Source organism: Lontra canadensis, unplaced genomic scaffold (genome assembly GCF_010015895.1).
Source record: "Lontra canadensis isolate GAN:19392208 unplaced genomic scaffold, GSC_riverotter_1.0 scaffold25, whole genome shotgun sequence".
In the NCBI taxonomy this organism is placed as follows: domain Eukaryota; kingdom Metazoa; phylum Chordata; class Mammalia; order Carnivora; family Mustelidae; genus Lontra; species Lontra canadensis.
Genome location: NW_022631019.1, coordinates 19,558,782 through 19,697,043, shown reverse-complemented (window position 1 = coordinate 19,697,043; position 138,262 = coordinate 19,558,782). Strand labels below are relative to the sequence as shown.

The following is a 138,262-nucleotide window of genomic DNA, read 5'->3' as shown; positions in this document are numbered from 1 at the left end:
TCCTGCCATTTGCAAATGGCATATATGCCATTTGCAAATGGCAGGATTTCATTCTTTTTTATGACTAAGTAATATTCCATTGTGCATATATAGATATATAGATACACACATATTCACATACATATCCATATCACATATATACATATATGGATACATATATACATATATATGGATACATATACATATAGATACATATATCTCTATATCCATATATATGTATGTGGGGTGTGTGTGTGTGTGTGTGTGCATGTATATCTATATATACAGAAAAAAGTCAAAGACAAATACCATAGGATTTCACTCTTATGCAACCAAAGATAAAAAGACACAAACAAAAAGAATCTCTCTCTCTCTTTCTTTTTTAGACTCTTAAATATGGAAAACAAACTGGTGGTTACCAGAGGGAGGGTGCATGGGGGGATGGGTGAAATAGGTGAAGGGGATTAAGAGTGCACTCATCATGATGAGCACTGAGTAATGTATAAAATGGTTGAATCACTATATTGTACACCTGGAACTAATATACCACTGTATGTTAACTACACCAGAATTTAAAATAAATACAAAAATTAAAAATGTGTGACTTAAAAAAAAAAAAAGACAAAAAAAAAATAAAAGACATGGTGGAAACTTAAATGCATATCACTTAGTGAAAGAAACTAATCTGAAAAGGCTACATATTATACGATTCCAACTATATGATATTCTGGAAAAGACAAAATTATAGAGATAATAAAAAGATCAGTGTTTTTCAGGGGTTTGGGGAGGAGTTAGAAAGGGAGGGATGGGGTGCCTGGGTGGTTCAGTGGGTTAAGCCGCTGCCTTTGGCTCAGGTCATGATCTCAGCATCCTGGGATCCAGTCCTGCATCGGGCTCTCTGCTCAGTGGGGAGCCTGCTTCCATCTCTCTCTCTGCCTGCCTCTCTGCCTACTTGTGATCTCTCTCTGTCAAATAAATAAACAAAATAAAATTTTTTAAAAATCTTTAAAAAAAAAAGAAAGGGAGGGATGAAAAGATTTTAGGGGCAGTGAAACTATTCTATATAATCCTGTAATGATGGATATTATATTATGTATTTATCAAAACCCATTTGCTGGGCACCTGGGTGGTTCAGTGGGTTAAAGCCTCTGCCTTCGGCTCAGGTCATGATCTCAGGATCCTGGGATCAAGCCCCGCATCAGGCTCTCTGCTCAGCAATGAACCTGCTTCCTCCTCTCTCCCTCTCTGCCTGCCTCTCTGCCTACTTGTGATCTCTGTCTGTCAAATAAATGAAAATAAATAAAGTCTCAAAAAAATGGGAAATAATTAAAAAAAAAATTTGCTATACACAACCAAACAGTGAATCCTAATTAATCTATGGACTTTAGTTAATATAGCAATATTGGCTCTACTGTAATAAATGTAGCATATGAATGCAAAATATTAATAATAGGAGAGACTGTTGGGGAGGATAGAAAGGGATATATGGGCCTCTCTGTACTATATACCCAGTTTTATATAAAGCTTAAACTGTACTAAAAAAATAAAATCTGTTAATTAAAAAAGAGAGGTGCTTTTTGACATATTTTTTTAAAATTCCATTTTGATGCTGACAAAGATGGAGAAGGATGGACAACCTTACATACTGCTTAAATAAAACAGGAAGAGAACACCTGGGTGGCTCAGTTGTTAAGCATCTGCCTTTGGCTACACCTGGGTGGCTCGTTTGTTAAGCATCTGCCTTTGGCTCAGGTCATGATCCCAGGGTCCTGGGATTGAGCCCTGTATCAGGCTGCCTGCTCAGCGGGAGGCCTGCTTTCTCCTTCTCCCACTCTCCTTGCTTGTGTTCCCTCTCACTAAGTCTCTCTCTGTCAAATAAATAAATAAAATCTTTTAAAAATATAGTAATTTTTAAAAACAAGGAGGAAAAAGTTGCAACATATATAAATGAAAAGAGCTCATATTCAGAACATATAAAGAATTACTACAAGTCATACACACACAAAAAAATTACTACAAATCAATGAGGACAGATGTCCTTAAAAATAAAGGGAGAGATAGGGTGTCTGGCTGGCTCTGTCGGAAAAGCCTAAGACTCCTGATCCTGGGGTCATGAGTTTGAGCCACACATTGGATGTAGATTACTTAAAAATAAATAAATAAACTCAATAAAATAAAGGGCAAGATAAAAATAGACAAGATGCTTGGATAGGCATATACAGGAAGAGGAAATTCATATGGCCATTAAACATGTGAAAAATTGGTCAACCTCAGTCATGAGGTTGCAAATTAAAACTGCATGAGATCTCTTGGGGTGCCTGGGTGGCTCAGTCGGTTAAGCATCTGCCTTCAGCTCAGGTCATGATCCCAGAGTCATGAGATCAGTGTCTTTGGCTATTTTAAACAATGTTGCAATGGGATTGATTTCATGTAACTTTCCAAACCAATTTCTTATGAGACAAAAAGTATTTATGTATTGAATAAATATGGGATGTACATGATGTAATATTTGATTTCAGAATTTTAGCTGATAGGCAACAATACAAGCGAAGGCCTGGCAGTATGAGCAGTTTGTCAGACAGGCCTAATGAGAAGACTATCTTGGCTACATTTAGAGTTCCCAGAGGACCAGTTTGGATAGGGAAATTGAGGGTGATTTTTGTTGTTGTTGTTGTTTTCTTTTTGTTTTGTTTTTGATATTTATTTATTTGAGAGGGACAGAGAGACAGTGGGGTGGGGAGGCACAGAGGGAGAGGGAGAGAGATAATCCCAAACTGACTTCCTGCTGAGCGCAGAGCCTGATTTAGGGCTCAATCTCAGGATACTGGTATCAGGACCTAAGCTGAAATCAAGAGCCAGAAGCTTAACCGACTGAGCCACCCAGGTACCCTTAAGAAAGTTGAGTTTGTTGGTTTGTTTGTTTGTTTAAAGATTTTATTTATTTGAGGGCACCTGGGTGGCTCAGCTGTTAAGCGTCTGCCTTCAGCTCAGGTCTTAATCCCAGGGACCTGGGATTGAGCCCCACAACAGGTTTCCTGCTTGGTGAGGATTCCGTTTCTCCTTCCTCTGCCTGCTTCTCCCCCTGCTGTGCAGAAAAATGTGGGAAAATTAAATGTATTGAAGCAGTTCAAAGCAGTACATTTGCTAAGTTTTGTAGAAGTTTATGTAGAGTTTGCCAACAGGAAGGAGCAACACATTCTGTTTTGTTGGGGAGAGCCAGGAAGGTGTTCAAGGTGAGCTGGAGTTTGACAGACAGAAAAGGTAAGGGATGACAAGAAATCAGAAACTCAGAGAGCTCATATTCAAGAAGTGGCTACCCCATAGGTGAGGAACAGTGTGGCTCTGGGACCGGGGAAGAAAGGAGGTTTACCTTTTATTCTATCTTTAAGTGCTTTTGAATTTTGCACATGCACTAGTAAATTGTCCAAAGTTCTACAGAAGTTCTGTACACCTATGCTCTTAATCATCACACTAGGCTGCCTCCCAATAATTCCAAGCCTTGTCTACTTGGAAGAGAGAAGAGAGGTAGAGGAGATTTCGTGGCATTGACTCTGAGGGATAAAAGAAACAAATCTCAAACAGAATCCTTATTTTGAATGCTGGGTCACTGAAGGAGAGAAGTCCTAATGACCAAAACAGGCACCCTGGGAAGGCCTATTGATATGGGGAGGAAGACGAAGAGTTTGTTTTGGAAAGGGTGAATTTGAAATTGGCAGAACCATTTAAACAGAAATATCCTGTGGACCGATCCCCAAGACCATTTCAGGGAGTCTGCACATTCAAACCAATATCCATAATAGTGCTAAAAAGTTATTTGCTGGGGCCCTGGGTGGCTGAGTCACTTAAGCATCAACCTGCAGCTCAGGTCATGATCCCAGAGTCCTGGGATCGAGTCCCACATCGGGATACTTGCTCAGCAGGGCACCTGCTTCTTCCTCTCCCTCTGCCTGCCATTCCCCCTGCTTGTGCTCTCTTGGTATCTCTCTCTCTGTCAAAAAACTAAATAAAATCTTTAAAAAAAAGTTATTTTCTTTCTCCACTGTCATAGTGTACAGTATACACAGTGTACAGAGATCACCAAATGTGGTAATGAGATCGATCTGATGGCTAATGGTATGCATGCTTGTGTACATCTGTGATTTAACATTTTCTGTTTAATTTCTCATGGCAAATAGCAATAGCTATAACCAGCCAAAGCAAAGTTTTTGAGGTTCTCAATATTTCTTAAAATTGTGAAGTAGTCCTGAAACCAAAAAGTTTGAGATCCTCCATTGGTCAGTGGCTTTCAAACTTCCTAAGTTCTCACAGAGGGAACCCATTTTACATCCTGACCCAGGATCCACCCATATACACAGAAGTACAATCGGAGGAGTTCCACAAACCAGTATTCTGGCTCCCTTTTCGGGATATACATGGTGTTTTCTTTTCTTTTCTTTTTTTAAGATTTTATTTATTAGAGAGAGAACAAGAGAGAGCACAAGCAGGGGGGAGGGAGAGAGGGAGAGGGAGAAGCAGGCTCCCCACTGAGCAGGGAGACCAACATGAGTCTTAAACTCAGGACCCTGGGATCATGACCTGAGTCAAAGGCAAACACTTAACTGACTGAGCCACCCAGAGGCCCATACATGGTGTTCTCTATTTCATTTTAAAAATTAAAATGCTGATAACATCGCACTAAATTGATTTCATGACTCACTAATGGGTAAGGACCTGCAACCTGAAAAACACTGCTCTAGAGCCTGGATGATTGGAATATGGAAGGAAGCTGGAACATTTGCAGAGGCCACACTCAGTAGAACACAGTGTATATTTAATATTTGTTGAGGACGTCCATGGAGGAAATGTCTTATTCCTCAAACTTCCAGTTCTCCAACTATGCAACATTTGCATAAAGCAAATAAGTAGGTTATTGTGAAGATCAAGTAAGAAAAATGTAGATGAAGTCTTTTCGTATACTGCAAAATACTACAGAGACAGGAGGGTCTGCTGTTATAAAAAGCTGATGGAAGGGCACCTGGGTGGCTCAGTGGGTTAGAGCCTCTGCCTTCGGCTCAGGTCATGATCTCAGGGTCTTGACATCGAGCCCCGCATCAGGTTCTCTGCTCAGCAGGGAGCCTGCTTCCCCCTCTTTCTCGGCCTGCCTCTCTGCCTACTTGTGATCTCTGTCCGTCAAATAAATAAATAAAATCTAAAAAAAAAAAAAGCTGATGGAAATGTGTGAAGATTACTGGCCTTAGAATCGGAAAGCTTAGGTTTAAATCTTAGCTCCTCCATGATTAATTCTGTGACTTGGGTATCACTACTAATAATAACTAACATTTATTGAGTGCTTACTGTATAACTGACACATTGCTAAACTTTAGTAAATGTTTATCTTCTTTAATCCTTGCCACGACTTTATTCTTTGGGAATTGTCTTGGATTGTACTCATTCACATACATGGAAAACACAGTTTGGAGAGCTCAGATTGTTACAGGTACTTAGTTTAGAAAACTTTTTTCTCTGTTTGCCTCTTTGCCTATCCAGTATCCAGTCTCTTTTCTTTTTTGAAAAATACCTGGATTTTCCCCCAGGGAACCCCCTCACCTACACACCTAGTCCACGTGGCTCAGGGACATTGGCTCTATCTTGTCTTCAGGGCTGCTTGTGTGACTGTGTCAGTCCAGCCAAGTGACATCGTCCTCCAGTTGGCCACAGCAGTTGGTCGAGGGATGGTCATTTGACTCAGGTGGGACCAATCAGAGCAAGTTCAGGGGCTTTTCCTTCAACATTGGAGGGGAGGTGTCTCTTTCTCCGGGACTGGTGGCAGTATTCCTCTCACACTGGAGCTGCCATGACCAAGGCTGAGTGAAGAAGTCAGTCCCCCGGGGATGGGTCAACACGGAGCAGAGGAGAACAGAGATGTGGGGAGCGAGAGGGAAGAGAAAGAGAGCGAAAGAACTAATGATACACTTTGAGCTGCTGGATCCAGCCTGCAGACAAACAGATACCCATGAACTTTTCGGTTGCAAGAGCCAAAACATTCCCCCCCTCTTTTTTTAAAAAGATTTTATTTATTTATTTATTTGACAGACAGAGATCACAAGTAGGCAGAGAGGCAGGCAGAGAGAAAGGAAGGGAAGCAGGCTCCCTGCCAAGCAGAGAGCCAGATGTGGGCCTCGATCTCAGGACCCTGGGATCATGACCTGAGCTGAAGGCAGGGGCTTTAACCCACTAAGTCATCCAGGCACCACCCAAAACATTCCCTTTTGTTCTTGAGTCCGTTAATTTTTAAAAAAAGAGTTTTTATTTATTTATTTATCAGAGAGAGAGAAAGGGAGAGAGAGCACAAGCAAGCAGGTGGCAGGCAGAGGCAGAGAGAGAAAAGCAGGCTCCCCATTGAGCAAGGAGCCCTACTCGGGCCTCGATTCCAGGACTCTGGAATCATGACCTGAGCTGAAGGCAGCAGCTTAATTGACTTAGCCACCCAGGCGTCCCAAGCCAGTTAACTTTTTAAAAAAGGATTTTATTTATTTATTTGTGAGGGAAATTGAGAGACAGCATGAATGGAGGGGGAGGGGCAAAGGAAGAGGGAAAACCCAGACTCCCTGCTCAGCAGGGAGCCCGATCATGATCTGAGCCAAAGGCAGACACTTAACTGACTGAGACACCCAGCCCCCCTCCCCTTTTTAAAAAAGATTTTATTTATTTATTTGGCAGAGAGAGCACAAGCAGAGGGAACAGCAGGCAGAGCAGGCAAAGGGAGAGGCAGGCTCCCCACCGAGCAAGGAGCCGGGTGTGGGACTCGATTCCAGGACTCTGGGATCATGACCTGAGCTGAAGGCTGACGCTTAACCAACTGAGCCACCCAGCCATTCCTCCAGGCACCCCTTAAGTCAGTTAATTTAATTTAGTTGCTTAACATGCGCTTATGTAGCTGTCACTAAGTGCCAGGAACTATTCTGAGTAGTTTACAAATATTAACTAGTTTATTCTTCATGACAACCCTATGAAAGGAGGTGATAGAGTTATTTTCATTTTAAAATGAGAAAACCAAGGCATAGGATAGCTGAACAACGTGTCCGGATCTCTGTGGGATGTTTGCCTTTAGAACCTAGCCAAGATTCGATCTGAGTCCAGAGGGATCCCACACGCTTACTCCTTTGCCAGGATTTCTCCAACTCTCCTCACTTACCTTCCATCTTTGTCATTATTACCAAAGTCATGGACCTTCTACACTATTATTTATCTAACAGTTTCTCTTAAATCCACTTTAAATCAAGTCACTTCTTTGATTTGTCCCAAGCTATAGTATCAGTGACATCACGAGATGGATGTTTTCTAGGAGAAAACATGTTAACTATTAACATGTAAAATATTTATCCATGTGTCAGCTAAAATCATCGAGTCCCCCCACACCCCCTGCCCCTTCTGCTCTGCCTTCCTCTTCCCTCACTGATGGGCTGTGTCTTCATCTGTAAATAGGGCTCATGATACGGGACTGCTATTTAAAATAAATGAGGAGCCCCAGTGAAGAACCCCATATAGAGCTCTCCGCTTAGCAGGGAATCTGCTTCTCCCTCTGTCCCTCCGCCCGCTTGTCCTCATGCTCTCTCTCAAATAGATAAATAAAATCTTGAAAAAATAAATAAAATAGGGGTGCCTGGGTGGCTCAGCGGGTTAAGCCTCTGCCTTCAACTCAGGTCATGGTCTCGGGGTCCTGGGATCGAGCCCCTCATGGGTGCTCTGCTCAGCGGTGAGCCTGCTTCCCTCTCTCTCTCTGCCTGCCTCTCTGCCTACTTGTGATCTCTCTCTCTCTGTCAAATAAATAAAATATTTTAAATAAATTAAATAAATAAATTAATTAATTGAATGAGGAAATAACTCAGGCACTACTTTGTTGATTTTATGAAACACAAGAAAGGTACAACAGCTGTTAAGAGGACAAACTCCTCAAGGGCAAGGATGAGGATGTGGTGGTTTTGACCTCTTAAATCTCATTTTACACCAGTCTCTTTCTCTTGGCTATGTGCCAGTCTTCCTAAGGTTGTGTTTATATCCTCAGGTGGGCTCTGCCTTCTCCCCTTAGAAGATTTTTGCTCAAGCATTCTCTACACTGTTACACTCCTCCCACTGGGGCAGAGTGTGTTTTCAATGCTGGCCACAGCGATATTTTTTGTCCCATGGTTATTCTATGCTAATAAGATTTTGGGGGAATTTGATATGTGTCCATAGTAACTAGGATACCTCCTCTGTTTGCCTGGCTAACTCCTACTTCTTCTTCAGCTCTCAGACTGAAAGGCCCCTTCTAGAAGGCCTTCCCTTGAGCGAAACAGGGTGGCTCCCTGGTCATAATCTCCCATGGCATCTTCTGCTTCCCCTTTTGTGACACTTACCCAGCTGCCATGATTTTTTTTTTTTTTTTTTCACTGTCAGCTTTTGCTCTCCTGTGAGCCCTCTGAAGGCGGGGACCAACTGCGGGCGGGATCTCCAGCAGCTAGCCTAATGGATGCCTGCACACAGGAGGCTCTTAGTACTTACTGAGGGAATTAATGGGTATAGAACTGAATGAGACTGACGACAAGTTGCAGCTTCATGAGGGAGGCTGAGACAAAGATTTTTCTTTTTCTTTTTTTTTTTTTTTTAAGATTTCTTTATATATTTTAGAGAGAGGGAATGCAGGAGCAGGAGGGAGAGAGGGAGAGAGAGAGAGAGAGAGAATCTCAAGCAGATTCCATGCTGAGCACAGAGCCTGATATGGGACTCGATCTCAAAACTCAGAGACCATGATCTGAGCTGAAACCAAGAGACAGATGCTTAACCGACTGTGCCACCCAGGTGCCCCTGAGACAAAGATTTTAAAGGAAAGACAAGGTAGCATGAACAATGCCAGGCTATGGAAGTGTGAGAAAGGATAGAGGCCCAGGAGAGCCTTTCTAAGTGAGTTTTGAGGACCAGGGAATATAGGTGACCCTGGAGTGAGATCTGAACCCAGGCTCCTCAGGAAGATCCACAATACAAACACAGTATTATTTTAGTTGAATCACACATACCCATTTTGTCTTGCCACAAAATTCTCCAAATCCTTGCTACTTAAAATGTGCTCTGGGACCATGAACAATGACATCACCGAGAAGCTTATCAAAAATACAAGTTTAGGGGCACCTGGGTGGCTTAGTGGGTTAAGCCTCTGCCTTTGGCTCAGGTCATGATCCCAGGGTCCTGGGATGGAGCCCTGCATCAGGCTCTCTGCTTGGCAGGGAGCCTTCTTCCTCCTCTCTCTCTGCCTGCCTCTCTGCCTACTTGTGATCTCTCTCTCTCTGTCAAATAAATAAATAAATAAATAAATAAATAAATAAAATCTTTAAAAAACAAAACAGAAATGCAAGTTTACAGGTTACACCCCAGACCTACTGAACCAGAAACTGTATTCTAACTAGATAAATTAGACGCCTTCAAGTTTAAGGCAGGGTACCTTCATTGCAGGAGCTATGGTTTTTGGACTCAGTACCAGAGGCACATTAGAATGTCAGCTCCACAAAGGCAGAATTTTTACCCATCTTATTCTCTTCTGTATTTCCCAGTGCTTTTGTGTGGTTCAAAACTCAGGACGAGAGCTGGGAAACCTTATGCATTTAGTCTTATACTCTCCAATGCTCTTGCAGAGGATCCATTGGATACTGAACCTGGGAGGACCTCAGCTACCAGTCAATGCTGTCTGTTAGAACTATCCCCAACAAGGAAGATGTTCCTTATCTGTGCTGTCAAATACCATAGCCCCCACCCTTAACTGTCTACCGAGAACATGAAATGTTGGCTAGTATAACTAAGATTGGAATTTTAAATTGTAATTCGCTTTTTTTAAGGCCTTTTTTTCCTTAAGATTTATTTATTTTAGAGAGAGAGAGAGTGTAGTGGAGGAAGGGTACAGAGAGAGAGGGAGAGAGAATATCAAGCAGACTCCCTACTGAGTGTGGAGCTGGATGCGGGGTTCAATCTCATGACCCTGAGATCATGACCTGAGCCAAAATCAAGAGTTGTATGATCAACAGACTGAGCCACCAGGGCACTCAAAATTGTCGTTAGTTTTAATTAATTTAAATTTAAATAGCCACATGGGGCTAGTGGCTACCACACTGACATCACAGGCCTAGACACATTTTTTTTTTTTTATTCAATGGGCAGGAAGTCTAGGCTCGAAAAAATGTCAGTGACTTGAGTAAGATCACATTGTGAATAGATGGGCACCTACATGTGATTTGATGAGCATTGAAGGTGAAGTGCACAGAACTGAGAAAGAGACAGATGTAGGTCTCTGGTAGTGGTTTCTGGCCGAAGAAACTGGGCAACTTGGATAATTTCTGTGGGCCTCACATCTCTTCTGTAAAAGGAGGCTTTTACTTTATGTTTGCTTGCTCTAAAATGCCTTCTAATTATTCATGTTGAAAGGCTCTAGGGGCATCTGGGTGGCTCAGTGGGTTAAGCATCTGACTTGGGCTCAGGTCATAACCTTGAGGTCCTAAGATCTAGCCCCACATTGAGTCCCCACTCAGCGGGAAGTCTGGTTCTCTCCCTCTGCCCCTCCCCCCCCACTCATGTGTGCTCTCTCTCTCAAATAAATAAAATCTTTAAATAAGGGGGGGGGGTTCTTGGTGGGAATGCAAGGTGGTACAACCACTCTGGAAAACAGCGTGGAGGTTCCTCAAAAAGTTGAAAATAGAGCTACCCTATGACCCAGCAATTGCACTACTGGGTACCTTTACCCTAAAGATGCAAACGTAGTGATCCGAAGGGGCATGTGCACCTGAATGTTTATAGCAGCAATGTCCACAATAGCCAAACTATGGAAAGAACCTAGATGCCCATCAACAGATGAGTGGATAAAGAAGATGTGATATATATGTATATACATATATATATATGTATTATATATATATATATATACACACACACACACACACACACACACACACACACAATGGAATACTATGCAGCCATCAAAAGAAATGAAATCTTGCCATTTGCGATGACGTGGATGGAACTAGAGGGTCTTATGCTTAGTGAAATAAGTCAATCAGAGAAAGACAACTATCATATGATCTCCCTGATATAAGGAAGTTGAGAAGCAACATGGGGGGGTTTGGAGAGTAGGAAAAGAATAAATGAAACAAGATGGGATCAGGAGGGAGACAAACCATAAGAGACTCTGAATCTCACAAAACAAACTGAGGTTTGCTAGGGGAAGAGGGCTAGGGAGAGGGTGGCGGGGTTATGAACACTGGGGAAGGTTTGTGCTATGGTGAGTGCTGTGAAGTGTGTAAACCTGGTGATTCACAGACCTGTACCCCTGGGGCTAATAATACATTATATGTTAACAAAAAAAATAAAAAATTATTTTAAAAAGGGGGGGCTTCTAATTGGGTAATTTTTTGTCTTTCTTGCACAGTGCCACCTCGTGGCACTATGAATCCTGCATCTCCTTCTTCTGGGTGAATCTCTCAAAGAGGATGGAAACTTCTGTGAGGGGACCACTCTCTTCCTCTGCCTAATTTGGCCATGAGATTCCACTTCAGTCTGCTTTCCTCACAGACTTGGGCAAGCAGTTCAGTGCTGACACTGCTAGATGTCCCTGGACTTTTCCCGATCACATTCTACAGCCTCCATCCACAGGAACAAGCTTTGTGACCCTGCTCTTGGTGGAGCCATACCCAACTTACAGGTCAAAAGTCTCTCCCTGAATCTGGTCCATGGCATGGCAGCCACCTCCTCTGCCAGGCCCCCAGTTTGATTTTTTTTTTTTTCTTTCTCTAGACACAGCTCAACTGACGACCAAGCGAAGAGTCAGCAGGTGGAAATCTATAAGCCCCTCAACATCGAGCTGGGGACAGTGCAATAAAGATTCTCAAGGTTCTTACCCATAAGATCATAACAGTTCTGTGAACTTGAGCAGATTATTTAATTTTTCCAAGCCTTAGTTTGCACAGTGGAGATAGAAAATATCTATCTCATGGGTAGTTTTGAGCCTTCGAATTAATACATAAAGTACTTAGTGCATAACAGGTGATCAATAAATGATAGTTGGCTATAATTACAGTAATAACATACACCTTCTATTTGCTTGGGACTGATATCGAACTCCAGGGGTTGCAGAAGGGGTGTAGAAGATGTGATCCCAGCAGGCTGCCACACAGAAGCAAGAACAGATCATTGGAGACAGGGTATAATTAAGTGCAAAATGGTGGGTCATGGCCCGAGAGTACTGTGGGAGCACAGAACCAGGGAAGATAATAATCATCCTCATGTCTACATAACACTTCAGTGTTTATACTGTCCTTTAACATCTATAATTTTACTTATAACAACTGTGAGGTGGAAATTAATGTCATCTCCTTTTTTACAGAGGGAACTGAGGCTCTTGGAGGCAACGTAACTACCCAAGGTCGCACTAGGAAGTAGCAAAAGTGGGACTTGAGTTAGGGGCACCCTGACTCAGTGACATGCTTCTTTTCACTCCCCAGAAGGTTTTCTGGGTAAGTCTGAACTTGAGATGGGTCTTGAAAGGGGAGAAGCATTGGAAAATCAGTGGAGGTTCTTCAAGCAGGGACACCCGTTAAGAATGCAGGGGGAGGGGCACCTGGGTGGCTCAGTGAGTTAAAGCCTCTGCCTTCAGGGGCACCTGGGTGGCTCAGTGGGTTAAACCTCTGCATATGGCTCAGGTCATGGTCTCAGCGTCCTGGGATCAAGTCCCACATCGGGCTTTCTGCTTGGTGGGGAGCCTGCTTCCCCTTCTCTCTCTGCCTGCCTCTCTGTCTACTTGTGATTTCTCTCTGTCAAATAAATAAATAAAATCTTTAAAAAAAAAAAAAAAAAGCCTCTGCCTTCAGCTCAGGTCATGATCCAGGGTCATGGGATCGAGCCCCGCATCAGGCTCTCTGCTTCTCAGGGAGCCTGCTTCCCCTCTCTCTCTGCCTGCCTCTCTGCCTACTTGTGATTTCTGTCTGTCAAATAAATAAATAAAATCTTAAAAAAAAAAAAAAGGATGCAGGGGGAGTGGGTATGAAATTGGACCAGATGACCACTGGGATCCCTATGGGTGGGGAGAAAGCCCTGATTCTGTAAACCAGTGATTGCTGAACCAGCCTGATGGGGCAAAAGAGGTTGGGGAGGGCTTCCTGCAGAAAGCGGCATTTAGTCTGAGACGTGTAGGATGATCAGGAGTTGGCCAGAGCTCCCAGGCTAAAAGAAATATGAGCACATTTAGGGAACTGGAAGTAGTTCAACCAAGCAGAAGCAGAGTGCATTAGAAGTGAGGCTGTGGCCAGATGGGCAGGGCCTTGTAAGCCACATTAAAATCTTAGACTTTATTTCAGGCCACTGAGAAATCAATGGGGTGTTTACCCCGGGAATTTGAGCTTTAGACCAATCACTTTAATTGCAAAGTGGAAACTGAATGGCAGGGGCCAGACTGGTGGCAAAGGCTGGTGAGGAGGCTGATGGAGCATTCAGGCAAGAACGGAGGACTGCCTGGTGGAGGGAGCATTGCAGGGATTGGGAGACATGGCAGATCTGGGAAACAATTTAAGAGGAAGAATGGATTGGAGTTGGTGATTGATTGGAAACTGAGGGTGTGTAGTGGGGAGTCAGGTAGAAACAAAGAAGGAGTTGAGGATGACTTCTGGTTTCTGGCTTGGAGCAGCTGCATGGGTGGCTGTGTCTATCCCTGGGCTGGAGAAGAAGAGGGAGAAGCAGTCTCTGAAGGGAGACCAGAGGGGAGGGGCTTCAAAGGGCAAAGGGATTTAGCAACTGATGGGGAGTAAGGGAGTGGGGTCAAGTACTCTTTGTGGAAGGAAGCAGAATTTCCTCTTTTTATTCATTCAGTATATTAGGGACCTACTGTGTGTCCGACACTAGGAATACAGGAGGGAACTTCCTCATGGAGTTTCCATTCTAGAGGGTGGAGACAGACAAGAAGCAAAAAAATAAGTACATTAAGGTGCCATGATGACACAGAGCAAGGGGATGTAGGTGATGGAGGCTGCCGTTTCGAAGGGGTAATAAAGAAAGGCTTCTCTGACTTTTAGGCAGACATGAAAGAAGAGAGGGAGTGATACGGGGAGCAGGGGTCACCCTACTGGGCAGAAAGAAGGGCAAGGCTTAGAGGTGGGAAATTCCCCGTATGCAGGGACCACTCTAGCCACAGCAGGGATTGAGGTCAGAAATTGGTTTTGCTTCCTCCCAGTGATGCCGCTCACCAGCTACATGACCTTAGGCATGTCACTTAACCTTCACCGAGCTTCAGCTTTCTCATCTATAAAATGGGTATACAAATACAGAGGGCTAAATGAAGTTAGGCATAGTGCCTGGCAAAGAACAGATTCTTCAGTAATTTAACCTTTTGTTTTCTTTTTCCGTGGAGGTACTAAAAGGTATGGGATGGGGAAAACTGGTCTAACTGAGGCAAGGTGAGAATCTAATAAATTCTAGAATTGAACTCTCATGGCTATGATGGAAGGAGGGAAAAGTGTACACCAATATATATGTTCCTTCACCACATTTTCCTCTCCTCTCTTTTCCTCCCCCAGCTTCTGACCTGGACTTACTTGTGTTTCCAAGCAAGCCTGTTGAAGAGACACTGGTAACAGACACTTCTGATGGCACAGTCTCCTAGGTTCAGTCTTCAGGTCCCGCCTCTGTCCCCGAGTCCCCGATTTCACTCTGGGAGGCAGGAATGAGCAGAGGGGATGTGGTGGAAAAAATGACTCAACCTAGAGTTTGGTGATTGGTGCAATAAAGCTCCACCCTGCCAGGGGGTCTCCATGCTGGGTGGGAGGCTCCAACCTTTATCAGGTGTGGCATGTTGAGATTCTAACTGCCGAGCCTCTAAGGACCACTGAACCAGCCCAGAGTGGGGGCGGCAGCGTGCGCTGTGGAGGCGATCACTTCTGTGCTAATGACTTAGATTCTTGTCAGAGCTTGGCCTCTGTGGGCAAAGAAGGAAAAGCACGTGGAAGGAAGGGGCATCGGGAGGGGAGGGCTGTAGGGGGACCTCCGGAAGCTGAACTGTGTGAACTTGGCTGAGTCATTATGTAATTAGCTACACCCTTGCATAATAGCCTTGTGGTTCCCCACTGGCCACAGGATAAAGTCCTTAAAGTCTTAACCAGAACCCAGCCTATCCCCTCCCATGCTTCCTACAGTGCTCCCTGCTTGGAATAAGCAAGACCTTTTTTTTCTGATGCCTTTCCCTCATTTCTGATGCCATTCCCATTCATTTCATTTCACACATCATATACAGGATATATAAAAACAACCTTTTCTTTGAGAGTACTTTTAGATTTAAAGAAAAGGTACAGAGATGGTCAAGCGAGTTTCCCTGTGCACCTCACCCAGCTTCCCCTACTATTAATGTCTGACATTGCCAAGGTGCATTCCTCAAAAGAACTCAGCACTGATATATTTCATTAGCTAAACTCCAGATGTATTCAGATGTCACTAGTTTTCCCACAAATGCCTTTTTTTTGGGGTTCAGGCTCCCACCTAGGACACTCCATTGCACTTACTTCTCAGGTCTCCATAGTCTGATCAGGTCTGGGAAAGCTTCTGTCTTTCTTGTCCCTGTGACTTGGATAGTCTTCAGGAGTGCTGATCAGATCTTTGGCAGAATGTCCTTAACATGGGTTTATCTGATGCTTTCCTCATGGCTAGACAGAATTACGGGTTTACAGAAAGAATAGGACGGAGGTGAAATGCCTTCTCACATCCAATCTGGGGCACGTGTGACCCACATCACTTATTACTGGTAACATAAACAGTGGATCACTCCGTGATATTTTCCAGGTTTCTCTACTGTGAAGATACTTCCATCCACTCCCACGCCCTACTCCCTGGTCCCCTCTGCTATTTCCATACTCTATTCTTAAGCAAGTCACCAAGTCCAGCCCACACTCAAGAGGTAGAGAGTGGGATTAAGCTCTACCTTCCGGAAGGGGGAACGACTGCATAATTTGGAATTCTTCTTTAAAGTTTAAAAACTCTTCTTCCCTATTCATTTATTCAATTATTTATTCATATCAATATAGACTCAACTCCTATATATTTATTTCATGCTTTGGGCTATAATCCAATACTATGTTATTTGTTTTGTTTCTCCAGTTGTCCCAGCTTTGGTCATTGGGCGTTCTTTCAGGCTGACTACTATGTCCCTTTGCCATGCCCCCATCCTTTTGTTTTTTGAGTGCTTCCTTCCTTTCTGGTACTACAAGATGCTCTGGGCTCATCTTGCCTTTTTTCTGCCCCAGCCCTTCAACGGTCCCCCACTGCCACAGGATAAAATCCTAAAGTCTAGAATCAGTTTCTCCAAAGATCCTTGGTTTGTTCTATCTATTAAAGATTTCATTTATTTGACAGAGACAGTGAGAGAGGGAACGCAAGCAGGGGTGGTGGGAGAGGGAGAAGCAGGCTTCCCACCGAGCAGGGAGCCCGATGTGGGGCTCGATGCGGGGCTCGATCCCAGGACCCTGGGATCATGACCTGAGCCGAAGGCAGACGCTTAACGACTGAGCCAACCAGGTGCGCCCTTGGTTCTTTTTATTGGAGAATATTTTTTAGAACCCAAAATCTAGATGTTGGATCCTTGCTTGTTGCTACTGGGAAGTAGACATTTTTTTTTTAATGAAAAGTATTAGACCTATGTTTTGAAATTGTGAACTATATATACACAGAAGAGTACATCAAGCAGATAAGTACAGTTTAAAGAATAATTATAAACTGAAGATAATCAAATCTGTTTTTACCATTATGTTCATTGCTTTGTCTCTTCCTCCTGAAACCTTCCCTTGACCCGCAAGGCCAGGATTGGGTGCCCCTCATATGAGCAATTTTTTTTAAAGAATTTATTCATTTATTTCACAGAGAGAGATCACAAGTAGGCAGAGAGGCAGGCAGAGAGAAAGAGGTGGAAGCAGGCTCCCCGCCAAGCAGAGAGCCTGATGTGGGACTCGATCCCAGAACCCTGAGATCATGACCTGAGCCGAAGGCAGAGGCTTAACCCACTGAGCCACCCAGGCACCCCCCTCATATGAGCATTTGTACCACCTGATGCTTATTCCTATGCCGATTCTGTATTAATGCATGTTCACGGTAAACAAGTTGGAAGACGCAGATGTTTAAGGAAGAAATCAAGCCAGCATTTCTGTTGTCCAGGGGAAAACTTTCTAACCAGAGTCATCTGAGGATGTAATGGGCTCGCTTTAGATCTGTGCTTCATTCATTAGCCACATGGGGCCAGTGAGTACAAGAACCATGGCTGGGTCTGAGTTGGGATGATTTGATACAAAAAAAGAATGTAGGGGGGCACCTGGGTGGCTCAGTGGGTTAAAGCCTCTGCCTTCAGCTCAGTCATGGTCCCAGGGTCCTGGGATCGAGCCCCACATTGGGCTCTCTGTTCAGCAGGGAGACACTTCCCCCTCTCTCTGTCTGCCTCTCTGCCTACTTGTGATCTCTCTCTGTCAAATAAATAAATAAAATCTTAAAAAAAAAAAAAAAAGAATGTAGGGGCACCTGGGTGGCTCAGTGGGTTAAGGCCTCTGCCTTCGCCTCAGGTCATGATCCCGGAGTCCTGGGATCGAGTCCCGCATTGGGCTCTCTGCTCAGCAGGAAGCCTGCTTCCTCCGCTCTCTCTCTGCCTGCCTCTCTGCCTACTTGTGATCTCTGTCTGTCAAATAAATAAATAAAATCTTAAAAAAAAAGAGAGAATGTAAAATATCTATTTAACAGCTTCTTATATTGATTACTTGCTAAAAGGATGATACTTTGGATATGTGGAATTAACTAAAACATTGTGAAAATTAATTTCACCTGTTTGACTTTTTTGATTTTTTTTTTTTTAAAGATTTTATTTATTTATTTATTTGACAGAGAGAGAAACCACAAGTAGGCAGAGCAGCAGGCAGAGAGAGAGCAGGAAGCAGGCTCCCCGCCGAGCAGAGAGCCTGATGTGGGGCTCAATCCCAGGACCCTGGGATCATGACCTGAGCCAAAGGCAGAGGCTTAACCCACCGAGCCACACAGGCACCCCTTTTTTTTGGTATTTAACAGAAAAATTTAAATTATATACATGGCCTCCATTATATTTCTATCAGACAGGGGTGTCCCCATGACCAGATATATTTGAGCACTGATTGGATTTTGGTAGAGTGGTGATGGCTTCATTGGAGATGGGATTAGGTGGTATTTATTTATTTATTTAAGTATAATAATATATAATGTTCTATTAGTTTCAGGTGTACAATATAATAATTCAACAATTCTTTAAATTATTCAGTGCCCTTGATCCCCTTTACCTATTTCTCCCTTCCCCCTACCCACCTCCCCTCTGGCAACCATCAATTTGTTCCTCTGTATATAAGAGTCTGCTTTTTTTGTTGTTGTTTGTCCCTTTTTTCTTTGTTTCTTAAACTCCACATCTGAATGATATTATATGGTATTGTCTTTCTCTGATTTATTTCACTTAGCAGTATACCCTCTGGAGATATATATATATACACACACATGTATATATATATATATCTCACATCTTCTTTATCCATTCATCAGTGGGTGGACACTTGGGCTGCTCCCATGTCTTGGCTATTGCAAATACTGCTGCAATGAACATAGACATGGATATCTCCTTTCAAATTCATGTTTTTATATTCTTCAGGTAAATACCCACTAGTGAAATTATTGGATCATACGGTGATTCCATTTATAATTTTTTGAGGAACCTGTTTTCTACAGTGTTTTCCACAGTAGCTGCACCAATTTACATCCCCCAAAACAGGACACAAGAGTTTCTTTTTCTCCACATCCTCATCAACACTTGTTATTTCTTGTCTTTTTTATTTTAGCCATCCCAACAGGTGTAAGGTGCTAAGTCATTGTGATTGTGGTTTACATTTCCCTGAGGAGTGATGTCGAGCATCTTCTCAAGTGCCTTTTGGCCATCTGTATGTCTTCTTTGGAAAAATATCTATTCAGTCCTTGTCCATTTTTAATTGGATTATTATTTTTTTTTTTTGGTATTAGGTTGTATAAGTTCTTTTTTTTTTTTTTAAAGATTTTATTTATTTATTTGGGAGAGAGGCAGTGAGAGAGAGCATGAGCGAGGAGAAGGTCAGAGGGAGAAGCGGACTCCCCATGGAGCTGGGAGCCCGATGCGGGACTCGATCCCGGGACTCCGGGATCATGACCTGAGCCGAAGGCAGTTGTCCAACCAACTGAGCCACCCAGGCGTCCCGGTTGTATAAGTTCTTTATATATTTTGGATATTAGCCCCTTGTCAGATACATTTGCAAATATCTTCTCCCATTCAGCAGGTTGCCTTTTGTTTAGTTGATGGTTTTCTGCACTCTGCAGAAGCTTTTTATTTTGGTGTAGTCCCAATAGCTTAATTTTGCTTTTGTTTCCCTTGCCTCAGAAGACACAGGTATCTAGAAAAATGTTTCTATGGCTGATGGTAAAAGAAATTACTGTCTATGTTTTCTTCTAGGAGTTTTATGGTTTCAGGTCTTACATTTAAGTCCTTAATCTATTTTAAGTTTATTTTTGTGATTAGTGTAAGAAAGTGGTCCAGTTTCATTCTTGTGCATGGAGCTGTCCAATTTTCCCAGCACCATTTGTTAAAGAGACTCTCTTTTCCCCGTTGTATATTCTTGCCTCCGTTGTCATAGATTAATTGACCATATAAGTGTGGGTTTATTTCTGGACTCGTTACTCTGTCCTTATTGATCTGTGTCTATTTTTTGTGCGAGTACCATACTGTTTGGATTATTGCAGCTTTGTCGTACATGTTGGGATTGTGATACCTCCAGCTTGTTCTTCTTTCTCAAGATTGCTTTGCTTATTCAGCGTCTTCTGCGATTCCATACAATTTTTAGTACTATTTGTTCTAGTTCTGGTGAAAAATGTTGTTGGTATTTTAATTAGGATTGCACTAAATCTGTAGATTGCTTTGGGCAGTATGGACATTTTAACAATATTGGTTCTTCGGATCTACGAATGTGGAATAACTTTTCATCTCTTTGTGTCATCTTCAATTGATGTTATCAGAATTATATGATTTTTTTAAAAGTTTTATGTTTTTTTTTATGTAATCTCCACACCCAACATGGGGCTCAAACTCATGACCCCAAGATCAAGAGTTGCATGCTTTTCTGCCCAAGCCAGGCAGACGCCCCAGGATTAGGTGATCTTTTTTTTTTTAATTTTATTTATTTATTTGACAGACAGAGATCACAAGTAGGCAGAGAGGCAGGCAGAGAGAGAGGAGGAAGCAGGCTCCCTGCCGAGCAGAGAGCCCGATGCGGGGCTCCATCCCAGAACCCTGGGATCATGACCCGAGCCGAAGGCAGAGGCTTTAACCCACTGAGCCACCCAGGCGCCCCGGATTAGGTGATCTTTAATGTAGATTTCATCCTGGAGAGTTTATAATTCTAGGTCTTCAGCCTTTCTCCCACACTTTACCTATGCCTACATTCTGCTTCTACTACATTGTTCTTATCCTCCTAACATGCCCTTTGGTTATTTGTTTCTGAGCCTCTGTTTATCCAGTATGCGCCATCTAGAATGCCTTCTCTCCTATCTCTCCTGAACCCTACTGAACCTGAAAAGCAGCTCACATGCCGCCTCAGTCAGGAAGCCTTTCCTGGCCGCTCACAGCCAGAATGAACTCTGTAACACCTCCAGAACTACTACTCACCAACCCCTCCATATATTCTGTACTTTGGCAATTTGCTGACTTCCGTCCCCTACTAGATTGGGAGCGCCTTGAGGGCAGAGATAAATGATACAGATAATTCCAAGGACTGATGTCAGATCCTCAAACTTGGGCTGTTTCCGAAAATCCATCCGGAGAATACATGGAGTCCAGGGCCCTCTTCTTTCCCGTCTCCCCTCCTTATGCTTTACAGAAGTCACTCAACCCAGGTCTTTAGGGGGACCTGGGTGGCTCAGCTAGTTAAGCGTTTGCCTTCAGCTTGGGTCAGGATCTCAGGGTCCTGGGATTGAGTACCACATCAGGCTCCCTGCTCAGCGGGGAGTCTGCTTCTCCATCGCCCTGCTCTTGAATCCCTGCTCTTATGCTCTTGCTTGAGTGCCTGCTCTTTTTTCCTCTCACATAAACAAACAAACAAACAAACAAACAAATAAAGTGTCTTAAAAAACCCAAACAACCCAAATTTTTGCCCACAGCATTGGGGGTGGGGGTGTTATGCCTTCAGGGCACCAACCAAAGGTGAAGGATTCTGATGACTGAATAATAAGGCATTTTGCAAATCAGGCAGTTGCTAGTTCCTTGCTTTTAATACAGTTTAAGGAGGTTCTCATTTTGTTGTTGTTAAAAATAACTTTTGAGGGACGCCTGGGTGGCTCAGTCGGTTAAGCCACTGCCTTTGGCTCAGGTCGTGATCCTAGGATCCTGGGATCCGGTCCCGCATTGGGCTCCTTGCTCAGCGGGGAAACTGCTTCTCTCTCTGCCTCTGCCTGCCACTTTGCCTGCTTGTGCTTGCTCTCTCTCTGACAAATAAATAATTTAAAAATCTTAAAAATAACAATAAAATTATAATAACTTTTGATGATAGATCACTATATGATTTTTGGCTTATAACTCAGAAGGAATTCAAATAATTAAGTGACATTATTATAACAAAACTCTGTCCATTCTCATCTTACCTGTGGTAACATGGTTTCTCAGTGATTCTACTTACAGAAATAAAAAACTGATATAAAATTGTGGCAGAACCCAGCCTTATTCCAACAATAAGTAATATTTATCCAGAAAAATGTAAACTCATAGCAGAGTCTCTTTTTTTTTTTTTAAGATTTTATATATTTAGGGGTGCCTGGGTGGCTCAGTGGTTTAAAGCCTCTGCCTTTGGCTCAGGTCATGATCCCAGGGTCCTGGGATCGAGCCCCGAATAGGGCTCTCTGCTTGGCAGGGAGCCTGCTTCCCTTCCTCTCTCTTTGCCTACCTCTCTGCGATCTTGTGATCTCTGTCTGTCAAATAAATAAATAAAATCTTTAAAAAAAGAAAAAAAAAGATTTTATTTATTTATTTGACACAGGAAGAGAAAGCACAAGCAGGGGGAGCAGCAGAGGAAGTGGGAGAAGCAGGCTCTTCACTGAGCAGGGAGCCAGCTGTGGGACTCTATCCCAGGACCCTGGGATCATGACCTGAGCTGAAGACAGACGCTTAACCAACTGAGCCACCCAGGCACCCAACAGTCTATTTCAATGAGATGCATTTCCAACATTATTTTGCTCTTGCCTTAATAATTATGTTAAGAAACAAAATTCAACTGAGTAATTCCATCATCAATCAGGTCGCACCCCATCAAGCAAGTAGAGGGGTGCTCGGAGGAGTTATACAAAATGTAAGCTTTTTATAGGAAGGAGGGTGGGGCAAGAAAGTTCTAAACAAAAGAAAAGAAAGGCAAGATTGTCTTCCCTTAGAGGGAAAGACAGGAGGTCTTATGTGGACTACCTCCTCTTTGGGACTAAGAAGGCCTATCCATGGATTACCTCATTGGTGCTTCTCAGAAAATTCCTGACTGACTGATTAGGATTTACATTTCTCAAGGAGGTTGAAGAGCAATTGGATAACCCTGGCTTGGTGACTCACCTGGCCCAAGTAATACCTTTTGGGGCCTGTGGTTTTCTTTTTAACATTTATCAAAAGATACGTGTCATGGGGACACCTGTTTGGCTCAGTTGGTAGACCATACAGACTCTTGATCTTGGGGTCATGAGTTCAAGCCCCAGGTTGGGTGTAGCAATTACTTAAAAATAAAATCTTGGGGTGCCTGGGTGGCTCAGTCAGTTAAGCATTTGCCTTTGACTCAGGTCATAACCCAGGGTCCTGGGGTTGCATGATTTTTCCTCCGTCAGTGCCTGCAGTTCTTGGTTAGGCCACTTGGAAAAATGAAGAGGGAGACTGGACAAAGTGGTGGGCAGCAAAGCAAGGATTATTGAATGATAGCAGAGTGACGGTACAAAGCTCCCTAGGAGGGAAGGGGACTGGCGGGGGTTGTCACTGGAGTTTTGTCACCTATCACATGGGAAAGGGTGGAGGGCTCCTTCCAGGGTTGTATAAAATCCTTTTTTTTTTTTTTTTAAGATTTTATTTATTTGACAGAGAGAGATCACAAGTAGAGAGAGAGGAGGAAGCAGGCTCCCCGCCCAGCAGAGAGCCCGATGTGGGAGTCGATCCCAGGACCCCGAGATCACGACTCGAGCCGAAGGCAGAGGCTTAACCCACTGAGCCACCCAGGCAGCCCGTATAAAATCCTTTTAAGGGCAATTTCCTCTTAGGGCAGGGGCACTTGTCCCGGCCTACCTGCCTTCCAACTTCATCCCTGGGATTGAGCCCCACACTGGGCTCCCTGCTGGTGGGGAGACTGCTTCTCCCTCTCCTCTCTGCTCATGCTCTCTCTCGTTTGCTTCATCTCAAGTAAATAAATAAAAATCTTAAATAAAATAAAATAAAATCTTTAAAAAAGATACCTTGCTTTGATCAGTTGTGTACTACTACATATAATAATATTGGTGCTATTTAAATTTCAAAAAAAATTTTTTTAAGATTTTATTTATTTATTTGACAGACAGAGATCACAAGTACGCAGAGAGGCAGGCAGAGAGACAGAGGGGGAAGCAGGCTCCCTGCTGAGCAGAAAGCCTGATGGGGGGCTCCATCCCAAGACCCTGGGATCATGACCTGAGCCAAAGGCACAGGCTTTAACTCACTGAGCCACCTAGGTGCCCCTAAATTTCAACAATTTTTAAACTGTAACTTTACGTATAAATTTCTGTTGAAGTATGAATTAGGCAATCAATAACAGACTTCTGAACATAAAATACATCAGCCTAAGATAACATTGCATGAGAGGAAGCAAAATGTAACTAGCTATACATTCAAGAAGAAGAAAAAAAATGGAACACCATTTGTGTCTGTTAAAGTAGAGCTTTTGTTCCAGTATTTTCTTGGAATGAATGATAGTATGTTGATGGTGGAACAGTTTTATTTAAAATATTGATACTTACAATATGTTAGGAAGGATATCATTTGCAACAATTTACATTTATGATGAACATTTTAGTTGTCAATCAAAAATATGTCAGAGAGGCACCTGGGTGGCTCAGTCAGTCCAGCGTCTACCTTCCGCTCAGGTCCTGATCTCCTGGTCCTGTGATCTGGTCCCACCTCCCTGCTCAGCGGGAGTCCTGCTTCTCTCTCTCCCCTCTTCCCCAGCTGTGTTCCCTCTCTTGCTGTCTCTCTGTCAAAATGAAATCTTAAAAAAAAAAAACAAACTTAAAAATATGCCAGATATCCTGCCTGTGGACCTGCAGACCCCTTCTTCACCCTCCTCCCCCCTTCTTCTGCCCTAGTTGGCTCACTTGAGATCAAGGATAGATAGTTGGAAGGCAGTTCGGGAGAAGCGCGCCCCCCACCCCCGCCACCCCCAAGGGGAAACCACGCTTAAAAGGATTTTACCCCACCCTGGAAGGAGCCCTCCACCCTTTCCCACGTGATAGATAGATGACAAAAACCTGATTGGATGACAGGCACAGGGAGGGTTACTCAGATTAAAACAGCCTGGCCGCAAGCCCATAAAAAGCCCTAGACTTAGAAGCTCCAGTGGCGGCCCTCTCAGGTCCCTTCTCTCTTTGGGAGCTTCCTATTCTATCATTCAGTAAAGGTAACTATCGCTCAATAAACTTTGCTGCTTGTCTGCTCTACCTCTTTATTCTTCAAAGTGGTGGGACCAAGAACTGCAGGCATTAAAAATCTTACAACACTTGGGTGGAGAACATCAACAGCTCTGTGACTTTTATTTTTTCTTTTTTTGGTGGGCAGCAAAGCAGGGTTTATTGAGCGATAGCAAAGTGATAGTACAAAGTCCCAAGGAGGGGGCGACCCGAGAGGGTTGCCCAGCTCTGTGACTTCTGGCCATGGCTTGGGTTTGGTAAATGGGGAGTCTTAGCAGGAGGGTAAGAAAGTGAGGTCAAGGTCTCTGTTGCCTTGGTTCCTACCTCTGCAAGTCTAGTTGATCTGACCTTGTCCTTGGATAGGGAGTTAATGCTGCTTTTCAGCAGAGGGACTGCCCCTCTAGGTCTCTGGTGGTAACAGCCTTGTGGCTGCCTGTCCCAGCTTCCTGCATGATCCCTGGTGATTTTCTCTACCTTGACCACGCCTTCTAAATTACCACTTTGTATATAGTGTAACCGTCTTGAATTGCCTTAATTTAAGTGTGCCACTTGTTTCCTGTTGGTATCCTCACAAATACGGAAGGGATACAGAATTTTTTAAAATCTGAAGGGGCCACAAAAGTAAAAAATCTGAAGACCACTGATCCAGACTACAGCCTCATCCATTCATTCAATAAATACTGTATCGTGCCCAGGGCTCCACTACAGAAGTGAATTACATGGGGTCCCTCAACAAGGGGTCCCCTTATTATTAAGTAATAATAACTCATTGGAACAGAAGATACACAAATAATTAAGCAAAGGGCAACAGAATGGACTGTGATAAGTGCTTTATTAAAGATTTGGGCAATAAGTTGTGGGAGCACTGTGGAGAGAGCAACCATCTAATTTTACTTGGGAGAATTGGGGATAGCCACAGCGGAGGTTTCATTGGTTTTATGGCAGCAAAGATAAGTAGCTTGCCTGAGAGGGAAAGGGAGAAAGGGCATTCAAGGCCAAGGGGCAACATGAATAGAGAACCAATGGTTAGCAGAGGATTGCCGAGTCAAGGCTGGGTTTCCAAAGGTGATTCGGCAAGCACAAAGAATAAAGGAAATAATGTGTAAATATGATTAGGTTAAAATAAGGAACTTATACGTGGCAAAAGGCATTGTAAACAGAGTGAAAACATTAAAGGGCTCCCTGGAAGAAGATAATTGCAATTCATATATAAAGAACACCTAGGAATCAGTAAGAACTAAAGATAAGCAAGCAAGTAGAAAGATCGGCAAAGCACAGGAACAGGCAATCCTGTGAGAGGAAGTCCACAAGAAATGCAGATTAACATAATTAGGGACTGCTTCCGAAGAGCAGAGTGTGGCAAGGGGGAAAATAACTGCACAGTGGAGAAACCTGGAAACACCACATTAATCAGGCGCTCAAGGGTCATAACGTCACCAGTAACAAGTCACAACAAGTCACATGGGAAGCTCATGCCCTGGGGTTGGATGTGCCAAGAAGAGCACTTCACCTCCGTGCTATTCTTCTCGTAAACCCATAACCTCATCTAGTCATGAGGAAAACATCAGATAAGCCCATATTAAGGACGTTCTGCCAAAGATGTGATCGGCGCTCCTTGAAGACTCTCCAGGTCATAAGGACGGGAAAGACTGAGAAACTGTCCCAGACCCGAGGAGACTAAATGCCGTGTAGTGACCCAGATGGGAGCTTGGGCCAGGAAAAGGACATTAGTGAAATCTGAATTAATCTCGAATTTAATTAAGAGTAATAAACCAGGGCCCCTGGCTGGCTCAGTAGATAGAGCTTGCGACTCTTGATCTCAGGGTTGTGAGTTTGAACCCCAACTGGGTATAAAGATTGCTTTAAAAAAATAATAAATAAATAAATAAATAAAAATAGTCATATGCCAATGTTGGTGTCTTAGTTTTGGCAAATCTGTCATGGTAATGTAAGATGTTAAATTAAGGGAAACTGAGGAGTATTTCAGAACTCTCTTGACTATGTTTGCAACTTTTCTGTTGATCTAAAGATACACCAATAATAAATACTCCAAATAAAAAAGTTTATTTAAAAAAATGCGGAGGCACACCTGGGTGGTGCAGTTGGTTAAGCCTCCAGCTCTTGGTTTTGGCTCAGGTTCTGATCTCAGATGAAGCCCTGTGTTGGGCTCTGTGCTCAGTGCAGTCTGCTTGAGATTCTCTCTCTCTCTCACCCCGTGCTCATCCTACTTATGCTCTCGCTCTCTCTCTCTCTGATAAATAAATAAATCTTTTAAAAAAATGCTGGGACACTATTTTTCTACCCATCAAATTAACAAAGAATAAAAAGTCTGATTCAAGCAAGTATTGAGAAGATATGGGTAAAGTAGCTCTTTCATACTTGCAGAAGGGAGGGCAAAAGATACCTTAGGAAGGGGCACCTGACTGGCTCATCTGGTAGAGCACATGACTCTTGATCTTGGGGTTGTGAGTTCGAGTCCCACATAGGGCATAGAGATTTTTTTAAAAAGATATTTTAGGAAAACATTTTAGGAAATCAGAGAATATACAAACCTTACAATCTGGAAATAATTTTCAAGTATAGAGGGAGAATTCTTAAGCGCTTATGTGCATTAAGAGATACGTATAAGGCTAGTTGATATGACATTGTTCACAAAAACAAAATTAGAGCATCTTGAATGTCCATCAGTAGGGAAACAGATTTAAACATTGAGATATGTTGGGGTCCCCAGGTGATATAGTTGGTTAGGTGTCTGACTCTTGGTTTTGGCCCAGGTTGTGATCTCAGGGTCATGAGATCAAGACCCACATTGGGCTCTACAGACGTTCAAGGTGGAGTCTGCTTGTGATTCTATTTCCCTCTGCCCCTCCCACTCATGCTCACTCACTCACTCTCTCTCTCTCTGAAATAAATAAATCTTTACTTAGAAATTAAGATATATTGGAGCATGGGTGGCTCAGTAGCTTAAGTCTCTGTCTTCTGCTTGGGTCATGATCTCAGGGTCCTGGGATCGAGCCCTGTGTCGGGCTCTCTGCTCAGCGGGGAGCCTACTTTCCCCCTCTCTCTATCTGCCTCTCTGCCTACTTGTGATCTCTCTCTGTCAAATGAATAAATAAAATCTTTAAAAAATAAAAAAAATTAAAATTGAGATATATTAATATGATGAAATATTTACTATAGAGCAGTTCAAAGGAAAGAACAAGATCTATACATATTAACATGGCTAGATGTTAAAAATATAATATTGAATGAAAAAGTAATGAGGAAGAAGGATAAATATGATGCCATGGATATAAATTTAACAGACACACAAACATATCATATTGGTTTTTTAAAAGATTTTATTTATTTAATTGTGAGAGAGAGAGAGAGAACGCAGACGCACTGGCACATATGAGCAGGGGGAAGGGGCAGAGGGAGGAGCAGAATCCCCGCTGAGCAGGGATTTCCCATGCGGGGCTTGATCCCAGGACTCCAGGTTCATGACCTGAGCTGAAGGCAGACACTTTAACTGTTTAAGCCACCCAGGCGCCCCACCATATATTGTTTATGTTTACACGTATCCTAATTCATTCATCTAATAGAACTTTCATGAGTGCCTTAGTACGTGCCAAGTGCAATTTTCAGTTCTGAGGATACAGCAGTGAACAGTAATAGCTGACAATTATATAGGACTTGCTGTGAGCCAAGCACTCCGTAATAATAATAATTAGTAATAATAATAACAGCAAATACTTATGTAGCATTTACTACAGAGCAGGTATAATTCTAACAACTTCACATGCATTAGCTCATTGAATCCTCATAGTAACCTTATGACACAGGTGCTCCTATTACTCCCATCTCATAGTGCTGCACCGTGAAGTGAACGTGCCTAGGGTCACATGTCTAGACCTCGATAGTGAGGGCATTCAGATACAGCCAGCCTGGCTCCGAGGCTTTCCTACCAATCATTACGCTCTCTGCCTTGAATCTGTGATGGCGAGACAGGCCACACAAATGTGTAGGGTATGTAGTGTGTAGACAGTGGAAGAGCTGTGGAGAAAAATAATGAAGGGGAGGAAAGAGGGAGAAGGGAGTGGGGGTATTACATTTAAGGAGGGGATGTGGCATTCAGGAACAGCCTCACTGAGAGACAACATCTGAGCAAAGATTCCTAAGGAAGGAGAGAACCGTGCAGCTCTCTGGGGGTGACTGCATTCCTGACAGAGGGAACAGCAAAGTCGAAGGCTCTGAGGAAGTTCTGAACCTGGAGTATTTGAAAAATAAGTGGCAAGGAAGCCTGGGTGGCTAAAGCAGAGAGAAGAAGGGGAAAAGGTCAGAGGTGAGGCCCAGGAGATGTGGGGGTTACAGTGTGGGGGGTGCTTAGAAGTCACAATGAAGACCTTGGAGGGGTCTGAACAGGGGTAGCAGCACCCGACTGAGGCTTTAGAGGGCTTCCTCTGGCTGCTTTGTTGAGAAGAGACTGCTCAGAGGCTTTTGTAGTAACCTGGCAAGAAACGGCGGTGGCTTGGACCAGAATGGTTGCAGTGGGGGTGCGAAGAAGTGGTTGGGTCCTGGACATATATATTTTTTTTTTCTTTAAAGATTTTATTTACTTGACAGAGATCACAAGTAGGCAGAGAAAGAAGAAGGGAGGAAGCAGGCTCCCCGCCGAGCAGAGAACCCGATGCGGGGCTCGATCCCAGGACCCTGGGACCATGACCCGAGCCGAAGGCAGAGGCTTTAACCCATTGAGCCACCCAGGCGCCCCGGGTCCTGGACATATTTTGCAGATCCATTTGGTAGTATTTGCTGAGGATGGACATGAAAGAAAGGAAGGAGTCTAGGGTGACTTGGGTTTTTGGCCTGAGTAAGTGGGAAGATGGAAGGACTGTTTCCTGGATGGAGAAACAGTGTGGAAAGCGGTTATGGGGATGGCGAGGTGGGCTAAGGCCTAGAGCTCCCTTTTGGACGTCCTGAGTTTGAGGTTTCTGTTGGACAAGCAGGTAGTCATGTATTCAGCTGGACACAGTAGTCTGGACTGTAGAGCAGAAGGGATTTAAAAAAAAAAAATCTGTATAGTCTGCAGATAGATGTTATTTGAAACCACAAGAAAGGGTGAGATCACCAGAGACATGAGTATAGATACAGAGCAGTGCAAAGGTGAGAACCAAGCTTTGGGCCCTCAACATGTAGAGATCGTGCAGGAAGCTGAGGAGAAGGGAGCCAAGAAGGGGAGGGTTCAGCAACAGGAGACTGAGAAGGAATAGCCAGAAGAGCAGAGGAAGACTGGGGGCGTGGGGAGAACCGGGAGGGAGCAGTTTCATCAGCTGATGGAAGAAAGGGGTTTGAGGAGCAAGTGATCAAATGTATGGAAGGCTCTGGTAGGTAAACAAAGACAAGGACTCAGGAATGGCTGATTGAGCAACATGGAAGTGTAGAGGGCAGAGTACAATACCCCAAAATATGCCGCTTTGGCGTAAGGATCGTTTTGAGCTAGAGGTGACTGATAGAAGGGAGGCTCTCTGTCCTCCCCCTCTTCAGATGAAAGGAGGACACAGATTTACAAAGGTGTCCCTGCTCCTTCTCCACCAGGAAGGACAAGAGTTAATCCCCAAGACAGCTTTAGACCCTTAGCTGGAACTAGTACCCCAAGAGTCTATACAACAAACTTCACTAATGAGCCATTCTCTGTCATTAGTTTCCTCTGTTTGCCTTCCCACAATTTGCTGTCCCTGGAGACAGGTTCTTTTCCTTTGTCTTGTCGCTTCCCTAAAAATGTATTGTTCCTGTGCTAAGATGATATATAAGCCCAAGATCTAACTAGACCTTTGAGTCACTCATCTGTGGGTACATGATACACGTGTCCACAAACTTCTCTTTTCTTTTTTTTTAAAATACATTTTTAAAGATTTTATTTATTTATTTGACAGACAGAGATCACGAGTAGGCAGAGAGGCAGGCGGAGGGGGCGGGGCGGCGCCAGGAAGCAGGCTCCCTGCTGAGCAGAGAGCCTGATGTGGGGCCCAATCCTAGGCCCCTAAGATCATGACCTGAGCCAAAGGCAGTGGCTTAACCCACTGAGCCACCCAGGTGCCCCTTCTCTTTGCTTTTTCCTTGTTAATCGTCTTTGGCTAGTCTAACTGACAGGACCCCAGCAGGAGACCCTATGATGCGTAGAAGAAGAGACTTCTCCTTTCCAGTAGAGGCCATTAGTGACATTGACAAGAGGGTTTAGGTACAGCTTTTGGGGGTGAAAACCTAACTGGGCTGGATTTTGGAGAATGGGAGGAGAGATGATGTGGACAGTCCAGAAAGTTCTCCCAGGTTTTGGCCATAGCTGGAGGCAGTGCAGAGTGAAGAGATGTGTATTGAAGTGTCCAAATGATACTTTACACTCATGACAGAAGTTGCCTGTCATTGCTAGAAGTTGATGTACATTACATTCACACAGCGGTTGATGCCAAAACAGGTTCTAAGAGACTTTTTAAGATTTACAGTACATATATCTGTAAAAAACAAAACAAAACAAAACAAAAAACAAAAAAAAAACCATCACAAATAATTGTATGTTGAAAGCAAATACAAGAAACTGTAATAGCTGATAATTCAGAAGCGAAAATTTTGTTTGTTTGTTATCTTTGCACTTTCAAATTGTCTTATAAATAATTAGGGAGGAAAGTTGTGGGCCTGAATGTATAAAGTTGTGTGCTATGCGGAGAATGGGGTTGGGGTATGCAGCTGTCTAAACAGAGGCTCAGAAAGTTCTCCCTGAAAGCTGTGTGTGTGTGTCCCACTTGCCTACAGCCAACTGGAGGTGGGAGTGACACAGTCTTTACATTTTGGGTGTGGGGGAAGGAAAGAAGGAAGGGGGGAGGGACAGGGAGGGGGAGAGAGGCAGAGCCCAACTCAGGGCTTGATCTCACAACCCTGAGATCATGACCTGAACCAAAATCAAGAGCCAGACATCTAACCAACTGAGCCACCCAGTCACCTCCAAAGGTTAATAGATCAGGCCAGAGTTTTCCAAAATGAAGACAGGACCAACTGCTTCAAAACCTTCCAAAGGCACTTAATAAAAATTCCAACCCTGGGCCCTTCCCCTCCAGCCTGCTAAATTTTAACCTCTGCAGCAGGCCCAAGTAATCTGGATCTGGAACATGGAATGGCAGATTTGGCGGGGGGGGGGGGGGGCTGCGTTTTGTACCTGGAGATGGAAGTGCCCATGGGGTTTCCAGGCAGTGAGTGGATGTGAGTTCAAGTTCACTGGTGGGTGTTTATCAGATTCATCATCAAGCTCCCATTGCAGAAGCACAGCAACTTGCGCACAGTAGGGACTAAATGTTTATTGAGGGAATTACAATTTCAGTTTAAAAGTCCCCTTGCCGAATCCCAAATTCTAACTCATGACCATCTTCCTAAGTCTCTTCTAGTTGCCCAGGGTGTGGACAACTTAAAAAAAAAAAAAAAAAGACTTAAATTCTGGCTATCAGAAAGTGATAGAAAAGTGAGAAAAGCTTAGGTTTCAGATTCAGACAGACTTGGATCCGGATCTAACCCTTCTTCTCCCCAGTTTGGTGGACGCAAGCAGCTCTCCTCTTGGAGCCCTGATTTTCTCACACACAAATTATATATCCTCTCACGCATTCATTCATTCACTCACTCATGAGGGCTCCTCTGCCCTCCTGGAACTTACTTACATCCTACGTGCAAGTGGGTGTAAACAATTAGTATAGTAGATAGGTCAATTATACCATATATGAGAAGGTAAGAAGTGCTATGGGGAAGAGAAGAGGAGCAGAGAAAGGGCTGGGACTGGCTTGTAGTGGTGGCGGTTGGGCAGGGGAAACATCACTACTAACTAGGGTTATCAGGCAGTAGAGGAGGGAGAATTGTGGGAAGGCTCCACGGATGTGGGGCAGGGGGAGATGAGTGGATATCTGGGGAAGAGTGTTCTAGGAGGAAGGAAGAGGGAAATGCTTAAGGTAGAAGTATCTGGGAAAGAGCACAGAGACCAAGTATGATTGGACTTGACTAAGTATGGTCAAGTGAAGGGGAAATTGGAAAAAAGAGCCTTGCAGGGCAGTGATATTACAACAAAGGAGAGAAAGAAATGAACAGTTAATTGTGTGCTAACTATGTGCCAGGAATTGGGATTGACATACACCAGCCATTTGCTCCTTCAAATAACCTTACCAGGCAGGTGCAGGTTGACCTCGTTTTGTGATGTTTTACAGATGTTGCATTTGTACAAATTGAAGGTTTGTGGCAGTCTGGCACTGAGCAAGTTTACTGGCGCCATTTTCCCAACAGCATTTGCTCGCTTCTTGTCTCTGTGCCATATTTTTTTAAGGATTTTATTTATTTATTTGAAAGAGAGAGCGAGCATAAGCGGGGGGTGAGGAGCAAGGGGAGAGGGAGAGGGAGAAGCAGACTCCCTGCTGAGCAGGGAGCCTGATGCGGGGCTCTATCATAAGACCCTGAGATCACAATCTGAGCTGAAGGCAGATGCTTAACCGACAGCCACCCAGACGCCCCTCTGTGCCACACTTTGGTAATTCTCACATTTCAAACTTTTCATTATTCTTGCATTTTTTGGTTTTTTATTTTATTTATTACCATTTATTAATAACAATTATTTTATTGGTGATTATTAATAATTATTATTGTAATTATTTAACCATCACATATTTATAATATATTATATGATATTTAATAATTTATTGTTAAAATTATTAATAATTCATCAATTTATTGCTATTTTATTTTATTTAACATTATTTTTTTAATTTTAAATTTTATTTATTTATTTGACAGACAGAGACCCAGTGAGAGAAGAAACACAAGCGGGGGAGTGGGAGAAGGAGAAAAAGCAAGCTTCCCACTGAGCAGGGTGACCGACGTGGGGCTCGATCGCCCGACCTTTGGTTCATGACCTCAGCCGAAGGCAGACACCCAACAACTGAGCCACCCAGGTGCCCCATTCTTGTACTTGTTACAGTGGTCTGTGATCAGTGATCTTTGATGTTACTATTGTAATTGTTTTGGGGTGACATGAACTGCACCCACATAAGACAACAAACTTAATCAGTGTATGAGTGTTCCGACTGGTCCACCGACCAGTTGTTCTCCCATCTCTCTCCCTCTCCTCAGACACCCTAGTCCCTGAGATACAACAATATTGAAATCAGGCCAATTAATAACCCTACAATGTCCTCTAAGTGTTAAAATGAAAGGGAGTCGCACTTCTTTCACCTTAAATAAAAAGCTAGAAATGATTAAGCTTAATGAAGAAGTCACATCGAAAGCCAAGCTAGGCCTCTCGTGTCAGTTAGCCAGATTGTGAATGCAAAGGAAAAGTTCTAGAAGGAAATTAAAAGTGTATTCCAGTGGGGATACCTGGGTGGCTCAGCTGCCTTCAGCTCAGGTCATGATCCCAGGGCCCTGGGATTGAGTCCTGCATGGGGCTCCCTGCTCATCAAGGAGCCTGCCTCTCCCTCTCCTTCTGCCTGCTGCTCCCCTTCCTCGTGTTCTCTCTCTCTCTCTGGCAAATAAATAAATAAAATCTTAAAAAAAAAAAGTGTATTCCCGTGAGCACACAAATGATAAGAAAGTGAAACAACCTTATTGCTGATGTAGAGAAAGTTTGAGTGATCTGGGTAAGCAATCAAACCAGTGGCAAATCTACTCCTGGTGAAGGCAAAACCTAATTCAGAGCAAAGCCCTCACTCTCTTCAATTCTGTGAAGGCTGAGAGAAGGGAGGAAGCTGCAGAAGGAAAGTCTGAAGCTAGCAGAGGCTTGTTCATGAGGTTTAAGGAAAGAAGCCATCTCCATAAAATAAAAGTGTGAGGGGAAGCTGAAGCAGCAGGTGCTGATGTAGAAACTTCAGAAATTTCTCCAGAAGATCTGGCTCAGATCAGTGATCAGGTGACTACACTAAACAACAGATTTTCAACATAGATGAAACAGCTTTCTACTGGAAGAAGATGCCATCCAGGACTTCCATAGCTGGAGAGGAGAAGTCAATGCCTGGCTTCAAAACTTCAAAGGACAGACTGACTCTCTCATTAGGGGCTAGAGCAGCTGGTGATTTTAAGTTAAAACCAATGCTCATTTCCATTCCCAAACTCCTTAAAAACAATGCCAAATCTATTCTGCCTGTGCCCTATCAATGGAACCACAAAGCCTGGATGTCGGCACATCTCTTTACAACCTGATTTACTGAATATTTTAAGTCCACTGTTGAGAACTACCGCTCAGAAAAAACATTCATTTCAAAAACATTACCACTCACTGACAATGCACTGGTCACCCGTAAGACCTGATGGAAATGTATATCAGGATTAATGTTGTTCTCATGCCTGCTAATACAACATCCATTCTACAGCCAATGAATCTGGGAACGATTTGACTTTCAAGCCTTATTATTTAAGAAATACATTTAAAAATTAGACTTCATATGGCTATAGTTGCTTTAGATAGTAATTCCTCTGATGGACCAGGCAAAGTAAATTGAAAACCCCCTAGAAAGTACTCATCATTCTAAATGTCATTACGAACATTCACAATCCATGGGAGAGAGTCCAAATATCAACATTAATGGGAATATGGAAGAAGTTGATTCACACCCTCATGTATGACTGTGAGGCTTCAAGACTTTAGTGGGGGAAGTAGCTGCAGATGTGGTGTTAACAGCAAGAGAACTAGAATGAGAAGTGGAGCCTGAAGACAGGACGGAATGCTGTGAGCTCATGAGAAAACTTTAATGGATGAGGAGCTGCTTCTTATGGATGAGTAAAAAAGTGGTTTCTTGGGATGGAATCTACTGGTGAAGATGCTGTGAAGACTGTCAAGATGACAACAAATGATGTAGAATACTACTTAAACTGAGTTGATGAAGCAGTGGCAGAGTTTGAAAAGATTGACTCCAGATTTAGAAGAAGTTCTACTGTGGGTAACATGCTATCAAACAGCCTTGTATGTTCCAGAGAAGTCATCATGAAAGGAAGAGTCAATCAATGCAGCAAACTTCATGGTTGTCTTATTTTAAGAAATTAACCCAGCCACTGCAGCCTTCAGCACCCACCACTCGGATCAGTCAGTAGCTATTAACATGGAAGCAAGACCCTCTACCAACAAAAAGAGTATAACTTGCTGAAAACTCAGATCATGGTTAGCATTTTTAGCCATAAAGGTTTTTTTCCTGCGAGGGAGGGTGGAGTTGTCAAGTGATCCTCTTTAAAAAAATATATGTTATTAAACTTACTTAAAAAAAAAAAAACCATGAAGTTTCCTGCATTGATTGACTCTTCCTTTCATGATGATTTCTCTGGAACCAACCTGGGGCTCAAACTCACAACCCTGAGATCAAGAGTCATGTGTTCTACTGATTGAGCCAGCCAGGTGCCCCAAATGATCCTTTATTAAAATATTTTCCTCTGTAGTTCTTAACTAGCTGGGCATTCCACTGTACCTCTATTGATGTCATCTATGAGGTCATGAGGGTGGTGGCCATGAACATTGCAACCCACAGACTGGGCTGTCCCAGGATCTCTTTAATGGTTCTGGAGAGCTCTGTGGCTAAAGATCCATGCAGCATCTGTTGAGCAATTTTGACAATCTCATCAAAAGTGATATTTCCAGGGGTGCCTGAGTGGCTTAGTGGGTTGAGCCTCTGCCTTCGGCTCGGGTCATGATCTCAGGGTCCTGGGATCGAGCCCCACATTGGGCTCTCTGCTCAGCGGGGAGCCTGCTTCCCTCTCTCTTTCTGCCTGCCTCTCTGCCTACTTGTGATCTCTCTCTGTCAAATAAATAAATAAAATCTTTAAAAAAAAAGTGATATTTCCATTGTGCTTAATGTTTTTCTTCTTTCTGTCTCTTGACAGTTCCTTGAGGGCTTTGATAATTAGGGCCAAGGCTGAAGGTATCTTTTCAGCCTGGGTCTGTCTGTTTTGAGTGGTCAGTATCCCTGTAATTCTCAGACCTTTCCAGTCACAGGTTGCCTTGGTGATGTCATCCAACATTTTCTGGATATAGACCCGGGGAAGATGGATCAGGGCCAGGACAGATGTGGCATTGATTTCCCCAGCAGTGGACCTCAGGTATACAACTTTGATCTCGTTGGGGTCAAACTGACATGGCATTGGCAGGGGGTGGGTGGTTGGTGTCAGGTTTGGGACCATGGAAGACAACTGCACCTTCACCTCCTCTAAGCTGAAAGCCAAAAAAGCCATAAAGTATTTTTTTTTAATTAAGACTTATTTATTTGTTTGAGAGAGAGCATATGCATGAGCAGGGGGAAGGGAAGAAGGAAGGGGAGAGGGACAGAAGAAGACTCCCTGTTCTGGGACCATGGAGCCCAACACGGGGCTCAATCTCAGAGCCCTGAGATCATGACCTAAGTGAAATCAATCAGATGCTTAACTGACTGAGCCAACCAGGCATCCCCACAAAGTGTTTTTTATTTATTTATTTTTAAAGATTTTATTTATTTATTTGACAGACAGAGATCACAAGTAGGCAGAGAGGAAGGCAGAGAGAGAGGAGGAAGCAGGCTCCCTGCTGAGCAGAGAGCCTGATGTGGGACTCGATTCCAGGACCCTGGGATCATGACCTGAGCTGAAGGCAGAGGCTTTAACCCGCTGAGCCACCCAGGTGCCCCTCCACAAAGTGTTTTTTAATAAAGATATGCACAGGGGGGCCTGGCTGGTTCAGTGGTAGAGCATGTGACTCTTGATCTCAGGGTTGTGAGTTCAAGCCCTACATTGGGCATAGAGCTTACTTAAAAAAAAAAAAAAAGTATGGACAGTGTTTTGTTTTTATTGAACAATGTTTTTTTAGACATCATGCTATTGCACACTTAACAGACTACACTCTAGTATAAACATAAATTTTACATGCACTGGGAAATAAAAAAATTGATCTAATTTGGTTTATTGTGATATTCACTTCATTGCAGTGGTCTAGAACTGAATCCGCAATATCTCTCAGGCATGTCTATATTATGACCCTACTCACTTTCTCCTTTTTTTTTTTAATAAAAATTTTTGTTTATTTGACAGAACACAGCAAGAGAGGGAACACAAGCAGGGGGAGTGGGAAAGGGAGAAGCAGGCTCCCCACCGCTGAACGGGGGGCCTGATGTGGGGCTCGATCCGAGGACCCTGGGATCATGACCTGAGCCGAAGGCAGAAGCTTAATGACTGAGCCACCCAGACACCACTCTTTTTTTTTTTTTTTTTTTTTTTTTTAATGTAAGCTCTATACCCAGTGTGGGGCTTGAACTCACAAACAGAGTGACAAAAACAAAATGTGACTTGGTTATGACATACAACTAGTAAGTGGCCCAGCATATTCTTTCCTAGTACCATACATTATTTGCCACAGATATCTATTGATATCATAACTATAGCAATTTCATAAAATCCCCATTACTTTTAGTGAAAGGATTCAATGAGAGGACAGGGGAGCAGACATGGCCTACGCAGGGGGAGATGCCACCCAGGATCCAAGCATCCCAAGACGGCCCTAGATCTGAGGGGGAAGGGTCTGCCTAAACATGGCTTCTCTGAGTCAAGAAATAAAGGCCTAGAATGGTTAAAAAATGAGGACTTGCTAAAATAGGCTGACAAATATTGCAGTATGTTTTTACTGATTCCTTTTCATAAGATCATACTTTTAACATGAACAATACACAGTGATATAGTTTACCTGAAATTATTAAATTCATAGCATACTCTAGGTGGTGTGGTCTCATGATGGAACCAATTTCACAGATGTGAGGGCCTTCCTTCTAGTCTGTCAGTGGGCCCCTGTGACTGAATGTGTAACTTCATGTAGTTCTAACACTAAAAGTCTACATTTGAGGCCCTCAGGACATATAAATGATGATAATAATATATATCATGGTTTTTGCTGAGTGCTGCTCCAAGCTTCCCAATGATTCCTGTTTGAATCTTCCAATTCCTACAAACATGATACATTCAAATCTCAGTTCCACCTCTGCTGTGGGTTAAATTGTACCTTCCCAAAAGATGTTGCAGTTCTAACTCCCAGGACTGTGAATGCAGCCTTATTTGGAAATTGGGTTATTGAAGATAATCAAGTTAAGATAAGGTCATGAAGGTAGGCTCCCATCCATCTGACTGGTGAGCTTGTAAAAAAGGGAAATTTGGACCCAGAGACAGAGACCCAGGGAGATCACCACGTGAAGACTGGTTATATTGCCATGATCAAGCAACACCAAACATTGTAGGCAAACCACCAGAAGCTAGGAGAGAAGCAAGGAACGGATTCTCTCTCACAGCCCTTGGAAGGACCCAATTATGCTCACGCCTTGATTTTGGACCTCTAACCTCGAGTGTGAGACAAAAACGTCTTGTTCTTTTTTTTTTTTTTTTTTTTGAAGATTTTATTTATTTATTTATTTGACAGACAGAGATCACAAGTTAGTCAGAGAGGCAGTCAGAGGGAGGGGAGGGAGAGGGAGGGGGCGGGGAAGCAGGCTCCCTGCTGAGCAGAGAACCCGATTCTGGTCTCGATTCCAGGACCCTGGGATCATGACCTGAGCCGAAGGCAGAGGCTTTAACTCACTGAGCCACCCAGGCGCCCCTGTCTTGTTCTTTAAACCACCCAGTTCGTGGTATTTTGTTACGGCAGCTCTAACAAACTAATATAACTATACACTAGTTAAGGAATTCTCCTATTTTCTTATCTGCAATACTGGAACCATAATAATGGTTTTATTGGCCAGGCTCTATTCTAAACCCTTCAGGTAGATTATCTCATTTGGTCATCATAGCATCGCTCCGAAATAGGTACAGCTACTATGTCCCCTGTTCAGATAAGAAAACTAGGGAACAGAGAAGTTAAGTAACTCGCTCAAGGTCATATAGTAACTAAATACTTAGGATAAAATACATCCTTCACAAGACAGTTGAGAGCTCTTCATGAGACTGCTGGTGTCTAGTGAAAGCGCTTTGTAAATAGTAAAGCATTCCACCCGTGTTAGAATCTCTGGGGATTCAATCCTCCTCCCCGCCCCGCCTTTTTTTTTTTTTTTTTTTTTTTTTGGTCAACTTCTGACTCGTCCTCTTCCTACCCGTAGTTCCTTCCCTTGGCGACAGTGGTCGCTGCGGTGCGCGGGCGCTGACAGGTCCTTCTAGCCCTCTGCGCTGGCTGCTCGCTGGTGTCTATAAATAGCAGTGCCGGGCTCAGCCAGGCATCAGTTCGCCGCCGCCGCCGGGTTAGGGGTTGGGGCTGGGGCTGCAGTTGTCGCTGGAGCTGGACTCGGCGGAGCTGAAGCTGGGCCGGGGCGGAGCGCAGCGCCGCGCCGGGGCCGCAAGGAGGGGTGTGTTGCTGCCGGCCCACCGCGAGCCGCCCCTAGCCCGCGCCGAGGCACCCTCCCGCCAGGCCGCCTACCTCCGCCTTCCGCCTCCCTCCATTTCCCCGGAATTTAAGCCCGGCGCGCCTGCACCCCGGCCCTTCTCTGGGTGGGGAAACTCCCGGCCCCTTTCCGGCTTCATTCCTTCCTCGCAGGCTGGGCTCCCAGCCCCCTCTCTTCTTTTCCTGGACTGGCTCCCACCCCCCACCCCTCCTTTGGTTCCCTTCCTTTAGGTCAGACTCCCTGCCTCTTCCCTTAGCTGAGTCCTGGCTCGTCAGTTACTTTCCTCAGCCAAAGGTCCCAGCCTTCCCCTTCCCTTTTCTTTGCCTGGGGTCCAACCTCTTCTGTCCCTTCCTCTGTCCCTAGGGTGCAGTCCCTCTCTTCCCCCCTCACCCCCCACGCATACCCCCAGGCCTGGAGTTCCAGACCTATTGGACTCCTGTGGTCCGTTCTGGGTCCTTGGCCCCTTTGCCCAGTTTGGAGTTCTTCATTGCAAACCCAGCCTCCTTCTACCCCCTAGAGATCTGCTTCCACACAAATACTTCTCTAAAACATGAACTTTTTCTAGGGACGGCCCTAGTCTGTCTTCCACCTGCTGACCCCTTGCTACCTATGTCCCAGGTCTTACTCTCACTTTGCTAAGGGTCAAGGCCTGCTGAACCAAGGGATCAGCATGATGCTTCTGTGGTCTGGCATCTGCGGCCGCGCTCCCCCGCGAATCTTCCCTTCGTTGCTGGTTGTGGTAGCCTTGGTGGGGCTGCTGCCTGTTCTCAGGAGCCATGGCCTCCAGCCCAGCCCTACGGCCAGCACCATCCGAGGCTCAGAGCCCCCACGGGAACGCTCTATTGGGGATGTCACCACCGCCCCACCGGAGATCGCCCCCGAGAGCCGCCCTGTTAACCATTCCGTCACTGAACACGGCATGAAGACTCGAAAGGCCTTTCCGGTCCTGGGCATCGACTACACACATGTGCGCACACCCTTTGAGATCTCCCTCTGGATCCTGCTGGCCTGCCTCATGAAGATAGGTAAGTCCAGTTACCTGGACACTTCTGCGGCCCAAACTGGTGAGCTTGCCCCATCCTTACCACTTGAGACTACCCAGGAATAAAGGGCTGGACCACTCCAGTAAAGTAGGCAGCCTCTGTCCTGCCATCTTGGTCTTTCTCAAACTTGGGCTCTGTGGTCTGAGGGCTCCCAAGATTGGAGCCAGCTTATGTGCAAGGGGGAAAGCAGGATTAGAGCATGGGATGCTTCTTATACAAGGTACATCCGGCAAGGGTTCCAGGCCTGCAGGTCTCCTCTGGCTGGGCCAGACCCCAAGGGGAGCCAGGCACCCAGCTGTGTACGAGACAGACAAGTGTCTTCCAGCAAATGGCACAGTCGACTGTCAACAGCAGCCGGGGCAATTACATACTTCATGGGAGGGCATTCCAGAATGGAGTGTTTATCTACTTGGCCTGTCTGAGGAGTTTAAGTATAGTAGGGGACGTGTGTCCTGGAACCTGCGGGATCCCCACAGTATCACCTTCCTTTATTCCCAGAATGTTATCTGTCAGCTTTGCCTGCCCAGGCTGGCCGGGAGCCCCTGAGTCAGTTTCCGGCCCAGGAATGCCGTCCTTTACACAGTGTATGGGACTGGGGCCCTGGAAGTTTCTGAAGGCTGTTTTGGAGGTGGCGGGGGGTGGGGAGTGGAGGAGGTTGAAGCTTGGTCTGGCCCCCCCGATCACCTGCACATTGGCACCTTGCTGTGTCTCAAGGTGCTGCATGGGCTGGCCAGTCACATTGGCTGGCCACTCAACCAAGTGGGAGAGGGACAGGTGGATGGGCTCAGGATATTCTGGTCCAAAGAGACTTTGAAATGTTTTTGGGGAGAAGGAACCAGAAAAGTTGTTCCCTCCCCTCCTTGGTCTTCCTCCCTGCTAGGCATGGACACTCTGTTCTGCTGGGTGATTGATGGAGTTCCCCGGAGCCTGCATAGCCCAGAAGTCCCTGGAAGTGTGTCCGGGGGGAGCTTTGAAAGCTGCCTTTGCTTTGTTAGCCTCACCTATCTGTGGAAGACATGAGGATCTGGGATTCTGCTGGTTTGGGTTTGGGGAGTTTGTGACTCTTGGTAGGAAGCCTTGCAGCTTTCCCAAGGACATGCAGGAGCTGAGTGGTGATGCTAGGCTGGTGTGAGGCAGGCTCTGGGACATGCCGCAGCAGGACACTCTGTTTTGACAGATCCAGTTGCTGGCATGGAGCTTTGGTGCTGTGACAGTAGGAGGGCCTGTGCATGGAGCTGGACCACCAGCTCCACGTACCTGTACCCTGATGGCAGCCAGCTTCCTGGTAAAAATCAAGGACTGGGCAAGGGGAGCTATGTGTACTGATTCGGACAGCAACATGACCTTGAAGCAGCTGGGGCCTTTTTCTGCAGGTCTTGCCCAGCTGTGAGACTGGCAAGAATCTCTAAATTTGACCATTATCAATTGAATCATGAAAACTGTGTCTTGTTTTTTTTTTTTTTTTGGTAAGAAACTAGTGACCGTGATGTGTCATTTGCCTGTATAAGACCCGGAAGAGACCTCACAATCACTATCTAGAAATTGCCCTTCTCTCTGCAACTCCCTCACCTTCCAGCGACACCTGGCATTGTGTTAGGGCACTGGGGGCTGGTACACACACAACAAGTCTCAGTGTCTTCTCTTGGTGTGACCACAGAGATCCTACTCCAGGGAGGAAGGAGTTTGTCCCTGAAGGCCTGATATCTGTGTCTAATGCGGTCAGGCTTGGCCTGCTTTGTCCCCATCAGAACCCGTACCAGGGACCCTGAGCAGCTGGAGAACAGAGAGGGTGGCATGGCCAGGCCATCAGTCTAGAAGTTAGGAAACTTGGCTTCTCATCCCACCTCCCTCTGTGACCTTGGCCCAGTCACGCCTCCCCACCTGTCAGCTGATCTTCGGCCCCTTCCAGGTCTGACATTTCTGCCATTCATTCCACTGACTCGGGTAACCCTGGCAAGTCACTCAGCCTTGGGCCTCAGTTTTCCCATTGTAAAATGAGGAGACTGGATATGATGTCTGAGAACGTTTGCAGTTCCAAAAGCTGGTGTCTCTGGCTTGGAAGGGCATTCGGAAAACAGAGGAGACCTAGCATCTGGCTCTTCTGGGGAAGAGAATTACGACCAAAAGATCCCAAGGTCCCTGTTCAGGTGGCAAAAGTGAATGAACATTTCTTCCTTTCCCTTTGCAGTGGAGAACTGAGGTTAGATGCAGGCACCTCTGCTCTGCCACTGAGCCTTTCTGAGCCTCTGCTTCCTCAGGTATAAAATGGGAGGAATAATAGTACTTAGAGAGTGGTGACCCCAGTTAACACATATGAAGCTGCCTTTATACCTACAGGAAGTACTCAGTGAGTGACAGCTGCCCCTGTTGGGACTTATTTCATTTATTAGAGAGTCCGTGCACGCATGTAGGCTCCCCACTGAGCAGGGAGCCTGATGCGGGGCTCATCTCAGCACCCTGCAATAATGACCTTAGCCAAAGGCCAAAGCTTAACTGACTGAGCCTCCCCGGCATCCGCACCTGTTGGGATTTGAAACACCAAAGGCAAATGCATCTCCCGTCTTAGCCTCCCACAGACAATCTTCCTCTGAAGCTGGAAGATTACGAATCTCTCAACCCTAGGCTGCCACAGGGCGTCCTTCCTTAAGGTTTCGGTGTGTTGGGTGTGTCCTACCGATTTTGTTCTTTCACTTTAGCTGACTCCAGGGCAGGTTCTGGAGGGGAGTGGGGAGAGAGCACCAACTGACTTTGGGTACAGGTCTTGGGGCTGAGGCCATGCTCCCTGTGCACGCTCAGATATCCAGGAATCTAGGAGTTCATTCTGGGGTCTTGCCTACTCCCTCAGCGCCTCAGTGTGGGTAGGAACCAAGTTGGAGCCCTCATTCTGTCACGTCTGGCAGCTGCTTCCCTTGCAAGGTGCCCCTCCGTTAAGAATAGAAAGTGCTGTGTGCAGTTTGCCTTCCTGTACTCATCAGTGATCAGAGCCTTAGGTTGGCCCCGTCAGAGATGGCTGTGGGAGGGTGGGGTTAGTTAGAGCTGAAGTTCTAGAGGAATGTGTCTGGGTTCTCTCCTGACTGGCTCCATGGGTGACATGAGGCCCTGCTGTGGGCCTTTTTGCTTGCTCTGATGGTCAGGGGTTCTTGCCTTGTCTTTGACGGGGAGGGGCTGGTGGGAAGAGGGGGGTTTAGACTGTTGGGAGACCTGTGAGCGTGACCCCAAGCCTTAGGTTAGGTTCACTTCCCCGCCCCCGCCCCTTGTGATCTGGGCCCTGTATGAATTCCGCTTTGTCCCCAGTTCACCCGACTGCCAGTCTAGTGCTTGTTCCAAGGGAGAGCCCAGCTGGAACCTGGCTTGCCACTGGCACCCCCTGTGTTTGTTTGCCCATATCCCTGATCTGGAACTCCTGGCAGAGGCTCTAGAGCCCATAAAGCAGGTATTCTTCTTGTCTCCTGACCAGAGACAAAAAAGCCTTCCTTTGTCTCTTCACGTCTTATAGCTTTTGTTTTGTTTTGGTCTTTGCAAAGGCATATCCTGTCATTTCCTCCTTAAACAGGTCTGTAAGTAGGGGAGGTGGGGGTGGGGGTCACCGCTGCCCACTTCACATGCATGGCTATCAGCCCCAGCAACTGGCTTCCTGTAAAATAAGACAAGAACTCACCTCTTCCACTTCTGAGAAGGAGAGAGGAACAACTTCAAAGGTCATCTTGAAATTGTCTCAAGAAGCCCAGATGGCCTTCTCTAAAAAGAAAGGGGTGACTTTTTCCTCTTTGGGCAGATAGCTGACTGACTGCAGGACGGTGGGAGGAGAGGGTCAGCCAGGGGCTGGGAGGAGCCCTTTAGGTAGGACATGTGTCTCCAGAAGCATCCGGGCACTTGGAGGGCTCCTGACTGGTCACGTTGCTGGACTTCATTCCGCGGAGCTCCCACGAGGCATGCCTCTCTCCTCATTCCTACCCTGCTCCTCCAGCTCTGGGAAAGCAAAGACATGGTCAGAACTCCTGGGCTTCTGCCCCTGCCCTGCAGTACCAGTGTCCGTGCCAGGTGCCTTGTTTCTCTGGACCCGATTTGCCTCATTGGTAGTGATGATGCCATCTCTACCTTCCTTCTAAGACGGGTGTAGAGGACACACTTGGGAGTGCCCAGCACTGTGCCCCACTGTTCAGGCCGCTTCTAGGGCCTGTTCAGACTCCACCCCGCTGGGCGGTCTTCCCAGCCCACTCCAGCCCACAGCAGTTGCTCTGGCTTCTCCCCCTGAACCCGTTTCCCTTATTGTTTATCCACAACTTTGGCACGAGGCCTAGCCTGCCCTGTGATATCTCTTCTGTTGGGTGTGTTTGTGTTTTAATCAGAATTACCATTTATTGAGTATCTACAGAGTAGTGTCAGGCACTTTATAAAAGTGATCTCATTTAATTCCTACTAAAATCATATGAAATAAAGGCTATCTCTATTTTTCAGATGAGGAAACAGCTCATAGAAGTTATCCTCCATGATGCCAAATTGCTGTTTCTTTTCTGTTTGAGTCTTGGCATAACCTCCTAGAGGAGTGCGCCTGTCTCTCCTGCCCCTCACAGACCCAGGGGCAGAGGCACACACGGCCTTCCACGGAGTTCGAGCCCAGCCTCTTGCGCTTGGACTCCCTCTTGGGATGTGGCGGATGTCAATGGTGGGAGCCCTCTCTTTGTCCTGAGAAAGGGGTTCAGTGCCTAGCTTTGGGCCTATCCCCTGTCTCCATGAGTTGCTTAGATACAAGGCTGGGCCTGTGCCTGGTCCTCTGGTAGTGATCTCCCTGTCCTCTCTTTGGAGGTGCCCTCTCTGTGGTCTGACTAGAGCTCCTTGGGCAGGGGAGTGCCAGTGAAAGGGGGGTTAGCCAGGAGGGGCTCTTCTGCCTCTTGGCAGAGAGGGTGCTCAGGGCTCAGCAGGATCCCCTGAGAGGCTTCCTCTGTGTTGGGAGCAGATGGCACAAATTTCTTTAGCCCTCGAAGGCAGGCAGAATCTAGTAGTAACTATCATTACTACTGTAACTTGTTTCCAAAGCACTTACGTATGTAGTAGTTAATTCTGATCGTCTCAGTGGGTTAGCAGGTGGTTGGTGTGCCCATTGTACATCTAAGGAACCCAAGGTCACGTAGCAAGTAAGTGCCAAAGGACACATCTCTGGACTTCTAACCCAGGACCCCATCTTCTTTCCTTCCTGGCTGACATGCTATGTCCTTATAAAGATCAAGGGAGACCAGAGATCCAAAGGGGTTTTGATGAGAATAAGTGACTAGGCACATCCACATTGGTAACTCGAGTGGTTGTCAGAAGGGACACCAGTTCCCCCAGTAGGAAGGGAGAGCTGAAGGAGCAGGGCAGTCTGGGGTGGTCTGGAGCCCAGGCCAGATCAGCTCCTAGAGCTAACGAAGAGTGTGAGGGCTGAATTCAGCTTTGGGGCCTGTCATTCTCAGGGCCTGTCATTCACTCAATGGAACAGCAAACCTTTGCAATAGAGGACTTTTCCTTTTCCTTAAAGTGTTGTAGGCCCTCCCGGAGGAGAAAGGAGAGGCAGAGAAGTGAACTACAACCAAAAACATGCTGAGTGGGCAGGAACGAGGAAGTCAAGCAACTTGAGATCTGGTCTTAGTTCTTTGCTGAGCTGTGTGCCCTTAGGAAAGGCACAACCTCTCTGAGCTCCTGTTAGGAATTATCTGTAGTAGTTTTGTCCAATTTTGCGAATTACCTTAGCTGCTACTTACTAAGCTCCTATTTCAGAAGTTTTGTCGGGTACTTGCACAGCTAGATTGGGATTTAAGCCCAGATCTTTCTGACTTCTGTTCCTCATTATGCCCCAGCTCCCTTTCAATTCAGAAGTTTTATTTTTCCCATAATCATTTTGAACAAGAAAGTTTTACGGTTTTAGTATTTCAAGTCTTAACGGCCCTGTGTGGATCATTTCTTGGGTTTAGGAAAAAACTGTGACCTCCCCTCCCCACCCCCCAAGTCCCACTGTGAATTAAATCGTCCTTCTCTGAGGTGTTGGCATTGAGAAACACAGGAGAGGCCGGGAACTGGAGTGGAGGGGCCCCGGACTCCCTTTGGGAATGCCAGCCTGGACGGAGCTGGCTGGCCTGCCTCCTTCCGTCCTCTACTCCCCTGCCCCCTTTCTTTCTTTCAGTGGTGGGGAGAGAAGGCTCACTCAGCAAACCCAGGACCTGGATTATTCCTGAGTCATCCATCGCCTGTGTGGGCCTCATTTTGCAGCATTCACACCCCCTGCAAACATCTGAGTCAGACATGTCTCTCCAAGGTTGTCTGCACACACCACCCTGGGCCAGACCATGTCTTTAGATGTCGATAAACATCAACTCATACTTTTAGGCAGCCCGTGATTATGTGTGGGTGTTTTTAATCTTATAGGCTAATCTAATTTTAACTGAACTAAGTTTTGAGTCGGGCCGGAGCAGTGGGCTCTCTCCCTTCTTTGGGATCCTGCTGACTTCATTTTCTTCCCCCAATGCTCGTCTTACTTATGGGGCCAGTTTGGGGGTCTGTTAGGGCTGACCTGACCCCTGACTTCTAATACTGACTTGCTGAGAATTTGGAGTTCCCCACATCACCCCCAGCAAGTTCTTTTCTGAAAAGATATGTCCTTAAGCAGCTTGGAGCAAGGTTCAGGATGAGAAATCCTGTTCCTCTCCAGGCCCCCTTTCCAGTCCCTTGGGGGGACACTTAACTCAGTCTGGCCCTTCCTCAGTACTCAGACTGTTGGTGACCAGGCCACTGCAGGCAGAGAGGTGACATCACAGCTGTGTGTCCACAATCTCACCAAAATAAATAGCTAACAACACTTAACACACTCGCCGTGTGGCAGGCAAAGCTTACAAGCGCTGTCTTTGTATTGGTCAGCCAGGACTGAGAGCAGCTAATTAATTTATCTCATCAAGCTAGGATCCAAGAGGCAAGTCAGTCGAAATCAGCCACCAGGCATTTAGCTTGTGGACCATCAGGGAACCAAGAAGAGTGAAACCCCCAGCCCTGCTGGTTAGGAGCTTCGAGTGTGCTTAGGAGAAAATGGTGTGTTTGCACCGAAGGGATCGCAGACTCCCGGCAGTCCCTGAGGGCAAGGGTGAGTAGGGGAGGCTTCTCAGGGGAAGTGGAAATTGAGCCAGTCTTGAAGGATGGAGAGGAATGAGATAAGCATGCAGGACTGAGAGAGTTATTCTTAGCACACAATTCCCACAAGCATGTCAGCCCTTGAGGACAGGGCCTTTGTTTGCTTCCTTCTGTGTGCCTGGTGCAGATTAAGGTCTCATGAGTATCCAGGGACTAAAGGAGTGCGGGACTGCCTTCTGTGTGGAGATGGGATCCATGTGAAGGTCCTGGGGGCAGATAGGAAACGAGCTTGACGGCTCCGAGAGGAAGGAGAGCAAGCGTTGGAGAGGCTAGTCACCAGACCGAAGGCCCGGCCAGGAGTTTAGCTGAGCTCCAAAAGTCACACTCAGAGCGCTTGGATCAGCCCATGTATGAGCCGTGCTCCCAAGGCCACCTCCCTCTCTGGCCACCTCCCTGGGCTTGGCTCTAATGGAGGGTCTCTAAGGGTATCCTCTCTGGGCTGGGTGGGGTCTCCCTGGGAAAGTCTGGGTCTGTTTGGTCTGCCCTCAATTTGTGTAAGTAAAAGCAAGATACCAGCGCTTCCTCTGGGAGCTGCCAAGAGCCCTAATTGAATTAAATTTTCCCCGGGAAGATTCTTCAAGCCATCACTGCGCCGTGACTGTGAATGAATGAGACCAGTGGCCATAAACCACACCGAGAAGGCAGCCTCACTAATTTATGGTTGTGCCCGGACAAGTTGACGTGTGGCTTCTCTTTGTTTTTATGTGTGTTGGGAGTGGGCCGGGGCCAGAATCTCCTTTCTGTGGCAGATTTATTTTGAAAATATGAATAAATAAAACGTGTTTCTGGTCCAAACAAAACAAAAAGAAATAAAACCGTACAGAAGGGTATTAAGGTAAAAAGTAAAAGTTCCCCTCCTCACTTCTCTGATAACCCAGCTGGTCATACTCCTCAGAGTTAACGCTCTCAGTGCTGCTTTTCATAAATTCTCTCTGTGTATATGAGTGTGGGAGTAGGAGGAAAGATTTGGTTTTCATAAAACCATTTGTGTAAAGGAAAAGAGATCTAGGCTGGGACCTGGGTTCTAGTCCAAGCTCTGCCTCTTTCTTGCATATCGACCTAGAATAAGTCATTTTGCCTCTCTGGGCCTTAATTTTCCTATCTGTCGATTTCAGTTGGTGAAGGGCCTCTCTGGGACTTTCCAGCAGGAAAGGCAGTCATCCCAGAGGAGCCCCTACTCTGCTGAGGGCCAGGGCCGACTGAGGCCCTTTGGTAGATGGGCCACTCCTGTCGTTAGCCCTGGCTTCAGAGCACAGAATTTTCAAACACAGGATCATGGTCCGCTCCAGCTCCAGCTCAGGGTTATGGGATTAAACGAACAGGTTCGCAGAGGGCCAGCTCTGTCGAAGGGGAAGTAAGACAACGGACAGAAAGGAGGAAGCACAGGTGGGAAAGTGTGTGGCTCGGGCTGGGATGACGGGCGTTGGATTGGAGCAGGAGAGATGAGGGAAGGTTTCCTAAAGGAGTAGTCCTGAGGAGTGGGCCAGGTGGAGAAGAGGAAGATTGATAAGACTTTTTTTTTTTTTTTAAGAGTTTATTTATTTATTTGTCAGAGAGAGAAAGGGAGAGAGGGAGAGAACACACAAGCAGGGAGAGGCAGGCAGAGAGAGAAGCAGGCTCCTTGCTGAGGAAGGATATCCATGTGGGATTCAATCCCAGGACCTCGGGATTCATGACCTGGGCCAAAGGCAGATGCTTAATGGACTGAGCTGCCCACCAGTAAGGCTTGCTTTTGGAAGGGAATCTGGCTTGGGTGGGAGACGGGACTGGATGACCTGCTTTTCTTCTAGGATCTAGGTTTCTAAGATTCTTTTTATTTTTATTTTTATTTTTTTTTAAGTGAGCTCTACACCCAGTGTGGGGCTCGAACTCACAACAAGAGTCGCAGGCTTCACCAGCTGAGTCAGCTAGGTGCCCCTCAGGGTCTTTCTGAGCCCATGATGGAGTTCAGGGGGCTTGCGGACCCCCCAAAATAGTCTGCAGACGTTGTATGTGTGTGTTTTTATCAGAGAGAGCAATGTTAGCCACAGATTTTCTGAGGGGTCTGTGGCCCCAAAGAGTTGAAGAGCTTTGGCACTTTGTGCTATGAAAATCTGAAGGAAGGTAAAGGACTCCCCTTGGGTGAAGTGTAATACTGAAGCCTGGGATGAGTGGGTTTTGCCTATGGGACTGCGGAACTCATTCTGGGCGAGGAAAACGAACCCAGTCAGAATGAGTAAGCTGTGTCCTGGGAAAAGGAAAAGGAGATTGACCCTGTAGAGTAGAGAAAAGCTTTTCTGGATTGGGAATCAAAGTAGACGCAGCCGACTCCTCCTGCCGTGCCCTCCTTTCAGGCAGGGAAGGTGCTGGGCTCTTTCTGCCCCCAGGGTCTGCTGGGTTTCTGTGGTGAGTCCACACCCCAGAAGGTAATTCAGGCCTCTCCCCCTTTTTTCTAAAGTGGATAGGGCCCGGACACACCTCTGAGTCTCTGCTACGGGAGGCAGCTATCTTTGAGGCAGCAGAAACAAGAGATTGCCTCTGGAGGGGACAGGCTTTGAGGGCACAGTGTTGGGCAGCCCTGATTGGCCTCTGCTGTTCTCTGGACTGAGGATGCTTTGCTCTCACCCTGTTTTTGGGTGTGAGAGTAAAGAATATTTTTCTACCTGCAGAATACTAGTGGTAGAAAGAACCTTATGGTAACTTGGGGCCCCAGGGCCCAGAGGGGAGATGGAGATGTTTTGATCCCATCCCCTCATTTCCCATCTGAGGCCCAGAGCAGATGTCCCCAGAGCCACACAGGAGTTTAGTGGCAGAGGAAGGGGTTCCCTTGCTCTCGTAACTAATAACCCAGGGGTCTCTGGGCAGTAAGAGCTGGATCAATAGGAGGGGTTGTGGCCTTTGTCCTGGATGTTGGTTTCTAAGCATTGGTAACTCTGATGGGCCCTTGAAGCCCAAGAAGGGCAGCCTCCTGCTGGAGTATCTGTCTGAGAACTGTTCCTGGCAGGGAAGCCATTTGGCCTTTGGCTGTACAGCCCCTTGCAGGGGAACCAAGTGCAAGGCTTTGGACTCTGTCACAAGCCAGTGTCGAGCCTGGGTGCTGTGCTTTTTATAGCATCTTTGCCATCAAACTAGGCAGGGCATCGAGATCTTATCTGTTGGGTCCTGGGCCAGGGCCTGTGGGACTCTGGATGCTGTACCAAGCAGGCGGGATGCCTGCTTGAGGCGGAGCCAGATCGCCTCACCCAGCACAGCCCAAGACTCCTGTTACAACTCCTGGGAGGAGGGGGACTGGCGGTCCAGCGGGCAGACCAAGCAAAGGTGCACTGAGAACCACTTCTTTTGAGGAACTCAGGGGCTGGGTGTGAGGAATGCCAGATGGACGCAGCACAGTTAGGCTGTAGCAGGTGGGAGTGATTTGAGGTGCAGGTGGATTTCTACAAGGGTTTAGAAGAGGCAGAAAGACCTTACCACCTGTGATGGTCGGGGGAGGGGGTTTGTGGGAGTGACCATTGGACTAACCTACTTGAAGAATAAGTAGGAATTAGATGAGATGCTTGAGTGAAACGGGTCTCACTGGGCACAGCCAGAAGGTTCTACTTGGGGCAGGATCTTTGAATTACAGAGGAGTGTCCCAGAGCAGCTCCCTTTGGAAATGTGGTGGTTAGGAACACAGGCCGGGCCACAGACTTGGGTTCAAATCTCTGCTCTACCACCCTGTGGCACCATGACTTTGGGCAAGTCACTTTCCCTCTTTTCGAGTCTCAGTTTGATCCCCTGCAACATGGCGTAACACCTGGCAGCGATGTCGGAAGGATTTGGGGAGAGTACCCTCCTAAGAGGTTTGTCACAGAATTTGACATGTTCCAGACGCATGATAAATGGAGGCACTCAGGAATCCCTCTAGGATCGGGGGAAGAGAAATACTGGCTTGTTATCTCCTGACTCCTGAATCTCCCAGCAACTGAATAATCACTTAGCGAGACTTACTGATGCCCTGCTGTGTATCCAGCTCTGCGCTCAGCACAGGGGTGAGATGGCTCTGGGTAAATCATATTTATCCTTTTTTAATGAGGACGCTCCTAAGGTGGCTAGAGCAAGCACTTTCCAGCATGCGTCAGGAAACCTTCTGGGGAGTTGCTGTTCTCCTTTTTATGGTGCGGAAACTGAGGTCCCCAGAGGTCAGGCGACTCCACCTAGGAGCCTAAAGCCCGACTGTGACACAGCTGGAGCCAGACCCAGGGCTTCTCATTCCGAGTCCGTGCGGTTTCTCCTACATGACAGTCATTTCACCATCTAGCTGTAGTAGCAAGACTTATCACTTGAAACATTTAATGAGCAAAGCATGATTCTGTATGACAACTTGATGTGTAGCTCTAAAAGCACGAAATTTTGCAGAGCAGATGATGGTGTTTAAAATAGGCCCCGCTGTGATGCCAGGTGAACTGTGCCAGTATGAAGGACAGAAGGTTCTGCCGCTTTGTAACTCCACCACCCTGGCTGAGCCTCAGTTTCTCCACTGCAGCGGGGAATGTGTGTTAAGCTCCAGGCGCATCAGAAGCACTCGGAAATGGGAGTTGCCGCTGTGCCTGTAGCCTCAAAGGAAGAGGAAACACAAATAACTGGAAGACGGTTTTAGGCATGAGAGCCAGAGGCCATTGGTGACTGTCACCAAGACTGGCATGGGCACGCAGACGAGGCCCTGCACTGAGTGTCTGAGTGTGGTCTCAGCTGGGAGGGGGAGACACATTCAACAGATACCGACCTGTGCCTCGTGAGTGACCTGTGCCTCGTGAGTGCCGTGCTGGAGATGGGAAGGCGGATGAAGATAATTCCTGCCTCCCAGGAGAGACTGACACGTAAGGAGGCACGTGTGACATGCTGTGAGAAACCGCCTCAGGGCCCTGCAGGCTATGGGTGCACGGGAGGGGATGGGTGTGGGTGGCTCAGAGAGGGCTTCCCAGTGCTTGCTGCTGAGCCATAAAAGTTAAACAGGAGTTGGCTGGCAGGGAGGGTGGGGCACAGAGACGGGATTAACGCAGAACCATAGGTAATGCAGAGCCATTGACCTTTGCTTGTGAAACCCACTGGGGCATTTTTCACCGCTTAACCCGCAGCCCCAGACATAGTCACCCACCTGTGTGGCGGGACAGAGAAGCCAAGCCTCCCTGCAGGGCTGTGGGCACCAGGTGCTGGAGGTTGCAGGGGCTGGGTGTGGCTGGTGTGGCTGGGTGTGGTGGCAACGAGGGAGCTGTGTTGTCTGGGAACTCCCCAGTGCCTGGCCTTGTGCTCAGGGCTCTGCGGGGTACATTGCTGTCCGAGTGTCATGGCTGCCCTCAAGAGTACGAGTCCTGGGATGTGCTTTTAGCTGGCTTTAGAGCCACCTCAGGGAATAAAAGTGCCCAGCGATTGCTGTGCCACTGCCTCAAAGCCTGGAAGGACTTCAGGGAGAGGAGGGATGTGGCCGGAATGAGGACGGAGCAGAGGCCTTTGTCCAGGTGTCTTCACAAGACCTTGACAAGGGTTGGGTGGGGGAGGGTGAATCAGGGGACAGTCGCAACACCAGCTGAAGCTCTGAGCAGTGGGTGCAAGTGGGTGGGCGGCCAAAGGAGGCAGAGATGAGGGTCTAGCCAGTGTCTGAGCTGGGGGTCAGTGAGAAAGAAGTCTGGGTAGGTGGGCTAGGACTCCAGCCAGAGAGCTCCTCAGGCTGCTGGAGAGCATGGACGCTCAGATCCCAGCCTTGCCCTTCACTCCATTTCCCCGTCTGCTTCTCCTGTCCAAGCCCTGAGGTCTCTAACCGGGTGACTCCAGTGGCCTCCTGGGTGGGCTCCTGGCTGCAACTCCCCTCTACCTGTATTCGGCTCTCCACGAAACAGCCAGAAGGGTTGTTTAGAAGTGTAAACCGGAGCTCAGCCTTCCCCTGCTTCAAACCTTTCAAGTGCTTCCTGATGATTTTGGGATGAAATAAGATCCCAGAGAGGTGTGGCTACACCTGTCTCGACTTTACTGCCTGCTGTCCCTCCCCTGCCTCGATCACACCAGCCAGCCTGGGTTTCTCAGGTGCACGGGGCTTGCCAGGCCTGTCCCCCACTCAGGACCCCTGCACTTGCTCTCCCCTTCCTGGAACACTGCTGCAGCCCTGCTCCCTGTCCCGGCCCTGGATCAGAGGTTATTTCTTGAGAGAGGCCTCCTGGGCCACGGAGTCTGATGTGTAGTGCCCCCCTCCTCCCACATCAGACACTCTTCTGGGTGCTGAGGACACAGCCAGGAGCAAGACAAGGAGGCTCCTGGAGTCAGGAGGCTCGCAGGCCAGTGTGGGGTGTTGGGCAGTGGACACAACAGTGTCAGGCAGTGATAAGTATCCTGAAGAAAATAAATATGAGAGAGATGTGCTCCTTTGGATGGTCAGCATAGGCCTCTGTAAGGAGGAGTCTCCTGAGCTGAGCAAATGACAAGAAGGAGCTTGTCTTTCAAAGACTGGGGGCCCTGGGGAGGGCATGTTTGAGGAACCTGGAGTAGAGAGAGAGGGAGGGAGAGGAAGGGAGGTGTGGTGTGAGAGTGGAAAGGAGGGCAGGGGTCAGATCTGCTTGGGTTGGCCTTGGGTTGGATTCTAGGTGCTATGTGGTGCCATTGAAGGCTTTTGATTAGGGTGATGTGGTCTGACCCGGGGAGGGATGTGCAGAGGAGCGTGGGAGTCAGAGATGGGGAGTTGGCTCTGGCTTGGCATTGTCTTCAGTGAGCTGAGCAGAGCTGGTCCCTGGCCCACAGCCGCTCGGCCCAGGTCTGTGATAGCAACAGGTGCAAAGCTTCCAAGCAGGCACCTGTGGCTGGGCCGGCAGTGGGACGGAAGCTCCAGCCTGGGAGAGCTGTTCCCACGGAGGGGTACCAGGGAGTGGGAGCAGGGCAGGAGGGGATGAGGGCATAGGTGGAAGGGAGGGGCTGAGTGGACGCCAGGCTCTGCTGGGACTCCTGCCTCCCCCTCCCCCGCCCCACCCTAGTGCCTGCGGCAGGCGGTCACCAGACCTGTCTTGTGCACGCCTTGCTGTGGCCAAGTACCAGGGCTCTGGCATGCCTGTTCCCTGCTGAATCTTGGGCTCCCACGTTACCTGGGGGGCTGCCAGGCCTCGAATCAGAGAATCAGACTTTATTATTGGGAAGGATGCTAGGGACCAAGGAAGGGATCCAGGTGGTTAAGATGGAGAAGGGAGAAGGGTTTTGGGGATTAAGAGGCTTGGCTCTTACAGCATTGGGGCCTGGCGTGCTGACCTGGGGAGGGTCACCGACAGTGCCATGGAGAGCGCCCGGCAGTAAGGCTGGCCAGGGCTTGCTGAGCGGTGATAGAGCCGGCCCAACCCCCTCATCGCACAGAGGAGGAAGCAAAAGACCAGGGAGGAAATGACTTATCCACAGGCCACGTGGCGACAGAGCTGGGGTTGGTTCAGGGACCATCCCCCCATCATTCCCTCTGCAGGTGAGGGCTGCCCATGGGCACCCGGCTTCCCTTCAGCTGGTCTCTGAGCACCTTCTGTGTGCCAGCACAGCTGTGCTGGCAGGAGCTCCCCCACTCCCCCAGCCCCATGGTGCAGACAGTTGTGTGCCAGAGATAGACGTGCGAACAGCCATGGTGCAGGCTGAAATGGCTCAGGGAGGCGGCACAGTGTGGCGTGGGCCCTGGTGGCAGACGGGTCTTGGTTCTGGCACTGCCACTTAAACTGTAGTGGTGACAAGCCCTGAACCTAAATTGGGAAAGATCAGGAAGGCCTGTGACTCAACGTAGAGGAGTGTGGACTCTGTCTTGTAGTGACAGGAGCCGGAGAGGTTTTGTGGTGGGGCCTGGTCACGGCTGGCCTGTGTTGAGGGTGCAGGCTCTCCTAGCAGGTGGCAAATGGACTAGATGAAGTTTCTCCCAGTGTTCTTGGCTCTGGGAATTTTCCGCCTCCTCCCTCCATAGATAATTATCCTTCCTAAGAAACTGATCAGATGGGAAACTGCAGGAAATGGTTTGGGACAGGGATTGTGTAGGAGTCGGGGGTGGGGGAATGAAAAGGATGTAGCAGGAGGGGGAACTGAGCCTAGCAGCAGGAGATGGCTGCCTTGGGAGGAGGAGGGAGGGAGCCTGGGCAGACGAGGAATTTAAAGCAGAGTGGGTGGCTCCGGAGAAGCCAAGTTCCTCAAAGTTCCTCTGCTTGCCTGGTGAGGAAGAGGGGGGAGACTGACTGGCAGGCCCAGCTCTGCTGCTCAGCGGTCCTTCCACATTAGAAATTCCATCGCCACAGGCTGGGGCTGATGATGGCACGTGGGTACACACCGGGGACCCCCTCTTGGCACAGAGCGCACCTCCTGTCTCCGCTCCAGGCAGGCCCAAAGCTTTAGTGGTGGGTCCGGCCTCTGCTCCCTGTGGGCCTTGCTGGTGAAATAGCAGCTCTCGATGTGCTGAGGCTTCCATGGAGCAAGGCTGCTGTCCATGTGAGCAGGTGACAGAACCACAGCCACCGTGATCGGCAGGAGGAGAAGCAGAGGCAGGGCTGCCTGGGCAGGGCCTGGATGGGATAGAGGGCATCCTTTGGTACAGTCCGTACAGGGTCAGGAGAGCCTGGGGGCTTAAGGTCATCACGGTCCAGCAGACCTGGCTTTGAACTCCAGCTGCACCACCTTGCGAGCTCTCGGACGTAGGCTGAGACATGAACATCATTTGTCTGGACGTGATCCTCCCTTGCATGTTTTCTTGAACCCTTTCCCCCTCTGAGGGATAACATGAGTAAGTACATACAATAGACCATACTTATCTTAAAGTGAACAACTCAGTGATTATGTACAAATGTTTGTGACCATGTTAACAAATCGGTCAAGATAGAGGATATCTTTGTACCCCCACCCCGGGATCCCCTCTTGCCCTTCCTGGTCTGTACCCCCGCAACCAGGATTCTGAGTTCTTTTGGCATCAGTTGGTTGAACCTGTTCTTAACCTTGGCACAACTGGAGTTCAGACCACGGGTACTCTATTTCATCTGGCGTCTTTGGCTTGGCTTATCCAGGAGGCTCCTCTCTGTCGTCAGATGCCCAAGAACCTGTCCCTTCCGTTGCTGTGCAGCCTTGCCTGGTATGAAGAAGCCACAGCGGCTCCCTCCCCTGCCGGTCGGCATCCAGGTTCCTTCCCATTGTTCACAGTTAATGAATGAAGCTGCTCTGGTCATCCTTAGACTCCACAGGGTTTTGTGAAAAATTGAATGAAATAATCTGTTACAGTAAGGTGTTTAATACTGAGTTTAGACTTAGAGCAGGTGCTCAAAAAATTTTTCTCCCAGGTTTTTGTTGTTGTTGTTCATAAAAAGGAAACAAAAATTCAAACACTACCTAAGTGTGTAAAGAAAACATACAAGCCCTATCCCTCATACTCACCGGCTTGTTAGAGCCGATCACCTCACAGTTCAGTGTGTTTGCCTGGATTTTGCTGTTGTGTGAAGTTCTTCTTTTTCTTCTTTTTTTTTTAAGATTTTATTTATTTATTTGACACAGAGAGAGAGAGAGAGATCACAAGTAGGCAGAGCAGCAGGCAGAGAGAGAGGGGTAAGCAGGCTCCCAGCTGAGCAGAGAGCCCAATGTGGGGCTCGATCCCAGGACCCTGAGATCATGACCTGAGCCGAAGGCAGAGGTTTAACCCACTGAGCCACCCAGGTGCCCCTTCTTTTTTTTTTTTTTTTTTTTTTAAGATTTATTCATTTATTTTTAGAGTGTGTGTTCATGGTGGGGGGCAGAGTGCGGAGGGAAAGAGAAACTTAAGCAGACTCAGAGCTGAGTGTGGAGCCTGATGTGGGGCTTGAGCTCACCACTGTAAATCATGACCTGAGCCAAAACCAAGAATTGGACGCTTGACCAGCTGAGCCACCCAGGCGCCCCTGAAGTTCTTTTTAATAAGAATAGTTTCATAGTAGTAATGATGCTGTTCCTACTCTTTTGCAACTTACTTTCTTTTATTAAGTCTGACTTTTTAAGCGTCCCCTTATCTGCACTGAAGGAGCAGCTTCAAGAGGAACAGGCTGGGATGAGCTCCCAAACCAGTCCATCGGGGGCCTTCCACTCTGGTCTGGCAGGGCTGCTTTCAGGCTTTCCTGTGTGTGGAACCCTGGGTGCAAGTTCCTGGCTCTCTTCTGCCTGTTTGGGTGTGTTCTTGGGCTTCAGTGCGCTGAGCTTTGGTTTTCTCATCTTTAATTCAGGAGAACCCACACTTGGCCCTGTACGGATGCCGCGAAGTCCAAATCTAAATGCGATAACGTACAGGAAAGATCAATGTTAGGGTAGGAGATAATATATAGCAAAGTACAAAGTGGAAAGTACAAGGTGGAAAGTGACGCATGTGTGTTGCTTAGTATGTAAAATCATGGGCTGTCAGAGCTAGAGGTCTCTGAGAGGCGAGCCCAGCCTGCCCTCTTACCTGGGAGGGAACCACAGCCCAGGGAAGGCTGCAGAGCCAGCAGACATCAGCCTCACAGCTTCCAAGCAGCACCCCCAGCCTCCCAGTGGAGGGTGCCCACCATCCTCTGGTCCTAGAGGGTGGGGAAGCAGGAAGGTAGGGCAGAGGCACAGGGTCTTGGGTGGGGAAGGAGATGCTGCCCCCATCTGGGCTACAGCACCTTCTCCATCCTAACTGTGCCCCCAAACCCAGACTTCTGTCCATTCCTCGGCCCCACAGAGTTCACTTCCTCCCCCTAAGGAGCCAAACCAGCCCCCCTGCTCCCTGTCCCCCTCCTGCAGGTAACAGCCCGGAGTGCTATAGTCTCTGAGGCTTTTTACAGCTCGGTGTTCGGATCTCCTGAGCCTTTACCCCCCACCCCCCAGCTTTTTTAAGGATAGAGCGGGCTCCCCCAGGCCTGTGAGCTGATGGCCTAGACTGAGGTCAGGAATCCGGAAGCAAAACCCTGACCAGCCTGGGCTAGGGCCTATGCCTCATTCACCCTGCGCCTCCCCAGGAAGAATACATACGATAAGATTTGACAGAACCGGCCCAGGCGGGCTCCCCCTCCCCTGTATTTGGCCAGCGCACTCAGTACCAGGCGCACGGAGGCAGAAGCAGCTGCCTGGGCTCCCCCCTCCTTGGGAGCTGTCGCTCATTAGAAAAGCACCCGTGGTGGCGATATCAGGTTGCTGGGCAGGGCTGCCGGGAGTGCCCTGTTGGTCCAGGGTGGGGTGGGAGACCTCGGTTCCCCTTTCAGGGCGAGGCTGTGCAGTGACGCGTGTTCTAGTGGCAGAGAATGGTGACGTCTGTCGCAGGAGTCCCACACAAAGACTAGGAGGTCCTGCCCCCTCATGCTGGAGCTCTCACCTTGTGTGGCCCTGCTTTGGGCTCTCTGCCTTCAGCATCTTGGGTGGGTGACCCTGTGCGGCGAGTGGAGTTGTCCTCATTTTATAAATGAGGACCCCAAGGTCTGGAGAGGTTAACTAACTCACCCAGGGTCACTTACACAAGAAAGTGGTGGAACTGAGTGGCCTTGAATCCTAGGAACCCAGAGTGAAGGAGCCGTGAGGTTCCCTGGCCCTGTCACCACATGACTGAGCACACCCCAGACCCCGAGTGCGGACCCCTGGGGATTGGCACCCAGGGCCAGTGTTCTTTCCATTCCGTGGGTAACAACCATAGTTAGGACCGGAGTGGCCCCCCCTCCACCTGCCATGCCAGTCTGTTCCTTTGAACATTCTGAACCAGTCCAGTCAGGGCCTTCGCGTGGAGAGTTGACAACATAGTCATCCAGCTTCTGTTTTCTGTGGCTCCCACGAGGAGCTTGGTTGAGAAGTGCCCCGAGGACAAGCCCCCGGCAGCTCTGGAGTCTGCTTCCTGGGCTTGAACCCTGCTTCGCCCTGCCCCCTGCCAGCGACACGACCATGGGCAGGTGGCCTAGCCCCTCTGAGCTGCGGGCTCCTCGTTGGTGATGTGAGTGTGCTAGTGCCCCCCTCACCGGATGGCTTAAGGGTTAAGGAGTCCTCAGTGAGTGCCGTGATCACCCACGTCCCCATCTCAGGGAGCCACTGAGCTCATCTCATCACTGAGCTGATCGGAACCAGGGCTCCAGCCTGAGTTCCGGGCCTTCTTGTTGCTTCCTGGTTCCTACCGCCACAGGCGTCCCCACCTCTGCACCGTGTGCACAATCGTCCAATGGGGCCTGCTCAGGTGGAAGCAGATGCTGCTGGTAGCTTTCTTCGCTTCTTCCCAGGCACGGGACTGTGACTTCTGTGGGGCACACTAGCAGCAGGCAGGTAGGCAGGCCGGCAGCCTCTCTCCTTGCCTGGGGCCTCGCCCCATGTGCTCGGCTCATCACAGATGGGCTCCCAGCCTCCAGCTGGGCCCTCACTGCACAGCCCCGTGTGGGCTGGACTCTCGAACCTGTGGCCTACGGAAGAGAGCAACGGCAGGAAGCAGTGACAGGTCATTTCCTATTGAGCAGCCTGGCATGAGGGCAAAGCTCAGCCTCTGGGGTCAGGCGGTCCTGGGATCAAGTATCCGCTTTGTTGCTTCCTGTCTGGGTGCCACGTGGGCAAGTTCTTTAAGCCGTAAGCCTCAGTTTCTCCTCTGGAAAACGGAAATAGCGCCTAGCTTATGGTGTTGCTGAGGCCAAATGAGTAAACAGAGGGCTTGGTGACAGTTCTCCCTTCTCATGTTGGCACACAGCTCGTGGCCACGCTGTGTCCCCCAAGGCAGTGCCTGCAGGTGGTATGCAGGGGCCTTTCGGGCGGGCCTCCCCCAGGGGTACCAGACAGCTCGTGGTCTCCCCAGCAGATCACACACGGAACCAGGCCCTGTTGGTCCTGCTGGGGATCTTAGAGGGACACAGGAGTTTAGAGTGGGTGGGGGTCTCACTTGCAAGGTCACACGGCAAGCAAGTGACAGCCTGAAGTGAGCCAGGCCTCCTGTTCCCAGCCCAGCAGGATAGAAAGCCAGGGCTCAGGGCCGGAGGAAGCGTGCTCAGGGCCAGAGGAAGCATGCTGGGCTGTGGCTCTGGAGTCAGAAAGACCCAACTGCACAGCCTTGGTTAAGTCTCTTCACTGCTTCCTGCCTCAGTTTCCCCAGCTGGAGAAAGATACTGAGGTTGGAGAACCTTTAGGGGTCTCACGCACTGAAGGTGTACGGCACATCCAGCAACGTGCTCAGTAAAAGGTAGTTGTAAGAAGAAAAGGTGGGAGTAATGAGGGGTGCAGTGTCCATGTGAGGACAGGCTTTGGAGTATGAGGCCTCACCTTGCTGTGTGACCTTGGCTGAGGCCCTGCCCTCTCTGGGCTTTATTCTTGCGTCTGTGGAATGGAGGGGTTTGACTGGAATGGCCTCAGGAGGCCCTGTCTCCTCGGACCTCCTATGGCTTCTTACTGAGGTTCTTTCTGAACCCTAGTAGAGGCCTGACCTCCCTTTGCTGTTCCCATAGCCCTGGGCCCTCCTGGCACCAGGACCAAGGCCTGCAGCTAGCCGTGTCCTCCTCTTTTCTCTGCAGTGTCCTCTGAAGGGCACCCTCCTCTGAGCATGCTCAGCTCCCCCATCCACTCAGTATGTCTCCTGGCTCGTAGAGGCCTGAGGTGACAGACTGTCCCAGTGGGCAGGGATAGCCCCTCCAAGCGTGTCCTCACTATCTCCCTCATCATGATGCTCAGCCAGCTGGGCTGTTGTCAAAGTGTGTAGGAGACTTTCAGGGCATCTCCAGGAGATGGCTGCCTTGGACACTTGCTTGGGGGAAGCTCTGGCCTCCCACCCCGCCATAATGCCCTGGAATCTGGCACCGAAGTTTCAGGGACCCTGCCTCTGCCCAGCCCGGCTCCATCCACAGCTCCTGTGACCTGTCCTCAGATACCCTAGAAGGCAGTTTCACAGATTTCAAAGGGGACACGAAGCAGATTCCATGGGGATCCAGAAGACTTCTGCCTCCTCTCAGCCTCCCTCCACCCTCCCTTTCTGTCTCTCCTCTGCCTGGACCCAACCTCCCCCTGGCCTCTGCTCAGCCTCACCCCAGCTTCCCCCTCCTCCTGCCTCCCCCTCCACCTCTCCTCCTGCCTCCCCTCTCCTCCTTGACCCTTCCCCTCAGCCTCCTTGAGCACCTTTGTCGGCTTCTGCCAGCCAGGCTTGGCCTGGAACGAATGATAACAGGGACAGGATAGCAAGCCCTGTTTGGGAGAGGCTGCCTTGGAGGGTGGCCCCATCTCCTGACTGTGGCTGCTTCCCGGGCATCTGTGCCCTGGTGCCAGCAGACCCTCTGTGGGCCTGGGGACGTGGGGTACAGAGTGAGACCGTGCCCTTTGCTGAGCATTTGCTCTGGCGGTTCTTTGCTCCAGATACATAATCTCATTGGATCCTCGGAATAGCCCTTGAGATAGAAATGATTATGAGCCCGCTTTTCAGATGAAGAAACTGAGAGTCACCTGAGACTCAGAGCTCCTGCCAAGGAGAGACTCAGCTCCTAGGTCGCAGAACCAGGAGACCACCACCGGTTCTCAGGACCGTGCTTGCTCTTAACCACAGGGCTCCCTGGTGGCTGAGTTTGGGTTGAAACCTTGGACAGATCCCCAAGGCAACCGGAGCCCTGCTTGCTTTTCCGGAGGTCGCCTTTCCCAGAGGTGTCACTGGATCTTCCAGCCTGCACGTGGGACAGCCTCCCCTGGCTCAGGCCCCATTGCTCTGCCTCAGACCTCCAGAGCTCTAGCTGGGTCCTCCTCTCCCTACAACTGGCTCCAGTGGAGGGCCCAGCCCCTCTGATGGTGTGATCTTCCCACTGCGCTCCTGCGGGACCCCGGTCAGGGGCAGCCATGCTGGGCTGCAGAGTAGGCCAACCCTGGAGAGCAGACACGCTCTGCTCCCCGGGAACAGGGGGGCCCCTTGCTGTCCTACCCCTCCATCTAAGACTAGCCTTACTCTTTGCCACAGCCACCTGGCATCATGAACTTTGCCGCCATGCTGGAGGGGAAGGAAGTAGGGCTCAGGGCAGTCCTGTGATTTGCCAGAGATCCCAGCAAAGTTCAGGTTCAGAGCTGGGACAGCAGCCAGCTCCTGGGTTGGCAGACCAGAGCTCTTGACACCAGCCCGTGCTTCGGGCTATCTTACTCCGCATGAAGACTCTCCTGGGCCCTGATACTGTGCTTGTTGGCGTAGACGGGGTTGGTGAGTGTGGAGTACTTTGTACAGCAACAGAGCTCATTGGTTGGATGTCAGAGCTGGAAAGGCTCTCAACATGCCGCTGAGAATGGGGAAGGCCACGGAAAGGCATGGGCTGGTTCAAAGCACCTAGTAAGGTGGTAGCAAGGTCTCAGTTGGAACCCAGGTCTACAGATCCCCAGTCTGGGCTTGGCTCGGCCTCTTCCTCTCCCCGGATGTAGCTTCCTGGTCTCCCAAGGCATGTGACGGTGGACCAGGGGCGGGCTTGCCCATCCTGCTGGAAGCTGCAGGAGGCAGTGCGGGCTGTCCCCGGAGACTAGACTTAACAACTCTGCGGCTGGACCACTCTGCCCACTCCAGGGTGCTAAGATGGCCAGCCCCATCTCCCATTATTTTTTTCCTGGGGTGCTTGCAGATAGGACTTCCACATTATCCCAGACCACAGCCTTTTGGTGACTGCCTGAGCACTGGATTGGGAGTCTGCAGTCCCAGGTTTGTGACCTGGCTCTGCTGCTACCCATGTGAACTTGGGAGAGTATCTGGACCTTTCTGAACTTCTGTTTCTTCATCTGTTATGTACTGCCCAGAGAAATGGCTGCTTTGTGCCCACCTAGGTCATCACTTCCTTTCCAGCCTTCAGCGTCAGCTGTGCCCAGGAGAAACCCGCTACCTACACCATGCTTATTCCCCACACCTCCTGCCTTTTCACATGCTGCTGCTTTGCCCAGAAGCCCTCCCAGTGCCCTCCTAACCCCAGCTCTGCCTGCAGGCTCGTGGCAGATCATCGAGTGCACTGAGCCTACTGCCACATGCTGGAGACGAGGTTCAATCAGACTGGAATTCTGCCTTTGGATAGTCATGCAGGCTCAACAAAGAAGTCTTGGTCTTTGCCACATCCCAGGCTCTGTGCCAAGTACCCGAGCGTCAAAGAGGACTAGGACAGGGTCCCTGCCCTTGAGAGCCGCCTGGAGGGGGAGACAGCCCGCCAGCCACACAGTGTGAGCAGATTCTCAGTGCAGGGCTGCAGGATTCCACACACAAGTGTGACAAGTTTCCGCTCTGGAAGCCATTGAGAGAAGGCTGCTGGAGTGACTGGAGTGCTTTGCTTCTCAAGTAACCCACCAAATAAAGCCTCTGGTTTGCTCAGTGCTCTCCTGTCTGTGGTCCCATGTGGTCCTCACAGCAGCCTTGCTAGGTCTTCAAGGCAGAAGACGATCAGATGAGCAAGTAGTGGTAGTGAGCCTGCTGTGTGGGGACAGCTCTGGGTGCTGGGAGTACAGTGGCGGTGGCAACAGTCCGCCCTCAGGTAGAGGATGGGGGATCCGTCCACAAGCACATATCTCAGGTAGTGGTAAGCGCTGCAGAGAAAGATTAAAGCAGGGTGAGTGGATAGAGGCTGGGGGAAGACCTCCCTGAGGAGGTGGCATTTGAGCAGGGACCTGAAAGATGGAGGAAATCTGTCGTTCAGCTCTGTGGTACAGAGTATTTCAGGTAGAAGGAAGAGTAAATGCAAAGGCCCTGGGGTGGAATTGTTCTGTTCAAGAAAAGCAAGGAGGCTGTAGGGTCAGAGGGAAGTTTGCTATTCAGGATGATTACAGGGCTTGGGATCTGAGCAACTGAATGATACTGGGGCAGTGGGGACCACTGTAGGAGGAACGGTCCGGTGGTGGGGAAATGAGAGTTTTCAGCTCCTGTGCCCTTGCCACTGCGAGTTCACCCCATGTGCACTCAGACACACCAGCCTATGGGTCAGCCCTGCCCACCCCTCTGGGCAGCCTCCTCATCTTCTCAGGCCTTACTCCAATCATCGATGTCTTTCTGGCCCTTCTGAGAGGTCACCAAAAAGCCCAAGTTGAGGTGTAGCTGACACCTCTTCTCTTTTGCTGCCCCCAGATGCTGTGAAGTGCTGATGGAGCTGGGAGGGGCAGAAGGGGCTCCCCCGATGCTTCCCTAAGCGCTATCCTCTCTCTCCCACCCAGCCAGCACCTCTGAAGTCTTACCTTGTTCTCCCTTCGAAGCGTGCCCCCTCCCTCCCCTGGAGCAGCTGAAAATGGGACGCTGGGCCTCGCTTTCCACAGGGCTGTTGTCCTGGAAATGGTAGAATTTCTCTTTGTGTTGCTTTGATGGTATTGTGATCAAGTTCAAGTTATATATAATGGATCTAATTCATTGTTAAGCTTCAAAGCTAAGTGACTTTCTCCTGGAAGGGACACTAAGGACTACAGGTATTTGGTATACCGGATTTCAGTTTTCTCCCAAATTTGCATTTTGCAAACTCTACCCCACCCCCACTAAAGAAAAAGAAAAGAGAAATCCAGCTTTCCCAAGGTCTAAAGTTTCTGGAAATGGAACATCTTTCATGGAGCATCTTGTTTCTTCCCTTACCCTGGTGTGGGCAGCCATGCTAGGAGCTCCTGCTGCAGCCTGCAGGTCCCGAGACCACTCTGGCAGGAGGAGGGCTCCGGACAGGGATGGAAGGGAGAGGGGAAAGCCTTGCACCTGGGGAGTGACCCACAGGGCACCTGGAGAGGAAGGGGGATGGCTTGAATCCAGACTAAGTCCAGGTTCTTTTCCACCTCAAGCCAGCTGCAGGGTCAGGGCCTGCCTGGGGCTCTTCGTGGAGGATCTCAGTATGAGAAACCAGCCTTCATCCTGATGCCGTCCTGGAGGGACTGTTAAGTATACTATGGCCTGGGCAAGGCAGGGATAGGGTAAGGGCGCTCCACGGGGCGCTGGGGAGGCTGTTGGAGGGAAGGTAATCTTGGGTCTGAAATGCTGCCCTGGACCTTGGGGCACGTAGATGGTCATCCCTCGGATGCTCTCTTTCCTTATCTTAAAATGGGGGTTAATAATGATACCTGCTGCATTTGAGTTGTTGAGAAAATTAAATGAGACGCTTCAGTAAAGGGTTTGGGGCAACCTCTGCCCCAGGAAGCATAGCCCAGGATGTAGAATACGCCCCTTATCCCAAATTTTAAAACTAGAGATACAGAAAAGTTTGGAATTTTCTATACCAGACTGGTCACGGTGTGGATTTGAGGGCCGGAGGGTGTCTTATGTAGCGGGTAACGGGAAAGGAGGAGAATCATGAGGAGAGCCCCCTCGTCCTCCGTCTGTACTTAGATCCTGTTGGGAAAAGTTTTAAAGGACCATGCGTTCTGTTTACAGTCATCAAAGCACTGTGTTTCCATTTTGAAAACAAAAGAAACCAGTATGTATATCAAGAACCTGCCAGGGACCCAAACCAGCAGTGATCGGAACCGGAGGTCCTCCCCGCCCCCCTGAGCTGCCATCCTTACTGGCTGCCTGGAAACCTCTGGCTTGCCAAGCCCTACTGTGGCCTCCTGGAGCTCTGTATCTTGTCAACACACACGGGCTGTTTACTGCCAGTCCCTGGTCACTGTCCCTACCCCCCCTCCCTCGTGTGACTCATCCTCCACCTCCCAACACAGGGACTCTCAACCCAGAGCCTTTCCTGTGGGGGGTGGGGAGAATCTGCTGGAGTGACGCTCTTCCAGCCAATGTTTGTGGGGCGCTTAGGTGATCAGGGGGCTGGGCTGGGTACCAAGAAGAGCCGCCCCAGTGGAGTGAGATGGGGTCGGGGCTGCTGAGATGCGTCCTTGAGACCCAGGGAAAAGACTAGTGAGAGTGGAAGGCAGGGTGGGAGTAGAGCCTGGCTCAAGGCCGGGTCAGGGGCTTTGGGGGTCAGATCTCAAGGTCAGGGGACCCTCCAAGGCCTGCAGCACCAGCTGGGGCCCTGACTCAGTTCCTTGCGTGGCCTGCCAGCTCCAGCTGTGAGCCAGGCTCTCCCTCCCCGTACGGTCTCACTCCCACACTGGCTGGAGGTTTCAGGGTCCTCAGAAGACTACAGAATCCTCTCTGCTCATTTGTTCACTCTTCCCCCTCCAGTCTCTTGCTCATATGGCCCAGCTTCAACCCCACATCCTTAAAGAAGCTTCCATCATTCCCTGAACCTGCTTTTCCTGAGCATCACCCGTGGGCCCCAAGGCTGTGTGCTGGGATGCCAAGCGGACTAGAAGACCCAACTACAGAGCTCCTGGGTCCATGGTTAGGAGCAGCACCTGACTCAGCTTGGGGAGTTTGGGAAAGACTTCTCAGAGGAGGTGACACCGCCACCGTTAGGGCAATTAGGTTTTGAAAGGTGGGTGGAAGTTCAAGGTGAAAAATAGTTTTCCTCTGTGTGCACAGAGTTGGGATTTGAGGACTTCAGGCAAGTGGAATTCAGGGATTGGGGATGGTAGGTTAAGTGCTGAAGCTTAACCCCGAACTCAGCCAGCTCCCCAACCCTGGAAACCTGATCGCAGCACCCCCTCTGGTGCACCTCTCTTGTGAGGTCTCTGAGAGGGCGCAGCTGTCGCTGTGTCACTCTGCTGATTGCTTTCAAGTCTCCTCTGCTACCAGGTCCCTTCCAGCCCAGGTGGCATCTCTGTTCTTCCCTCTTCTTCATCTCTGATGTTAGGCTGTTGCTTCACAAAGTATGTGTTGCTTTTGTGTCCCAGCCCTTGATTACCACTTGTCTACACACGAGGCATCCGAGGCTGGTCTGTGGGGCGATGAATTGCCCAGAGCATGGTGGTTACTAGAGGGCAGAGCTGAGCCTCGAATCCAGGTGTCGGCCTCCTGGCCCTGTCTTCTTTTCTCCACGCCTCAGGCAGCCTAATACATGCTGTTTGTGTTCTCAGAGAGCTTTTTTAGCTCATTTTCTACCCACACTTGATGTTCCCGTGGGGTGGAGCCCTGTCTCCCTGTGATATGGAGCGAAACAAGCAAGAAATAGAGGTGCCGTGTGGAAGACGAGAGGGGGAGGCACAGAGAGCCCGACTCCCCCCGGCCTGGGGGACGATTCCCGCCCAGGTACTTGGAACAGACTTATTTATGGCTGCATCCACGGCGGAGGCATATTGCAAACTGGAATGCTCTCCTCCTTGATCCCGACAGGCTTTGCTTCCATCGACACAGCGTGGCGCAAAAGGGCGGCAATCCGGAGACCTGGGTTCTAATTTTGCCTCTGCCACTTGCCGGCTAGGTAGCCTTGGGCAAGTCACTTCACCTCTCTGTGCCTCAGTCCCTTCATCTATCAAATGAGGGTCTGGATACAAGAGAGGAAATGAGAGGAGCTGCATAGATGCCCCCACGCAGGACCTCATATCAGACCCTCGGGAGTGTCTAGTATGTGCTTTCTTCTCTGTGCTGGACAGTGTATGTTCAAGTGCGTCATGAGCAAATACAGTATCACTGAGTGGCCAGTATCAGTTTACATGTTTAAAAATTGTCATTCACTGGGTGACTCCCAGAGGCCAGGAGCCCTAAGTTATCTCCATGACATTTACACAGCTCCCCTGGGGGTGGCGGCGTCACCCCAGGTACAGAGTAAGGACCAAGATTCAAAGACACATGCGACATCTGTCATGTAACATCTCCCGTGCTCTTCACAACAGCACTCATATTTGGATATTGGCAAAGGATTGGTGAAGACAGCCTCCTTTCCTCTTTTTCTTTCTTTTTCCTTGTTTTTCACTTATTCATTACCCTTAACATCTTTCTCTATGTGCAAGATTCTTGTCCTGGGCGGTTCAGAGGATACAGACCCTAGAATGGCTCTCCTTCTGCTTCTCTCTTTCTCTCTCTGGCAAACTTCTACTGATCCCTCAAAGCCCAGTCCAAATGGTCCCAGCCCTGGGAGCATCACCTCCTCTTGAAATTTAGCCATCCCCACCTCCTTCCTCTTTCCTACACTTGACATCTAAAACGCAGCTTTATCTCAGTTCACAGAGAGTTAATAATGCCTACTCTTTGCTGGAAGCAGGAGACCCAAAAGACTCTGGAAAATTTCCACTTAGGGAGCTTAATGCCCAGTGATGGACACGTTTACACCAACAGGTCTTCATAATGTAGAGTGATTCACGTTAAACTTCAGTTTTGGAGAAAATTATACTAATAGTGGTCACCACTTTTTGGTGACATTGAGCGCCAGCGTTGTTTGGCATGCTTTGCCCCGATTACTTCCTCTCGTGCTCCAGACACCCTCTGAAATGGGCTTCTACACAGATGGGAAAACTGAGAGTAGAAGAAAAAACTTAAGTGCCCAAGGCGGCCCAGCCCAGAACCCTGACTGGAACCCTGGGAGGCCTGGCTCTCATGTCTTTGTCTCTGCTGGTCTGTTCGTCAACCTGCTGGGGCGCTATCTAAGTGTGTCCTTTATCCTTGGTTCTCAGTAGCTCATGTTGATGGTGGAAAGACTCAGACTAAAGAAGAATCAGAGCTCCTCCTACCCCAGAGGAGCCTCCAGCCCCAGCGGAGACCAGAGCCGAATACAGATCCAGCAGACAGGGGCTGAGCAGTCTGATTGTTCCCACCTGCTGCCTTAGAAATCTAGCCGATAAGACTGAGTACTTCTGACTGAGTTAACTTGGGAGGGCTTCCTGGAGGGGGCAGACCTGAAAGATAGGAAGGATTTCCCAAGGTTTTTACTAGCCACTGGACTGGAAGGGGAACAGCGGTGAGACTTCCCTGGAGGAAAGCTCATGGAAAGGAATGCCATCTCTGGGGCGCCTGGGTGGTTCAGTGGGTTAAGCCTCTGCCTTCGTTCAGCTCAGGTCGTGATCTTGGGGTCCTGGGATTGAGTCCCGCATCAGGCTCTCTTGCTCAGCAGGGAGCCTGCTTCCTCCTCTCTCTCTGCCTGCCTCTCTACCTACTTGTGATCTCTGTCAAATAAATACAATCTTTAAAAAAAAAAGAAAAAGAATGCCATCTCTGGCCCTCTCAGAGCCTCATCGGGCCTGAGCACTGACGCTCCCCATAGAAGCAAAATTAAAAGCAAGAGATGATGCTATGAGTGGCTAAGAACACGAACTCTGGAGTCAGACTGCCTGGGTTTGAGGCAGATATCAGCTCCCTGACTTAAAGCAAGTTGCTTACCCTTTCTGTCCCTCAGTTTCCTCATCTGTGAAACGGGGGGATGGCCATTGTGACCTCCCCGAGGTGTGGTGAGGTGCAAATGAGATAAAAAGCGTCTGAGCACGCTGCTGTGAACTGTAGAGTGCCAGGTTCTCGTTGCGAGGTATTACCTTTCAGGCCTGTAGTTGAGACTGGTTGCTGGGGCAGTTGAAGAGGGAGTTAGAGAAATGGAATCGTGTGCAACCAGGAATCCCTTGGGACCCGGCCGAGTTGCAGCCCCAGAGCAGTCCTCAGACCTGGAACTAGGACGGCAGAGCCCTCACACACCCTGGGGTCTCTGGAGACTGGCACAGGTGGGCCAAGGAGGCCCCCTCTTCCCGGCACTCCCCTCTGACTGCCCAGGCCAGGGGAGAGACAGCGGGAAGTGGGATCGGGGTGTCCGGTCACCCCGGCAACCGAGGGTGGTGTGGAAAAGCTTTGTCTGCCGCTCCGCTGCCTCAGCCTCAGCAGATGGGGACCATCCCAGGAGACGGAAGTAAAACATTCTCATGGTGGAGTGCCGAGAAGCTCCAGAGGCGCTGGGAGCCCCTTGCCAGTTTGACGTTAGCTCAAGGGTCTGTTCAGTGTGCCTGTGTGTGTGTGTGAGAGAGTGTATGTGTAAGAAAGGGTGAGAATGAGTGTGTGTAAGAATGTTATAAGCTAGAGTGTGGATGAGTGTAAGAGGGAGTGTGTGTGTAAGTGTGAGAAGTGTGTAAGAGATAATGAGGGTATGTGTATAAGGGAGTGTGTAAGTGGGAGCACACGTGAGAGTGGTGTGTGGGAGAGAATGTGTGTGGTGAGTGTGTAAGAGGGAATTGGTGAGCGTGTAAGACAGCGAGACTCTGGGTGAGCATGTGTGTCCCTCCCTCCCTGCAGTTGCCCACCAGCCCCCATCCTGGACATGCAGAGCTGCCTCTGCCTTGCGGTGGTGGGGAATGTGGGGGGTGGGTCGCTGGGTGGCCCCGAGATGAGGAATTCCACACCTTCTCGCGTCCCTGCGCCGGGAGGACTGGACGCCCTCCCAGGAGGCCATGTGGTTTGAGTGATGGCTGAGCCTTGAGCTTCCTGCCTTCTCACGGTGGAAGGGTCAAGTGATGCTGGCAGGTCACTGGTTGTCTTTGAGTCTCAGTTTCCCTGTCCGAGGAGCAGAGGGCTTGGGTGATCTCCAGGCTCTGTTCCAGCTCTGGCTTTGACTCTCACTGCCTCTGCCTCACCCCAGATTCCATCCTGGTGACATCACTGTGGCCACAAAGCTTGGACCTTGGAAGTTTTGCCTTAGTTCTGGGCATCTTGGGATTTCGCCTTAAGGCTGGGCTTTTGTCAGAGGACTCGGGACCCCTACCACGCCCCTTTCACCACACCTAGTGTCAGCAACCTTCCTGGATTTTAAGGAGACTCTTCAGGGCTGGAGGTTGGGAACAACTGGTGGAGTCAGGCCTTGGAAGAGGGACAAGCCAGAACAGTCCCACGGGGCTCCCCTTCCCTACACCACTGTGCCTTCCCCCCTGGAAGCTTGCTTTTCAGTAATGGGCCGCCTACCCGAGGTAAGGAGCCAAGAGTGGATCCCAGACCTTCCTCTTCTGCCTGGGCCCCTCCCTCCCTTGCCCTTACCCGTCAGGGCCTGCCCACCAAGAGTCAGGGCCAACACAGGAAGACCCCGGGGAACCAGCTCTGGGAACATGGCTCCAGCCCCAGGTTCTGTGGGAGCCAGCTTCTGTGGAAGGAGGTGCTCTGCACCCAGGTCAGGAGGCCTGGGACCTTGCCGTCCTGGGTGGCCTAGGCCTGTCCTGCCTCCTCTGAGCTCCAGGTTTTCCTCTGTCACACAGGAATGCCAGCTATCTCTTAACCTAGTGAGGGAGGCCTGATGGCCCGAAGGTCCTGAGACTGGGAAAAGCCATTCCTGTGAGTTCGTCATGGATGTTCTGATTCTGCGTCACCTCCGTGTCCCCAGTGCACAGCACAGCCTGGCTTACAGAAAATGTCCACGTTGGAGTGTAGGATTGAGTCGCTCCCTCTGCTACAGATATGCTAAGCTAGGGTAGAACGCCTCCCTTAGACTCTGGGGAAGCCACTGAATCTTGCCAAGCCCCAGTTTTCTCTGCTACAAAGTGGGGACAATACGAACGCCACAGGGCAATTGCGAGGGCCAAAGAGATGCTATGTGTCAGGCTCCCAGCACAGTGCCTGGCTCGCGTGCACTTCAGGAATAATGAGCGTTCTTCATGTTACCACTCTTGGCTTGCGTCACTTGTCCTCTTACCCCATCCCTCCGTGTGGTCCCCGACTCTGGGTCTGCAGTACACGGTGTGGCCCTTTCAGGGGCCAGGCAAGCTTTGTGGATTGGACTGATGGCAGAGAGGGGCGGGGAGGCATTTGTAAAGTTTAGTGTGCTGGTGGAGGTGGGGGCTGTCATCTGCTTGCCCTGGGCTGTCTCTTCAGCCTGCGCCTTCTCCTCTTAGTGCTCAATTCCGGGGGAGGGTGTCGAGGTCAGCTGGCTGGGCCTGGAGCTGGACTCCTGGCCTCAAGAAGCTGGTTCCTGATGGCTGCAGGAGCTCTACTCCCCGCCACCCCTTTGCCATCCTATCTTCCCTCCAGGGCAGTGCAGGTCTCTGGGTGTGCCACCATTGTCCTGTCTCCCCTCCTCCTGTCTGGGTTGTCTGACCTCACTGGGTGCCAGGGAGAGAGAGGAATTGGGGCAGCAACTGTGGATTGAAGGTTCGAGAAGGAGAGGCACCAGAGGACTCCTGCCCTACCATGAGCAGACAGAGGTGGTCAGGGAATGCTTCCTGGAACAGGAGGCAGGTAGAAGCATGTGACATCAGCCACACGCAGTAGGGATAGAGGTACAGGAATAGTGTTCTGGAGAGACAGACTAGACCAGGCAGATATCTGCAGGCAAAAGAGGATGTGGCTCGTTTGGGGGAAAATGCCCCTTCCAGTGCACCAGCCTTTTTAACACTGGGGCTTACTGGCAGACACTCCAAAGACTGGGGAATTTTCAGCAAGAGTTGAGGTTGGTCAGGTCCATTTTGAAGCCAGGAGAATGCACGTGGTGGCTCTGGGGTTCTCTCTTGGCCTGGGATGGAGATGTGTTTTTTTCCACCACGTTTTGAGTGTCTCCTGGGAGCCTGGCACTGTGCCAGTGTTCTGGGCCTAGCTAGTGTTTCGAGTGTGAGTCTTGACTTGTAGCTCTGCTGGCACTACCCAGATCAGTACTCGAGAGTGGGAGGGGCTTTGGGCCTGGGGAATGAAGTTTCTTCTCCTTCCCAAGGATCTCAGGGGTAATAAGAGCCAAAGCCTGGCCAGATGGGTTATCAGGAATTATGTGAGTAATGGCCTAGCCCTGTGCATTTCCAAATCAGTAGATTCTTACTGAGTACCAACTATGTCCCTAGCCCTGGGCATCTGATCATAAACAGGGAATCTGCCTGCACAGAGCGCATGGGCTAGGGAGGGGAGGAAGAAAGCGGGAGCTTTTTCACCTGAATAAAGTATCATACTTTTTTTTTTTAAGATTTTATTTATTTATTTGAGGGAGAGAGAGAGAGTGAGAGAAAGCATGAGAGGGGAGAAGGTCAGAAGGAGAAGCAGACTCCCCGTGGAGCTGGAGCCTGATGTGGGACTCAGTACAGGGACTCCAGGATCATGACCTGAGCCGAAGGCATCGCTTCACCAACTGAGCCACCCAGGCACCCAAGTATCATACTTTCTTAACCAATCTGACCCTGGGGTTTTTGGTGCCCAAAATGCAGATAGGTGCTGGGGTCTTCCTACCCCAAACAAAACCAAAACCCATTAGGGAGCTTGGGGCCAAACCTGGCATTGAGAGAATACCTCCCAGAAGGGAGTTTTTGCTACTTCCCAGCTCTGGATTTGGGGGCCCCAGGGTGGGCCAGTACTGCTGGCTCGGGGAAGGGGTTGGCAGGTCTCAGGCGGGGGTGAGGGGGGCACGTTCATGCCTTGATGAGGAGGGAGAGCAGGGGTCGACTTACAGAACTTCGGTTTGATGGGAGCTGGGGGGTCAGACCTGGGTCACCTCCCGGTTCTGCTAATTTGCTGTGTGTCCTTGGGCAAGTCCTTTCCCCTTTCTGAGCCTTATTTGCTCCATCTCTAAAGTGGGAGGCCGGGGTTAAGCTAGAAACAGATGGCAGCTAGGTTTTGTCTCACATGCAAAACTGACTGCTCGTTGTTTGGCTTCTGGAACAGCTCTGTGGGCTCGGCAGGAGAGTGCACGAGTCTGAGTGGAGGTGGAGGTGATGCCTTTGGACACCTGGAGCCTCGGTAATCGGTGGCTCCTCTCTGCCTTCTGGAGGCATAGAGAGCTGCTTCTTTCTACTGCTCTACAACCGAGGCAGAGATAATCTGTACAGCCTTTGAAAAAAACCTTCAAAAACATTGTCACTTCGTGTATACAGCAAACCCTGGGAAGCTGGTATTATCATTTGCGTGTCACGGGTGAGGAAGCTGAGGCTCAGAGAGCTACCAGAGTGGCCCTCTGAGGCTGAGCCCCTGTCACCAGCTGCTTATCTCTCCAGCCCCCTCCCCAGCCTCACATCCCGGCTCGCTGCAAACCCACGGCCTCCCGTTCTCTCGCCCTCCGCAGGTTTCCACGTGATCCCCACTATCTCGAGCATCGTCCCGGAGAGCTGCCTGCTGATCGTAGTGGGGCTGCTGGTCGGGGGCCTGATCAAGGGCGTGGGTGAGACGCCCCCCTTCCTGCAGTCCGACGTCTTCTTCCTCTTCCTGCTGCCACCCATCATCCTGGACGCCGGCTACTTCCTGCCGCTGCGGCAGTTCACGGAGAACTTGGGCACCATTCTGATCTTCGCTGTGGTGGGCACGCTGTGGAACGCCTTCTTCCTGGGCGGTCTCATGTACGCTGTGTGCCTGGTGGGCGGCGAGCAGATCAACAACATTGGGCTCCTGGACAACCTGCTCTTTGGCAGCATCATCTCCGCCGTGGACCCCGTGGCCGTGCTGGCCGTCTTCGAGGAGATCCACATCAATGAGCTGCTGCACATCCTTGTCTTCGGGGAGTCCCTGCTCAACGACGCCGTCACTGTGGTGAGGGGCTCAGACCCGAATCCAGGTCCAGACTGGATCCCACCTCCACCCGCTCATTGCAGTAGCAAAACCGCAAATCTCCCTTCCTGCTGGCTGTGTGCCAGGCATCGTGCTCAGCACGCAGCATGCGCTACCTCTTCCAGTCCCCGGGGTGCCCTTGGGAGGTGTTTCCCACTCTCACTCTACAGAGGAGGCAGCAGGGCCCCCGAAGTCAGACGACTTGCTACATGTGGTCCTACATGTGGTAGGACCAAGGTTAGAAGCCAGGTCTGTCATGTCAGGGCCTGAGCTCCTGGCCTTTACAGGCCAGACCCTCTCTGTCCCTGACTCGGACTGTGATGTGAACTTGGTGAAATTCTGTATCACCTTTAGACTTCAGTTTACCCTTCATAGGCCGTTGAGTCTTGAGGGGCCAGTTCAGCGTCCTGTTGGCTGAGTCCTGAGTTATAGGTCAGTTTGTGTAGAGTTCAGGGGCAGCCGTGGTAGAAAGGACCCTGCCCTTCAAACCTCTAGGAAGGGCGCCTGGCCGGCTCAGTCAGTAGAGCATGTGACTCTCGACCTCACGAATCACAAGTTCCAGCCCCATGTTCAGCATGGAGCCTACTTAAAAAAAAATAAAATTTATTGTAAAAACAAAAAACAAACAAACAAAACCCTCCAGAAAGTGGTTAATAAAATGGATTGGCCTGAGGTTGGCCACTATTATTATTATATTAATATATTAATATTATTATATTTATTATTATTGTTGTTATTGTTATTATGTGGTCTTAGGCAAGTGACTATACCGCTCTGGGCCTCAGCTTTGCTAGCTGCAAAGTGGCTGAGTGGGCCATGCTTTCCGCTCAGGGGCTAGGAAGGACAGATGCCCCCAGCGCAGTGCACACACGGCCATGCCGTATGTGCTAACACAAGCCCTTCCTCCCGGCTGGTTTCCTCAGGAAATGCGTACGTGTATGTGCACACTCATGTTGTGTTGTGAAAACACCCCCGTGCTCCTAGTCAGACCCCTCAGAGAGCAGCTCTTTACATAAGGAAACACAAGGACACGTGTGCATGCCAGGGCACGCTTATACACACATTCCCTCTTCAGCCACCCCGAGTCCCTCAGGAAGCCACACTTCCAAGAGACACAGTGGTGGTTGGCTTGCCACAGGCAGCCTCAGCTTCCTCCCCTCTCCTCTTCCTCTTCCTCCCCTGCTGCCTTTCTTGGGTCCTTATGGGGCTGAGAGAGCAGCAGCCTGATCTAAGCAAGCAGGCCCCAGTGCTGGTTCTTCTGGCACCAGCTCTTGCCTCAGTTTCTCCATCTGTAACAAGGATTGCAGTACCCAGCCCAACATCCTCCCAGGGTTCCTACTGGAGTCACACCAGTGGGTACCACAGACAAAGCCCTCCCCAGTTGAGTCTGGGTGTTGGGGTTCAGGTTGGCCCTCCTGGGGAGCAGTGGGATGTGGTTATGTCAAGGGGGTATCGCAGTCTTGGCCAACTTAAGCCTATGGCCACGCCTCCCCGGGTGGCGGCCATGCTGGTAGTCCTTGCTCGTGCTCACTTCCTGTCTGAGCACTTCCTATCTATGAGCACGTATTGCCTCATCTAATCCACGGAGAAACTCCATGAGGTTGGCACTGTGATTATCCTGTTTTTCCAAGTGAGGAAACTAAGCTACTGGTCTAGGTTAGGGAACTCGTCCAGGGTCACATTAGCTGCTAAGTGATTGCAAGTGACCTACACAGTGGGAGTCCACAGCCTGCACACTTACCACTCTGCTGCGCTGCCTCCCTGGTCCCTTTGACAGTACACCCAGATGGGAAAGGAGGACCTTGCCCCATCCACCTGCCCCATTGGTCCATGTGGTGGACCCTGGGGACCCATGAATCTCCTCAGGTCAGGAGTAACTGTAGGTAGCCCAGGGCTGAGAACGCACCTGTTACCCACCACTGGAGCCCTGCCCTGTCTGCCAGACAGCTATGGCCCAGGCAGCATCGGGGACAGCCAGTGCTTGGCATCTCCCCTTCTTGCTTGGCCCACATCAGGCCCTTTCTAGAGCTCTGGGCATGAAGGCGAGTGCCCTGTTTCCCGACATTAAAGCTGAAGGCAGCCCCTGAGCCGCCTGGTCTCAGGTGCCCTCCCCTCTCTCCCAGCACCCCAGCCTGGAAAGCCCTCAGCTGGCTTCCTGGCAAGCTGTGTGTGAGGAGGCCCAGTAGCCAGAGAGCTGACACCGAAGCTGCCCCCGTCCAGGAGGGCCCACCCACTGCTCCAGGGAGCAAGTTCTGGGCCTGACGCTCCTGCCGGAGCCTGGGACCCTTTGTCAAGTCACTCCACCTCCCTGAGCTTATGTTTGGGAAAGCGGCGGGCATCTTTGGCTCCCTGCCTACCTCATGAGGCAACACACGTGATGTGTGCCGAGCAGGACCACCACTGTCCACGGGCTTTATCATGTGTGGCATGCCCCTGAAACATCTGACCATCTGGTGACAGCACTACACTGACAGTTCCCAGCCCAGGAGGTGGGGAAGCCTCAACGCCTCTGCTGGTTCCACTGCCTCTGAACATGGCTGTTGGTGGTAACCACCTGGAGAGCTTGTTGATCAGAGATTTCTGGGCCCCACCTCCGGAGAAAGAACCCAAGTGTGGGTATGGCCCAGCTGTGTGTAATTTCAGAAATTTCCAGAAGCTAAGAAGTCTTGTTCTGGTTTGTTGTCTGAACTTTCTCTGCTTTGTGCTGAAGGAGAGACTGAAAGCCAGACAGGGACAAGATGTGCCCAAGTCAAATGGTGAGAGGGGCCACTGGGTAGCGCCAGTGGTAGCTGACACTGTGATAGGCCTGGTTCTGAGCACGTGGCCTTGATGAACTAGTTTCATCCTCACAGTCGCCCTATAAGGTTGGTACCGTTATCCCATTTTATGGCGAGGAAAAGTGAAGCGCAGGGAGACGGAGTAATTTGTCCCGCATAGACGGCCAGGAGCAGCAGGGCCACAGTTCCGGCCCAACTCGTTTGGCTTCAGAGTATGTGCTCTTACCCAGCACGGCGCACTGCAGCCCTGACACAAGGCCCTCTAGGCCCTTGGCCACTGGTTTTGACCACCTCCTTGGCACTGCGGTTCTCTGCTATCATGTGGCCTCCTCCTGTGGCCGTGGTTCAGTGGAGGGCATGAGATAGCCCTAGCGGACCCCAGGGAGCTGGGGTGGGGGGCGGAGCCAGGGCCCTGCCCTCCTGCCGACCAGCCTACACCCCCTCCCCAGGTCCTGTATCACCTCTTTGAGGAGTTTGCCAACTATGACCGAGTGGGCATTGTGGACATCGTCCTTGGCTTCCTGAGCTTCTTCGTGGTGTCCCTGGGCGGGGTGTTTGTGGGTGTGGTCTACGGGGTCATCGCAGCCTTCACCTCCAGATTCACGGCCCACATACGCGTCATCGAGCCGCTGTTCGTCTTCCTCTACAGCTACATGGCCTACCTGTCAGCTGAGCTCTTCCACCTGTCAGGCATCATGGCGTGAGTCTGGGTGCAGCCTGGGGGGAGGGGTGCCAACCTGGATTCCCTGCGCTTGTGGGGGGTCACAAGGGAGTTCCCCAGGCCCAGCTTCCAGCCCTGAGATGAGACTCACGCACCAGGCAACTGCCCCTGGAACCAATGAGTTTAAAGTTCTGGAAAGCTTCAGCGCTGCTACTTTTTGCTTCAAAGGGAGTTCCTTGGTTGTAGCTAGACACAGGCTCTCACATTCACTGTGCCCTTCCGCAGCCCCAGCAAGGAGGCCTGGCACCTCCATTGCCATGAGGATTCCTGAAGGTCCTGGGGCCTCAGCCAGGTCTTGAAATCTAGGGACTGTGGAGAGGCAGTGAGATGCAAAGGTTTGCCCAGTAGGGGAACACATTGGAAATACAAGGCAGGCCAGATTGGGGGATATGGGGGTAACCTTTTAAAAAATTTTTAAATTTTTAAATTTTAATTTTTTTCATTCCAACTTTTCCTTTTCTTTTTATTTACTTCTTTTTATTAACATGTAGTGTATTATTGCCCCAGGGGTACAGGTCTGTGAACCATCAGACTTATTTACACATTTCACAGCACTCACCATAGCACATACCCTCCCCAATGTCCGTCACCCAGCCACCCTCCCTACTCCCCCACCCCTCAGCAACCCTCAGTTTGTTTTGTGAGATTAAGAGTTTCTTATGGTCTGTCTCCCTCCCGATCCCATCGGATTCGGGGTAACCTTGAGGAGGCCGGGCCAGCAGGAGCAGAGCCAGGTATGGACGCCAGGCATGGACGCCAGGCAGGGAGGGCTGGGTTAGGTGCCTGGGACAGAGCTGCCTAGGGGGACCTCCATGCGGGAGAGACACTGTGCTCAGGGGAAATAAAGCAAGGCCATGGACATGTGTAACTGACTCCTGTTAGATGGCAGCATGGCCGGGGCGGGGCAGCAGTGGGGGAGGCACAGGCTTTAGAGTTGGGCAGACCTTAGTTTGCATCTTAGCTCACTGGCAGGGTGACAGTGGACGGGCAACAGTCTCTCTGCCTCCCAGATCCTTCATTTGCCCACGTCTGGAGGATTGAGTGAGAGGATGGAGATAAAAAAAGTTATGTAGAACCCGCAGCAGGTTCTGACCTGTCAGGGGCACCTGTCCGCCTCCCCAGCCATGGAGGGGCTCTGGGAAGGTGCAGATCCACCGAGCCCTGAACTCTGCTCTTCCCTGACCTCAGGCTCATCGCCTCAGGAGTGGTGATGCGCCCCTACGTGGAGGCCAACATCTCCCACAAGTCCCACACGACCATCAAATATTTCCTGAAGATGTGGAGCAGCGTCAGCGAGACCCTCATTTTCATCTTCCTTGGCGTCTCCACTGTGGCCGGGTCCCACCACTGGAACTGGACCTTTGTCATCAGCACCCTGCTCTTCTGCCTCATCGCCCGAGTGCTGGGTGAGGTCCCGGGCTGGAGCAGGGGAGAGGTGTGTGCATGCGTCTGTGTGCGCATGCGTGTACCTGTGTGCCCGTGCCGTGGAGGCAGGAACGGGGCTGGGGTGGGAGACCTTGTATGAAGGGCCCAGCTGGGTCAGCTGCTGGCGGCTCCCCTCACAGCTGAACGGCTGGGGCTTCCCTGCCCCTCTCTGCCATGCTGAAGCTTTGGTGGGCTTCATGATGGCTCACGGGGAGTCTGTGATCTCTGGGAAGATGGTTGTGTGTGAGAACGGAGGGGCCTCAGGGACCCCGGGTCTGTGAATGTTCTCTGCATTGTCTCGGGGCGCAGGTGAGTTGAGCGCTTGCAGACCCGTCTATGCCTCCAGCCCCCAGCCACATACAGGGAACAGGCCTCTGGTCCTTGGGTTCTGCTTGTGCTTTCCAGACACACCTCACCTCAGGGACTGTGTCACTTCCCCTTCCCAATCTCACTCTCCTCCTTTCTCAGTCCCTGCCCCTGACTGGCTATCGCATCTGCTTGGTAGACTGAAAACCAATTCAGTCCTGGGCCTCATCCTCCAGAGATTCTGGCTCCGTGGGTTTAGGTTGAATCCAGATCTCTTCACTTATTTATTTATTTATTTATTTATTTATTTATTTTTAAAGATTTTTTTATTTATTTGACAGAGATCACAAGTAGGCAGAGAGACAAGCGGGGGGCAGGGGGAAGCAGGCTCCCTGCTGAGCAGAGAGCCCGATGTGGGGCTCGATCCCAGGACCCTGGGATCGTGACCTGAGCTGAAGGCAGAGGTTTTAACCCACTGAGCCACCCAGGCGCCCCAAGATCTCTGCATTTTTAAAAAAAAGCTTTCTATTATGGAAAATTTGAAGCCTGTGGAAAAGTAAATCCCATGAACCCATCAAAATGACTAGATACCAACTTGGGGCCAGTCTTGTTTCAGCTCTTTTCCCAGCACCCCGCTGACTTCCAGTCTCTGGAGGCGGCTATGACGCTCTCTAGAGTGCACCCAGGTTGGGAGAGCCCCTTGAGAATCCAGCTCTTGGCTGAGGGACCCAGGAAGGGAGTGCACTGGGTGGGCGTGCTTGTGGGGACTGCCTTCAGGCAGAGCAGCTGTGGGTGCAGCAGCCAGGAGGGCCTGGGGACAGGCTGACGCTCTCCTTCCCCTTCCTGCCAGGGGTGCTGGGCCTGACCTGGTTCATCAACAAGTTCCGAATCGTGAAGTTGACCCCCAAGGACCAGTTCATCATCGCGTATGGGGGCCTGCGCGGGGCCATCGCCTTCTCCCTGGGCTACCTCCTGGACAAGAAGCACTTCCCCATGTGTGACCTGTTCCTCACTGCCATCATCACGGTCATCTTCTTCACCGTCTTTGTGCAGGTGCTAGACAAGGCAGAGCAGCCCCGCCTGGGGACCCTGACTCTGCCAGTGGAAGGAAGAGGCGCCCAACCTGATAGGGGGCCACGGGTTCTGGTCCACCAAGAACTTGCTATGCGGTCTTGGGCAAGGCGCTCCCCCTTCAGGTCCTCACTTCCCTTAATTGTGAAGGGAGAGTTGGGATAATGAGCAACCAGTCAGAACACTGTCTAACTTAGAAATCCAGACAGTGCTGAGAGAAGTAGGCAGAGTCAGCAGGCCCATGGTGCCCAGTACAGGGCTTTAGGGAAGTGATTTACTATTTTAGGATCTCAGTTTCTGTGCCTGTAAAATGGAAATAATAGCACAAAATTTGGGGGTGGAGCGAGATAGGTTGCTGAGCTCGGCAGTAGGTCTGGAGTCAGTCCGGGTTCTGCTGGGAAAGACCTTCCTCCCATTTCTGGGTCTTGGTTCCCCACCTGCGAAGTGAGAGGGTTGGCCTAGATGATTCTGGAGTCCTTCCAGCCTCTGGCCGGTGATCTCCATGCATTTAAATGACCCTGGCTTAGCAGAGAGTCCCCTACCCCCTTCAGAATCCCCAAGGAAACCCAGCCTGGATGACGTCAGTGCTCCATCTTACGTGACCTGTGACTTTGGGCAAATGAGAAACAAGTCTGTCCAGGCCTCCGTTTCTCTATCCCTTCTGTCTTTCCTAGACGCAAATCTTGGCAAAGCTTTATTTATTTATTTTTTAAGATTTATTTCTTTATTTGACAGAGAGAGATCACAAGTAGGCAGAGAGGAAAGCAGAGAGAGATAGAGGGGAAGCAGGCTCCCCGCTGAGCAGAGAGCTCGATGCGGGACTTGATCCCAGGACCCCGAGACCATGACCTGAGCCAAAAGCAGAGGCTTAACCCACTGAGCCACCCAGGTGCCCCTTCGCAAAGCTTTAGATGGGAAACAGCATTGCCCAGGCATCCTCCTGGGGCCAGACTCCCCTTCTGTTCCTTCTAAGGATAGGGGACTGCCTCTTTTGCCCTCTTGCACTATTTCCATTGTCAAAAATATTTTATCACCTTGACTTGGCAGTTGTATACGCTGATGGCTTACCAAGTCCATTTTCAATGAAGTCTGCATTGAGAGAGGGGCCTCCCTGCCTGGGGGTGAATCCAGTTTTACTACTAGTTCTGTAAGCTCTGAGAAAGTTAGTTAATCTCTCACCTGTAAGATAGAGACAGTGGAAGAACCTACCTCTCAGGGTCCATGTGGGCATGCCGGAGCTAATACTTAGTAAGTCACCCCTGGCTCTGGCAGAGGGCACACACACGATGAGATTAGCTGCTCCCGCTGCTGTTCTGGACTGGGCAGCTACAGTCCTGTGAAGTGATTTTCCCTATCAGCTGGGCCCTGACTTCTCTGGGGTTGCAACGCATGTTTGTGGTGGAGCCCACATTTGAACCCAGGCCCTCTGACCCCTCACCTGGGCTAGATGACTGGTGTGTGAGTCATTTAGCTGTCCTCGGGAGGAAGCAGATCTTAAGGACCTGCCTTTGTGCCATGGCTGACATGCAGGTTGGGAAAGTGGGGACCTCGGAGCAGAGGGCATCCCGGCTTCAGGGGCTCTAGGGGTGAGGGAGGGGGGATGCCCTGTGGTCTCCCTGCCAGGGTAGCAGACCAGGAGTGCCTAACGCCCACCTGCCCCCCAGGGCATGACCATTCGACCCCTGGTAGACCTGTTGGCTGTGAAGAAAAAGCAAGAGACAAAGCGCTCTATCAACGAGGAGATCCACACACAGGTACTGGAAACTGGGCCTTGGCCCTTGGTTGTAGGAGAAGGCTCAGGGAGCTGGGGGGCAGCTAGGCCTCACGTCAGTTTCCTCACTTGGCCCCCTCCTCCCTCATCCCAGTTCCAGGTGGTCCTTTAGCTGCTTGAGGTCGCTAGATTGAGCCATAGGCAGGTGTGGTGTGGGCAACCAGGAGCCCTAGGAGGGGGTGTCATGCCATCTCTACCTCTAGTAGGAACCTATCCCAAGCATTGGGCTCATGTGGATTCAGGGAAGGGGGCTCAGCTGGGGCATGGCAGGGAGGGGTTTGAGGTGCTGCGATTTCAGGATGAGTGAGATGTTGGTGCCATCTCCTGGCTGCTCCTGGAACTGCAAGGCTGGGCTGAGCAGAGCTGCACTAGGGTGGAAAATGGGGGCCCATTCAGAAGCCTTGGTAGGGAAGCAGCCCAGTAGTGAGGCTTGACCTGGCCCTGGGCCCATTTCAGTTCCTGGACCACCTTCTGACAGGCATCGAGGACATCTGTGGCCATTATGGCCACCACCACTGGAAGGACAAGTAGGTGGCAGGCCTGGTGGGCAGGTGGGTGGGGAGGGGCAGGGAAGGGTCTCCCCGGGCCTGGGTGTCTCCCCACCCTGAGGAGCTGGCTCCACACCTCTCCTCCCTGCCCGCACCAGGCTCAACCGGTTTAACAAGAAGTACGTGAAGAAGTGTCTGATAGCTGGGGAGCGCTCCAAGGAGCCACAGCTCATTGCCTTCTACCACAAGATGGAGATGAAGCAGGCCATCGAGCTGGTGGAGAGCGGTGGCATGGGCAAGATCCCTTCTGCTGTCTCCACTGTCTCCATGCAGTGAGTGCCAATGACGATGCTGGCAGCTTTTGCACCCACACACCGACCCCTGCCCAGAAACCTGGCAGGCCACCCACCAGGGGAGGGGGTTCTGGGAGGGGTGGTGGCAGGCCAGGTGTTGTCCAGGCAGAGTGGGTGAGAGAGCCACAGGACCACAAAGGACACCTTCCCCGCCCCCACCCAGGCCAGCCTGACTTCCTGGCCCAGCCCAGCAGGCTCCAGGGTCACAGGAGTTTCTTGGGGACCTAACCTGTGCCTTGTCGTACAGGAACATCCACCCCAAGTCCCTGCCTGCAGAGCGCATCCTGCCGGCACTGTCCAAGGACAAGGAGGAAGAGATCCGCAAAATCCTGAGGAACAACTTGCAGAAGACCAGGCAGCGGGTGAGGGGTTGCTCCCCGCCCGGCGCCCCTACAGCAGGGGAGGCCCTCTGCTCCAGCCCTGGCCCCCACCGGGCCCGGCTTCTGGGGCCTGAAAGCTGTCCCCCCCACAGCTGCGGTCCTACAACAGACACACATTGGTGGCAGATCCCTACGAGGAGGCCTGGAACCAGATGCTGCTCCGCAGACAGAAGGCCCGGCAGCTAGAGCAGAAGGTGGGTCAGGGCCTGGAGCCGGCTCCCGCCTTTCACGGGGAGTCTGGGTTCTTCCTCCCACATCCCTGCCCCCAAGCCCCTTTGAAGAGAGAGCCACTGCCCGTGTTTTTTGGCCTCCTCTGCTTGTCTGGAAGACGGAGCCCCAGGACAGGTTCCAGAAAGCTGCCTCCTCCTCTACCTCCCCACTCAGGGCAGCAAAGAGACCCACTCACTGCACCCGCGGGCCTCTGAGTCTATCCATGTGCTCGAACCGCGCATTTCTTGGCAAAAAAAAACTAAGGCCCGGGTAAAGATCACAAAGCAAAGCATATGTGTGCTCGATCGTTTGCTCAGGAACAGGTTTTGAGTGGTTCCCAAGTGCTGTGCAGCAGAGCAGCCTCTGTGGGCACAGCGGTGCATCAGCCCAGTCCATGCCTTGCTGAGCTTCTCATGCAGTGGCCCAGGCAGGACAGGAAGTGCAAGGGGCCATGAGCACTCCAGGCAGGGGGTAGGCAGGGGAAGCTCAGGAACAGGGCCAAGGGGAAGGCAGTGTGGGCAGAGGAAGGCCCAGGCTGTGTGTCTCAGTTCCCAGTCACAGAACATGGCCCACTGTAGCAACTGAGAGGGTTCCGCTTTCTAGAAGGCTTGTTAACGGTGTCAGGCTTTGGGCTTTATGCCAAGGGCATGGAGAGCCATGAAGGGGTCTGAGCAAAGGTCTAACTTGGGAAGTGGGGGGGGGTGGCCTGGATTAGTGAGGTGGCGGGGAATGGGGCTGGAAAGGAATGGGTACACCCAAGGGACGTTGAGGAGGTGGAACTAGCGAGACTTGGTCACCCGTTTGAGGTGGGTACGGGAAGAGGAAAGAGGAGTCCTCTCCAGCCTTCTGTCCTGGGGTGTTGGGAGCGGTGGTTTCAGTAGGGGGTGCCGAGAATGGCATCAACAAGGTCTTGAGGGAAGAGAAGAATCCGAGTTTAGTTCCAGCCTATTGCATTGAGATACCTGGCGGCCACTTGGGGTCCAGGTGCCGACTCCTGAGCTGACTTTACGGGTCTGGACCTCTGGGGCAAGTGTGGACAGAAATAGAGACGGGTGGGGATGCTGTGGGAGAGGCAGGGCTGTTTAAGGCTGCTCCGGAGATCATACAGCTTGACAGAGGCTGGGCCAAGCCTTCAGGAACCCCCGAAGGGCCAGCATGGCTTCTGTGCTGGCGGAGACAGACGATGAGCCCGATGAGGAACCGCCAGAGAGGCCGCGGGCCCCAAACACGCCAAAGGAGGGGGTGACCATCAGCCTTGGGCGCCATCCCGAGGGGCTGCCTGTGCTTACCCCTATCTTGCCCTTTCTCTGTCAGATCAACAACTACCTGACGGTGCCAGCCCACAAGCTAGACTCCCCCACCATGTCGAGGGCCCGCATAGGCTCAGGTGAGCTGGGACACAGGGAGCCTGGAGAGGGGTCTGGAGGGCACACACTCAGTGCCACTGTCCCCTGAGGGTGAGACTCCAGCAGGAATGGGCCTCAGAGAGCCACTGGGGAGGACAGGCTTCTCCCTCTGACCTCCTCCCACGCCATGAGCTCCTTCTACATCAGGTGGACCTGAGGGTTCCCCCAGCTGTCTCCCCAGGGACAGAGGTGCTCCATGTGGGGCTTATGGGGAGAACTGTGAAGGGGTTTGATGCCTGGCAAGGAGGCAGGAGGAGTCTGCACCACTGGGATGTTCAGCACGTGGGCGAGACAGCGACAGGCCTTCTTCCAGGCCTGGGCCCTGGGGGCACATGGTGACTCAGGAGAGGGCTCTAATGGTCTGGGCGGGGTCACCTAGGGAGCCCCTGGTGTGCGGAGAGGGACGCAGTCCTACCTTCAGGGGCCTAGTGTGAGGGGAGAAGAAACTGCTCATCAGGCCTCATCCAGGTCCACGTGGAGTGATCCTGAAACATGGCAGCATGGCCGCCCTCACAGGAAGGTTCTGTGGGAGTTGCTGGCACATGCCAAGGAGGGGGCACATGCTGGGCAGGGCTTGGGGCAGAAGCCAGCTTAGGTCTTGCTCTTGGTCCCCAGATCCACTGGCTTACGAGCCGAAGGCCGACTTGCCAGTTATCACCATCGACCCAGCCTCCCCGCAGTCGCCCGAGTCCGTGGACCTGGTGAATGAGGAGCTGAAGGGGAAGGTCTTGGGGCTGAACCGGGATCCAGCCAGGGTGGCGGAGGAGGATGAGGATGATGATGGGGGCATTGTGATGCGGACCAAGGAGCCCTCTTCCCCTGGCACGGATGATGTCTTCACCCCTGCGCCAAGCGACAGCCCCAGCTCCCAGAGGATACAGCGCTGCCTCAGTGACCCAGGTCCCCACCCTGAGCCTGGGGAGGGAGAGCCTTTCATCCCCAAGGGGCAGTAGCGCTGGGGTCCGTGGGCAGTGCCCATCCCAACACAGACTCTCCCACCAGAGCAGGGGCTGCTGGGGGAGCTGGGGGCTCCCTTCATTCTTCCTGACTTGGATTGGCCCTGCCCCTCCCCCAACCGCATGGCAGCTGGGCCCACAGCCCCCACCGCAGCACGGCTTCCCCCTGCCTCCTGGGAAGCACCCTCCCTCCCACCAGAACTGCCTTCCCAATCCATTTGGCAGAACTGTCGGGCTGTGAGGCAGATCCTGCCCCTTCCCAATTAAGGCTCTCTCCCAGACCTGGCCTCGGGCCTCGAGAGTCCCAGCCCTCGGAGGCCTGCCACCCACTCCATCCACTTCCTCATTCAGACCAATCTTAGTTCCTAACCAAAGAGCCTCTGGCTCAGCCTTGGTCCTACCTGGAAAGGGAAGGAGCCAAGACCTCTCCTGGCCTAGGCCAGGCCCTGCTTTAACAGCGGAAAGACTGGGGGACCAGGAATCTGACTGGCGTAGGGGTCAGTGACACCCGGCAGGCCTGCCCTCCTCCTGCCATCTCTGTCACCCTGGCCAGCCCCCAGCCTGTCCAACTCAGAGCTGCAGACTAACGGCATCTCTGAGCTTCTCTGACTAGAGCTGGGGCGCTTTGGACAGTCTGGACTACCCCAGTGGGGACCACCAGACCCTCCAGGGGTGACTGTCAGGAGAAGGACTGTTGGCTCCAGAAAGTGCTGCCTTTTTATCCGTTCTATTTGTTCACACTCCATGTATGAGTCAGTTTGCACAGAGGGCATTCCTGTTTTTAAAACGTTTTGAAAACCCCTGGCTTACCAGAGCTCTAGCCCTCCTACTCCAGAGAATTACCCCTCCTCGTCTGTCCCTATCCTGCCGAACACTCCCCCAAGTCCGTCCTCTGCCTCCTGGGCTCTTAAGTGTGGCCCCAAGGCTATGATTTTCGAAGTGACCTCCTCCACTCCAGTTCCCGATTCTAACTCACTGATGCTGGGCCTTCTAGCACCTTCTGTGCTCTTGGGCCTGACCCTCAGTTCCTGCTGGCCTGTTCTTTTCTCTCATCCCTCTCCACACCCTGGGCCCCCGGACCTCTTCTGTGCACCGCACCCAGCCTGCTGTGGAGCCCAGTCCTTAGGGGAGAAGGCCTCCCCAAGCCTCTCCCACCCCACCAGGACTGGTGGGTGGGCAGAGTCCTGGGCCCCCAGAGGCCCTTGCTCACAGGCACACACTCCCACCCCCATAGCCACCATGGCCAGGCCTGGGCCTGGTGGTGTCTGTCCTTCCCCAGGATTGTGCAATAGTCAGAGTGTCCCTCTCCTGGACTGGGCAGTGGGTGCTCCTCTGTCCCCCTCTCCTTCTCTCCATGCAAGTGCTGTTTGGGGCAGGAGTCACCACACAAGGGTGACGTTGACAACCATGTTCCAAGCCACCACAGCTGCTGCTGCTCTGCCTCCCGTAGGGAAGAAACCGGATCTTTTTCATATTCTAATAAATCGGTGTGAGTTTTTTACAGAGTTGAGGGCTGCTTCCTAGGGACCGGGACATCGGGAAGGAGGATGGCCTGGGGGCTTGAAGGACTTAGCTCCTGGGGGCCTGAAGGTCTTAGCTCAGTGTCTGGCATGGCAGCTGGTGGCGTGGTTATTACTGTGTGCCCAGAAAGAGAAAATATGAATAGAGCACAGCAGGGCGCTCCCTGCCCTCAGGCACCTTTAGCCTCCGCAGCATGGAAAACCCAGTGTGTTTGTGAATGACAGTGAGTGGGGGGTGGGGGGCAAGGGGGACTGTCCTGAGTCAACTTAAGGAAGGACTAGAAAATGAGCTGAGGTTAATCAGGTGAAAAAGGTTTCAGAGAGTTCCTGAATATTCTAATTGGGAGCTGCACAAAGACCTAGGATCTGAGAAAAGGCTGGTGTGGCTGAGTCAGAGGGTGACAGGAAGGGAGGCAAAGATAGGACCCAGTGGTCCTCTGTTACAGATTTTGATTTATACGAAGGGCAACGGGAAGGTTCTGTCACCTGTGACGTGGGAACAATATGCAAAGGGCTCAGGTGGGTAAGGGTCAGCACAGTGCGGGGTCCTGCAGGCTCAGTTAGGTGGAGGTTGGATCCCCGAGGTGCATTTCCAGGAGCTGACCGCCAGAGGGCAGTGGGGCCTTGGCACATACCCAGGGCACCCCTGGCAGCTGGGCTGCCCAAGGAAACCCGCTCATTTGCTCAGACCGGGAGTCCGGAGTGGTCAGTAGCAAAAGGACTGTAGGGAAGGACCAAAGCACCCATTCCTGTATCAGCCGCTGCCCCGAAAAGAAAAACAGATGGTACATTCCAAGGGGTAGCAAAGAGCCTTCGATTAAAAGTTTCTTGACAGAGGTGTGGGTAGGGTAAAGGGAACCTTGCAGGCCTGGGGCCCCGGGGGCTCACACTACAGCGAAGCTGTTATAACCCCTTGACCCGAAGAGCGAGAGGAGGGAGTAACATAGCTGTTACTATAGGAGGGGGCTGCCCTGCCCATCTGAAAGCCAGAAGGGAAGGCCCCCGAGTGACTTCACTGGGTTCAGCCCACAGAGGTCAGCCTTGCAGTAAATGGAGCAAGGGGAGAGTGGGTTTGGGGGACAGGATTCCTGAGCAGAGCCATTCCCTTTGCCCCTCCACCACTCACCCACCCTTCGGATGAAAAACTCATGTCCCTATTGCTTAGTGATTACTCTGTTTGGGGTTATGAAAAGTTTGGGAAGCAGCTTGTGGTGATGGCTGCACAGCATTGTGAAGGTATGAAATGCCCAGGATCGTTCACTTTAAAGTGGCTCATTTTAAGTTATGTGCATTTCAGTTCCATTTTTGTAAAACTGGAAGGAAAGCTCATCATCCCCAACAGGAGAACCAGTCTCGTCAGCCCCTATCTCCCTGTCAAACACCATATTCTTGTCCTCCTTCAGTCATACCCTTTGACTTAAAATGTCAGTCATCACTGGGCTCTTTCAGTAAGATGGGGGGGTGGGTTTTGCAGAAAACAACAGAAACCCACCATGGCACCCCGTTCTGCAGCTGCTCCCAAGGTTTAGTTTAGCTCTCGATGGCATCCGCCTACTCCCTTCTATACCCTTTTTACCAGCTGCCAGCTCTCTGGCCGCTTGGGCTCTTTACCTGGTGGGGTGGCTTAAATAAGCCTTTATTCCTATGCAGCTCAGGTTCTTCTTGGTCTTAGGTTCGTTGGGTTGCCAAGTTTCCCGTTGACGGCCATTATGGGACATGGGAGATCCAAGAGGAACCCAGCAGATCCTCTGGATTCCAGATGTAGCTTTTCTGCCCATCCCCCATTTTCCTTCCGGGAATCTAGATTAATCACACTATCTGGTACAGTTGCCCCCCATGCCTTTAGGTTAGGTAACATACAGAGCTCAAAATGACCCAAGGGAAGACTACTTCCAGTTTAAAGGAAGGACATATGTGTTCCCTGGAGGATGCGTTCCTCCTTTGGGCACTAAGGTCTCCAGGCCCACTGAGCACAAAGTTGAGGGGATGGAAAGCAAAAACTCCCCCAGGAGTTTATTTGGAATAATACTGAGAGGAGCCACTCCTATTCCCTACCCCTCGGTCCCTGGGCCTCTGCGTTCTGGCTACGAGCACTGCGGCCAGATACTGGGCACCGATTGAAAGCATGGACGTCCTACTGCCCACCCACCTGACCTTGTGCAGTGGTGTCTCCCAGCTGGGGCTATAACGCTGTTCTATCCATTTGCCAGCTTCTGAGTGTCAGGCCACGTTGTAAGTCTGATGCATTAAGACCATTGCTGTGTGCCCCTCACCACAGAATGAAGCTGGGCAATGTGTGGGATAGCATAGCAATGAATAAGGTGTTCTGGAAAGTCCAGAGATGACCGTGCTGGCTGAAGTCTTGCAGGCAGGGAAGGGAAGTTCATATCAGAAATACATATTTACTGCCATGAGCTGATAAGCAACTGTTCCCTCTGTAAAAGAAGGGGTTAGTGCCAATGGGTAGCTGGATGGTCCCCCTAGAACAGTGGTTCTTAAGGTTTTGGTGTCAGAAATACTTTACGTTCTTAAAAATTATTGAAATAGTATACTTTTAAAAATTATAAAGGGCTTTTGTAGGGGCTATATTTATTTTGCTGGATGAGTTAAGCTTTAAAGATTTTATTTATTTGTCAGAGAGAGAGTGCAAGCTGAGGGAGCAGCAGGCAGAGGGAGAAGCAGGCTCCCCGGTGAGCGAGGAGCCTGATGCAGGAGTTGGTCCCAGGACCCTGGCATCATGACCCGAGCCGAAGGCAGATGTTTAACTGACTGAGCCACCCAAGTATCCTCAAGAAATTAAGCTTGAAAATATTTATTTATTTATTTATTTATTTATTTATTTTAAATTTTATTTATTTATTTCACAGAGACAGTGAGAGAGGGAACACAAGCAGGGGAACAGGGAGAGGGAGAAGCAGGCTTCCTGCTGAGCAGGGAGCCCAACGTGGGGCTCAAACCCAGGACCCTGGGATCATGACCTGAGCCGAAGGCAGATGCTTAACGACTGAGCCACCCAGGTGCCCCTAAAATAGTTATTTAAAGTGAATAAATCTATTATATGTTAATATAAATACAAAGTTTTGAATGAAAAACAAGTTTCAAAACAAAAACTGTAAGGAGAGCGGCATTACTCAACATTTTCGCAAATCTCTAAAGAGATTTGGCTTAATGTGAGATAGCTAGATCCTCAGATCTGCTTCAGCATTTAGTCTGTTGTACATATGTCAGCCCTCTGGAATATTCCACTATACACTCACGAAAGAATGACAATGGAATAGGCAAAGAATGCCTTAGTATTAATATGAAGGTAGATGCGACCTCACAGAACTCCTGAAAGAATCTTGGGGAGCCCCCAGGGGTTCCTCATTCACACTTTGAGAACCATTGCGCCAGGGACTGGTGCCACGTAGGAAGTTCAGCTTGGTCTTTGCTGGCAATCGGGTCACTCAGCAGGGCCAGTTGCCCATCAGAATCAGTGAAGGAAATATGTGGAGCCTGTATGTATTAGCTTTCTATGGCTGCTGTAATAAATTCCCACACATTTAGTGGCTTCAAACAATACAAATTTATTACCTTGCAGTTCTGGAGGTCAGAAGCTTGACATAAGCCTTACTGGACTGAAACTAAGGTGTCAGCAAGGCTACACCCCTTCCTAAGTCTCAAGAGGAGAATCTTTTTCTTGCTTTTAAAGGCTATCTGCATTCCTTAGCATGTGCCCTCCTTCCATCTTCAGGACTGGTATGGCCAACCCCCTCCCACATCACACCGCTCTAACACGGACTACCTCCTGCTTCCACATTTAAAGACCCTTGTGATCACATTGGGCCCATCCAGATAATGCAGGAGACATGCCAAGTTTTACAGTCCTCTGTTTAGAACCTTATTTCCACCTGCTACCTTAATTCACCTTTGCCATATAAAATGTATTCACAGATCCATAGAATTGGAACACCTCTGGGACGTCATTATTCTGCTTCCCTTACTATGAACAGCCCCTATCCCTGCCACCATGGCTGCTTCATATGTGGGCCCGTTGAGCAAGAACCAAGGTAGCCGGGGAGGTAGCGGGGAAAAGAAGCTCACGTCCACAGAATGGCCTCATCCACCTGCTTACTGACAGCCTTCTTCATAACAGGTGCTCTCTCAGGGCATTTGTGTGGGTCAGAAATAGCTTCACCACCCGTGCCCATTTCGAGAAGTTCTTCCATATATTTCCGCCCTAGACCTCGCCGCCAATCTCCCAATCTTGTCATTTTTGGGTTTCTGACCAGCCAGCGAACTTGGTCGCCACTGCTCATGTATCGGTGTCGATCTGTACCTCTCCTTCCGTGCAGAACGGACAGCCGACATAACCAGATCTACCCTGATGCTCTGAGAGGTTACGCCTTCATCGCTTTTGGAGACACCCCGAGTGTGGCTTCAACGCAGTGCTTGTCCATTTGTGGCTGGTGCTTCCCTACTGTGCAGACTCACTTGGAAGTCATGTCTGTGTTTTCTCCCCCATGCTAACTGCTCATAGCAGCTTCCCCAACTTGAGGGAGAAGCAGTGAAGCAGCAAGAGAGAAGGTACCATGGGAATTTGAGCCACCTGCTCGTGCAATTTCCCTGTGTCTTCTGGGCTTGCTCAGACCCGATCTCATATATACCATTTAATAATAGAATGCTACCATGCACGTCCAATTTCATGATTAGTGGGATCAGATAATATCCAGTTCTGGAGGCACGGGTCGTTTGGTGTCCACGGTCCAGTCATGAGCCAGGAGCTGTTTTCAAATGGAGAATAGTTACTGGCAGAAGAGAGCGTGAATTAACCTAAAACCCTAAGGGTCTGTAACTGTCCTGCGCCTTTTCTGTTGGAGCTTGTCTGCACAGCAGCTTTTTCACCATCGTCACTTCCAAATCATAAAGCTTGCAGGACAGGGAAGCTTGCTCTGCAGTCTGGACAGGCTGCAGCCTTATGTTGCTATAGGCTTCCCTTGAAATGTGCAGTCCTCCAGGTGTCTTGGTAAACACATAGAACAGCACAGCCCAGTGGAATATATGTTGCTCTGAAAATCCAGAACCCCATCAAACACTTTGCCTCTTTCTTTGCAGGGGGCAGTAAAATGTTCAGCAACTTGTCTTTCATTTTACAGGCGATATCTTGACATGCCCCAGACCACCAGATACACTAGAAAATTCACAGACATGACATGCCTCTGAAATTTTTGTGCAATTTATCACCCTTTGGCGTACACATGTTCTACCAAGAATCTCAGGTGCTCCCGATTTCCCGCTCAGTAGGCACAGATACCACAATCTCATCAATATGATGAACCAGCATAGTGTTCTGAACTATATCAAGGTGATGATTGCCACTTTGGACTGTATTATGACAGAACTCCACAGAACAGACAAAACCCTGAGGTAGTAGAGGGAAGGTGTAGTGCTGTCTTTACTAGACAAAGGCAGGTGATTTTGGATTATCTTTACTGAGTAGAATAGAAAAGAAAGCATCAGGGTGCCTGGGTAGCTCAGTTGGTTAAGCATCTCAGGTCCTGATCCTGGGGTCCTGGGATCAAGCCCCACATCGGGTTCCCTGCTTAGAGGGATCCCTCATTTCCTCTCCCACTCCCTCTGCTTATATTCCTGTTCTCACTGTCTCTGCCAAACAAATTTTTAAAAATCTCTAAAAAAAGAGAAAAGAAAAAACATCTTGGGTCAAAGATGTACATCAGACCAGGTGATGCACTGATTTGTTCCAGTAAAAATTTCACATGTAGAACCACAGCCACAATTGGTATGATAGCTCATCTAGATTCCTTCCCCAAGACCCAGTGGGTTTTGGCACCAGCCAAAAAAGTGCCATAAACTGAGTCTTGAGAGGAATGACAATCTGCATAGTTCAGATCTTTGATGGCGGCACTAATTTCTGAAATTCCCTGAGGGACACAGTGTTGCCTTTGGTGGGGTCCTTTGATGGTGGTGACATTGCCGAGGGCTTCCATTTGGCCCTTTTACCCCTGAGAGCCTCCTTGAGTCAGGAAGTTAGCGGGGGGATTCTTCCGGTCAATTTACAGACACAGGATCTGCAGTCCCTTGGATCCACCAGGGCTAAGAACAGATTGAAAGCCTTGAACTCATGACTCCATGCAAGAGAGGAAATTCAGAAAGGCCCCAGAGTGACTCTTAAGGAATCTTCACTCTCCGGTGGTGACAGCACAGATATGGCAGAAAACCAAGCCCAAGCCCTCTCTGTCAAAATCCCAGGGTTGCAGAGTCAATGAAATGTGCCACCCCCAGGTATCTTATGCTAAGGGAAGAGTACTAGTTCAGAAGGCCTGGGACACTTGGGCATGGGATGGGGATATCTGGGTAGAACTTTGAGCCCTCAACACACCCTGAATCTTCCCTGTTGGTGAGGGCAGAAGGCCCCACCCTCAGTCTGAGGAAACCAGCCTTTCCAAGCATAAAAGCCATTCATGACTTCATGAGGGGAAGTTGTTGCCTCACAAGCGATGCTGATTTTCCTCAGAAGGCACCTATCACCTCTCATCGGCCTCAAGGCAAATACTGAGAACTTTCCCCCCCAATGTATCCCAGTTTAAGGCTTTCAGTCTGGTTTTTTTCCTTTGTGGACGTCTCCTAGGGCAATCAGATGGAAAGTCAGAAGGCCACTGCAGTCTGTAATCACGACTGTCACCATGGTGACTAAGTGCCAGAGATACTTGATCTCTCAGTCTTCCCCGTCCACCTCTTGCCACCACCGGCCCTGACGTCAGTGGCTGTCATGCTGCCGGAGTGCCGCAGATGGCCGACGTCCGTCACCGCCTGTGGAGGAGGCTGCTCAAGGCTAATCAAGATGTGTGAGCAGCCCAATTGCGGATGTCAGCTTCGCATCCAAGATCTGTTTCCCGGGGCTATTCTGGTGTCAGTTCTTGGAGTCATCAGGGCCCCGGATGGAAACAGATGGCACATTTAAAGAGGGTCATGGAAAAGGGTTTGAGGAAGGGACTTTTACAAAGTGATGGGCAGAGTTGAAGAAGCCAAGAAAGGCTGGTTCACTCAGGGCTAGCAGCAGCAAGAAGCCTTTACCACCTGGGGAAAAAGGGAAGGTTCCAGAACCTGATGAGAGCTGTGGCCTTGGGAAATATCGGCCTCCACTGACCAGTGCAGAATGGAGAAAGATGAAGAGTGAGCCTGTAGAGTGAGCAGCTGACACGATGCCCCGTTTTACAGACAAAGATACCAAGACTCGGCTGTCCCCATGCAATTCAGCAGGTAGGCCCGAAATGTGCAGGCGTGTGTGTGCGCACGTGCGCCTATGTGTAAAGGGAGGGAAGCACCCCTGTCCTGGGGCAGACACCCACCCTCAGCTTCATTTCCTCATCTGTGACAAGTCTTCTTAATTTCTACCCACATCGTAAGCTCAATAAAAGGATCAGGTGAGAACCAGGAAAGCAATTTTCCATTAAGGAATATTTTTTGAGGACCCACTACAGTCTACACTATGTGCTCAGGGGAAGGATGGAGGGTAGAGGGGGGCACTTGTGGAGAGTTGAGATACCCCCCTGTTCTTAGTTCCCAGGATGTCCCAGAGGGGGAACTTCAGGAAGGGGAACCACAAGAATTAAACCCAGGAGCAGGAATTACTGGATTCCTGGAAGGTGGAAAGTCTGGGGGCCGCAGAGAGAGAGAAACAGGCAGCCTTGGTCATGCATCAGTGTGGCTGTTTCTCCTCTCACGTCCCAGAGAAGCCCCTGCTTTGACCCTGTGTCGGGAAATGGGAAAGGTCAAGTCGGAGGTGGCTCTAAAGTGAGGTAGGTGGCAGGTGGTCAGAGAAGATTTTGCACAAATGTGGTCTATGTCTGCTGGACTGGCCATGTAGCCCACAGGACGGCAGCCAGACTCTCTGCTTCGGCAGACCACCCGTCTGGGGGCCACTGGCTGGCCTCCCAGGCCCACAAGCCACCATGCCAAGATCCCTGGTGCCTCGCCTGTTCCACTGGTCCTACTCTGCTGGAGCGTCTGAATTTGAGAACAAACCATATGATGTTAGATGTGTCTTTGTTTAAGCTCAACTGCAGGAGAGACAGTTGCTCTGACAGAATCCACACTGAGGGGTGAGGGTGGAGGTTTTCGGCCCCATTGCTCATCAGGGCAGTTCTCTCTCCCTGGCCACGACAAGAACCGAGCATCTTTCATTTCCCATCAACCCCAGCGGCTGTGCCAGTTAGCACACTGGTATTAGAAATGGGCCTCACTGCTGTAAATAATGGTGTCAAGACATGGGGACTGGCTGGGATGTTATAAAAACACTCCACAAACTTTGCCCGGACCTCGTATGAAAATCCAGCCACCAGGGGGCGCCTGGCTGGCTCAGTGGGTGGAGCGTGAGACTCTATCTCAAGGTTGTGAGTTCAAGTCCCACAATGGATGTAGAGATTACTAAAAAATATATACTTTTTTAATTAAAAAAGAAAATCCAGCTACCAACAGTAGTTTCTGTGAGTTCAGGGATTGAATGAAAGGGGACCAGAGGAAATTTCTGGGGTGAGAGAAATATTCTTTATCTTCACCAGAGTGTTGTCACTTAGGATCTGTGTGTATTACTACATATACATACTATGTTCATGTTTTAGAAATGATACTAGGGGTGCCTGGGTGGCTCAGTGGGTTGAGCCTCTGTCTACGGCTCAGGTCATGATCTCAGGGTCCTGGGATCAAGCCCCACATCGGGCTTTCTGCTCAGCAGGGAGTCTGCTTCCCCCTCTCTCTCTACCTGCCTCTCTGCCTACTTGTGATCTCTGTCTGTCAAACAAATAAATAAAATCTTTTAAAAAAGATTAAAAAATAAAATTGATATTAAAAAATCTAGCCACCGGCCCTGGAGTTGACATTCGGCACAATCTCCATAGCACCCAGCGTTCTGCTGCTGCCAGGGAAGGTTCTAGGAGCCTGGCTGGGTAGCTGTCAGCCCAGTTGTAAACGTACAGCTGGAGCAGGGGATCCATTCTCTACAGGCTCACCACTCTTGCAGAGGTGAGACAGACCGTGGTCTGGTGGATCAGATGGACACTGGACACGGACCACATCAGTGTCTGTATGCTCAGTGCGCTGAAGGAGACAGAGAGAATAATAAGAGGGAGCCCTTCGGATCCAGGGGGATCTGCGTAACCTGCAGCTGAAGGGAAAGAAGGCACCAGCTGAGTCATACAGAGAATATTCGTCTGGAGAGATGGGCAGGACTCTGACATTTCTCAGGACCCAAGAGAAGGCCTTTTACAGCTGGAGAGCAGGGGAAGAAGCACAGAAGCATAGGAGAGTGGGGAGTGATTCTATTTCAAATGCCCTGGAGACACAGTCCCATGATTTAGGCAGGGCAGTTACATTACCTGGTGTCTGCTTTGAAAGGATGACTTTGAGCCATGTGGGGAATTGATTGAAGCCGATCTGGAATGGAAGCAGAAAGTAAGGTGACTGGGCCAGTGTCCCAGGTCAAGGTGACAGTAGCCAGGACTAAGGTGCAGACAGTGTTGATGTGAACGTGTGTCATTTAGAGACTAATGACAGACCCTGATGGGCTGCAGAGAAGACATGAGAGAAAGGCAGGAATCAAGGAAAACTCCAGCATCCAGGCTCCAGTGGCTGGGTGGGGGCTACTGCTGTTCACTTGGAGGGACAGCCAGTCTGGAAAGCCAGAAATTCAGAGTTGCCTTTAGCACGGTTTGAGTTTGAGATGCTGGTGGGAGAGCTGAGCAGACCAATCAAGTAAGTCTTCATAGAAATGATCTGGAATGCAGAAGAGGGCTGGGCTAGAGGAGAAAGGGTATGAGTCTTACTGTATCTACATGGGTTAAAAGCTGCAGAACCAGATGAACTAACCTAGGGACAGCAGGGGGGTAGAGAGGGACGGAGGGCCCAGCCAGGGCCCCAAGGAACCACTAGTGTTTCCAGTTTGGGTGGAAGAGGAGCAAACTGCAAGACTGAAGAGGACTGGCCAGAGACCCGGAAGGAAAGTCAAGAGCATATGATATTCTCAAAAGGAGACTATCTCAAGGAGGAGAAAATGGGCAGCAGCACTGAAGGTGGCTGGGACAGGGAGTCTGATGATAACAGAAAAGGGCCCGTTGGGCAGAGGAACCCATGATAACAACAGAGGTTCAAGCAGCCAAAGCCAGAAGGTGGGGAATTCTGAAATAATGACCACATGTCTTAAAAAAACAAGTGTCAAGACCAAAAACTCAAAAGTAAAAAAGAGGATTATTATAGATTAAGTGAACTATAAGGATTCTATCAACCAAATACAATGAATGGCTCTTGTTTTGATCTTGATTCAAACCAACCTGATGCAAAAAACATTTATGGAGCAGTCAGGGAAATGTGATGATGTATTAGGTAACACAGAGAAACTACTGTTATTTTCGTATTGACAATGCTACTGTGCTCATATTTTAAATCTTTTTTTTTTAAGATTTTATTTATTCACTTGACAGAGATCACAAGTAGGCAGAGAGGCAGGCAGAGAGAGAGAGGAGGAAGCAGGCTCCCCGCCAAGCAGAGAGCCCGATGAGGGGTTCGATCCCAGGACCCTGAGACCATAACCTGAGCCGAAGGCAGAGGCTTAACCCACTGAGCCACCCAGGCGCCCCAATGTGCTCATATTTTAAAAGTCATTGTTGGGCCACCTGGGTGGCTCAGTTGGTTAAGTCTCTGACTCTTGATTTTGGCTCAGGTCATGATCTCAGGGTCATGCGATTAAGCCCTGCATTGGGTTCTGTGCTGGGCTTGGAGCCTGCTTGGGATCCTCTCTCTCCCTCTCCCTCTGCCCATCCACTGGGTCTGTCTCTCTTTCTCTAAATAAATTAATTAATTAAATAAAAGTCATTCTCTTAGGGGCACTTGGCTGGCTCAGTCGGTAGAGCATGCAGGCCTTGATCTCAGGATTGTGAGTTCAAGCCCCACGCTGGGTTTAAAAATTACTTAAAAATCAAATCTTTAAAAAAAAAAGTCATTGTCTTAGAAATCCATACTGAAGTCCTGATTTGTTTACTAATGGTATAAATAGCTTGGATTTGCTTTAAAATGGCTAGAAGACTAGAGGAGAGAGGAGTGCTTGGGCAGAGATAGAATATTAACCACACATTGATGTCTGTTGGAGCTGAGTGTTTGAGTTCATGGACATTCATTGTATTATTCTATTTTACTTACGTTTGAAATTTTCTGTAATAAAAAAAGTAAAAGAAAGAAAAAATTCAAAAAGGCAAATGCCTGTTGGATTTGGCAAGATGGATACCAGTAACTTGATGAGGGAAATCTCAACAAATGGAAACCAGATTGGAGAGGGTTGAGGAGTGGATGGGACTCGTTGAATCTAGACTGCACTTATAAGTTTGCTGTGTTAGGGAGGGGGGATCGAGGCAGTAACTGCAGGAGGTAAGAGTCAAGGGCTGCTGTGATAGTCGGAATTCTAAGATGGCCCCTGAGATTCCTGCTTCCTGGTGTTCATGCCTTGTATAATCCCCACCCCCCGCGGAGTGTGGGCAGAAATTATCATGGGACATCACACCTGTGATTAGGTTACATTATATGGCAAAGGTGAAGGATCTTCTAAATATAATTAAAGTCCCTAATTGGTTGACTTGAAGTTAATCATAAGATAGAATATCCTGGTGGGCCTGACCTAATCAGGCGAGTCAGTAAAAGAAAGAGATTCTACTCCTGGCCTTGAAAAAGCAAACTGCCATGCTGTGAAGAGGGCCACATGGCCACATGGCAGAGAACAACTGGTGGCCTCTAGGAGCTGAGGTGACAGAAGAAAGTGGGCACCCCACAACTGCAAGGAGCAAAATTCTGCCACCAGCTAGTGAGCCTGGAAGAGGAGCCTGACCGTCAGAAGAGACCCACAGCCTTGCCCAACAGCTTGTTTTCAGCCTGGTGAGACCCTGGGCAGAGAGCCCAGCGAAACTGTGCTGGACTTATGACCCACAGAACTTGTGGTGAGATCTGGGTTGTTCAAGCCACTGAGTCTGGGGTTGTGGGTGAGATAGAACAGGAAACAGGTACAGACGTTTGTTTTGTTTTATTGGGGAAGATGGGAGATGTTAGAGATGGTCATACACTGTTGGGAAATGACCCAGTAGGGAAGGAAACACTTTGAGAAAGTCAAAGGTGTAAAGAGTCAGAGTCACATGCCCTGGGGAAAAGCAGGGACAGCTTGTCCAGAGTGGATACAAGCAGATGGGTTTGCAGACTTGGTTGGCAGAAGCTGAAACTGTGTCGGTGTGAGAGGGCTAAAGTTGTCTGAGTAAAGAGAGAGGCAAAGTCACCCAATGAGAATCTATCTAGGAAAGGAGGTAGGGAATCTGAGGATCAAGGAAAAGGAATACAATAACCATCTCAAGAGAGTGGAGAAGAAGGAATTCGTTCTTATTAAAAAGAAAGGGCTTCCTGGGTGGCTCAGTGGGTTAAGCCTCTGCCTTTGGCTCAGGTCATGATCTCAGGGTCCTGAGATCGAGGCCCGCATCTGGCTCTCTGCTCCGCGGGGAGCCTGTTCCTCCTCTCTCTCTGCCTGCCTCTCTGCCTACTTGTGATCTCTCTCTCTGTCTGTCAAATAAATAAATAAAATCTTAAAAAAAAAAAGACAGTAAAATTTCCCATGTTGGGTCCGTTGGATGTTTGAGAATAAGAAATGGGTCAGCCTCGGTGCACCTGGGTGGCTCAGTGGGTTAAAGCCTCTGCCTTCAGCTCAGGTCATGGTCCTGGGATCAAGCCCTGCATCGGGCTCTCTGCTCTGCGGGGAGCCTGCTTCCTCCTCTCTCTCTGCCTGCCTCTCTGCCTACTTGTGATCTCTGTCTGTCAAATAAATAAATAAAATCTTAAAAAAAAAAAAAGAAAGAAAAGAAAAAAAGGAAACCGGTCAGCATCATTGTATGATGTTCTCAGTGATCTTCAGAGACTTGAGCGCAGGTACCAAAATGGCTTTTACCAAGTAAGCAAGACGAAACAAAGGCAAGGCTAAGGAGTTCATATTTACAGGGACACAATTATAATAATAAACCATAGAATCTAGAAGAGATCCAAAGAGAAGCAAATTTTGAAGGAAGCTGATGGGAACTGAGGTGAAGGGCCTGGACATATTCGTGTGATGCAAACATTATTAAGCGGGCATGTATGGTTAAGGAGAAGGCTAACGTACTGTAACAAAGATTTCCCCAGGTACATGGACTTAACGGGATTTTTTTTTTCCACGTAACAATCCTGAGATAAGTGGTCCAGATTGTTGGGCCACTGTGCTCCCTGCAGACATTCAGTGACCAGGTCCCTTCTGTCTTTTTTTTTTTTTTAAGATTTTTAAAATTTATTTGACAGACAGAGATCACAAGTAGGCAGAGAGGCAGGCAGAGAGAGAGGAAGGGAAGCAGGCTCCCTGCTGAGCAGAGAGCCCTATCCGGGGCTCGATCCCAGGACACTGGGATCATGACCTGAGCCGAAGGCAGAGGCTCAACCCACTGAGCCACCCAGGAGCCCCTGTCCCTTCCATCTTATTGTTCTGACATCCCCCAAGGTGTTGTCTTCATGTTCATTGTCAAAACAGGGTCCATGCTCAGCCTCGCCAGAGGGAAATGGACATGAAAGAGAATGCGGATGAAATTTCAAGGTGTGTGTTAGGAGGTGCCCACATCACTTCTGTTCACGTATATTGACAGTAGCCCATGATAAATCCTTACCGAGGCACAAGGGAGTCTGGGAAATACAGCTGCTACTTGGGCAGCTACATAGCTGTTCTCAATGCCAAAGGAGAGAAGAGGTTTTGGTAGCCATCCAGCAGTCTTTGCCAGATATTATGACAAGCAGGTATTTGAGAAAACAAGCATGGTAATTGCCATAGGGGAGATCATAATTTAATAATTCCCCTTACTTGAACATTACCTGTTCTACCCAATTTTTACATACTATAATTAGTTTACCAATTTAACATCTCAGTACATAAGTCTTTGGCAGTGTAGTTTCTGGTAAGCACCTTCTTCAAAACACCTTCCTGAGAAGAGCTGACAAGCTAATAATGAATAACCAGGAAAAATCCAAGTGGAGTGAGAGATGGAAGCCAAGCTCTGGAGGTCATGTGCCCACTAGATACACAAGGACTTCGTATTTGTTTGGTCTCACAAAAACAAGGACCTAACCAAGAACAAGAATCTTATAAGAGACCCCAAAGGACTGCGCTCTCAGTGCAAGGGTGAACCAGAAGAAAGCGCTTCTGTACCCCCAGGGGACAGCAGGGAAACTGTCACAGTGTCACAAAGAGCAGGAGAGGAAAATACTATCCCGGAAGAGCTGCATCCTGGAGCTGCCTTATGCAGAACTGCGTGCCGAATTCACATCTACCGCAGTCCGCAAATTTTTAGACCGTAAATTTACTTTAAAATGATCCTGGGCTCTAAAGCCCCTGCTAGAAACAAATGCAAATGCCACCTGAAGGAATGTGCCATCACCCTAAGCCTCAAGAATTTCAACAAATTATGTTTTAAAAACATGAACTGTTGGGGTGCTTAGATGGCTTAGTTAAGTGCCTGACTTCCGCTCAGGTGATGATCTCAGGGTCCTGGGATTGAGCCCTGCATGTTGCCCAGAGTCATGGTCAGGTTCCGTATTCAGTGAGGAGTCTGCTTGTCCCTCTCTCTCTGCCCCTCCCCCTACTCATTCTCCACCCCATAAATAAATAAACAAACAAACAAATAAATAAATAAACTTTTTAAAAATTGTGCACTGTTAACCATGAAAGCAAGGGAACAAGCTACTGTGAGTGACCGTAAAGGGAAAGATAGATACATTTAATTATGTAAAAATTCAGAAATTCCATAAAGAGAATAAAAAGACAAGCCATGCAATGGAGTAATACTGGAAACTATAGAACAGCTAATGGAGTCCTATCCGGAATATGTAAAGAACTCCAGAAATCAACAAGAAGACGAACCCACCCTATAGAAACATGGACAGAGAAATTCCATACACACTTCATCAAAAAAAGGAAATCCAAATGTCCAATAAACATACGGAAAAGTCCTTAACTGTACAAAAAATCAGGAAAGTGCAAAAATTGTAATGAGATGTCATTCCATGCAAGTCTGTGGGGTAAAATTCAAAAATCTGACAAGACCAAGAGTGACAAGGATATGGCGCAACAGGAGCTCTCACAGACAACTCAGTGAATATCAGCCTCACGGTTTTGGGGAAAGTGTGGCATTTTCCAGTGAGAGTGGTATAAACGTACCCTGTGACTTCCAGAAAAACGCCCTAAAGAGTGCATGTGCTATATTCCAGGACACGTGCACAAAAATGTTCAGGGAAGAATGATGTATGTAGTCCCAAACTGAAAACAATCAAAATGCCTGTCACTAGTAAAGTAGATGAACAAATGTTGTTACAATCCCAGCATGGGATACTAAACAGCAATGAAAATAAACCAGAATCTCACAACAGCACACACTAATGTTATCAACTAATGCTGAGCAAAGGAGCAAAACAGAAAAGATACATGGGGAATTATGCCATCTTTTGATTTTTTGGAAAATCAAAAAAAGAAAAAAGTCCAGGGGTGCCTGGGTGGCTCAGTGGGTTAAGCCTCTGCCTTCGGCTCAGGTCATGATCTCAGGGTCCTGGGATTGAGCCCCGCATTGGGCTTGCTGCTCAGCGGGGAGCCTGTTTCCCCCTCTCTCTCTGCCTGCCTCTCTGCCTGCTTGTGATCTCTCTCTATCTCTGTCAAATAAATAAATAAAATCTTTTTTTAAAAAAAGAAAGAAAAAAGTCCAAACTGTATCCCATATGGATGGACAAACTATAAAGAACAATAAAACTATAACACTGGCCAGAGATTACCATAAAGATGCAAAAACGATTACCCCGAAGAGGAAGGGAGAGGATGTGCTTGAAAATGCGTGCATGTGGATTCTAGTGGGGCTGGCAATACTTGATTTCTTGGCTTGGGTGGTGATTACATGGGTGTTTGCTTTATAACTATATGTTATATCATGCATTTATATTTTATGCACCTTTCTGTATGTTAGGTGTTATATTTCACAATCAAGTTTTTTTTAAAACAGAAAGCAGATATTATGACAAACTTTAAGACAACATATTTGAAAATTTAGTCAATATGGACAAATTTCTAGAAAACTTTCCAAAACTGAATCCCCCCAAAAAAGATATCTGAATAGTTCCATAACTAGTACTCTATTGCTATGTGACAATTATGACCAACTTAGCCACTTAAGTTATACAAGTCATGCCAGACCCAAACTCCAACATACCGCTATGGACTCTATGGACCACTTCTGAAAGATGTTGTAGGGGAGGGAGAAACCCAGACCAAACTGTTCTCGAGGGCCAGTGTCCTCTGTCCTTCCCCACAGAAGAGAGCTGGCACCAGGGGCTGAGGAGAGGCTGGAAGGACTCGGGGTCAGGGGTTGCTCTAACTGTCCCAGTCTAGCCGCCACCACCCTCCAGAGGACCCACCAGCAGGCCTCTGATCCTATTGGTCCTCTAAGGGCCATGTTTCTCTCTGGCTCTACCTCCTTCACGTTCCTTTCACCCATAGCCAGCACAGCGGTGGAGGATCCATTCATAACTCACCCAAGTAGGGTGAGAATCCTCCACTCACTTTACCGCTGGGTCTGGAGGAAGGTGGTGCCCCAGATGGCCCCACCCCACCTCCCCGCTCTCTCTAGATTCTTCCCTATCTGTTTAATAGCCGCCTCTGTCTCTTTTTCATAGCCAAGGTCAACCCCCTAGCCAACACCAAAACCCACTTTATGATCTTTTTCTCAGTGGCCGGGGACAGTCTCAGCTTCCACTTCAAAGGAATCAGGTTTGCATCTCTCTCTCTCTCTCTCTCTTTTTTAAAGATTTTATTTATTTATATGACAGAGATTACAAGTTGGCAGAGAGGCAGGCAGAGAGAGCAGGGGAAGCAGGCTCCCTGCTGAGCAGAGAGCTGGATGCGGGGCTTGATCCCAGGACCCTGAGACCATGACCTGAGTCGAAGGCAGAGACTTAACCCACTGAGCCACCCAGGCACCCGTTTTTTTGTTTGTTTGTTTGTTTTTAAGATTTATTTATTTAGGAACACCTGGATAGCTCAGTCGGTTAAGCACCTGCCTTCAGCTCAGGTCATGATCCCAGAGTCTTGGGATCGAGCTCTGTATGTATGGGGCTCCCTGCTCAGTGGGGAGCCTGTACTCCCTCTCCCTCTGCCTCTTCCCCCAGCTTGTGCTCTCTCTCTCAAATAAATAAATAAAAACTTAAGATTTTATCTTTATAAGATTCATTTATTTATTTGAGAGAACGTGCAGAGGGAGAGAGAGAGAGAAATCCCCAAGCAGATTCCCCGCTGAACACAGAGCCCCAGGCCCTACATAGGGGTGATCCCAGGACCCTGAGATCATGACCTGAGCCGAAACCAAGAGCCTGCTGCTTAACAGACTGAGCCACAAGGCATCCCCACTTGAGCATCTCTTGATAGACCAGGTTCATCCCCTGGGTGCTAGGTACCAAGCACTCCCACAGGAGAGCCAGCATCACCCCAAGTTGTTACCAGCTCAGCACACACTCCACAACCTGCAGACCAGTGGGCCCCACAAGGTGCTGGCTCTCAGCGCACGCCACAGCTGAGCCCACTGTAGGCCCTTCCGCCATGCTTTAAGGCCACCTCGTCCCAGGTGAGGGGCACAAGGACAGACCCCACTGCCTCCCCTGGGCACTGGCCTATTGGTGCACGTCTTTGATCTTCATGGAAACATGAACATCTTGGTGAGACACATGCGTTGTTAGATAGTCCCACGAGGGCCATTCAGGACATTTATGAATGGAGGTACAGAGAGAGCAGAGGAGGGTGTGACGGCAAAGGCAGTCCTACAGTGAGACCTGCTGCCAGTGGGCAAACTGTGGGGCTTCCATCAACTAGGGTCTTGACCAGCTGTGGCTTATGGCAGACACAGAACTCACGCCATCGCCATGGAACAGTTTGTCCTCCTCTTGGGAAGCAGATGGAATTAACAAACTGTGACTTTAAGCAAGTTATAGGAGAAGATAAATTATACATATTACATCAAGGGGAAAGAGAACATGTGATGTTTGCAAAATTCTTACGGGAATTTGTCCTTGTCCTGGGGGGAAAAAAAATGCTGGCTTGCTGTTTAACATTTCTATTAGAAAGCTGAAGCTCTTTGTGCTCAAATAAGGCAAGAAAGTCATGCTGGGATGTCACCTCTGAAGCTGCCTCAAATGAGGAGGAGTCACGACCCAGCTCTGCCCAGCTCTGTTCCCAGGGGTAATGGGCAAACGTGGCTCGGCGTTATCTTAGATCAGAGTAATGGGACAGGAAAAAGCCCATGAATGGTCTGTATCTCTTGTCCTAAAATGTAAGTCTCATTGCAATTAGCGGTATCAGAGGGAAGGCCTAGCTGAGGTTGAAAGATCTTGAATTTCGTCCAAGTCCCAAAAACAGAGAAAGGAAGGTAGGATTAAGAGCTTCCTTTCAAGGGGGTTCTTTGGAGGACAGTCACTCTGGACAAGCGCTCTCTTGCCACCTGGGCCCATTCTGACCTTCTAATCCCAGGGGACCTCCTCGTCACCCAACCTCCAATGTCTCTCCTTCCAAGGCCCTGTCCCCTGGGCACAACCATGGGCCACTACCCAGAGCTGATATAGAGCCTGACCTCAGGCCACTTCTCCGTCCATGCCAAATGGACAATAAACTAGTACTGGGAGTTCTGGAAGGGCTTCCTGTCACTGGCGCTGCCGGAAATGGGCCACAGCAATCGATTTCTGGCTGGGGCTGGTTGCTTGCGGAACCATCTGTTAACAGGCTGTGGAGAGAGCTCAGAATTGTCTGAGAAATGACCTCGAAGGCTCATCCTGGGTTGCCTGGCAACTAGCAAGCCAGGACCGCTGGCTCCCTGTCCCTGAAGGAGGGGCTGGGCCCAAGCTCATTCTCATGGGGGATGAGGGTGAGGCAGGGCCCAGGGACCCCCCTGAACCCCCCAACCCCATCCCCCGGCTTTCAGGCCATCGTTTTCCCAAATAGCTGACCCTTAAGAGCCCACTGCTTAGCATTCATTCCCCTCACTCCAACGCCCCCAAGGTCATTCTCATACTTGCCTTTGGAAATGGACAACATGGCAGGGGAGAAGGGTTCCTCTGTCCTACGGTGCCTTCAGCCTCAGACAGGGACCCACGCCTGCTGGCACTCTGCCTGTGAGCCCGGCCTTCACTGACTGTTGCTGCCCGTGTCCCCTGAGCTCTCTGCTTGGCCAGGGCTCGAGTGAGCGTTCAGTCTTTGGGCAACTGGTCGTGGGACCTGCGGCTGAGGTGTGAGGGAAGGGAGGGGTGGCTGGGAGCCCGGGAAGGGACTCTGGGGAGTGAGATGGCTGCTCGGCGCCTTGCCCAGACTTTAGGACGTGCCTGGGCCCAGCCCTTCTCCCATGTGTGCCTCCTCCCCTTGATGACAGATGCCACTGGGCGCACCTGAATTTGTGGCAAGGTCAGACAGCATTCAGCTGTCATCACCGGGTCCCCATGTGCCTCGTGTCAGGCTTTCAGTCTCCCCGGGGCCCAACAGCTTATGAAAGGCCTGAGCTGTGTCTTAAAAGGAGAATAGCGGCTTGCAGAAGAGGGCACGGCTTTGCTTTAAAATCCTGGCTCCTGAGCTGAGATTGGGCTCCTGGGGCTGGTCCCGGACTCCATGAGAGCATCTCGATATGCCATAGACACTTGGGCTTCAGAGCACTCCGGCTTGGGAGCAACTGCCATGTGAAAACACAGGGCTGAGGAAGCAGCTGGTCCCTCCACCATCCAAGACCCTAGGGGACACAGCTGCCTCCAGAGAGATGCCTGCCCAGCATCTGCCACGGGGAGGGGGTGGGTGCAGATTCCTTGAAGGCTGGACTCTTGACCCCTCCCCTTAAGCCCTCTCCTCCCCAGAAGCCCCTTGTGTCAGGCCTCTGAGTTCTACCTGTCTTTACTTCCACCCAAAGGATCTGAATGGTCTCCTGCTTTTTCTTAAGACTTGCAAGAAGAAGGAGAATGACAGGCTGTGTTCCCACTTGAGTGTTCATCAGAACCCTCTGGGGGAGCAGCTTGCTTAAAATAGGATTTGCCCAAGCCCCAACTGTAGAGAGTCTAAATCAGCAGAGCGGAAGTGGGACACGGAACCCTGCATTTGACCCAAGCTCCCCACCCTGTGATTCTGGTTCAGGTAGTCTGCCACGTCTATACTGGTGGAGTGCCTCAGGGTCAGGCAAGCCTGGGTCCAAACCCCAGTTCTGGTCCTGTATGAGGCTGGAATCATTTCACTTAGGAGTGGTGGATATCCAAATAACAGGGGTCTTGAGGAACTTGGTTGGTGTGACCCTTGATTTCGGGGTCATAAGTTCAAGCCCCACAATGGGTATAGACTTTACTTAAAAAAATAAATTAAAAAAAAAAATTTTTTAAAAGCACGTCTAAACAAGACAGAAGTTTACTTCTGTCATGTAATGTCTGGAAATATAAGTCCAGGCTGGTATGGTAGTACCACAATCATTAAGGACCTAGATTTTTTCTCCCAAATCCTCCACATGTTGCTTTTGCCTGATGATCCAAAATGGCTGCACCAGCTCTGGCCATCATGGCTATTTTCATCTAGCAGAAAAGAAGAAAAAGGAGGAGAAAGTCACAATCCCTCCACCTGAGGGCGGTTCCTGAAAGTTGTGCATACCACTTCTACTTACATTCCATTGGTCACAGGGCTAGATGTGTTAGAAGAGAGGGGAGAAAATGTAGATATTTATTTGAGTCTTGGTAAATGGTGATTTAAGACACAGACTGTCCAAAGGAGCTGAAACAGAGGGAGAGGGTGGTGGAAGGGAAAAATAAAATTAGCTAACATCTGGGACGCCTGGGTGGCTCAGTTGGTTAGGCAGCTGCCTTCGGCTCAGGTCGTGATCCCAGCATCCTGGGATCGAGTCCCGCGTCGGGCTCCTTGCTCTGCAGGGAGCCTGCTTCTCCCTCTGCCTCTGCCTGCCATTCTGTCTGCCTGTGCTCGCTCTCTCTCCCTCTCTCTCTGACAAATAAATAAAATCTTTAAAAAAAAAAAATTAGCTAACATCAATTGTATACTTACTGAATGCCTGTCAGTGTTCTAAGCACTTTACGTAACAGGTTACGTAACCTTGAATTGAATTCTTCCAACAATCTTGTGAGGTAGGTTCTACTATTATTCCTTGTTTGTCACACATGCACCCCCAAACCACATGGATTGAGAGATTAACCTTGCCTGCTTACTCCTTGAGTGACTCTGAGCAAGTTCAAGGTTGGCCAAAGGGAACAGAACCATACGTACTTAGCTGAGACCAGACACAATTTACACACCCTCCTCGCTCCCCAGACTGGGGTACATTGCCCCCAAAACCTTGAAAAGTCAGACCTCTGCCAGCCAGGAAGAAATTTTACATGCCATTCTGTCGTCTCTAAACCACGTGTCGGCCGGGGTGCCATATAAGACTAAGGTTTTACTCAAGCCCCACGTTATGCTCTGTGGACATGCTAGGGGGTTTCTAGCTCTGGCTTCTTCTTTCTGCTGAAGTGTTTTGTCTGTGGGTATTTGGAACCTGGAGTATTTGCTGGGCCCCAGCACCTCTAGGGAAAATTGTTGTGGACACAATCCTGGGCACAAAGTAGATGCTCGGTAAATGCTTGTTGAAAAATAATAACCATCGGGGCGCCTGGGTGGCTCAGTGGGTTAAGCCTCTGCCTTCGGCTCGGGTCATGATCTCAGGGTCCTGGGATCAAGCCCCGCATCGGGCTCTCTGCTCTGCGGGGAGCCTGCTTCTCCTCTCTCTCTGCCTGCCTCTCTGCCTACTTGTGATCTCTCACTGTCAAATAAATAAATAAAATCTTAAAAAAAAAAAGAAAGAAAAAGAAAAATAATAACCATCATTTGAGTAAGTGTTCGCCATGTGCCAGGTGCTGGGCTAAGAACTTTACTAATATCAGGCCTTTTGTGGCAAACAACGGCCAAGATGTTCCTTTTACCAAGGAAAGAACTGAGCTTCACAAAGATAAGGTACTGGCCAAGGTCTCACACCTGGTAGGGATGTGGCAGAGCTGGGATTTGAAGTCACAAATTTTTCATGATAATGCTCACATGTCTACAACCTTAAAGAGCCACCCCTGCACTAACCACACTTAACATGGATGTCCCAGGAGCCTGGGGTCAAGGCTGTTGGTTCTGTGAACAGACTCCTGCAAGAAGAATGAGTTCTGTGTGTTTCTGAGGATTTGAACCACTGCCGGATACTCCTGACCATCTTTTCTATCTCCTCCCCCAGCTCCCCAGGCCCCCCACCCGAGGGAACCTGCACAGCACAGAATGGAAGGCATTTGCACTGTGGAGTGAGGGAGGGAGGGAGGGAGGGAGGGAGACCGGCCTTCCATCCACAGGGCACTTGGCAACAATTTCTAGAAAAGCAACATAGTACAGAGTTGAGAGGCTGGACTCCAGCCTGACACTCCTCTGCTTCGTGACCTTGGCCAGGCTAGTAGGATTAAATGAGTTGATACCTGTCACATAAAGCTCCGAGAAAGGTTGCCAGCACGCAACCAACAGTCTCCCAGTGTCCAGCCATCATTATGACTATTTCGGCTAAAATCGGTACCGGCCGAAGCCAGCCAGCCAGAGAGGACTGAGTTCTGGCCCCTCTTCCTTCTTTTTATACATAATAAAATCGTCTTTCAAATAAGAAGTGATATATTATCAACTGGTAGAAAGTGTAAAACTTTAGATTAAAAAAAACAAACAAACACCCACAATCCCACTCTCCAAAGATCATCTTTCCATTCTTCTATTTAACAAGTATCACGGTGCTGACCTGGTTCTGTTTGTTTTCTTCCCCAGAGGGTGACTGGGATCTGTGGTCCTCCCCACCCCATCAGCCTCCGAGTCACTCTGGTCCCAAACAGTCACTCCAGCCTCCAGCTTTCCTCATGGCAGGGGGCGATGTCTCAGAGACAAGAGAAAGAGGCCGAGGGGGCAGGCGGACAAGTGCCTCCAGCTCGTTCCTCAGCCACCTGGAGCATTTTATGAACAAAGTGTTTCTGTGGTTTTTTTTTTTCTTTCCATTATTTTTAAATGGCCCATCAGAGCTACCACTCCTGCTTACAATCTTTCAAAACTTTCTGTTGCACTTACCCAAAGGCCAAGATCTCCAGTGCCGGGACCCAATGACCTGAGTCTGAATCCTGAATCCAAGTTACTTAAACCTCTCTGTGCCTCTGTTTCCTCATCTATAAAATGGGCACAATGGAACCTATGCCCTAGAACTGTTACGAGGTGAACCGTGCTTCGTGCTTAGGGCAGCACCTGGGCTGTGGAAAGCTCTTGGGTAACTAGCGGCAACTATTACTCCTATAATTCCCTCCTTCCCTTTGCCATCTACCAAGGACACACACATCGACAGCCTGACTGCACAGCCCCCACTTTTAAGCCCTCTGCTGCATGGCCTCGGGCAGCATCCAAAAGCAAAAGGACAGGGACGCCTGGGTGGCTCAGTCAGTTAAGCGTCGGCCTTCAGCTCAGGTCTTGATTCCAGCGTCCCGGGATGGAGCCCTGCAGTCTGTGGGGAGCCTACTTCTCCCTCTACTTGAAGATTCCCCCTGCTTGTGCTCTTTCTCTCACTCTGTGAGAAGGAAGTAAAAAAAAAAAAAAAAAAAAAAAAAAAGTCCTGAGCAAGCTTTCTCCTCAGGTGTCTTTCTTGTTTTATGAATCATGGGGATTTTTCCGGAACCCTCTTCTGTCTCTTTGAGCAAAACAGGGTCCCACACCTGTCCCTCAAAGACTAACAACGTCCTAGTTACAGAACACCTGCACAAAATCGGGCTGCCATTAGCTTTGACTGTGCTTCTCAAACTCCAGGTGCATCAGAATCCTCCAGAGGGTTAGGAAAAAACTGAGATTTCTAGGCCCCGCCCCCCTGGGTTAGATGAAGTGGGCCTGAGGTGGGGTCAGGAATTTGTACCCTCAGGAGTTTCCAGATGCTGCTGGTCCTGGGACCACATTTTGAGAATCTTGACACAGAGAAGGATCAGGGTCTGCCCCCAGGATGTAACCCAGTGTTCAGCTGTGGTCTTGGCCCCTGGAGACTGAGACAGGTGTGTGCAAACTCTGTGACCATGGCTGTGGCCATGGCTGTGGCCGTGTAAAGACCTCCCGGAGATCTCTGCTGGTCATCAGGGCTGATGGTCTCATGGCCACTGTCCTGCTTCTGCTGATTTCTTGCAGCCATTGCCTTTATTTGTACCCTGGAATTGACCCAAATGAGGGACAAGGGATGAGAATACTTTTCCTGGCTCCCGGAGCAGTCCTGGGGACAGGCTGTTGTGTGACTTACTGAAGACAAGCACACCATACAAAGAGGCTCAAGAGACATTGTGTTCCTAAAAGCCCTGCGGCCACCTGACCCTGGGGTTCCTACGTTCTCACAGGTCCTTCACTCCAGGGGGGCCAGCCAGCTCTGGTCCCTTGCTCCTCTCCTACTCTCCCTCCTCCTAGTTGCCCTTGGGGCAATCAGAACCGGGCTGCTCCCTCCAACCCCCTTCTGCTCAGTCAGGCCTGTGGCCAACCCCCAACCCCCACCCCTGCACCGAGGGCCCAGGGCAGAAGAGTGGAGTAAACGCCTGTGGGATACTGTGAGTTGTGAGTGATGACAATGAGGCTGAGCCCCACCCCCTGGGAAGGGGGTGCTTCTTACCTGAGGGTGGACAGCGGATAGACAAGGCTTGAGTCTGGGTCCATCCCTGGGAGTTTGGGTGAGGGTGCATGGGGACGAGTGTGGGACTCTGCCCACCTCCTCGTGAGCTGGAGTAGGGACTGGTCTTCCCTTCTGACCTATCCTGGTCCCGAGATGATTTTAGGAACCTTGGTGGGGATACTGGGACTTCTCCAAAAGTGTGGCAGGGGATCTCCCCCCTTCTCCTTCAGCTCTCAAAACCACTCATTACAAGCTCCCAAAAGGCATCTCTGAAGCTTTTGAGCCTCAGAGGCAGAAAACTTGCGAGCCAGGCAGAGGAACCCATGGAAGCATCCAGAAGCATCAGTTTGAAGGACAGTGTTTGAGAAAACTCAAGAAGGACAGTGTCTTTGTAATGCGGCTTGATTTTACCTCCCCACGTACTGGGAAAGTGGCTGTGTCCTACACAGTGAACTTTGAGGGTGTTTAGGCAGGTCCTGACACTGGGAGGACTCTCTCCACTGTCAGCTTATTCTGAAATTTGAATTTCCGATGCACCTGGAGGAGTCCAGAAGAGGGCCATTGTTATTTATAACCACAGCTTCCTTCTCAAGAGAGTAAATCCTGCTTTATTAAGTAAAAGGCCCCTTTGTTCTGAGGCCTCTTCTTGGGTCTGGTCCAGCAGAGACAGCCTGGTCACCAGTGGGGAGGAGAAGGCAGGGCTGGGAGGCCCAACGGCCACACTGCTTGGTGTCACATGTCATGGGAGGATTGGGAGCCCCTGGGGAGCTGTGCAGGAGGCGAGGTGGGAGATGAGGGGCTGGCAGCAGGGAGGGGCAGAGATTGGGGGGAGGAAGGGAGGGTGAGGGGCCTGGTGGCCACAGTTTTTTAAGAACAGTAATGCCGGGGCACCGACAGATCAGGTCATGATCCCAGAGTCCTGGGATGGAGCCCCGTGTCGGGCTTCCTGCTCCATGGAGAACCGGCTTCTCTTCTCCCTCTCCCTGCAGCTCTGCTGCTTGTGCTCTCTCTCTCTCTGTCTGTCAAATAAATAAATAAAATCTTAAAAAAAAAAAAAAAAAGAACAGGAATGTCCCAGTGCCACTTTCAGTCGTGTGCTGAGCAGCGCTAAACTTCCTCAAAGTGACACATCCTCCGTGAAATTCAGCTCACAGAGCAGCCTGGTATTCACGGTTTCTTGGGAGAAGAAATGGGCTGCATCCTGTGTTTGAGTCAATTCCAGGGCAGAAATAAAGGGAACAGCTGCTAGAATTCAGCAGAAGCCGGAAACCAGAGCCACGCAATTGAAGCCTGAGACTTCGCAGAAGTCGTGTGGAGGGTGAGGGATGGAGGGCGAGGGATGGCGTCCGTCCGAGCCAGCCTCATTTCAAGCTGGGAGCCTCCAGCTAAGTCTGGCTTCTGCCCTGGGGCAGACATTTGTCCCCTGCTTCCTCCCTAAAAGAAGCCCCTTTTGTTCAGGTGTGAGGGCAGTGTGCCCACCTCCAGGGGAGGAGGACTGGTCCCTCTGTGTCCCCACTCCCCTCTGAGGTGACTGGGTCCATACGTGACCCTGTTCTGGTCAATGAGACAGAAGGGGAGGTGGGTTGGTGGCTTCTGGGAAGGATTTCCCTCTCTAATAAAAGCAGAGCTCGTCCTTTGAAGGCAAGCCAGGCCCCAGCTTTCCTTTCCTGGGCTGCTGTCTGCAGCAGAGTGGCCCTGGCGATCAAAGAGGGGGCTCCAAGGTCAGGGTAGAAGCATGACTCTGCCTCTAATTAGCCGTGAGGTCCGAACAAGTTCCTCCATCTTCTGCCTAGTGTTCCTCGTCTGCAGAATGACAGTCATAATGGCACCTTCCTCACAGGATGGTCTTGAAAATCCAGTGAGCGCGCACACCTCAAATGTCTGCAGATTTCAGACACATGATGAGCACTCCACACATGAGGGCCACGTTTACTATTTTTGTCATCTGTGGATATGATGCTTAGAGCTATGGTGCCGTCTTTCAGCCATGAAGGAGGGAGCCTGACGCGGAAGACGGGAGGGCAGAAAGAAGGAAGGGCATTAATTCAAAATAGCTTACCTCAAGACCTCTTAAGATAACAAAACCCCCAACTCTTCAGGCAACTTTTAGTTGAATGTTATTACTTGCAGCCTAAAGCATCCTAGCCAAGTAATATGTAAAAGCTGGATGCCCATTATTGATTTAGAATGAGAAATAAGAGCACTTGGTCTGAGAGACACTCACATTTATTGATGAGAATATTCACCTTGGAGGCAGACCATGGCATTGACTGCCAGTTATTCTCAAATATTTTGTTTCTCCTTCTTTCTTCAGTAAGAACTGCCATATTTTAACTGGGTACATGCTACTTAGCTAGAAACTACATTTCCCAGGCTCCTTTGCAACTAGGGAGGCCATGCACCCAAATTCTAGCCAAAAGAATATGAATAGAAGTGATGAGCAAGACTTCTAGGTTTTGCCCTTAAAAGGACTGGGCATGCGCACCCTCATTCTTATCTCTTCTAGCTGGTGGGAAGATAACAAGAGCTGGAGCAATCACCTTGGGCCTAGAAATGGAAAAATCCAGAGTTGCCCCACCAGCCTGAAACCACCTACCTCTGACCTCTTATATACAAGAAAAATAAACAATCTTGTTTAAGCCACTGTATTTTTGGATTGCTTCCCTATAGTAGATCCGCATGGGGTTCCAGAATACCAAGGGGAAACAGTAGCACAGAAACATTGTTCTGTGACTCTATGACTCTAGGTGTCAATTTGCTGTTGCTGCATAACAAACCACCCAATATTTAGGACTTAAAACGATTTATTTCTTATGATTAAGATTATGACTATTCTTATATGATTATGATTAAGATTATTCTTATGATTAAGATTTCTTTTTTTTTAAGATTTTATTTATTTATTTGATAGATAGAGATCACAAGTAGGCAGAGAGAAGAGAGAGAGGAGGAGGAAGCAGGCTCCCTGCTGAGCAGAGAGCCTGATGTGGGGCTCGATCCCAGGACCCTGGGATCATGACCTGAGCTGAAGGCAGAGGCTTTAACCCATTGAGCCACCCAGGCGCCCCTTATGATTAAGATTGCTTATGATTATTTCTTAGGACTCTGTAGGCTGGCTGCGTTCTTCTGATGATCTTCCCAGGGCTTCCTCGTGTAGCTGCATTCAGCTGGAGAAATGGACCGGGCTGGATTGAGCTGGGACATTGGGGATGGTTAGACTCTCTCTCCATGTGGTTTTTTGTCCCTGAGGAAGATAGCCCAGGCTAGGTTTCCTTGCATGGTGTTTCCATGAGCATTGTGAGAGGAAGCCGCAAAGCACAAACACTCATCTGACCCCTGTTTGTGTCTTGGTTCCTGATACTTCACTGGCTAAAGCAGGTCACATGGCCAAGCTCAGCCTCCCTGTGGGAGGGGCCTACACAAGGGTGCAGCTACTAGGAGGCTTGATTCATTGGGCCATTTGGGTACCAATCAACCTCACCCTATTGTGCCCCATGAATTTTGGAAGCTCATTATGGGTAATTAGAAATCCTAGTACAGTGCTCATTAGGCCCATCTGCACAGGGACTAATAACCCCCTAGGAACTGGGACAATTAAAATTCATTCCTTTATTTGGTTATCCATCACCAACCTCCAAAAAGGGGCTTCAGGTTGTTTATGTAAACACAAAAGATTTTTAAATGACAAAATAAAATTTAAAAAGAGTATTGGAAAGAATCCGAACAGAAGGAAAATGAGGGTAGGAAAAAAAAATGCAAAAGATGGTGTCAGGAGTGTGTGTGTGTGTGTGTGTGCGCGCGCGCGCGCGTCCCGCAGGCCGTGCTGCTTCGAGGGACAGAAGGGTCACTGGTGAGTGCCTGATAAGATCAAGGAAATGGCCAGGGAATGGGGCTTGGGGGAGCTGGGATGAGGTTGATTGCCAAGCACTCAAGTGCATCACTTCTCACCCTTTGCTGTGTGTTGGGCTCACCTGCAGAGTGGGTTTAAATACGGATTCTGAGGCCCAATCCCTAGAACCTGGTTTTGGTTTTGGTTTTGTTTTTTTTTTAAGATTTTATTTGTTTGACACAGAGAAACATCAAGAGAGGGAACACAAGCAGGGGGAGAGGGAGAGGGAGAAGCAGGCTCTGCAGTGAGCAGGGAGCCCCATGTGGAATCAATCCTTCCCTGGACCCTGGGATCATGACTCGAGCCGGAGGCAGACGCCCAATGGCTGAGTCATGCAGGCGCCCCTAGAATCTGGATTTTTAACAAGCTTCCCAGGTGATTCTGAAGTAGGTGGTCTTTGAACCACATTTTGAAGTGACTTTAAAGCCCATAAGCTGGTGCCAGCTTGCAGGCAGGATACTGAGAGGGGAAGAACAAGCAAGAGGAAAGCTTGAATAAGTGAATGGCTGTCAGAGTCCCAGGAAGATTCCAGAAAGGGGAAAGGGATACTATGTGATTTTTGAGCTTTCTAATATTTCAGATACTTTATTTCTTCATAGAACAAACCTGAATGGGTATCTCCTAGTGGGTCTCGGCCCTCAGCAGCATTACCCCCCCAGGACTTGTCCTCATCAAAACCCGTCATGGCAGGGAGTCCACCCGTTCCCCAGCCACTGCTGATTGGAGTGGGGTGGGCACCTGACTCAAGCTGGATTAATCAATTTTCTCTGCCAGGAAATTGGAGAGAGGTGAGGGTCTTTGATACCATGTCCGTGGATGGCTGTGTTCCGCAGCGACAGCCCACAAAACTCTGTTGTTAAAAGACGGAATTGATGGGTCCCTGCCTTTCCTGGATCCTGGCTCTGCAGCTTCCCTCCATCTTGTGACACACTCTGGCATCCTTCTACAAAATTCCACTTTTGCCTGAGTCAGCTTCTGTTCCTGGCCTCCGAAAGCACCTTAACTACTACAGGCTGGCAGAGTGAGATGGGATCAGGGCTACTGTGTCTGATGTGGTCCCCATGATTCCAAACTGGACTGTCCCTAAGCAACGGGCTCATCTGGTCAGTTCCCTGAAGAAACCACAAAATGCCAAACACATGGTGTTGAAAGAGCTGTGGAAGCCTGGGAAAGATGCTTGGTGCCGCAGTGAGAACTCGCTGCTGAGATGCAGACAGAAGATCAGTGAGGGGAACAGGAAGAAGCCAATGGGAGGTTGGCGGGGCCCACCCTGGGTATCACCCACCTCCCTCTTCTGACAGAGCCCACCAGGGGACAAAAGAGATGCTTAAGATCACTTAACTAGTTGTGGGAGAGAGGGAAACTTCAGTGAATATGGTTCCTATTTCTGAAAATGTATCTGAAATCTGGAGTGGTACCCAGGATAGCACCCAGTGCTCCCCGCCCTGGTGGTCAGATCCTTGGGTAATCTCCTCCCACGTTACATAGGCCTGACCTGGGGGACCAGTAGGCTATGGCAGGAGAGACACCATGTGATTCTTGTGGCCATCATAAATGACATCACAGCTCCAGCCTTCTCTCCTCTGGGGAGGCCAGCCACAATGTTGTGAGGACATACAAGCAGCCCTACAGAGATGCCTGTGAAATGAGAAACTGAGGTCACCTGCCAACCATCAGCATGAGAGCCACCTCCTAGTCAGTCCGCCAGGTGACTGCAATCCCAACGGACTTCTCGACCACAACCTAATGGGAGAGCCTGAGGCAGAAGCCCAGCACAGCTGCTCTGGGATTTCTGACCCACAGGTGCTGTGGGAGAAGAAATGTCTATTGTTTTCAGCTGCTAAGTTTGGGGTCTTCTGTGAATCTAGCAATGGATAACTAAAAACTGAGGAGGAGAATGTTCTGGCACGGAACCTCTCCAGAAAGCAGTCACAGAGGGGACTACAGGGTAAGACCGTGTGGTCCAAACTTGCTTCAGTGGGACCTCAGGCACCAAAGGCCGCCATGTGCATTCCCCTAACTTCCATATCGGGGAGAAGAAGAAGGGACACTCTTTCAGCAATTGAGGCCAAACCACTGGAAACAGATGCTAATGCCTATGTCCTTTTTGGGTATGTCCTACTTCATCATCATGATAGACACACTAAGTTTACAATTCCTCTAACATAGAAAATACCAGGACTGCTGAGTGTCCCTCCTAAGTCTAGTGTGAGGTCCACTATTTCTTCTCCAGAGGTGAGTCCGAGGATCCCAGAATGTCTACCAGCCCAAGGAAGGCCATCTTGGGTAGTTTTTCTTGGTATCAGAAGAAACCAGAAAATCAGGTATTAGACCACTGAGGGCGCCCATTTTCACCTGCACAGCTTTCCCCAAACCAGAAGTCCCGACAGTTTCTCAGAGCATGTCTGAGAAAATGAAATATTGCCTTCACAAAACACCCAGGGATTATCTAAAGGAACAACTCGGGGATGTCCTGATTCGTCAGAGCAAAGGAGCCCAGACCATTGACCCAAGCTGCCCTCCTGGAATGCTGAGTCAGGCTGCATGCTTCTCCAGAAAGAAGGGGAGACTCAAGGTTGGGTTCATGAGCTTTCCTCCCTTTCCTGCCTTCTCATTCTCCTCCTGCCCCACCCCCCGCCCTCATCTCTACTTCACACCCACCACATCTCACTGCCTGCAGGCCCAGGGTGCTCACATACCAGGGCCTCCCCCCACCCCACACCCCGAGGATCCACTTCCAAATAGTCCCACTCTTTTTTGTCTCAAAGATTTTCTTTCAGGAAATTCCTGAGGGACCTGACAATGGCATTTGGTGACTTCAGTCCTGCTGGTGTCAAGGTCATGGTGCAGGGGGGCCTACCCTAACTCACTCCCCACGCATGGTGGGAGGAAGGTTTTCTTCCACAATCCAGGACCCAGCATACACGGAAGGGCCAAGGAACTAGAGTAGGACCCTCCTGGGAACTGCTGGCAAGTCCCTAGGGGGACAGGTGCGCCCTCTGGTGGCCTCACGCTGCACCCCCATCCCCCACCCCCGATCCCGAATCCCGCCCTGCTCTTGTGCCCCAGCACAGACCTCATTCACCACCCACGGCCTTCAGGACCCTGCCTGCCTATCTCCAGCCTGATAGAGAGCTGGCAGCCTCTCTAGCAAAGCAGGGGCCTCAGCTGAGAAGGGAAGTGGCATCACTCCAGAGTTCCTTGTCTGCTGAGCTGGGTGACACTGAGTTGATAGTTATTCACACTATATTCTGCAGAAATTTTGAGACCCAGGGGAAGGGCAGGGAGGTGCCTTTTATGCTGCAGGCATCTGTGAGTGTCAGCATAGGAAGGTCAGAGAAGTGAGGTCTAGGGCGGCATCTCAGCCGTCCTCGGGCCTTGAGGGATGGAGGCATGGCCTTCCCACACAGCCAGAACAGCGCCGGGAGAGGAGGAGTCTGCTCTCTCATTGGAAAATGGGAATAATAAGATCTTAAAAGGAGATTATAGAAGTAAAGCCTTTTATTCAACCTCTGATGAGGTGAATTTTCCGGAGGGGGGGTTGGAGACAAGCGCACGGGTAGGCAGGGCAGGAGTGGGGTGGAGCGGATTTCAGAATTTCAGGCGGCTCCAAATTCCGGCAGCAGTCAGGCAAGCAAAGACAAGGACTGATCCTTTGATACATGTGAGTTTCAGTCTGGAGAACCTCGAGAACATGACTTGTGGGCCCAGGCACATGTGTTGAATGAAAAAAATTAATCAATGAATGACTAAACCAACACCTCTAGGTGGAAACGGCCCTCCGACATTCTGCAATCGTGAAATCTGACTGCTGGAGACCAGCAAGGGTCAAAAATTGGGAGCTGCCACTGAGTTCCCAGCCCCACAGCTCCCTACGGCGCACCTGAGAATGTGGCTCAGCGCCACCTGCTGGTGAGCACTGATGGTGGCCGGCTCCTGCCCGCCGGGAAAGTCTGTGCCCTCGGTGCCAGGCATGGCAGAAGGCTGAGACCAAGTCTCTCTCCAGGTGACCCGCTCCCTCAGGAACAGCTGCTCCCTAATTTATCCTGATCCTCCCAAGGGTCCTCCAAGAAAACATATCAAAGCCTTGGAAAAAGCATGAGGGAGTCATGGTGTCCTTTCAGAGGAAGTCTGGGCGTTGGCCACAAGTCCTCGGATGATCCTGATTGCTTAGAGTTGTATGCTAATGACTATTTGATTGACTATATAACTCTGTAGGATGGAGGGAAGTTGTAAAAAACAGATAATTATGGAGATGATTCCTGCCCATTGGAAGCAAATGAGTCCTGTTCATAACACAAACAAGATTTGCTCTCAGTGGAGCCTTCGTTTGAGGTTGTGTTAATATTTTGCGGGTTCCTTATCAGAAAATGAGCTATAATATTTTGCGGGTTCCTTATCAGAAAATGAGCTAGAGAAAATCTCTGACATGCGTGCCCTTATTTTGACTGCAGGAGGGTCGTGATTTTACCTTTTAGAAATGATATTTGCACAGGGGTGCCTGGGTGGATCAGTGGGTCAAAGCCTCTGCCTTCGGCTCAGGTCATGATCCCAGCATTCTGGGATCAAGCCCCACATGAGGCGCTCTGCTCTGTGGGGAGCCTGCTTCTTCCTCTCTCTGCCAGTCTCTCTGCCTACTTGTGATCTCTGTCAAATAAATTAAAATTTAAAAAAGAAAGAAAGAAAGAAAGAAATGATATTTGCAGAGCTCATTGGTCCTCAAGAAGTCTACAAAGTCTCTCCCACCTTCCATCCCCTTTGTCCCCCAGCCTGTTCAGGTGGCACCAGCAACCGCAGCCTCTGGCTTGCCACTGTGCCCAGCATGGACCTCGAGGGCAAGCTGTCCTTGTATGCTTCTGTGCCAGCGTCTCTCTCCAGGCTGCCAGCTCCCGAGGGCAGGGGCCAGGTCTGATTCTTGCTGGATCTGCAGAGCTCAGTCAATGCTGTTGAGTGAATTTACAAATACACTCAGTTTGGACCACACCTCGCTGCTGGCGAGGGAGGCTGGTGCATGGGAAAGGGCAATGCATTCATGTGGCCTAGCAGTTCTGAGCCTCAGTTCTTACGTATGTGAAATGAGGCTATTTCCTACGTGCTGATGGGAAGGAACTGCTGCATGTTTTCCATTTCCCTCTTTTGCTTTCTCCTGCCACCTCCCCTGCCCCTCCAGGATACTATGAACAGAAACAGGGTCATTTCTTCTGGCTCTCTACCCAGCAAGGCCCCCAAGAAGTGTTCAGTTAAGCACCCCTGCCTGGTTCATGAATGAGAAGGGGAAGGCGTTGATAACTGGAGGGGCCAAGGTGTTCGTATGGGGCAGACAAGGAGCAGGACCTACCCAGCAGAAGCCTTGGACTTCAATGCTGGGGGTTGAGGGGAAAGGGAGGGTTGGATCTCTGAACATGAACAGGAACCCCAGGAGGAAAACTGAAGGAAGAGAATGGCTGGAAGAGGCTGGACTTCAAGTAGCCGAAAGTCCCAGCCCTGGCCCCGGCCCCAGCCCCAGCGGATCTCACAACACAAGAACTCACTTGCTTCTCGGTCCCTACTTCCCTAAGAGGCTTCATCTGCTGAGAAAGCAGACTCCGGAATAACTGGGGTTCTGGCGCCATCTCGTGGCTATTCCTGGAACTGTCCGTCCAAGCTGAGCAGAGCCCAGAGGTGCAGGAGGGAGGGGAGCAAGGCCAACACTCCCCTAACTTTCCCGGCCTCCATCCTCTTCGTCCTCATCTTCTCCCGGATAATATTCCTGGCTCAGTGTTCAGTCCCTTTCAGGCCTGTAGTACATTTAATTCTTAGAACAATCTTAAAAGGCAGGTAATACTTAGCACCGTTTTACAAATGAAGAAATCGAGGCACAGAGAGGTGAAGGAGTTTTCCCAAGGCCACGCAGGTAAGGAGGTGGAGAGAAGAGCTCCCCTCTACACAGGAGAGGGGCTGTGAGGCAGTTGGTCCTGCTGCTTAACAGACAGTTGGCTTTGGGGCCATTTAGTTCTAATTCGAATATGTTTTTGGTGCCGACTCTGCCAGACCCTACACGGGGCGCTGGGACCTCCAGTCTTCCTCTCAGTCCCGTTAGTCCCTTCCATGGCACTCATCACCGTTTGTCCAGCCTGAGCTCCTCGTTAAAGGTCGGTCTCCCACCAAGACTGTTTCCTGAGAGCAGGGAACTGTATAGACTGTTTTCTTAGCTGCTGTGAATCTAGAGCTCAGAATTGATCTCAGAACACAGGATAGGTGCTCCATAAATGCTTGTGAATTAATACAGGATTTCTTAAAAAACAAAAACAAAAACAAAAACAAAAAAACTAAAAAAAAAAACTAAAGCAAAATAAAACCCACAAACTAGTTCCCATCCTCAAGGCACTGACAGTCTAGTAAGGAAGGTTGAATTGGTAAAGGGCAGATGTGTTCCTAACCCTCTCCTCCACGCCCCTCCCCCCGCCCCCACACACCCCTCATTCCCTCAGGGCTTTCTCAGAAGGAAGCACAGAGCGACCAGAGCCCAGAGGAGGCTCCTAACTTCCCCCTGCCCTGAGGCCCCAAGGCCAATGCAGCAGAGCTGAGGCCTATAAAGGAAGGAAGGGGAAAGGCATGGCAGGTGGAGGCCACCGCCCGAGGGCCTGGACTGGAGAACCTGCGTGGTGACACGTGGTGACACTGAGAGCTCTCAGCCTCAAGGAGGAACGTGGAGGAAGGAGGGGAGGTCTGCAGGGAAGTCATCCAGCCAGCCACTAGAGGCAAATCCCTCCTTTGACTCTGCCTCAAGAGTCCTCCTCCACAAAATGGGAATGAGATGAGGATAAAATGAGACACAGGGCCTGGCACACCGAAGGGAAACTCAGGTCTCCCTAGCTGGTTGCCCCACCACCCCAGATGCCCTCAGGGGCCGGTAGCTGGCAGTCTTCCCTGCCCCACCCTCCCGCCCCCCACCACCTCCACCCCCAGGCCACCGGGAAGCAGCCTAAGACTGAACTGGAGGGGACTACAGTGCCATCTGGTTTAAATCAGCGCTCAGAAAGGAGATCCCTGGGTCCAAGTACCCAACCCCACAAGACAGCAGATCCTCTCTGTAATGAAGGCAAAGGCATGGGGTTGTGGAACTGGGGTGAGCCTCGCAGAAAGGAGACCACCAATAATTCATTCTTATTTCTTAAGTACCTTCTGTGTTCCCCCAGGTAGAAGCCCTGGTGAAGCAGCAGACAGTAAGCCAGTGTAGTGTGTGTAGCGTGGAAAATGTCTTTTAGGGAGAAAAACAAAAATAGGAAGGGAACAGGAAGGGGACTAGGGACTGATGGTTTGCAATTTTAGATAAGATGGTACAGGGGAGTCTCTGGAGAAGAGACCTTCAAACAGAGACCAGAAGGTGTGGTGTGGGAGAAAGCAGGGAGGATCTCTGAGGGAGGAGGGTCCCTGGCAGAGAAGAAAGGAGGTGCAAATGCCCTGGGGCAGCATTGTGCCTGCTGCTATTCAAGGAGCAGTAAAGAAGCCAGAGGGGTGGCTGAGTGGGGAGCAGTGGGGGCCAAATGGATTAGGGCCTTATAAGCTTCTGGGAAGCCCAAATGATAGTATAACGTGCAGTGACAGAGATACAGGGTGGGAGAGAAGCCCAGAGCCACTCATCAGGCAACTCTAAACTTGTGTCTCATTCCCCAGCCACACCTCCCGCCGTGCACTATGAATTAATATTTTCTATAAATCCTGTAATTATCTTGTGAATAGCACAATTATATTGCATTGTATTTGGTGTGTTAAAAGCATTCATTTGTTAAATGTAAACATTTAAAGTATACCATGTATTATGTGGCTCTTTTTACTTTTTTATTTAATCAACTGGAAGCCTTCAGTTGGAAGCGGGGGGGTGAGGGGGGCTCTTCTTACCCTCCAAGAGTCCCCTGGAGGCAAGTCTAGTGTCACACTCACCCACACCCTCCACTACACACAAAACTCACTCACCCGCCGTGCCCAGCCAGAACACAGGGCTAGAAGACAGACACCTGCTCATCTGCCCCCTCGGGGGGCCACGGACAGGTGGACAGGTGGACAGGTCCCTGCCGCATCTTCCACTACCTCTGCCCCAACTCGCCCAGCCCTTGACATTTGACAGAAAGCATCCCCATCCCCATCCCAGACCTTCACTACAAAATGGTCAGGGATTATTGTGTCCATTTTACAGGAGGATAAACAGAGGCTCTGAGAAGTACCTGCTCAAAGTGGCTGAGGACAGAGCAGGGTCTGGAGGAAGCAAGATGGGGATGGGGAAGGCTTCAAAGTTTAAAGGTGAGGAGAGGAGCAGGAGGGCGCCATGGCTAACCCTGGACAGACCTGGGTTTGAATCCCAGCCCCACCATTTATTTACCTTGGGTAAATTCCTGAAACTCCCTGAGCCTCAGTTTTCAAACCTTTACAATGTGACTAATGGTAGTACTCACCTTGTGGTTTTGTTGTGTGGATTCGGTGAGATAGCACATATGAAAAGGCTGTTATTATTGTTATTTCCAGTCCCACCAAGTGCTGGGGTTTAGAGGCGGTGTGGGTGGGAGGGAAGCCACTCTGGTGACACCCCACCCGGCCACAGCCTCGCGCTAGTATCTTCCTCCTGAATTGCTTCCTCTGCCCATGGAGATGGCAGTTACTGTCACTGTGGGCTGTCACAGCCCAACCTTTCCCACCACTCCTGCTTTGTAGTTTTCAAAGCACTTTTGTCCATTCATTCAGCATTTCCCAAGTGCCTCCTGTATAGACTGGCCCAGGGTGAGGTCCTGGGTATCTCCTGGTGAGTGAGGCGGGCACCGTCCGGGCACCCAGGGAGCTGACGTCAGTACCTCATCCCACAAATGAACGGATGGTAGAAACTGGGTTAAGAGCTGGGGGAGAACCGTACACAGTCAGGAGAGAGAATCACAGGTGGCCTGATTCAATCTTGACCAAACCTCACAGTAGTGGCCGAGGATAACTTACTCCCGTTGCCTTGGTGGAGACCCCGAATCTCAGACCAGGGCAGGGACCCGCCCAAGGACAACAACCAGGGAGGAGGGGGAAGGAACCAGGGGCCAGCACACCCAGCTGACTCCTTCTCCCACGCAAGCTGGCCCCAGGGGAAGGAGAGCTCCGCCAAAGGCTCCTCTTTGGAGCGAGGCATGGCGGCGGGGGGTGGGGGTGCTGCCGGGAAAGTGAGCAAGCTTGTGTGGATGTCTGCATTTTCTTCACCTCTGCTTCGCCTCCCCTGAGGGGTGGGGGACCAGCTCAGGCCCCCGCAGTCTGACAGGCAGAGGACGCTGGTCCCTCCCATGGACGTCAGCCTGGATACCTGTGCCCACCCTTTGGACAGAGCTGTTCTGAGCATGGGCTCGGGGGTTGGGGGCTCTGAGGAGGGGCAGGGCTGCTCCCCAGGGGATGCTGTGCCAGGCCAGCTCAGCAGCACGCCTGCCTTGTGGGCAGAACAGGCTGGAGGCTGTGCTGGGCTCCGAGTTGAGTCTGTTGAGCTACTGTTTGGTAATGACCCCAGACCCCCCAGCTTGTGGGCTATTTTGCCACCCGAAAAGCCCTGGCACGACTCTTATCTCTTTGATCCTCACCAAAAACCTGGTGGGAGAGAAAAGGCACTGGGTCTGGAGCCGAAAGACCGGGGTTCAAGTCCTAGCAAATGCTGGATGTCTGTCATTTAGTCATCCAACAAACATTCGCGAAGCATCTATGGTATACTGGGTTCTAGGCTGAGTGCAGTGAGCAAAACAGACCAGACAAGGTCCCTGTGCTCCTGGACAAAAAAGATAGAAAGTAATCAAATAGTCACATCAGGGCATCTGTCAGCTCTCTACCTTCTCCAGACTGTGTGCATCCTCTTCTCGCCAGCCCACAGCAGCACCATCTCTCTCAGGATGGGGGCCCTCCCCTGAGCACAAGGCATCCCACTTCCCCACTGCTCGGTTCTCCCTTCACCAGACAGTGCTGAGAGCATCCTAAACACTTTCTCTCTGCCTCCCATCAGCTTCCCACTTGGAACAAAATCCAAACTCTTTCCTGTGCCTTCCAAGGCCCTGAGTGCCCGGCGTCCTTTTACCTCTGCCGCTTCATTTCCTGTCACTCTGGCCCTTGTTCTTTCCCTTCTGGACATACTGGCCTCCCTGTTTCTCACATTCATGGTCCTGGGGCACCTGACCCTTGCTGTTCTGTCTGTCTGGAATGTTCCAACCCAGACTTTTCTGTGGTTTCCTCTCACGTCAGCCAGCTCTCAGAACAGATAGCGTGTCCTCTCCTTCTATCCTTTGTCCTTTCCGTTCTCCCGGAGCATGGATCACCACTTCACGGTGTGTGTGTGATGTCGCCGGTGTCCTCTTCTAGAGCAGACCCGGGACGTAGGAGGTACTGAACCAAAGAGGAAGACAATTATGGAGTGGAGTAAGGGCTTCCAATGAAAAGCACAGGAGGCCTAACAGATGAGGGAACAGGAGGCCTCCCCTAATCGGTGGCAGGGTGTCAGAAACGGTTCCCCGGGGAGCTGGGACAGGCCTTCAGAGTTCATCCAAACTGAGGCAAGGGGGCCAAGCCTTTGAGCCTCCCTGTTGACCAGTCACGGGCCACCCCTAGAGAATGGGGCCTTGTCCTGGGAAAGGGACATCTGAGTGGAAACCCACTGTGTGGAACAGAGCGCCCGGGGCAGACAGAGGAGTCTGTGTGAAAGCCAGGAGGCCGCAGCGGCCCAGCCATGGGGGCAGCTGACAGGAGAGTGAGGGGAGCCCGTGGGAGGGGAGTGGGGCTGCTGGTGTCAGGAGCTCCCTTGTCCTAGAAACGACGACGGGCAGCCTGGGGTAGCTAGACACCAGAGTGGCAGGGTTAGCTTTGAAGTTCCTTGAGACCCTCAGGCTGCCCTGCGGAGGAAAAGCCAGAGAGGAGGGGAAACCAACCCGGAATCTTCGGTGATTCCCACATGAGAGGACTCTAGGCCTCAGGTGGTGGCTCTGGAGATGGAGAGAGGAGGCAGGGAGTCCGAGCCGTGGGGAATCTCGGGTGGGTGCCACGCGGAGCCTCAGCCACGGCTGGATGGCTGTCAGGCACCGTCACATCCAGCCTCAGGTTCCTTGAGGCAGACACGGAGGTGAGATTTTTGTGCAGCAGGCTTACTGGGAGCTGCTTGCAGGCACGACTCATGTAAGGGAGTGAGGGAAGTAGCAGCCACGACTGAGGCCCCAGCCTGTCCCCCTGAGGAGCTCGTCCAAACTGAGGCAAAGAAGCCAGACCTTGAGCGTCCCCAGTGACCGGTCACTGAATGCAGGCTGCCCCCAGGGAAGGGACATAATCTTGTCCCAGGTAGCTTCTGGGGAATGAGTATCCCAGTCCTGAAGAGTGTCTGGGTGGTGCCCCCAGCATCCATAAGCAGTTCCTTCCTATGACCCCCCAGAGGCGCTCTTCTGATCCCAGCTTAACTATGGAAAATTGAGACCTTTCACAAAGCTCTTCCCCATTTCCCACATTTGTGGGAACTTGGTGGTTAATAAGTCCAGGAACCCACTTTGCTCAGCCCCAGCTGTGGGTGCTACTCAGCCTCGTATGCAGTAAGCACTCACTAACTGCTGCACGACCAGACCAGAATGTGGAGAGAGGAGAAAAGGACAAGCCGAGGGGGACTCCCAGCTTTCTTCCCAGTTTGGGCCCCTGGCTCAGATGGAGGCTAAACTGGGGAGAGGGGTTGGTGTGGGGTTGGGACATGCCAAGTTCACGGTGTGACTGAGACACCTGAGGCCGGAGTCCGATGCCAGCTCCCAAGGAGCCTCACCAGATGGGGTAAGAGGGAGAAGAGGCAAGGGGATGGCAGCAGGGAGGGGAACCAGGACAGAACGGAGTCTCAGAGTCCAGGGATTGGGTAATGCTCTCAACACCAAGAAGGCGGAGAAGAGGGGCCCCCTCGGGAACAGAGCAGGCCTGAGGGAGGCATGTGGAAGCTTGGGAGGGGGGCTTGGTGAGGGGCTTGGGGCTCAGTGAAGGCATGAGAGGTCCCTGGTGCAGTCTTAGAGGAAGAGGCAGGGAAAACAAGGCCCTCTGGAGAGCAGCTAACAAGGAGGCCTGCCCCAGGTTCTGTCCTTTCTCAAGAACCCAGAAGCCCCCAATTCCACTCCCTCAGAGCCCAGGGTCAATACCCCTCCTTCCTCTACCATCTCTCCTGAGGTCCCCCTGACAAGTCTCCCAGCTAAGGAGGTTCCTCCCTGAGAACTGTTGCCTCAACCCCAATTCAGGTCAGACAACGGGAAGGACTTCCTGGCTGGGAGGGATGGGAGATCCTGCACAAGGTGAAAGGGGGGCATTTCTATCCCAGGATGAGGGATCAGATGCAGTGACTTCTGGAGGCCCCCTTTCTATTCAGTGGGCAAAAAGAGCAGAGTATTTTCCAACCTGGACTGGAGGGGGGAGGAAAGGGAACTTCTGAGAAAGGGGGAAGCACTTGCTGATGAAAAGCATCAGCGTCCAGAGCTCAGACTTGAGCAGGACTCCCTGGGTTAAAATCCCAGCTCTGTCACTAACCAGCTGTGGAACCTTGGGTAAGCTTCTTAACCTCTCTGTGCCTTGGTTTCATCTGTGAAATGGGAGCAAAAGTAGTATCTATATCTTAGGGCTCTTATGAAGTTTGAATTAATAAGCTGAAGGGGCATGTGGCTGGCTCAGTCAGTAGATCATGTGACTCTTGACCTCAGAGTTGTGAGTTCAATCCCCACGTTGGGCATGAAGCTTATTTTCATATAAATAAATAAAACAAATAAATAAATAAACTGAAACTTGTAGGGTGCTCAGAACAGTGCCTGGCACAAAGTGAGCACTATATAAATATTTTAAAAATGAAAGATACTGGCGACTTCCATCCGAGAGGCTCCTGGGCGCTGGGCGCTGGGCGCTGGGCACTGGGCAGGGTTCTTTATATCACCTCTACTCCCCATGTTCCCCTATAAGATAGGTCTCATTATTTCAATTTCACAGACGAAGAAACTGAGCCCTAGAAAAATGAAATCACTTGCCTAGGTTGACCTAGGCTGACTCTATCAGCATTCTTCTTTTTTTTTTTTTTTAAGATTTTTTAGTAACCTCTACACCCAACATGGGGCTCAAACCCCTAACCCCAAGATCAAGAGCCACATGCTCCACCGACTGAGCCAGCGGGAACCCCTCTATCAGCACCCTTAATGATGATTATAACCCTCTGCCGATTTTCTCCATCACAAAGGCAGGGGACGCCCGGCCACACCCACAGCCGCAGACCCCTCCAGTCTATGAACTCACTTGAGCCTCGTCAGAGCCCAGGAAGATTTCCTAGTAACTAATGACTCCGAGCTGCAACCATCTCATTAGGCAATTACCTCCGTGAGCGCCAAGGCCAGGAAGTGACCTCACTGGCCACTCAACACCGCCCTGCCGCTGGGGACAGAGGTAATGAGGGTAATCATGGCGGTGGTGACAGTGACATGGTGACGTTGTCAAGTGACGGAGAAGCGGATGGCCCTGTCAGATCTTGGCTCGGTGGAGGGGGCGACGGGGCTGGTAATTAACTTGACGGTGGTTAAGGGGGTGGCTAGTGGGGGTGGCAGAGCCTAGCGTTGATGGAGAGGTGACCGCGGCTGTGACGATCTGTCAGGTGGACCTGGTGGCAGGGGTTCTCCCAGCCTCCATTCCACCCTCCAGTCAGCGAGGCTGGAAAGCAAACAACTACGTTTTCCTCCCATGCCGCGTTTCCATGTGGAACGAGCTCCATCCGTTTGATTCCACAGGGCTGGATCTGGAACACTAAGGAGAGGCACGATCCTGTGTTTTCTCATTTACAAAAGAGGAACAATAAAAGAACAGTGCCTGGCACATGACAAGCACTCACTGTGTACGTGTTAGCTATTCATGCTGTTGTTCAGGGCAGGGGGATGTTTGTATGTGGTTTTTATTTCTTGCCACCTCTGGGCTTCTCCTGCCGGACAGCAACGTCGCAATAACACGAGGTTTTTCTACAGCAGCATTCTGGTGCTGGGTCTCCAGCATTCCAGAAAGGACACAAAGCCTGAGATCCAGGTCAGATGAAGGTCAGGGACCAAGGAAGTGACAGCATTGGACAGACCAGGCCCCACTGCAAGAAACCTGGATAGGACTGTCACCATCAGACACTACACTGACCACTGCCACCACGTTCCGAGCAAATTCTAAGCCCTCCTGTCCTTGGATGATTTACTAGAGATTTACAGTCCTGGGCTACACGATCCACTCAGCCGGGCCCAGGTTTTGGGCCCCTGTCTGACCTGGAAGGGCCGCCGGGAGGGGTCTGCGGTCCCCTTCAGCTTCAGGAGTGGGTGATGGGGCCTCTCATGGGGGGGGGGGCCTTCCCCCTAATGGAAAGGGGGTTTGGAGGAAGGGCAGCCAAAACATGATGGATGTCCACTCGGTATGGAAGCCTGGTGGTTATGAAGGAATAAAGAAGCTGCTGCCTTCTTTATTAAAACCAAACCAAAGAGGAAGGTGACTGGACCTTTCAACCCTGGCCGGATCCAAAGCCCCTTGAGATCAGACCTGCCAGCTTCTACTGCCACCACCTCAGGGGCCTCTGTGGGACACTGGTCCGTCTTTTACACTCTGGTCAAGTGCACATGGGACACTTTGCCCCTTCCCTTTACAGCCCAGAAACCAGGTGTAGACATTCAAACCAGATGTCATCAATGGCCCAGGGAGAACAAAGAAGAAAGAAACATGGACATCTAGGGGCACCTGGGTGGCTCAGTCAGTTAAGCGTCTGTCTTCAGCTCAGGTCATGATCCCGGGGTCCTGGGATGGAGCCCTGCTTTGGGCTCCCAGGCGGGAGCGTGCTTCTCCCTCTCCCTCTGCTGCTCCCCTGCTTGTACTCTCTCACTCTCTGTCAAATAAATAAATAAAATCTTTTTTTTTTAAAGATTTTATTTATTTACTTGACAGAGAGAGATCACAAGTAGGCAGAGAGGCAGGCAGAGAGAGAGGGGGGGGGAAGCAGGCTCCCTGCTGAGCAGAGAGCCCCATGCGGGGCTCGATCCCAGGACCCTGGGATCATGACCTGAGCCGAAGGCAGAGGCTTAACCTACTGAGCCACCCAGGCGCCCCATAAATAAAATCTTTTTAAAATAAATAAAATTTAAGAAAGAAAGAAACACGGACATCTATTGACTGATTCCACACCCACTTATTTGGCACCAGCTGGGTACCAATACGGTGGAGCATGCAGTCCCTACCCCATGGGGCTCACTGTCTCATGAGAAGACAGTTAAACCGGTGACACATAAGTAGATGAGGCCACTGTGGGACCTGAAGCACAAGCAGGACAGAACTGAAGGGAAGTGGGGAGCCCTTCAGAGGGAGAGGCCAGGGGAGGCCTCTTGCAGCTGCGGCTGGGAGGACGGGCCGCCAAATGTGCAGAGACTGGCGTCAGTCATGGGCTCCAAGTCCCTGAGGCAGGACCAAGCTTCCAGAACAGAATCCAGGCCAGTGTAGCTTGAGTATATAAGAAGTCCAGTGGGAGGAGAGGTGGAGATAAAAACCAACTGGATTAAGAACGGGCATCTTATTCCGGGCAATGGGATGACACTACCGAGGGCTCGTTTTTTTTTGTTTTGCTTTGTTTTTTCAAGATGTATTTATTTAGTTGAGAGAGAGACTGTGGGGGGTGGGCGGAGGGAAAGGATCTCAAATGGATGCCCCGCAGAGTGTGGAGCTGGATGTGGAGGAGCTCGATCTCAAGACCAAAGAGATATGACCTGAGCTGAAACCAAGAGTCAGACACTTAACTGACTGAGCCACCCAGGCACCCCAGGGCTATTTTCTCTCCCTCTCTCTCTCTTTCTCTCTCTCTCTTTTTTTTTTTTTTAAATAAGAGGAGGGACTTGTCCTCAAGCAGAAATCCGGAAGAAAAGGGAGATGCACACAGTCCACGGAGAGGCACGGGTCCAGCGGTGGTAAGGTGAGGGCTTCCCCCACGCTCCGCTCCCTTTTCCCCAGTGACATGAGGCTAGGTCATCACTGGGCAGGGGAGGGGCTAGGAGCAGGACACGTGTCCATTAGGCCCCTTCAGGTTTCCAGTGTCCCCACGGAGTCATGATCCAGCCCCAAAGTGGCCGGGGCCTAATTCGCCCTGCCCTAGAGCTCCTGGGCACCTCCTAGCAGCTTCTCAGGGCGATGGAGGAACGTCCTTGACCCGCCCTTCCCCTGTGACTGAAAAGAGGCCAAACGCTGTGACGAAAGCCTCAGTCATCACAAGCACAATGTCAGCTACAGCCACCATCATACTCACCATCAGCTTCACGAGGACAGGCTGTCCTGTCCCTGATCTGTGAGTTAACAGGACCCTGTAAGCTAGCTTGCTGGGCCCTGCGGAAGGCGCAGTCCTGGGACAGAGAGGGCGGTGCCCTGGAGCTGGAGCCTTCTGGCTAGTGAGTGCCAGTATTGGAAATGTCTTCCCAGCTCTGTATCATCACCCGGGTAGCCTGAGATCAAGCAGAGTGGAGGATTTTTAGTAACGCGTTCGCCACTGTACCTCTGGATGGAGCCCTGAGGTTAGTGAGAACGCCGACCCGATGCCAAGCCCGCCACTGGCCCATGTAATCTCCAAAGCCTGGAGCAGGATCTGTGGGAGGAGGCAGCCAACCCCATCCATAGGGCCTGGAGGGGTATGGATGGAGATAGGAGGTCACCTGCCCCCAGTACATACCTGAGAGGGGACCAGAGACCCTGGACCTTAGCTCTGGGACCTCGCCTTCACCAGAGCCTCTGCCCCAGCCCAGGACCCTAAAGGCCTGTGGGCTCCCAGCCAGGCTGCCTGACTCACTGTCCCAGAGTCAGAATCGTGGGCTGGCTCCGTCCTTGAAGGGCTGCTTCTCCCTGTTCCCTGATCTCAGGATAAGCCCTGACCCTGGTCACAAACTGGGCCTGAGCCTGGTGACAAAGATCTCCACCCAGGCCCAGACAGAGCCCCACCCTGGTTCTGGGTTGGGCTCGATCGGCTGCAGAAAACACTCTCTCCTCCGTCTGCACTCAGGCCCTGGCTCAGCCCTGGAATCGGGGCCCCTGAGCCCAAAGGGGAGCAGGCCTGGAGAGGGGTTGGCTCAGCACCGGTCACCTCTGCTGTCCTCCTGCTTGGGGAAGCAAACTGTGAAAAACAAAGCAAAATTAAAACTCACCACTAGCTCCTCCTGGCTTTGGTGACACATCTTTGTCTTAGGAAATAAAGCCTGAAGGCAAAGCACATTTTCTAAGGCCTAACCCCTCCCCACCCCTGCCAGGCTCCCTCTTTGATTCAGAGGATTCTTGCCATAACCATCCCTCCCCACTGTCCAGGGAACACAAGACTCCCTGTTGCCAGGAGGAGAGGGAGCTGTGAGAGTCCCAGGAACTTCATCTAAGAGCCTCAGGGGTGGAGGCCAGGATCCGATCTGGCTTAAAGACTTGGGCAAGATTCTTCCCCTCTTCAGATCTCAGTTTTCCCATCTACACCGTGAGAGATTTAGCCCTCTGACCCTGATATCCAAAGTTAGGGAACCTGACAAAAATTTAGGGCCCCATATTCAAACATTGGAAGGGTCGTATTTTCTGGATAACTCAGACCAAGGGGATCCATGAGACCCAGGAAACTTTTCCTAAAACACGTACAGGATACCAGGTCCAAGTCTAGGCATACCCTTTTAGCTCAAGTACCTTGGGCCAGTGCCTTGACGTCTCTGGGCCTCAGTTTTCTCATCTGTCAAATGGCAATGATACCAAGTTTGTGAGGGTTAAATGAGATGGTGTAAGCTGTAGGGTGCAGTCCTCCTGGGACAGAGGGGCACTTATTATTGCCGTCATTTTGGGTTAATGCTCCAGCAGAGCCCAGAAAGTGGATTAGTCTGCCTAAGCTCTCAAGTGGGAGACCTCCTCAAGTCTCCCCAGGATCCACTACCTCAACCCTGCCCAGAACCAGCTTGAGCCCAGCATAAGCCTTCCACCCAGATTCCCCACCTCAGAATTAGATAAATTCCTCACTGGCCCCTGTGGATCGCAGACTTTGGAGCTGGCCCAGCCCTGGGGATCCTCAGATCCCATCACTTTTGTTATTTATTTTTAAGATTGTATTTATTTATTCATCAGAGAGAGAGAAAGGGAGAGCACAAACAGGGGAAGCTGCAGGCAGGGGGAGAAGCAGGCTCCCCGCAGCAGGGAGTCTCGTGTGGGACTCGATCCCAGGACCCTGGGATCATGACCTGAGCTAAAGGCAGATGCTTAACCTACTGAGCCCCAGGTGCTTCCCATCACTTTATAGTAGCCCAGATAGGAAAGGGGCTTCCCAGGAGGCCCACAGCATGTTTATGGCAAAGTGAGGCTAAAAGCCAGGCCTCTCCGTCCTACAATACTCTTTCATCTAATCTCGGCCCCCAAAACAATGTCCCCAAGTCAGCAGGCCCTGGACAGGCTGGGGTCTCTGGGAGAGACGGGCTGTCCAGGACACCCCTCCACAGCCTTCATGCTCTGCTGGGGTCCTGCCTCCTCCAGAAAGCCTCCCCTGATTGGCACCCACAAAGCTGAAAGTGAGTTTCCTCCCACCTCCCTCCTTTGACATGAACGGTGAGATGAACGGTGTCTGCCTGCCTGTCTGCTAGCCCGTACACGGAGTTTCTCAGGGTAGACAAGAGCTGGATTCATCTGGGCTCCCCACCACAGGAGTCTACCCCAAAAGGAGGGCAAAGGGAACAAGAGAAGAGGAGACAGCAAGTGCTCAGTGCCCTGGGATTGAGGGATCCCAGCGGCCGCAGGGAAGAGGGTGGGGCTGGCGAGGCGGGGGACACGGAAGCCCCGCCCCCTTGGACGTCAATTCCCGGGGACTCCCTCCCTCCCCCGCGGCCTATTCCCCAGGGCGGGCTCCTCCCGTGGGAACTGCTGTCTCTGCAGAGGCAGCGGGCTCCGGGCCACCTGGCTGCCAGGAATGAGGCTGGGCAGCGGGAGGGGCGGACCTGGACAGGGCTGCCCCTTGCTCGAGCTGGAGAGGGGGCGGCTCTGGGCGGAGGCCGGCAGGGAGGGCGGCTGCGTGGGCCCAGGGAGCTGGAAGCATCCTTCTCCTGCCAAGAAGCAGCAGCCGGACAGCACCTGGGAGCTGGTTAGAGATGCAGACTCTCAGGTCCTTCTCCAGACCTGCTGATTCAGAATCTGCATTTTAACAAGATCCCTAGGTGATTCCTATGCACATTCCAATTTGAGAAGTCCTGTTCTAACAAGAGTCTGCCTGTATACTTACAGGTTAAAGAAAAGACACCTACACACTTCCGGTTATAAAATAAATAAGTCACATAAGGGATGTAATGTACGGCATAGTGAGTAGAATTAAAACTACTGTACTATAATTTAAGAATTGCTAAGAGTAGATCTTGAAAGTTCTCACCACAAGAGAAAAATATTGTAACTGGCGATAGATGTTAACTAAACTTGTTGTGGTGATCGTTTTGCAGTATACACAAAAATCACGTTGTACCTGAAACTTATATAATGATATAGGTCAATTATATCTCAAAATTTTAAAAAGATTTTATTTGTCAGAGAGAGAGAGCGCGCACAAGACCGAATGAGCCACCCAGTTGTCCCTATATCTCCATTTTAAAAATTAAACCATGAGGGGTGCCTGGATGGCTCAGTCAGTTAAGCATCTGCCTTTGGCTCAGGTCCTGGGGTCCTGGGATGGAGCCCTAAGCTCCACACTGGGGGAGCCTGTTTCTCCCTCTGTTCCTACACCCTCCCCCAACCCGCCTCACCACGCATGTGCTCTCTCTCAAATAAGTTAAATCTTTAAAAAAATTAAATCACGAGAAAAAAGACATAGATCACCTTCCTTTTATTTTTCCTTTATGTTTCAGATAAGGCATTATCTTTTTTTTTCCAAATTAGGAATATATAGATGGAATACATTACCTATGAATTGTATTCCATTACAGGAAAGAAATACTCAAGAATATTTGTTATAAAATGGAATGTGGAGTCGGTAGGGCTGGAAACCCACTGATGAGAACCCACTCCTGTTTTCAGACAGCAACCTCAGCTCTGAGGAGACAGAAATGGGGGCGAACAGCCCTTGAACTTGAGGAGCTTCTACTCTAGCGTGAGAGAAGAGACAGACTCATATCACTACCTTCCTGAGCCTCAGTTTCCTCACCCATGAAATGGGCATAATTAATCCTCAGTCATTGCTGCTTCTGACAGATTCTAACCAGCTTGGGGACAGGAAGGGGCCTTGTGGGCAGCCTTGAACCTGAGGGAAGTGAGGTCCCAGAGTGCCCTGCTCACAGCTCTGCCTTCTGGGCCTCTTCCTGTCCTTCAGGATCCAGCCCCCAGCCCTCCTGGTCCTCCCCACTAGAACCTCATCTTCATCTATGGTCTTACCCTTCTTCCTTCCTCTTTGACGTCCCCAAAATCACCTGTCTGAGCCTTGCTCCCATTTGGCAAATTAGCACTGTTTCCAGGAAGAGCAGCACTCACACACTGGGTCTTTTATGCCCAAGTTACAACTCAAGCTTTTGGCTCCCACTACAGCAGGCTTCCTCAGCTGGAAAACAGGAACCAACTTTCAGTGAACTTGGGGAACACTCAGATTCAAGACCTGCCTCAGAGATCTGGCTGTGGCCACATAGTACCACTCCCTGCAAGACCTGCTTCTAGAAGGTGCTTCTTCCTCCTTTCCTCAAGCACCCCTTCCCTTAGTCCATGACTATTTATTGAATGCCGAATAACCAGCAACTACAGTTCTGGGAACTGGGGTACACAGAAAACAAAAACAGGCAAATCTTCTGCCCTCCCGGGGCTTCTGTTCCGACAGGGA

General features: G+C 50.0%; 1 protein-coding gene and 1 pseudogene across 1 annotated transcript; one reads left to right on the top strand and one right to left on the bottom strand.

Moving 5' to 3' along the window:
• Positions 1–36,129: 36,129 nt before the first annotated feature.
• Positions 36,130–36,825, bottom strand: LOC116871392 (annotated as a pseudogene).
• Positions 36,826–39,936: 3,111 nt separating this feature from the next.
• SLC9A1 (solute carrier family 9 member A1) lies at positions 39,937–88,773 on the top strand. Its single transcript, XM_032863873.1, has 12 exons — positions 39,937–41,092; positions 74,926–75,386; positions 78,631–78,881; positions 80,091–80,308; positions 81,484–81,686; positions 83,369–83,458; positions 83,932–84,002; positions 84,122–84,295; positions 84,564–84,678; positions 84,789–84,890; positions 86,221–86,293; positions 86,928–88,773. The coding sequence occupies exons 1-12, from the start codon at positions 40,738–40,740 to the stop codon at positions 87,263–87,265; spliced, it is 2,451 nt and encodes an 816-aa protein (XP_032719764.1). The 5' UTR covers positions 39,937–40,737; the 3' UTR covers positions 87,266–88,773.
• Positions 88,774–138,262: the final 49,489 nt, after the last annotated feature.

Excerpts from the sequence above, each read along its gene's own strand:
- SLC9A1 (XM_032863873.1), top strand. The coding sequence starts at position 40,738 with ATGATGCTTCTGTGGTCTGGCATCTGCGGCCGCGCTCCCCCGCGAATC. Across the intron at positions 75,387-78,630 it reads TCAACGACGCCGTCACTGTG|GTCCTGTATCACCTCTTTGA; the intron begins GTGAGGGGCTCA and ends CCCCCTCCCCAG. Across the intron at positions 83,459-83,931 it reads ACGAGGAGATCCACACACAG|TTCCTGGACCACCTTCTGAC; the intron begins GTACTGGAAACT and ends GGCCCATTTCAG.